Here is a 144,179-nt window from a genome sequence, read left to right as displayed (position 1 = left end):
CTCCCTTCCCTCTCACTGTCTTCTCTCCCCCACCCCTCTCATAAATAAATAAAAATATATATTTGAAAAAGAAATATAGTGATGGTAAAAAAAATAATAAAATAAGAAATTCCAGTTTTAATATTCCCATCTACAAAGTAGGCAGCTTTGTCAAGGCCATCCTGTGAAAGCTACCATTCCCCTCCACGTGGCCCTTGAGGCCTGCGTTCCCTGGGTGACATACTTGATCAACATGATGATCACTTTAGGAAACACCTCCAACATTACCTAAGTCCCCTCTGGTCCTCTCTGAGGGTGTTTCTTGGCATAGTAGACAGTAACTGAGTTAGGGAAGACCACCCTGAATGTGGGTGGCATTGTCTGATGATACGGGGTCCCAGGTGGATCAAAGTGGAAAATTCTCCTCTTCTCTAAGATTCTCTCCCTGCCCCCCTCTCTCCCCCATTGAGCCAAAGTGAATATCTCCTTCTTTTAAACTGTATCTCTCAGGTACTCAGTCACAGCAAGGGGAAGATTGGGTTGTTTTTTGGTTTTCTGGTTTTTTTTAATAAAACAAAGTTACCACACCATGTAGACTTCCTTTCCCTGGAATTCACCTTGTAGAAACAACCATAAGGTTCCCAAAGGTTCATATGAAATAACTGGTCATGTTAAAAATAAGGAATAATGCAACTTTCCAAGCAGGAAGTAGTTAAGGAATATGGCAGATTCATAAAATGCAATTCTGTAAGTTCTTAAAATTAAACAACAAAAACTGTGAAAAAAAAAAACCATCAAGGACATGGGCATGTTCACAATATGTTAAGAAAAGGGAGGAAGCAGGGTATAAAAACTGCATGTGTAGTTGGAATCCAATTTTGAAAAAAAAAAAAATCCATCTAATGCCCATGGGCCTGCAAAGAAATGCATAAAAAATTTAACACTGCTTATCTCCTGATGGTGGATTAGAGGCAGTTTTTATCTTCCTGCAATTTCCCTGTATTTTTGAATGTTCACAAGTAAATTTGTATTACTCCTGTATTCAGAAAACAGTGTTTTGCTTTTGTTCTTTACAAGCCCCGAACCCCCACAGCACTTGCTGACAGAATGACTTATCACAAGTCGCCCGTTACCCCCTCTCCTGAGCGAGCGCCTTCTGGATGATCTTCCAGCACCGTTTCCCCAGCTCTTTGCCCAAAACCAACGGCCCCATTTCTTATTTTTGTTGCTTACTCCCTGCTTCTCCCACCTGAGTTTTCCCATGCCAACAAATCCCAGACAGATGCCAGACTTCCACGGGGGAACTAACGGCCGAGGGAGGGAAGGGGCTAGAACAAAGTAAGCGACGGGAGGACTTCTCCTTCTCTTGCCACAGGGCCGAGTGTATACAGTCCACTCCGACATACGCATGTTTCGTTTAGTCTAGAGAAGCCTCGCCATGGACACTTGCTGCTCCACCTCTTTCTTGGTGACCAGGAGCAGTGGACATCTGCCCGCTGGTCTCTCGATGAGGGCCTGCCTTACTTTGGATCATAAATGCTGCCTCCCCCCCACCAAAGGTACGTGCGTTTTTGAAAGCTTGGTCCCTGCGGTGTTGCTACTGGGATGCAGTGGAACCTTGCAGACGCGGGGCTTGGCAGGAGCCTTTAAGTCCTTGCGAGGACCTCTTGGTGGGAGGACTGGTCTACCGTTCTCTCTTTCGCTCCGTGGCCGTCGGTAAGGTTTTGTTCTTTTGTTCTCCATGCGCTCCTGCCGTGCTGGGCTACCTACCCCAAAGCAGTGGAGCCAGTGGGGCATAGACTGAGGTCTCCAAAACTTAAGCCAAATAAACCTTTCCTCTCCACCCTTCTGAGGATGTGCTGTTATAGTGATGAAGAGCTGATCGGTAATGGTGCTCTCTGATCCGGTCACCAAAACCAAGTGTGGTTCCAGGGGTGGGCAGAGGCCGCCATCTCTCCTGAGGCCACAGTAGGAAGGGCTGTGCAGAGTACTTCCCACCAGCCTCACAAAGGAGTTTTACTTCTCATGCTGACCGTGGTCACTTTCCACTGAGAAGGCTCCATAGCATCGTCAGCCAGAGAGGCCTTTGTCTCACCTGGTTCACAGAACCCAGAGCCCATGTCCTTCCCTTATGCCTGTCCTGTCCTGCCTCCTCTGGCAGGCCATGGGAGTCCAGTTATCCTGGATGGCAGCGCATCCTTGCCCCATTATAGCCAGCCTTGGCCCTGGATAGGAGACACAACCGTGGGAGGAAGACAGGAGCCTACGACTCACCACTGTCCCACTGTCCCCCGTGAATCCCGCCATCCGGAACACACGGCCAGGTGTACTTGTGACACCATGAGCACTTTTGGCCCTCACGGGCTCTCGTACAAATGACTATTAAAGTTGTCACTCAGCCACTCATGGCTGCCAGGTGAGCACAGTCAGCACTGATGTTTTTGGTCAAGAGACTCATTTACACTCTCTTGGCTGGCATCATGCTGAGAAGACCAACCCAAGCAGGTGGGCTCCCAGCCACAGCCACCTCCGGGCCTCCAAGGATTTATTAGATTAGGGTTATGCTTTGAATTTGAAATCCCACCCCCCCCCCCCACACACACACACACATTGGCTCATGTTTTGAAACTTGTCCCCAGTCAGTGGCTTGATTTGGGGAGGGTGTGGAAACTTTAGGAGGTGGGGGCCGGACAGAAGGAGGACCCTAGGGTTGGGACTAGGAAGACTCTAGCCTGGCTTCTAGCTTGGGTCTAGCTCTCTGCCTCCTGTACCACCACCGTGTGACTAGCCTCTGTCTCCCAAGCCCGCTGCCAGGCCAGGGCCACTGGCAGCGCCTTCCCGCTGGAGTTGGACTAGAACCCTCTGGAACCTCAAGCCAACATAAACCTTTCCTCTCCTGCTTATTTCTCTGTCGACCATTTGGTCAAAGAAATACAAAGGGTGGGGGAGGGCAGGTACAGAAGCGGAACCTCTCACCATCAACACCTGGGTCCTTCCCACTGATGGCGATGGCCAGTGAAACTTCTCTTCTGCCCGAAGCCCGGTGCCAGCGAGCCCCTTGGAAGCCCCAGGAAGACCCCCTTGAAGCATGCTTCCCACGCCCTCTGTGAGCCGGGAACAGGCTTGTTCTTTGTTCCAGCACTTTACGACGTGACGCCATTACCTATCAACATTTCCTCCTCCGTCAGCCTGTCATCTGGGACCAACGGCAGTTAGCCTGATGTGACAAAGGAGCCGCGGGACAAACCGAACGAGGCCAGAGGCCGTGCAGGTGACCGTGCCATGGGGTCTCCTCCGCCTCCCGGACACGTGTGACTCGCGCTGGCACGTCAGGGAGGCGAGGCACCTTATTCCGTCAACACTTGTCCCCACTCGGGGGTTGCAAGGAGGGCCGAGGGGACAGCAGGTGCATTGTTTCTGATTCCTGTCTGCGCGGAGGACGAGGCTTGCAGACAGCCTGGGCGCAGGGAGGATGAATTGTGAGGAACTCTGACCTCATTTCAGGTGAGCCAATGATTTACGGTTCATTGTGCTTTCTAACGAATAATTTTTATATAATAATTCCAGCAGTAAGCACAAAACCTTCTTCTCAGGAATGCAATTAAGGGAAAAATTAGCAATAAATTGTTTTCAGTACTTAACCCAGCTCCAAATTTATGATTGCTGGAATTTATTGTTTCAGAGGCCTGAAAAATGGCAATTAATTTTATCCCATTTCCTGTCATTCACCCTCAAAACTGAAATGTAAATAAAGAAGAGCTCAGAGCCTTGGGTTTTCCCATCCGATACAACACGGTCCATCCAGCCTGTCAGCTCTGAAGGCTCCAGAACCTTCCAGAACAGAGGGAACCCTGTTGTGCCCACGGGTGCCTCCTCTTCTTCTGCCAGTGCTCACGGGCCTGGGGGAGCTGCCCCTGTGCCCACCTGGGCTTTACAAAGTGAGGGGACATGAGGAAGCACTGAGTTAGGTTCCGAGGGCGCGTACTGGATGCATTCTCTCCCCTATCAATAAGCTCTGATCACCTCCATTTTATTGAATTCATTTTCCAGGCAGGCAAAGACCACCAGATTCCTCCTTGCATTTCCTCTTTTACAGCTCCTAGCACTGCCACTAGCGTCAACCCCGACAGATTTACGACCCATTCATTCATGGGAACAGAAACCCTGCCACGGCTGGTCATGGGACACGCAATAGCAGTTAGCTCAGAAGATAACAGCTGTAATACTTCACCCCTCCACCCAGCGCTACAGAGCCCACGCTACTTTGGGGGGAATAAATGCTCTGTGTTTGTGGGCTTTGAGACATACCTAGGAACGGCTACAGCAGCCCCACTTCAGGTCCTGTTGCCCAGGCCTTAACTCCGATCCTCAAGAGGAGCTAGAAGGAACCCCCCGCGTGACCAAAGGGATGCCCTGGTCTCGTCCTTCCCATCCACCCACGCGCACAGTGGCCGGATTGCTGAGCTTTTGCCTCAGTGACTATGTAAAACTGGAAAGCCAGGCTTCGGCACGGGCACACATCCATTCCACTGTGGCAGATGCCCTGGACGCCAGCTTGGTGCCACACTTCCTCCCCTTCACAGTCTCAGGAGTACGGTGGGGAGGGGGTCCTGATGTGAGGCTCACGTTGCACCAACAGCTCCACAGTGTCCAAAGCTGGCTCCTGAGTGAAGCCTGTGAATTTGATGAATGAAACTTGCAGGAGGCTGGGCCTCACCTCACCACCTGGTCAGAACCATAGCATGGTGTCCTGTCCACTCAAGGGGCAGCAGCTGGTTCACCTGACCTCAAAGCCTGCAAATGTGAGGCACAAAGCAAGACTGAGGGACGTGTTGGGGAATCAATGGATATTTGATGATACGGAAAGGAACAGAAAGAATCTATTCCAGATCTGTCTTTTAACAGCTAAAGGGTCTAAAGGCCACAGCAGGGACCAGTTTGGTCCAAGAAGCAGCAATGTACCTGAGCATCCTGCTTCGTCCTGGAGCTAGTTGCCCCCATTTACCAGCCTCGGGCTACCACACCTAACTCAGGTGATCCGCTAGAATTAAAGGCCGTTGTCCCGCACTTGCCATGGGGATTGCTCCCAGGACCCCGTGGATCACAAAATGCTCGGATATATCAAGTCCTTTCTAGAAAATGGCATAGTATTTGTATTTAATCTATGCACATCCCCCCTGTAAAATCAACTATGAACTTGTTGTAACATCTAAATGCTGCATAGAGAGCTTTACATTGTATTGTTTAGGGAATTGTGACGAAGAATATCTGCACGTGTCCAGGACATACTCAATTCATTGACACTTTTCATCTATGGACTGGCCGCATGTATAGATGCAGAACCCACGCATGGGAAGGCCAAGCGTGGTAGATGGATTAATAAATTGATGGATGGATGGATGGATGGATGGATGGATGGATGGATAGAAAGAAAGAAAGAAAGATAGATAGATAGATAGATAGATAGATAGATAGATAGATAACAGATAGGTAGGTAGATGCATACATACATAGCGATATATAGATGTCAGACAGCTACATGATAGGTAGGTGGATAGATAAGAGATAGATGACAGGTCGATGCATACATACATAGAAATAGGTGCGTAGATGGGTACATTATAGATACATACCTATCTGCATACTTAGACGGATAAGTAATAGGGAACTTTATATGTCCATTTTACATGTTGATATGGATGACAAGCTGTAGAAGGTAAGTAGTTACATGGAAATAAACAGTCAGACATAAACATACCTGGATATTGTAAACCTTAGCCCAGGGCTAACCAAAGAGCCTTAGCAAATCAATTAGTTGAATTGGAAAAACAAGTGATTCACAAAAGAAATGTTAAGACAGACCCACAGAAGACAGGAGTTCCTGGGCATGGACTAACGTGCCCAGGTCCATGCTCCCGGGGTTGGAAGCCCCGCAACAGGACACAGTCTGCCCGCGCCTCTGCCCGTCCCCGCGCTGCCGCACGTCTTCCCGGAGATGGTGGTTGCCCTGAGCCTAATGTTGCAACAGTTAAGCGTCGAGGCTAAAGGCCAACGACACAGGATCCCAGCGCCTTCCCTGGCCCTGAGTGCTGCGGGGTCTAGGCGGGAGGCAGGTCCCGGAGGTAGCGCCGTCCAGCTCGGGCCTGGAGATGGAAGTTGAGAGCCTGCGGGCTGGAGAAAGAGCCAGAGAGAGGGAGGTCCGCCTCCCGGAGCAAATGCTTCGTGCGATGGCCAGGGTGGGGGCCATAGAGGATGGCACTGGGCACCCGTCACTGCAAGTACATTCCTTGCTAATCAATCAGCTTTTATTGTGACGCCTCTAGCTCAGCTCATAAGGCCGGAAAGCAGCTTCGGCAGCAGTTTAAAATGTTTCCAGTTTAATAATCCCTGCTAATTGAAAGCAGCTCAGAAACGGGGGGAAGGTGGAGGACTGGGGGGGGGGGGCCCACGAGCAGTTTATGGCAGAGGAGCTGTCCCTATGGGGAATGAAATAACCTTTGATGCTGGAGGGGAAACCTGCCTCCCGTCCCCAAACAACTAATTTCTACATCGGTCTCCTTGCCACGGGAACCTTTTCTTCTTATGTTTTAATTGTGGAACGCTACAGCAGCGGAATTGCCGTGAAACCTGTTTTTATCTGTGGAAAATTAACCACCCCCTGCTGCAAACACGGAATTTTTTTTCCCCTTCGACAGAGAATTACATTCATTTTTATAATTGTTCTTTCCTTTCAAATCACCTAATATGACAAATGCGGGGCGACGTTATAGTTCATCTGCTAAAGACTGTCTTTATGATTTGAGGCTTCCAGGCTTTAATGGAGAAATTGCCTGACTTAAGTAAATCATGTCACCTTCACCTTGGCGATCATATTTGTTACAGATGTCTGCTGACCCAACCTACAGAGCAAAAACAAAAACACATTTTCATGTGCGGACTGAGATATTTGGTTCAAATGATGTATAAATAGGTCATAATGAAAAGTAATTTTAGCACAAGGCAAAGCTACGATTTAGGCAGACTTTTGACAGTTTTAACACATACATAATTATTCCATATTGTAATTTAAACAGGTAAAAGACAGATTTTTAGCACAAAAGCTTTAGTTCTGTTTTCTTTAGCTTCCCAGGTGGAGCTATGACAAAGGACATAAGTACGGCAAGAAGACATCATCTGGGCTGGAGAGATTGGCTTAGTGGTTAAGGCACTTTCCTAAAAAGCCAAAGGACCTCAGTTCGATTCCCCAGGACCCACGTAAGCCAGAAGCACAAGGTGGTGCATGCATCTGAAGTTTGTTTGCAGTGGCTAGAGGCCCTGGCACACCCATTCTTTCTCTCTCTCCTCTCTGTCTCTTCCTCTGCTTAATTCTCTCTCTCAAATAAATAAAAAAAAATAAAAATATTATTAAAAAGATAAGACATCATCTGTCTGACATGCCAGGAGTAGGTGGGGCTAACCTTCTCCTATGGGGTTCACACACACACGTGCCCCCCACACACACACCCATCCTAGAATACGGAACCAGGCACAAGCATCTTTTTCTATGAATGTCTACTCATGTTAGGCCTCCTTGGTCTTTTTGTTTTGCTTTATGACAGTCTTGCTATGTAGCTCAGGTTGGCCTTAATTCATGATCTTCCTTCACATGCCATCCAAGTGGTAAGATTACATACGTGTGCCACCATGCCTGCACCTACCTCCTTGGCTTGTTTAAAAAGAAAGAAAGAAAGAAATCCTCATCAGGATAGAATGAGAGGGAAATGGCCCAGATGATGAGTTCACCCAAAAACGCTGTGCTGGCAGCTCTCCATCACTGCCCAAACATCTGAGATGACCATCGCGAAAGGCTGGTCTTGGCTCTTGGGGTGGGGGGTTCAGCCTGTGTCCTTTTCTCACTCTGGCCCCATGGTGGCAAGGTGCACCATGGTGGAGCAGGTCTGTGCACCACATGAAAGCCAAGGAAAAAAACGTAGAGAGACAGGAAGAGGCTGGAGTCCCAATATCTCCTTCCAGGGACCCTCCCAGTGACCTAACTCCCTCTCCCCAAGCCACACCTCCTCCCAACAGGGCCACAGACTGGCAAGACAGCCATTAAGGGAAGGTCTTCTGGGGACATCCAGATTCAAAGTGTGGCTAATTGATCTGAATGGTCATTGTACAGACGTGGAGTGCAGAGGCAGAGCAAGCCCGCCCAGAGCATCATAGCAGGCTTCCTCTCTCAAGCTTGTCTCAACTTAATCAAGCCACGAGACCCAGGGTGGGTGAGGAAAGAATTCAACATGGCAGACACTGATGGAGAAATGGGCTCTGGGCAAACCTTGAGATAAGACAGACATCCCCTTCTAATCTGCAGTATATCCCAAGTAATCCTTGCCGTTCAAAGCAGAGGTACAGTTGTTTTAGATCCTCCACTAGGGTAATACAGGGGAAAATGGGGACCCTGCAATGCAGTGAGTCTCCCATCTTAGGGAGGAAAACTGAGAGGAGACAGAATTGCGAGGGACAGACACACATCCAGGGAGAAGAGAGTGAGCCGGGGAGGTTCCTTGCATTCCCAGATTCCCAAATAAACCCAACCTGGGAATGCATCTGCAGCCACGAACAACGGCCTTGTGCTGGGAGAGACTACACAGAAGAACCGAGACAGGCAACAACTTGGGGGTTTCTTGCCTCTTGCAAACCACGGAGGTTTGAGACACTGGAACTGATGGTCATCAAAGGCTCCAGGGGGTTATAAGGTGTGTTAATTACACGTGGTCTTTGGGAGATTTGAAATCTATACCTTAGCACCACTGAAGGTTTTTTAGCATGTTAAATTAAGTGTCCCTCCAATCCAAGATTCTATGTATAAAACAAAGTTCAGAGCTATTTTATTCCCCCACATAGAGGCCCTAGTCATTAATGAGTTTCTTTTTGAAATTGTTCAGTAGTCTTGACGCATATATACCAGGTAGTACACTTCTAGAACATTCCCCCATGTATAATTCAAATTTACTCACTCACTCGGTCATTCAATAGATAATCCTCACCCATTCAAATAAAATTTGCTGGAGTCTAATACATCCCATGGCACAGTGCCTTGGAGACACAAGGGTGGCTTGGCATTGAAGCTAGGACATTTCTTCCAGTCCACAGCATTGAAGGCAAAGTTTTCTCCAAACCTCCAATGGGTCATGTTGATCAACCCGACCCAGCCTCTCTACCTGGTCCCTTTGTGACACCAACTCTCCCTGTGATCTGCAGGGGACCAATAAGGATTTGTTGAGTAGATAAATAAAAGCATCCAAATGTTGAAGAAAATTAAAATTCTCTTCAAGTGAAAATGAAGGGAATGTTTTCTCCAAATGAAGGCAATAAACAAATATGACGAGAAACAGATGTCTCTGTCCCTGGGACCTCAGAGATTGGCCCATCTGACCCTTGCTCGAAAGAAGGAGTTGGCAACACAAGCCTACCAACACCATGCTCCAGAGGCTGCAGCAGAAGGATTTCAGTACGTTCAAGGCCAAACTGGACCTTATCTAAAATGAACAACAACCAAGCAAGAAAAACAAAGGAACCAACCTACTTCTACTTGGCAGACGTTTAGTCAACTTCTTTGCAAGTGAGCGGTAGACAGAGGGTCCCTTGATTGTCCTTTCCAGACCCCATGGAGAGCTTAGAAGGGACAATGTGAGCAGACACATTGCTCATCTGATGCCCAAACATTAGAGGGAGCTGCAGCTCTCGACAAAGTAAGGTTGCACACAAATTTGCTCAGTAAACTGTTAAGCCACGTCTGCATAAACTATCCCTTCATATCAAAGTGCATCTTGTTATAGACTTAAGAAGTCTGTCGTCAAAGCGCCATGTGGCGTGAGGCCCTGTGGGGGTAACAGGACAATGCAGTTTCAAATCTGTAGCCAATCCTTTTGAGACAATGCACATCACTTGGTTTCAAAATTCCATCCACCACCACAGCTCTACACAATAAAGTTCTGTGTTCACTTGTGTTGACCTTCAGCTTAGGTTAAGAAACACTCAGGACATCAGTGAGGCCACTTTCTGAGAGGATTAACTAAAGAGGAAAGATCTACCCTGAATGTGGGCACGACCCACCTGGCTGGAGTCCTAGATAAAACAAAACAGGAAAAAGGAGACTGAGCTGAGCACAGGGATTCATCTTTCTCTGTTCCCTGGCCACTGAGATGTGAGCAAGCTCACACACCCCCCAGCTCATTTTCAAGGGACCCCCACACCAGCCCTGCCACCGCGAGCCAGAAGAAACCCTTTCTCCTGGAAGCTTTCTATTGTCAGGCACTTGGTCACGTAATGAGAAAAGTCCCTTGAAAGACACTGTGTTTCTTTTAACTAATATACTTTTGAAATATTTGCAGTTGACCCTCGGTCAAGATCACTGATTGGAAAACCAGATTTGTGTTCTGAAAAGACAGCTTTCATGCTTAGGAACACAAAAGCCACTTGTAGTGAGCGCATCACTTACCATCATGGCAAGAGGTGGACTGGCTGGGCCAGGTGCTAGGGAGGCCTGGGCATCAGGCTCTCTGGAATTCAAGGTAGAATCAGCGAGGCAGAGAAGGTGTGCCCAACCCTTGCTCCTACATGGGATCTCCAGCCTCCAGACAGTCTTTACGTCCAGGCTGGAGAGAAAATGCTAGCTCCAAAAGGTCTCACCAGGCACGGGCAAGAAAAAACAACACAGCAATTGTGGGAGATGCCCACTGCCCCTAACTGTCTGTCAAAATCCACGAGCCACCACCCCCTCCGTGGCCATCACGGCCACTCAGACAACACACATGGAGTGATTTTGACAAGACATGGTGCTTGTTTCAAGTGTTCTGGATCCAAAGCTTTAGAGATGGCACAATTCATCCTGAACACAGAGCGAAAGGATGAGTTATTGGCTGGGGAGATGGCTCAGCAGTTGAATCACCTGCCTGCCAAGCTGGTTGGCCCAGATTTGATTCCTTGGTACCCACACAAAGCCAAGTACACAAAGCAGCACATGCTTGTGGGGATCCTGTGTGGTGACAGGATGCCCTGGCACCCATATTCTTTCTTTCTTTCTTTCTTTCTTTCTTTCTTTCTTTCTTTCTCTCTCTCTCTCTCTCTCTCTCTCTCTCTCTCTCTCTCTCTCTCTCTCTCTTTCTTTCTTTCTTTCTTTCTTTCTTTCTTTTGGTTTTTCAAGGTAGGGTCTCACTCTAGCACAGGCTGACCTGGAATTCACTATGTAATCGCAGGGTGGCCTTGAACTCACAGTGATCCTCATGCCTCTGCCTCCCGAGTGCTGGGATTAACAGTGTGCAACACCACACCCGGCTATTGCATATTATTTCTCTCACTATCTCTTTGTCTCTCTTTTCCTCATCGCAAGTAAGTAAATAAACATATTTTTTAAAAGAAAAGCAAGGAGTTCTTAGGGGTGAGTCAGGGAAAAATAAAGGTGATACTAGGATAGAACTACGGATGTGGGCTGGAGAAGTGGCTCGGTGGTTAAGGCACTTGCCTGAAAAGCCTTAGGACCCAGGTCCAATTCCCCGGGACCCACATAAAGCCAGAAGCACAAAGTGGCACGTGTGTCTGGAGTTCATTTACAGTGGCCAGAGGCCTTGATATGTCCATTCATTCTCCTTTTCTCTCCCTCCCTTTCTCTCTCATAAACAAATTAAATTTTAAAAATGTATGAAAACTATTTTAAAAATAAAGATAGAGCACTTGCCTAACATGCAGAAGGCCCTGGGTTCCATGCCCAGCACCGCAGACCAGTGAGAAGAAGGTTGAGGAGGGAGAAGATCAGGACGGCTGTAATAGAAAGTCCCCTCTAGGAGTACACCATGGGAATTTATTTCAGGGGCTGGAGAGATGGCCCAGTGGTTAAGTAGTTAAATTCTTGCACAAGCATGTGGGTCTCAGGGGGCTGGAGACTGCCAGTGTTCAAATCTCCAAACCCCACACAAACAGCTGGGTGTGGCCACATGTGTGCACCTGTAACCCCAGTCCCCCAAGGGAGAAGAGATCTAGAATCACGGGATCTCATGAAAATTCAGACAGCTCTGGAATCAGTAAGAAACTCCAGCACATAACATGACTGGGCAGAAGAGTGGTAGAGGGGAGCCGGGCGTGGTGGCATGCGCCTCTAATCCCAGCACTCGGGAGGCAGAGGTAGGAGGATCACTGTGAGTTCGAGGCCACCCTGAGACTCCATAGTGAATTCCAGGTCATCCTGGGCTAGAGTGAGACCCTACCTCGAAAAACAAAACAAAAAAAAAAAAGAAATTTAAAAAAAAAAGAGCAGTGGAGCAGGGATATCTGCGGTTCCCCTCTCACTCCAGCCACTGTAGGCACGCACGCCCTGCTGCACGATACCACATGAGATGCCGCATGGGCATATACACACGCATACCCCACACCACACCATACACACACACACACACACACACACACACACACACACACACAGAAATAAAATAAAATTTGATTTCAGGGAAGAAGTAGTGATGGTAAAATTAGTAGCCAAAAATGTGATAAGAAATAAGATGTCTGGGGCTGGCGAGATGGCTTAGTGGTAAGGCACATCCCTGTGAAGTCTAAGGACCCTGGTTCAATTCTCTAGGTCCCACACAAGCCAGATGCACAAGGTGACACACGTGTCTAGAGTTTGTTTGCAGTGACTAGAGGCCCTGATGTACCCATCCTTTCTCTCTCTCCTTCTCCTCCTTCTCTCTCTCCCTCTGCCTGTCTCAAATAAATTTTTTCTAAAAATTTAAAAGAGAAGTAAGATGTCTGCATCATCTCCAAGTGTCTCTTTAAGGTGCTTACTCATTTCAAAGAATAAAGCAATAATATTACAAGATAGTGTCTGGAAGATGGACCCTTAATCTAATGACCAAACCAAGTGTCACCTGTGATATAAACATAGACATAATGTTCTACCCATTAAGATACACTGGTATGCTAAGTGCAAAGAATTCCCTTTTAAAAAGTTCTGGTAGCCAAGTGTGGTGGTGCACGCCTTTAATCCCAGCACTTGGGAGGCAGAGTTAGGAAGATTTCCATGAGTTCAAGGCTACCCTAAGACTGCATAGGGAATTCCAGGTCAGCCTGTGCTAGAGTGAAACACTACCTCGAAAAACCACAACAAAGAAAAAACAGGTCTGGTACTTCTAATAGCAGTACATAAGTAACTTCATAACTTAAAAAGTCATACACAGATTTTGTTGTCATAACTACATTTGAAAAGAAGATAAATATTACTTTATTAATAATGTGCTTTGAGTATAAGATTTTTCTGCCCCATTTTTCTCCAAATTTGAGCAAATTCTTTGACTGGGTCACTTTAATTTATACCTTCAGGAACTTTGTTTCCAGCGGTTGCAGTGGAAACTGTGTCGGTTTTGCGCTTACCTTCTCATTGGAGGAGGTTTATTCTGGCTTACAGTCTCAAGGGGAAGTTCTGTGATGCCAGGGGAAAGCATGGCACGAGCAGAGGCTGGGCATCACCTCTGCCACACCAGGTGGACAACAACAGCGGGCGAGTGAGCACCCCTCTGGCAGAGGGAAGCTGGCTATGACACACCTAAGCCCACCCCAACACACAACCCCTCCATCAGGGCTCCGCCTCATAAACCGCCACCAGCTGGAGACCAAGCATTCCGAACACATGAGTTTATCTGACTCAGACCGTCACAGCCAGTGAAATACAAGATCACAAATGCTGTTTTATCATTTTTTAACTTGAGAATGACCTTGCCATGATTCCAGTGCTCCTGGAGCACTTCAGATGTCCCAGGCAGACAGGTTTCTGATCCACTATCTCAAAACACAGATTCAGATCATGGCCAGATATCAGTTCCTGCAGAATCATTTTTATTAAAAATATTTAACTCTTGATTAAAATCAGTTTTGTGTGTCTGGATCTCATTTTCAATGTAAATTTGTTTAATGGCACTTTCATATTTCCTCTGACATTTCCAGTGGAGGGGGGTGGTCACACAAGGAACAGAAAGTGGCCTCATGATTTGGATACAATTCAAAACGTTTGTTCACTGTGTCATCAATCACAGGGGGAAAGAGTTAATCAACTTCCTCAATAATAATTGGTTCATCAGAAATCTCACATGAAGAAAGCATTTTCCATCAAACATGACGATCCTTGAGCCAAAGCCTGTGGACAGTGGCTGAACTTCGAAAAGCACATTCTAAACACAAAGATTCCGATAACTTCTAGACAGGCTTCATGGCCATGGCCACGTATGCACTCATATAGCAATAGTTTACTAGCGACGTTTACTGTTTGGACATCGGCAACTCATGCCCTGATGCTCCAAGGACAGGGAGGAGAGCTGCGCGGGGACCTCGGGCCCCACGGCTGTGCTCTCTCCACGGCTGCCGCCACGGGGACTGCTGTGTTCGCTTCTGGAGACGAGCCGAGCCCAGCTCCGGGTCACTCTGCCACCAGGTCCGCTCTGCTCACGGATATTTGTCCGTCACACCGCCAGGCTCTGCTTATAAAACTCAAATTCGAAGATAAATTTGTCAAGCCGGGCATGGTGGCGCACGCCTTCAATCCCAGCACTCATGAGGCAGAGGTAGGAGGATCACCGTGAGTTCAAGGCCACCCTGAGACTACTTAGTGAATTCCAGGTCAGCCTGGGCTAGAGGGAGACCCTGCCTTGAAAAACAACAACAACAAAAAGATAAAATTGTCAAGAATTTCCAAACCTCTCAAAGTGATTGAGAAAGCTTTGGCAGACCACTTGCACGCCCAGCATGCAGATTTATTTTATGAAGATTTTTTTTTACATAGCATCATTAAGTGAACCTCGTTCTTCACTGCCTTACTTTTATTCGACCTGGACCACAGGGTTACAGTTGCAGGTTACGTGCAGAACTGCCCTTTTCTCATTTTCCCAGCCTGATGCATTTTAAGAACACGCATGGACTAGAGGGATGGCTTAGCAGTTAAGGCATTTGTCTGCAAAGCCAAAGGACCCAGGTTCTATTCCCCAGGACCCACATAAGCCAAATGCACAAGGGAGCACATGCGTCTGGAGATCATTTACAGTGGCTGGAGGCCCTGGAGCACCCATTCTCTTTCTCTCTTTCTCTCTCTCTCCTTCTCTCTCTCCCTCTTTCTTGGTCAAATAAATAAAAATAAAATAAAGAACATGCATATTGTTTTCTTTTTAAGTTTTATTTTGCTTTAGCTTAGCATAATACTGGTACATATTTATGGAGTACAATTTGACATTTCTTTATGGTGAGAACTCTCAAAATCCTCTCTTCTAGCTTTTCATAAATTACACCACGTTAACACTGTTACCTGCTGTGCAATAGAACACCAGACATGTTCCTTCCATCTCAAGGGTACCTTTGACGCATCCGTCAACCCTTCTCTCTGTCTCTCCTCCACTCTCTATGTCTAAGACACCATCATTTCTCAAATGCTGCATTTGAGTAAGAACGTGTGGTGGTTGCCTTTCTGTGTGTGGCTTATTTCGCTCAGGATAATAATGTTCTCTAATTCATCTGCATTGTCCATAATGACAGGATTTCATTCTTTCTGTAGTTGAATAGTATTCTATTATATAGATAAATGATAGGTGGATGGATGGATGGATAGATAGATAGATAGATGGATAGATAGATAGATAGATAGATAGATAGATAGATAAGCAGATAGATATAGAGATGGATGATTATCGATGCACTGTTCTCTCTGTTCATCATTTGATAGACAGGAGCCTTGATTTCATATCTTGGTGACTGTGACTACAGCTGCAATAAACATGTAAGTGTAGATTTCTCTCCCTCAGTTTCATTTAATTTCCTTTGGTTATATATGCCCAGCAATGGGATTGCTGGATCACATGGTACTGTGTTTTTTTCTTATTCTTTCTTCGCAGACCTCCCCCCCCACCCCCCTCCCCCACCCCATGCTGGTTTCCATGGCGTTTGAACTAGCTACCTTCCCACCAACAGTCTGTGAGGGCTCCCATTTCTCCACATCCCGAAGTGTTTAGCTGGCTTCCATCATTTACAAACAATTCCACAATCAGCAGCCTAGTGTACATGTGTTATTGACTTCCTGCAAGAGCTTCCTGGGAGTGAAGGTACTTTTTTGTTGTTTGTTTATCGAGATAGGGTCTCATTCTAGCCCAGGCTGACCTGGAATTCACTATGTCGTCTCAGGGTGGCCGTGAACTCGTGGTGATAAGTCCTACCTCTGCGTCCCGAGTGCTGGGATTAAAGGTGTACGCCACTACGCCCGGCTGAAGGTACATTTTCAGTTTCAGGTGCATAACTTTTACTGACTTGTTACTATGTATCAGATGGTGCTGGGTGTTTTGCTCACACATGTCATTCAACACGCCTAGTGCAATCATATAAGGTAGAGAGTACTTGAATCACAGGCTATCCAGCCAGTGAGGGTAAAGCCAGAATTATTACACCCTTCTGGGCATGTGCCTGGAAGAATCAAAGTCAGCGTGGCAGAGTCAGCACACACCCATGCTCATTGTGGCACACAGGGCATGGAGTCGTCATAGATGTCTACCAACAGAAGAATAGATAAGGGAAAGAGGGCATGGATATACTGCGGAGTTTTATTCAGCCACAAAGAACAAAATGATGCCATTCTCAGGAAAGCAGAGGAAACTGTTTTCCGGAGTTGGAGTTGAAGGCTATCATGTTAAATGAAATAAGCCAGGCTCAGGAACACAGTTACTACCTTTCTCCCGCATGTGAAGTGGGGCGGGGGGAGCACGTGAAGGGACAAGGAAGACAGGGAAGGGAGGAGAAGGGGAGAGGACGAACGAGGGGGTGACGATGATCAGAGGGCATTATGTGTATGCAGGGAAAGTGTCCTAATGAAACCCATTCCTCTCACAGTTAATATACACTGAAACCTTCTTAATGGACTGAAAAACAGAAGCCTGACAGAAACTAGTTAGAAAGAAGAAGAAAGTCAGGAGAGGAGGAAGGGGGAAGGGTGAGGGGAGGGGACTATGATCATGGTATATTGTCTATACTTATGAAAGTTGTCAATAAAAGTGTGCTTTTTTAATAGCCAGCTCCTTTGGGTTGTATATTTGACACCAATCCATGCAGCAAGCATGAGAAACTGAAAGGGGACAGAGAGGGGACATGAGAGCCAATTCTCTACCTACAGCCACCCACCATTAAGTCCTCAAATTCTCCGTTAGAGCCTTCGAGCTTAAAATATTACCGAAATGCTTCCAGCACACGCACACGTTCTGGAAGCCCGAGACAACGGAACACTTCAACTTCAGCACCTCTGCCAACATAGCAAGTAGAGAAGGAAGACACTGTACCCATTAGCGGGGACGCCGGGGGGGGGGGGGGGCACCACAACCAAGAAGACACCGTCCTAAACATGGACAGAGCGCCTGCCTGGGAAGCCAATGATGTGTCTCACAAAAGCTAATTTGGCAAAGAGCAACTAGGGCAATCTAGATGATTCCCTCCTCTCTGGGCCTGAAACTTCTCATCAAGAGCCTTCCCCGCTGGCCCCCCTCTCGGGTCCCCTACTACAAAACCCCTGGACAGGAAGAAAATCACATCAGGCACGGAGGCGCTGCCCATTCACCACGCAGGTGGGCATCTGAGCAGCTGGAGCAAGTGCCACATTCTGTGCAGAGTCGGCGACGGGGTTCTCTTGTTCCCCGGGAGCACACTTCAACTGGGAAACCAGGGAGGAGGAAGGCACACGAACGTGATAGCTTTTTGTCTCCGTGACAGGATGCCTGTGTGTTTGGGTTCCCAGGCCTGGAAGTCAGGTCCGCGGAGAGACGGGACACCCTGGAGAAAGGATCTGGGTGGACCTGCCCACCTCACCACAGCCAGTAAGCAAGGAGAAGGGCAGGAAGACAGGACACGCTGAAGCTGAGTGTGGGAGGCAGGGAAGAACCCAGAAACAAGACCAGCCCCTCAGGAACATGCGCCCAGTGACCTGCTTCCTCCAACCGGGCCCACCTTCTGGCAGAACCTGAGCTGTAAATTCATGGGTGGAGTCCTCACTGATAAAGTCACCACCCTGCCGCGTCATAGTCATCGTCTCGTGGTCTGTGGGACAAGGCCTTTGGTACAGGAACCTTGGAGAGTCTGCCCAGCCACATGCCAACAAAACCTCTGAAAAGACTGCTGTTGGGGTCAGGAACATGACTGACATTTTTAAATGGAGAATTACAGATCCAGAAGAAACTAACATAGGATACACTTTAATTTCGTTCAAAATAAAAAAGAAGAAGAAAGCTCTACAAGCAATTAAAGCCAAAATGGAAATGAGCAAAGGTTTCCATTCCAAGATTTTGTTTAAGTCAAAAACAAAGTCAAGTTTGATGCCGTGATAAAGGAGCACACCTATGACAAAATGTTCTGGAAAGTCTTAAAAATGCATGCATGCATTTATTCATTCAACAAATAAATATTGAGCTCTTCCTCTGGGTCAAATAAAGTGATGGCATAAACTTATCCAGCAAACACAAAAAAAAAAAACATAAATGATGATCAGATTAGTGTTTAACAAGGTGGGGATTGAAGCACAATGGTCAGTATGAATACTTTCTCAGTCTTTGACAGTAAAGAGAAAAGAGAAGAGGACCTTTGCAACGTTACTAATAACCTTGACTCTATGTGCTATACACACTAGAAAATACAAAACACTACTTACACCCAAAAGCCCATCATTGCATTAGAACAAAGTGGGTCTGACCAGTATTATTAATAAATGTGAATATATATAACACAGAAACATCAAAATCATATACTCAATGTCCAATATGTTATTTGAACAAACTGAAGCTGACAGCATTTTTAATAACCGTGAACACTTGCATACATGCATGTATGCCTCTTAACACTTCACCCAAAAGTCCGCTATGGAAGCCACAGATACAAATGGCTACTGAAGTTCAAACTGTAGCTAATTATAATGAAAAAAAGTAGAAAATCAGGTTTTTCATCTCACTAGTTGTGTTTCATGCACCTGGAAAATGCTGTGCCACTCGGGGCAGATACAAAATTCTTCTGCCTTTGCAGGAAGTTCTATTGGCCAGAATGCCAGATTAAATGCTGTGTGGCATGTGCAGAATTTTCCTTTAATATGGTATGTACAAAATACGAATAAGCTCTTTAAAATTTTAATTGAGATTAATAATTTTAAAAAATCACAATCAAGGGCTGGAGAGATGGCGTAGCGGTTAAGTGCTTGCCTGTGAAGCCTAAGGACCCCGGTTCGAGGCTCGGTTCCCCAGGTCCCACGTTAGCCAGATGCACAAGGGGGGCACACGCGTCTGGAGTTCGTTTGCAGAGGCTGGAAGCCCTGGCGTGCCCATTCTCAGTCTCTCCCTCTATCTGTCTTTCTCTCTGTGTCTGTTGCTCTCAAATAAATAAATAAATAATTTTTAAAAAATCACAATCTTAGCATAAGATGTGCTCTTTGCACCCGGGTGTCATTGATTCTAGGTCCTCTCAGAAGACCAGCTGTGAACGCGTGGGTGTCCACACATGATGAGATGCTGACAAGGAACACGGAGGGACATCAGCAGACAGTTTATTTCTATCTCTGCAGATGGTATACAGGTAACTGGATGGAGGAGGGATGGGTGGAGAGATAAACAGAGACATGAAAGAAACATGAGTTTTCTGTTCCCCAGGACTCCAATCCAGCATAACAGGACACAGTTTTCACTGCCCTTTCCACGTTTTCCCAACAATGAAGAACTGAATTCTCATTGCCCTCAATATCCATATTTACATATTCAAGCCTGGCACTTACTTACATGAGTTCAACATTCTACCCATTACCATGAGAAGAAGGAAAACAACTGGAGACACCAGCCAGGGTTGAAGTTCTGTGTACAGGCAGATGGTGAGTGGGTGGGTGGTTCGGTGGTCTGTGAATCTTGTTGACTGGTCGGTTGGTTGTAGGCAAGAAAAGTACCAAATAAACCTTGCACACCTTTCTATGCCAGAAAATAAATAATTGTGCAAAAAGTCATAAGGACATGTCAAAAGAAAACAAGAACTAGATTGAAGGAATCCTCACTGATAAATGTGGGACAATTTGAACCTTGAAATGTTGATAGTAGACTATAACACATTGACTAAACTAAAAGTCCATGATGTTGTAAGGATAAAAATTAAAATACATTTTTTAACTAAGAGGCCAGAGAGAGAAAGTTCTCCAGTAAGTAGAATAATAACTGCTAATATAGAATGCATGATGGAGTTAGAAACCAGCATATAATACAACTAAGGAGAGAAAATCTGGCGAAGAATGGAGCATTAACACAGACTAAAACTGTGTCCCACAAGTCAGTTGTTCACTGTAAAGGAGCAAACAGGAACTTGACACTGGAAGAACCAGATAGACACCATGGTAACCAAACCACCAAAGCCAACAGTACCAGCAGGTCAGAACAAATCACCCTGGGCCTCTGAACCTCACATTCGGAGAAGGGCACAGCTTGGCTGAGGCATCACTCCTGCCAAGTGGGAAAACTGGACCTATAAATAAGGTGGCAAGACACAATCCCTGATGGACAAGTAACCAGAAATGCAAGGAAAGGGCTGGAGAGACGGCTTAGCACTTAAGGCACTTGCCTACGAAGCCTCAGGACCCAGGTTTAATTCCCCAGGACCCACACAAGCCACATGCACAAGGTGGTGCATAAATCTGGAGTTTGTTTGCAGTGGCTAGAGGCTCTGGTGAGTCCATTCTCTCTCTCTCTCTCTCTCTCTCTCTCTCTCTCTCTCTCTCTCTTCCACCCCCTTCAAATAATAAATACATGAAATATGTTTTTTTTAAAAACAAATGCAAGGAAAAGGTGAGGGATTGTTCCACTTAAAGAAAGTTGAAAAGACAAGCCAACTAGATGCAGTGTTTGAGCTTAGAGTAGGTCATACATAGGGGAAAATAACAATAAAAAACAATATGAGAGTAATCAACAACATCTGAATATGGATTATGGTCTAGGTAACACCACTGTATCAATGTTACGTTTCCTGCCTTGCAGAACTGTGCTGAAACTCTGTAGAAACTGTTTTTATTCCTAGGGAAGAACATTGAAGAATTCAGGAGAAAAGTGGAATGATATCTTCTACCTACTTCCAATAGTTGAGAAGTAATATTAGTGTGCATACTAATGTTCACTAAACATTAGTATATGCATAGTAATTATAAAAAATAGTATGATTGGTATGCTAATTGAAAATATAAAAATTATTATTATATACACAGAAAGAGGAAATAAATGGAGCAAATTTAAACAATTGATAAAGAATAATAGGAATTCCTTAAACTATTCTTATGACTTTAATGAAAGTTTAAAATAATTAAAAAATGGAAAAAATTAAATAATCAACAATTTTTAATTAGAATTACTGCTGGGCATAGTGGTACAAAACTGTATTCTGAGCACTTGAGAGGCTGGTGGGGTTTGGGAAGGAGAATCATGAATTTAAGGCCAGCCTGGGCTACCCAGCAAGTCCATAACACACAAAAAAAATAAAAAATTAAATTAAATTAAAAGAATTAGTAAACCGGACATGGTAGTGCATGCCTTTAATCCCAGCACTCGGGAGGTAGAGGTAGGAGGATCGCCATGAGTTCAAGGCCGCCCTGAGACTCCATAGTGAATTCCAGGCCAGCCTGGGCTAGAGTGAGACCCTACCTTGAAAAACCAAAAACAAAAAAAAAAAAAAGAATTAGTAAATAAATTTGAGAATGGGTCCCCTAAAAGAAAACTTAAAAATCAACAAGTCCAATCAAGGTGGGGGAAGAAAAATAATAATTACGAGAACAGAAAGGAAATTAATCCTAACTATAGAGGGACATGAAGGCGTGATCGCTCCCGAGCAGTACCTTTTATCCCAGAGCTGGGAGAGAAGCCAGGTGCTCACAAATACGCAAGTTCTCCACTGCTGAACAATGCTGCAGCTCCTTAAGTCAGGAAGCTAAAATTCAGAGGTATCCAGTTTCTCCATGAACACCCCCTCCCTGTGCAGAATCTGACCCAGGGCAGCACATTTCAGTTAGTCACCAAGATTTCCCTGTTTGTCAACAACCTCCCTGTCTTTCCTTCTTGATCGTGACCTTGACAGTTCGGGAGGACTCTGGCCAGGTATTATAGAGGTTATCCCTCAGTGTCACCAAGTGGGTTAAAAATTCTGAATACAATTTATAGATTTCTTGGAAATACATCAATTCCACAACCTCTCAATGGCAGAAATAATAAAATTCAAAAGCAAAGAAAGATTAACAATAGAAGTACTAGAAAAATGTGGAAAGAATAATTCCAAAAACAAGTCACTGGATTATTTTGAGGCCACTTCTTCTAAAGTCAGGGATTACCGAGGCATGGAGAGTTCTCATGTCATTCACGTTATTTTATAAATTCCTTTTTTTTTAAATTTTTTTGTTCATTTTTTATTTATTTGAGAGTAACAGACACAGAGAGAAAGACAGATAGAGGGAGAGAGAGAGAATGGGTGCGCCAGGGCTTCCAGCCTCTGCAAACGAACTCCAGATGCGTGCGACCCCTTGTGCATCTGGGTAACGTGGGACCTGGGGAACCGAGCCTCGAACCAGGGTCCTTAGGCTTCACAGGCAAGCGCTTAACCGCTAAGCCATCTCTCCAGCCCTCATTCACGTTATTTTAGAGGAAAATTAATCCGGATATTTTCCCAGTTTATTGTTCAAAGAAAACATAACCTCAGCACCAAATCTTCCAAGGACACAACAAAAAAGTAAATAATAGAAAAACAATTTCTTCGTGATGACAACTGAAAGATATCAAATAAAATGATACCATTTGAATGCAACAAAATCAAGGGCTTCTTACAAAAATAGTAAGCCTCAACATTAATGATACATAAACTAGGGGCAGGAGAGATGGCTCAGGAGTTAAGGCGCTTGCATGCAAAGCCTTGTGGCCTGGGTTTGAATCCCCTGCACCCCCGTAAGCCAGATGCACAAAAGGGTGCATGCATCTGAGTCTGCATGTCATTTTTACTGGAAAACTGAAGAAGAGAAACTACATAGTCATTGGTGTCAGGGCTGAAAGCTATGGTATGAACTTGGTATCTCTTCCAGAGGAGAATTCAGTAAACTTTAAACAGAAGTATCTGACCTTAAAACGGACAGAACAGCTACCTCAAATGGTAATAATCACATGACAGAAGGAAGCCAGCGCCACCTGTACTCATGTGACAGGGGACAGGGCAGCCCATCGCCATCACGAGCAATGTTCTATGTTCGCAGTAGTTCAATATGACAGGGAAAAGATGAAAATTATGACTACTGGGAAAGCAAACTACTCACTATTCTCAACATTTGCTGACGTGGGAAACACAAGAAAATTAACTGAAAATAAAAATTAGAACAAATCCGAGTTCTACAAACAAAAGGGTAGCATGGATGAATATGATCATAATATATTTATACATGTTTGAAATTGTCCCCAACGTTCTAAAAGTGAAAAAAAATGAAAATCTGAATGCATAGAATAAACACTTAAAATGATAAGCTGGGAGCGTGGCTCAGAGGTAGAGCATTTGTCTAGAATCCACAGTGAGGGGCTGGGGACATGGCTCAGAGGTAGAGCACTTGTCTAGAATCCACAGTGAGGGGCTGGGGGTGTGACTCAGAGGTAGAGCACTTGTCTAGAATCCACAGTGAGGGGCTGGGGGCCTGGCTCAGGGGTAGAGCCCTTGTCTAGAATCCACAGTGAGGGGCTGGGGACATGAGAGGTAGAGCACTTGTCTAGAATCCACAGTGAGGGGCTGGAGTGTGGCTCAGGGGTAGGGCACTTGCCTAGCATGTGCAAGGCTCTTAGCTGGATCTGCAACATCAAAAGCTAAATTAACAAGATTTTTGAAAGAAGCTCTGAACAAATGGAAAGAAATAATATGCTCTGATAATATTATAAAGATAGTATTTATCAATTCTAGTATGATTTCAATCAAATTCTTTTAGAAGAAATTACTCATAAAATTTTTGAAAATTATGAAACTTATCATGTCATATATTAAAATAAATTGCAGAATTATGACATTAAAACTATGGAAATGTGCCAGGGGGAAAAAGATAAATATAAAAGAGTACAATTAGGAAATATGTCTAAAAAAAACTAAAGAAATCAAGGAGCATATTAAATGCATGCTTAGCCCATTAGCTAGCGAGAAATATAACTCCAAACAAAATAACATCTTTTGTTTTTCAGATGGGCAAAGATTGGAAAGGAATAGAAATAAAACACAGTTGTTGGTATGAAACAACAAAACTGTAGAGCATGCATTCACTTGGAATAGCAGGGCAAATTTCTTTATGTTCTTTGGGATGCAATTTGGAAACGTGAGAAAAACTTTAAAATGTAATACAAACTTTGGCTCAGAGATTTTATGTTTAAAATAAGAGGCAGGCCTGGAGATATGGCTTAGCAGTTAAGACACTTGCCTTCAAAGCCAAAGGACTCAGGTTCAATTCCCCAGGACCCACATAAGCCAGATGCACAAGGTGGTTCATGCATCTGGAGTTTGTTTGCAGCAGCTGGAGGCTTTGGTGAGCCCAATCCCCCCTCCACTCCCCACTCTCTCCTCTGACCGTCCGTCAAATGAGAACCAAACATCTACGTGCCTTTCTGGAATACAGCACTGCTATTTAAAACGGCAACCTGGGAAGCTGGACTCTTGCGTGGGATGCTGCTCACAGCACAGTACCTGGAAAACCAAGGTGAAGAACACCACTGGGAAGTAGGCTCCCACATTTGGAAAGCGTGGAGCATCCTCAGAGGTGTGTGGGCACATGCAGAAGGAGGAACCCCGTCTGATAGCCTGCACCGAGCTTGTCTCCACTGCCCATCATTCTTGGTGCTAGAAATCAGCCCTCCGAGGGTTTGGCACTTCCACTATTTTGGTCAGCTTCCATGTGGAGGAGAGCTCATTTACTCAGTTATCAGGTAATTCGGTGTGGAAATGAGAAAAGACCACACTATTGAGAACACGCACAAAGCGTGTGGATCTATGACTCGCCATGTGAAGTTTCCATCACTGTCACGTGACAGAACCTCAAAGGCAAAGTGTAAGGGTAGGATTTTTTTTTTTTTTTTTTTTTTTTAGTGGAAAATGTGAAGGTGTCAGGTGTGCCCTGAGGCACAAGGAAGCGGTAGACCAGCCAGCGAGCAGCAGCCACAGCCACTCCGTGTGGCAGGGGAGGAGTGTACATTTGGCTTTCTCTGGCTGGTCCTAAGTAGTCAATGAAGTCCTGGACAAGTGTCGCAAGGGTTAATGCTTGCTCTCCTGGTCGTTGAGAATAGCTTCCCTTTCTGGTCTGGTGACTAGACATTTGGTTTACTTCTTGGAGCAGTCGCTGCCAATTGTGATAGTGATTGCTTGTAAGCTCATTCCCTCATAGAAATGGGATAAATATTGGTTTGACAAAACTGCTAGCTACTTTTCTCACTGTCATGACAAAATTCCTGACAAAAGTAGCTGAAGGAAGGAGGGGTGTGCTTGGGCTCACGGGGTGAGGGCACCCCTCTGATGAAGGGAAGGCAGGGCAGCGGGAGCGGGAGGCAGCTGGTCCCTCTGTAGCCACAGTCGGAAAGCAGACAGGGGCAGATGCTGGGGCTCAGCCCACTCGCTTCTTTCATATTTAGTTTTATATTTACAGTTAAGGTGGGTTTCCCCCGCCTCGCTTAACCCAATTCAGAAACTTCCTCAGATACGAGCCCAGAGGCTTGTCTTCTAGGTGAGTCTAGATTCTGTCAAGTTGACGGTACTGCCCATCAAAAGCACTGTGACAAGATACCTGAGAAAATGAAGCAGGGGTGGTGGTGGGGGAGAATTGGGTTTGTCTACGACTTGGAAGGTACATGGCTTGGCGGCTCCATTCCTCTGGGCCTGAGGTAAGGCAGGGCACCACGGTGTGAGGGCATGGTGGAGCAGAGCTGCCCCCTCACAGCAGCCAGGAGGCCGAGAGGGAAGGGCTAGGGACGAGGAAACCCCTGCAAGGTCAAGTACCCACTCCTTAGATTCCACCATCTCCCTGTAATGCCATCAAATTATCGGCCATCACTGGGTTAGACCAGAACCCTCACCATCCATAACCGCCACACTGTTACTTAAGGCTTTACAAGCAAGCCACAACAACAAAGGCACACAAAATACATTGCTTCCCCTCGGGGAGTTAGCGTCTCATGGAAATGGCATCCTATTATTTTAGGATTTTCTGGCTCCTCGTCCACGTTCTGTGGTAGGAAGTTCTGTCTGTCTGGCACATAGAGCATGCTGACCTTGAGATAAAAGCCACATCCTGTCATCGTGGTCTGCAGAATGCTGTGGTGCTTGGTCCTTCTCAACTAACCCCCTAGCCTGACTTTCTTCCCACGGCCCTTGGTCACTCAGTGGACCACAGACAATACTGCCCATCCTGGAAGTGGAAAACCAGCCATCATAGATGTAGGCAGAGCACAAGACCCATAGAACAGATCACCGTGTGCCCACCATCCCAAATAACATCAGCAATTAAAAACAGCTCCACTCTGCAAAAGAAAGAAGAAAGAAAAAGAAACATCATTGTTGATCTACCTGCTACACAATCAATCCCATGACTGAGGTTGAAGACATACATGCAAGCTTCAAATTAGCGCATTTTTACCACTTACATTTTAACACACATTGATTTCTACCCGGAACTGAATTCCAACGCCTCCCAGTTAGTGATAGATCCTGAGACACATGGGCTCACAGTGACCATTTGTTTTAACAGTAAGTTTGTTGAAACTTGAAATTGCTGAATATCAATTTAGGCATTGCCCCTGTCTCCAGCACTGGGGAACTCCATAACTCTACATTTAAACTAGATCTGTGTAAACAAGGAAAGCCCAGAGACAGCAAAGGCAAATTACCTGAGCTTCCTTCACGTTGACTCTGTCACCTGCAGTGAGTAACTGAAGGTTCATTTCTGTTTAAAATTTAAAGCAGCACAAACTGTGTGCTCTACCTTTTTGTTTGATAAGTGCAGGTTAGTTCATACATGATTTACTAAATTTTGATAGCGCTTTAAAGATTGAAATTCATTATTTTTCATTGCCAACCATTTGCAAACTACAAAAGACTGAAGAAACTTTTGCAGTCTTAGCACCATCGCGTACGTTTATCCTGAGGTAAAGGTACACAGGAGGGTAATAGTCACAAAAATATTTTCAAGCAGAGAGACTGTCTGAGCCGTGTCCTGTATAACGCTGAGCTTTTGAGTTGTCCCCTTAGCTGGGGATAGGGCTCGGTGGCAGCAGGCTTGTCCAGCAAACACAGAGGCTGCACTGCAACCTTACCACGGGCGTTAAGGGCCACTCATGAGGAAAGCCTTCGCAAAGAAAGCCAAACAATGCAAGGAAATGGACAATTACATAGATACAGAACCAACCTGGAAGACTTGCAGAAGAAATGTCCAAAGACGCTGGTCTGACATTGCCAGAAAAAACTGAAGAGCAAATCATAAAGACCTGACCTGTCACCAAGAACTAGACAGTGCAACGCAATGCCATGCAACCATTCCTTCTGACTGGTTGAGTTTTTGATCAGTAGTGGGCCTAGAGCCCAGGGACTTGCACATGTAAGCAAGTGCACTCTAGGGCTGAGCCACGCCCCCAGCCCCTCTGAGCCACGCCCCCAGCCCCTCACTGTGGATTCTAGACAAGTGTTCTACCTCTGAGCCACGCCCCCAGCCCCTCACTGTGAATTCTAGACAAGTGCTCTACCTCTGAGCCACGCCCCCAGCCCCTCACTGTGTATTCTAGACAAGGGCTCTATCTCTGAGCCACGCCCCCAGCCCCTCACTGTGGATTCTAGACAAGAGCTCTACCACTGAGCCATACCCTCAGCCCCTCACTATGGATTCTAGACAAGTGCTCTACCTCTGAGCCACGCCCCCAGCCCCTCACTGTGGATTCTAGACAAGGGCTCTACCATTTAGTTCTTGGTTTCTTGAGAAAAGGTTTTGCTATGTAGCCCAGGCTGTCCTTAATTGAAGTCCAGATCCTCCTGCCTCTGCTTCTCAAATGCTAAAGCTATAGTTTTGCAAAACATTTTGAAAACTCTTACTAAGTAAAATATAAATTTATAATGAATGTGATATTTTGGTGAATTTTCAACTAAAGAAGATGATTTAAGTAGGATACTATAATATTTCTGTCAAAAATTATTCTCGAGCTGGAGAGATGGCTTAGCAGTTAAGGCACTTGCCTGCAAAGCCAAAGGACCCAGGTTTGATTCTCCAGAACCCATGTAAGCCAGATTCACAAGGTGGCACATGCGTCTAGAGTTCGTTTGCAGTAGCTGGAGGCCCTGGCATGTTCATTCTCTCTCTCTCTCTCTCTCTCTCTCTCTCTCTCTCTCTCTCTCTCTCACACACACACACACACACACACACACACACACACACACATACACACAAGTAAATAAATAACTTTTTAAAAAAACCTTTTCTAAAATAATTTTTAAAAATTATCCTCACATGATTGTAGTTCCCTTCTTGATGCTGAGATAAGAAGGCACCTGACCAAAAGTCGCTAATGGGAGGAAAGTTTATTCATTTATTTGCCTAATAGTCTTGAAGGGAAGTTCTGTGATGTCAGGGGAGAGCATTGCATGAGCAGAGGCTGGCCATCGTCTCTGCCACAGCAGGTAGAAACAACAGGAGAGTGAGCCAAGCTAACATTGGCAAGCCGGCGTGGGGGGGGGGGTGCTAATAAACGCCCAGCTCCGCCCCCACAGAGTGTCTCCTCGGGCAAGGCTCCACCTCTCAGACTGCCATCAGTTGGGAACCAAACATGAGTTTATGGGGGACAACTCACTTAAGCCAGCACACACCACAAGGCTTTTCCATTTGTCTGGAATCAGGCAAGCTGGCAGGTGTCACTGCAGTGAAGCCAGCACATGGGACAAGAAGCATCACAGCCACTGGGAACCTTCAGAAGTCAAGGGACGCGGTGAGCATCCATTACACTGCTGCTCAAGATTGTCACAGACCCGTGTGGAGGTATGATCTTGTTCAGTTTATGTAGCTCGACAGAGGGGTCCAGTGTGTGTGGCTCACTTTTGTACTGTAAGTTTTTTCTTCTGACATGATTTCATGAATGTATGTATACATATACATATAGATATATATAATTTTCTTTGTTGAACTTCATATATATATATATATATATGAAAATTTTCTGGGCTTCTTTTCTGAGCACTATTCTTGCACTTACATTTCTGAATTAAGACTGAAAGTCATTTGGGCATATGCAGGAAAGAGGGTGTGGGAACAATCCCCTCTGTGTATGAACTTCAGCAAGCTTGCCTCTGTTCCAGTGCCCTTTGGGACACAGCAAGTTTGGTCCAACCCTGCTCCTGTGCACTGTGGCTCCCTATGCCTGGGGCACCCTCCTCTTAGCTCATGGATGTTTCAGAGGGTCCTGACCAGCCATTCACAGGGGGGCTGCTTCTCCAGCTCAGGTCTTGTAGTCACCCCTTGACCTGTGAGTGTTTTCACTTGTTCACGGTCTATGTCTGGGTGCTAGCGTGGAAAGTTCGTGAGGGGGGGGGGGGCCACACCGTCTTTGCCTGCTGCCCTTGGCCACAGCTCCTGCACACAAGAAGACGACAGGAAGAAGCTGTGATAGCCGGGCGTGGTGGCGCATGCCTTTAATCCCAGCATTCGGAAGGCAGAGGTAGGAGGATCACAGTGAGTTCAAGGCCACCCTGAGACTACATAATGAATTCCAGGTCAGCCTGAGCTAGAGTGAGACCCTACCTCGAAAAAGAAGAAAAAAAAAAAAATAAGCTGTAATGTTGACGGTGAAGTCAGAGGAGACTCGGGGACAGTAGGGTCTCATGGAGTGCTGGCCCCCTGAGGCTGAAGCTAGAAAGATCAGCCGGGGAACAAGAGCTGGCACTGGGCCGGGGAGGGCTCTCGGAGGACAACTGGAGAGCATGGTTGTAACAGAAAACCCGCATGGACTCCTCACAGCCACCCCCAGCCCTGGGCAGAGAGACGAGGTGTTTTAAGGTACTTGGATTTTTGCTCAAGAAAATAAGGAGTGGGCTGGAGAGATGGCTTAGCGGTTAAGCGCTTGCCTGTGAAGCCTAAGGACCCCGGTTCGAGGCTCGGTTCCCCAGGTCCCACGTTAGCCAGATGCACAAGGGGGCGCACGCGTCTGGAGTTCGTTTGCAGAGGCTGGAAGCCCTGGTGCGCCCATTCTCTCTCTCTCCCTCTATCTGTCTTTCTCTCTGTGTCTGTCGCTCTCAAATAAATAAATAAATAAATGAACAAGAAAATAAGGAGTGAGTTTTAAAGCCAGGAGTGGCAGGACCTGACGTGCCCTCTAGACATATCACAGCGGTTGGCCACAGAACAAACAGCAAGCAGCGGAGGTGCCAGGATGAGCTGGAGGGGAAGTCAGCATAGGCATATTCGTTGAGGTTCTGGAAAGGAACCAGAGGTTGAAATACGCAATGTTCAGCCCCTGTCTCTAGTTGAATCCCCTCCATGTGTCACCTAGCAACCAGGTTTGCCACTGGCCCTTGAGGACAAGGTGGGGCGGGGGCCAGCAGGAAAGGAGGAAGACTCGGGCGTCCTCAAGGATGGGCAGTCAGCAGGGACGGGTGCGGGTTGATGAGACCGGCTGACAGAGGGCAAAGGATGCTAGTGGCTAAGTTCAGGAAGCCTTCTAACCAAGATGCCCAGACAAGGAGGCTGCCAGAGGTGCACAGAGGCAGAACTGGGCACTTGGCCCGTTTCCCCACCACTGGGCAGCCCAGTGGGAGGGGCCACAGGAGGTCTCTAAGGACTATGCTCAAGAATTTCCACGAAGGAACGGTTGAAAGATGAGACTGTGGGGTGCCCTTATTAATAGGCAGTGTGGCAAAGAAGCCACCACAAAGCCTTTCTCATCCTGAATCCCTGGAACTCAGCAGCCACACTGGGACACAGAGACGGGGCTCAGAAGCCGGCAGATGCTCCAGGGACCCCCCCTCCACCCCCTAACAGTGGTGGCCAGCACTTTCTACCCTGTCCCCAACTCAGCTGCCGATGCAGGAAGTCTCCTGGGACAAGGAGCAAGGGGCAAACCTTGAATCTTTACACGCAACAAGGAAGAAAATCAATTCTAGTGCCCAAGGGAGGGAATTACCGCAGCAGGAGGTCGCCAGCCACTCCAAGACACTGTATCGTCTTGGAGACTTGGACGGGAGGGGTTGGAGAAGAGCTCCAAGTGAGGTAAGCATGTTCTGAGGTCTGCGGCAAGCCCTCTCCCCGAGAATGATGTGCGGCAGTCCCCTGGGGACCAGGCCACACAAAGGAAGATGTTTCTTTGTGTTGCACAACTGTGGCTGGACCCCAGACCCTGGTCCGTGCCCCTCAACACGACTCGAGCCACAGGGTTCTGGCTCATGCTCCAGCTCAGAGGAGCCAGCTGACGTGTTCAGCATGATTGTGACCCCAAACGACCAGTTTGCTTGAATGGAAGAGACACTTCACGGACCCGTGTCCAAAGCCTGATGCTCTCTGGTTAGGGTATCCACCCGGATGCTAGATCTGGACTTTGGATTGGACCTCTGGATCCACTGTGGCAAAGATGGACAAGGCCAGCCCTGCTCCAAAGCCTTACCTCTTCCTGGGACCAGACCTGCCGAGCAAAAGCAGAGCATGAAGCCAGACGTGGAAAACCCCGTGTCTGCGAGTCCAGACCACAGGGCAGGAGGAAGACAACAGGCAGCGGTTAAAAAGAAAGGTGTTTCCCAGGTGCGTTGAAGCCCCCGCTTTCTGGGTGTTGTTTTAAGTTCTTTAGGCAAAGACGTATTCCAGTTTTGCTCTCTGATACTCGAAATCAGAGAAGCCCATGGAATGGACTGCAGGAATCTGAGTCTGAAATGTCTCTCCCAGGTAAATGTTTCAAGGCTCAATTTCCACCCGATGGCACCATGGCCTGAGGAGCTGCGGAGGCAGGGCCTGGCTGGCACAGGCAGGTCACCAGGTGTGGGCCTGGAAGGCTATGGCCACCCCCGGCTCCTGCCCTGCCCACTCTGCTTCCTGGTCCCCTATCAGCTGAGCAGCCACACTTGGTGCTCAAGCCACCCTCCAGCTGCTCTGTCATGAGTCAGTAGACACCTTGTCCCCCTTCAGTTATTCCTGACAGATACTTTGTTACAACTCGAAAGTAATCAACACACAGCCACACCTAAGGGTCAGAAAAGACAGGGGAATGAGAAGAGCCCACTGAGGAAGAAGAGGGACAGACAGGTAAGTGCAGGGTGTGGTGGGGAAGTCACCCAGGGGGAGCTATGGGCAGAACCCAGCTCTAGGCAAAGCCGCTGCCGGGAGGCCACAGCCGAACACTGGCCAGCGGCGGAGGAGACTTAAAGTGACGTCAGAAGCTGGTGGGATGACACCCCGGGCGCACCCGCGGGAGAGCGATGCATTTGACTTGAGCAAAAATTTAAAATGTTCGGCCTGCAAAGGACATTGTTAAGAGAATTAAAAGACAAGTTAAGGCTTGTAAGAAAATATTTGTGGAGCACATATTAGACAAAGGACTCAGATCCAGATTACATAAAGAACTCACAAAACTCAATAATGAGAAAATAAACGACCTAATTAAAAAAATGGCAAAACTTTTAGCAGACGGACACTCAACCAAAGTAGACAAATAGCAAATAAGCACATAAAAGGACGTTTAAAGCCGGGCATGGTAGCGCACATCTTTAATCGCAGCAGAAGTAAGAGGATCGCCGTGAGTTGGAGGCCACCCTGAGACTACACAGTTAATTGTAGGTCAGCCTGGCCTAGAGTGAAACTCTACATCGAAAAAACAAAACAAACAAACAAACAAAAAGGCTGTTTGATACCATCACTAATGCAAATTAGAGTCACCATGAGATACCACTGTGCATCTATGAGATTAGCTAAATCAAAAAGAAAAAAATAGGGCTGGAGAGATGGCTTAGCAGTTAAACGCTTGCCTATGAAGCCTAAGGACCCTGGTTCGAGGCTCGATTCCCCAGGACCCACGTTAGCCAGATGCACAAGGGGGCGCACGCGTCTGGATTTCATTTGCGGTGGCTGGAGGCCCTGGCGCGCCCATTCTCTGTCTGTCTCTATCTGCCTCTTTCTCTCTCTGTCTGTCGCTCTTAAATAAATAAATATACAAAAATTTAAAAAAAAAGAAAAAGTAGTAACACACATGCTGGTGAAGACAGACAGCAACTGGAATTCTCACACACTATTGGGGAAATAATTCGATAATTTCTTATCAATTATAACCCTGGGGGGAAAAAAAAATCCGTGTTTCCATTAAATGAAAGTCCATGTTTCCATTAAAAAACCTGACTTCAAGTGTTTATAATAAATTTGCCCATAATTGCCACAAATATGAACAATGCGAATATCCTTCAACTCGTGAATTGGTAGACAAGCTGTAAAATATACACGACGGAGTATTACCCAGTCCTGAAAGAGGGCAAGCCATGATGGACACCACATGGGGCTGTGAAACGTGCTGTGCTGAACAAAAGTCAGACACAAAGTAAATACCACGTGACTCCCGTTTCCAGATATCCTAAAAAAAAAAAAAAAAAAAAAAAAAGGCAGAAAGCTCAGGCTGAGGAAGCATGAAAAGGACACTAAACACAGGAGGCAGGGGCCCGGGAGGAAGGGCTTCATTGCAAAGACAACAGGGGGTGGGAGCGTCGATGGCTCCACTAGGGACCTCCATCGTGGCGACTACGTGACGTTTGTCTCACAGAACTATACACAGAAATAGTGAGTTCTAACACAGATGAATCAAAAACTGAACGAGTGGGTTAGAAGAAGTTTAGTTGTTATTTGGGTTTTTGAGACAGCGTCTCACTGCGTAGCCCACATTGGTCTCGATTCACAGACATTTTAAAATGGATGGTGCGAAGCTCTTCAAAATGGATTTTTCCTCCATTCAACAAACACGGCGAGGTGTGTGAGCCAGCTCTCCGTCACTGGGACAAAATACCTGAGAAAACTGGCTCCAAGGAGGAAAGGTTTGTTTTGGCTCCTGATTTCAAGGGCTTCAATCCATGACCACTTGTACTTATCTCTGGGCTAGGGATAAGGTGGGGCATAACAGACAGCCTCAGGTTGCTGGGATGGACTTCCAAACCAGGCACAAGTTACGGGAGGAAGGAATCTATTGAAGCTCACAAATACAGAAGAAGTTCCATAATGGCAGAAGAAGCTGGCCCCCTTTCACAGGCCCTTGCAAGAGAAAAGCCACCACCAACAGAACCTTCAGCGAGCAGCCTTCAGCAACTCCAGACACAGCTCTGGGATGTCGCATATCTTCAGACTGGAACTCTAAATCCACCCCCACACCTTAGGGCTGGACCCTAGGATCCACCCACAGGGACACCACCTCCAGCCAGGCAGCTGGAGATCTAAATTATAAGCTTTAATAAACTACTGAATCAATTGGGGAACATCCATTCAAACCATCACACAGGGCTTCATGGCTCACTTCGTGACAGCCAGAAAAGAAGAGGAAGAAAGGGCAGGAGAGAGGGAGGAACAGAGAGAGATGCCAGGGCCAAAATATCCCCTTAAGGCAGCCCTCCACTGACCTACTTCCTCCAACCAGACCTCATCTCCTAACATTTTCACCACCTCCCAGTATTTCATTAAGCTATGACTCTACCTATATCAGTGGATTATTAACTCACTGACGTGATCAGAAACCTCGTGATCCTGTCATCTGCCTCGGAACACTGCTGCAGTAAGAGACCAAATCTTGAGCTGGAAAGATGGCTTAGGGATTAAGGAACTTGCCTGCAAAGCCTAAGGACCCAGGTTTGATTACCCAGAGTCCACATAATCCAGATGCACATGGTGGTGCATATGTCTCGAGTTCATTTGCACTGGCTGGAGGTCCTGGCACACTCATTCTCTCTCCCTCTGTCCCTCATAAAAATAAGTAAAACGTAAAAATAAGAGAGCAAGTCTTCAACACCTGAGCTCTGGGGAAGTACTTCAGATCCAACCCATGACCCTGGGAAATGCTATGCACCCCATTTGACAGACAGAAATGGAGAATCATCCACCTTGCCCTTGCTGAAAAGGGACAGAACGACTGAAGCCCACCACTTCTGTCTTCTGGGGGTTTCTCCAGAGCAAACAGAAGTGGGCTGAAGCACCAAGGAAGCGTAAGTCGGGAACGGAAGAATAGGCATGAGGGAGACAGCAGTACCCACAGGGCTGACGCTAAGGCAGGGAGGGATGGGGGCATGTGGAAGAAGCCACACCTCACAGGTGGGTGGGAAACTCATTGAGGGGATGGTTGGCATGGCCCTGAGGATCCTGTGGGGATTTGTAGGTGAGCCAAATGGAGTAAAATAATTATCAACATTGAGCCTCATCCAAAATCACATGGAACAAGGGTTTGGGAAAGGCCTCCTTACCATCAGAAGGAAAACACACAGTGAGAGGTCATCATGACCCCATTAGCTGACGTTTACAGAGTGCCTGTCGTGTGCCAGGCACTGTTGCAAGCAGAGGCTGGACATGTATTGACTCGTTTAATCCTCCCAAGAGTCATTCGGGTCATTTTTATGACTCCCCTTTGGCAAGTGAGAAAATTGAGGTACATTGAGATGAAGTAACATGCTCAAGGCCTCAGTAGTACATGTAGGGTCAGAGTCCAAATCCAGGCAGCTGTCTGTGAGCTGTTGTTCACTCCAGGCACCTATGAAGGCATAGACAGCTTGGGGCGTGTTTTCAGAGCATGCCCCACCCCACCCCCTTCCAGCGCCTCTCAAGCTGTGTTGCACACCTCCACAGCACTGCGGAGTGCCTGCAAGTGCACATATGAGGGTGCTCACACTCCAAGGCCGTGGCTCACCCCTCTTGGAAGCCAATGGAAGCATCAAGTCAAACTGTCACTGAAGAATCATCAGGCACTCATTCTTTTAAAAGAAAATGTCTTTTCCAGAGGAATGAGGATGTATGAGCATCAGTGGGGCCAAATGACGTCTGAACACCACAGCCAATAAATTAATTTCATGTGGAAAAACCAGGATTGGCCCAGGGTTAATAAAGAGCCCATCGACATGAAGATCTCATTATGACACGGACTTCTCTGGCGGGGTCTCGTGGGCTGGAGCTGTTTGGGATTCTGGCTTCTCCAGTGTCCCCTGTGCCTAACAAAGATTCCACATCAAATGCAGAAAAGATGGACCTGTCTAGACATCTCATTTCATGACAGAAAGAAGAAGAAAAAAAATAACAAAAGCATCCACAGGGCCTTCTTGTCGGGCGCAGAGAAGTTGGGCCTGTACGAAGCTCTCCTCCTGGCTGGCAGCAGCTGGAACAGCTGGAAAGCAAGGGCAGCCACAGCCCTCCTGACTCAGGGATAGTATTCGGGCATTTGGTAGATATTGCTGTGGAGCTTTTAGAAGATTCTAAGGACTCCTAAAAACTGAAGATGGTGGGGAGGGGGAGTGTAGAGCCAGCACTCCCCTGAGAGAGGCAAGGAAGCATCAATGAGTCACTGATGAAATGCAGACGACCCTAAAGCAGGATGGGAAAGACTGGATCCAGGGCTGAGCCAAAGCCGTCCTTGGCATGACCGGCTCAAAGGGCTCAGTGAGAACGTGGATCCTGTAAACAAGGGAAGACCAGGGTGGAGGTGTCGCTAACCTCAGGCATTCGATGTTCCTGAGTGTTTCTTCCACAGCTCCGCTGGGCAGACCCTTGCTGGGAGCTCCTCTTTGGTGCTGGGGCTAGATAGAACAGGTGTGTGCGTTCATGGCTCTGTGTGCATAGGCCAGACATGGCATGCCAGGAAACATGGGGTGGCCTCCAGATGGTAGGCTGGGCACTGCCACCTCTCCACCCTCATCCTGACTTTCTTCGCAGAATCAGACCTCAGCTGCCTTTGGAACCCAGCCCAGAGCTTTTCCACTTTCCGTTCTTCCCACCCTCTGGAAGACTCTTGCTCCAGCTTTGTTCATCTGGACATTCTCAATTCTCCCTCAGAAAGCTGATCCAACCTGTGCCGAGCTCCTTTCTCCCCCTCCCAGCAGTTGACACTATTTACCCAGTTTCTTGCCTGCATATGACATATTCAGGTCATCATCTTGGCTCCTTCATGTTGCTGGGACAAAATGCCCAAGGCTGGGTCACGTAGACTGTGGAGGGTTATCTTTCTCATACCACCAGCCTTCCAGTGAGGGTCACCAGGCTACATCACAACATGGTGGAAAAGTAGAAAGGTCCCACATGTTTTAAAAAAAAAATTAAAGAAAAAAGCCAGGCATGGCTGGCCTTCCTTTATAACGACCCCGTCTCAAGAGACAGCATTAATCCCTTCATGAAGGTGGAGCCTTTGAGACTTAGTTACTTCCCAAGGGGCCTCTTATGAATCTCCCTGTTACAGATTTCCTCACCATTCCTTCTAGAAAGAAGCTATGCACCCCTTCAAGCATCCTACGAAGCTGACTCACTGACAGAACCTCTGTAACTGAGGAGATGAGACCTTGCACATTGAGAGCCAAATTACCTTGGGCTATCTTTAGTCCCTGAAATACCCATTTATTTCCCACCTCTGTGTCTGACCCAACATCCTTATGACCATCAGGTGATAGGGTGAGATCTTTTTGACATGTACTAACAGACCACCAGCTCCCTCCATCCCAAGGCTAAGAATGTCACCAGACAGCATCTAAAGCCTGTGGTGGAAATTTCCCTTCTCTGCTGTAACTCGCTTATCTGATGTGTCCACCAGTGAATTTGGAAAGTTCCAGAAGAAACTCTTCTTCCTTTGGAAATGAAAGTTGTGTCTTGCATTGACAGTTTATGGTCCCCAACTTGGGGCCGTAAGGACAGGCCACTTCAACGGGAGGAATCACCCACATCAGAGCCAGGCGCCAGCTTGGGCTCCTTGTGATCAAGAGCCTGCAGCTGTAACCTTGGGCGCAGTGTGGAGAGTTCACTATGGGGCTCAGGTCCCCTTTGATTTGGTCCATTTGTTTATTCTGAGTTGTTTTTAGGGTCCTGTTTGTGGGATAGCTCTGTCCAATTGCTTTCAATGTGTTTGGTTTAAAATACCCCTTTTTGTTTTTTTTATTTTTATTTTTTTGCTTTGACAGAATTTTGGTTGGTGACCATTCAGCCTGTCTTCATTTGCTTTCAGGACTCTGGGTACATGCTGGCTTCTGACGGTTTAAGTTGTTAATCTGCTAGCTTTTGGGATCTTTCTTCTGTAGCCATTCCTCCAATGTTTAATTCAAAGAAGGAAACATTTGGAGAAGAACCGCTACTTGTTATCCCAGATGGTTTTCTATTCGATGACTACTGATTCAACTTGCAAGTATTTCAGAAAAATAGGGAAATGTAACTAAAAATAAATTGGCTTAATGTTTCCCACAATGGGGAACATTTGATCCTAAATCGGGGTATTTTTTATTTGGGGGCATGTAAAACTAGAGTCTGAGGCAATAGACTTTAAAAAAAAATCCTAAGTAGGCAAGATGTTGTAATTAGAATTTAAATATGTCTAAAGAAAAATGATGAAATTGGTAATTTTCAAGCTAATCACTAAGAGTTCTAGAAACTGCATCTAGCAGGACACAGTGGTCTGTGCCTGTAGCCCCAGCTACTCGGAAGGCTGAGGCAGGAGGATTGCTTGACTCCAGGAGGTTTAGACCATAGTGTACTGTGCCGAGCAGTGTCCACACTAAGTTCAGCACCGATGTGGTGACCCTCCGTGAGCAGTGGACCACCACGCTGCCTAAGGAGGGGCAGACTGGCCCACATCTGAAACTGCATCTAAATTCCCAGATGAAGAGGGGCCAGGAAGGATGTAAGAGCCATGGGGTGGGAAGGTATACTCTGAGGCACTGTCCCCGCCCTCAAGGAGACTGACAGGTGCGTTGATGGCCCCACAGTCAACACAGATAGCCCCACTGATGCGCGCCTTCAGTGGAACAAAGGCAGGAGAGAGGAAACACGAAAGTATAATGTATACTGCAATGGGAATTTGACCACCACATGTCCAGTCAATAAAATTCTCAATAAAAACAAATAAATAAGAAAATTTGAGAGGTAATGTCAAAACTAAAGATATATCCTAAGAACTCTTAACCATTCTCAACGCCCTCCTCTCACCTGTTCCTTCTCTGATCTTGTCTCTGCTTTCTCTCTCTCTCAGAATAGAACAAAATCCTGCAGCAGAGGAAAAGACTTTTATGATCTGTTTTAGGATAAAACCTAGACAGCAAAGAAACGCCATTCTATATTAAACATCCCCCATTAGTAAACTTTCTCTCTCTTACAGGAGCCCACATCCATGCCCTCAGGCTGTCATTCTCCTTCATAGCACCCTTCCCTTTTCCTATCCACATTTATTAAAATCGCTGTAATAAAACATTCAACTCTGGGGCCGGAGACATGGATTAGTGGTTAAGGCACTTGCCTGTAAAGCCAAAGGATCCAGGTTCAATTCCTCAGGACCCACATAAGCCAGATGCACAAGGGGGCACACTCATCTGGAGCTTGTTTGTGGTGGCTGGAGGTCCTGGCGTGCCTATTCGTTCTCTCTCTCTCTCCACCCCTCTCTCTCTCTCTAAAATAAATAAATATCAACAAAATATTTTTAAAGAATCTTCAACTCTGCTTCATACCTTCTTTTTCTTGAATTCTTTCCTACGTCAAAGCCATAAACCCTAACTTTGCCTGAGTTGTTGATGCTAAAAGTTAAGGGTAACTCCTCAGGCTTGAGGGTGGCAATGTGGCAATGTGTCTCAGTCACCTCACTGGTGGCCTTGTGGGGCGCACTTGGGATCCACCCGGAACATTGTTGGTAAGTCTTCCCTACTGCTCAGTTATATTCTTGGCTCGTAGGTTACCTTGGTTGCTTGTATTCTCTTTTTTTCTGGCCAAAACCCCACATTATGTTTAATGAATGCCACTGGCGCTGGTGATAGAAATCCCCTAGACACTCACGCGCTGTTCTTGGTGTCAGTGGCACAGTATGTGGATATCCTGGAAGACATCAACATGATGGAAGGTCCCCCAGCTGTCCTAAACCCATCTCTTGCCTCCACAAGAACAGCCCGAGACACAGCAGGCGAGCTACTCATGAGAGTAGCACGTTCTGGATCCAAAGTACAATGGGAATGGCCATCTCTGCATTCTTTCTAGACCCTACGCGTGTGAAGGCTCTCTCTGCTCTCTGTCTGCCTGCCACTGTCACCCCTCTCCTGGCTGCTCTGCGAAACTGTGAACCGCAGAGAAAGGAGCTCTGCCTCCCCAGGACTCTCCTCCCCGTCTGCTGCGCAGCCTCGGTCAAGAGGAATTCCAACAACTTTCTCCTCGGTACTTATTGCCAGCTAGCCTTTCTCTATGTGAGCCTCTAAGTTTCCGTCTTTAAATCTGGATCCTCACTAGAGGATGTTTTGAGGAAGGAAGCACCAGCTAAATGGCTCTATGAGATGCAGGCCAGCAACGTCCAACCCAAGCAGTAAGAGACAGCCCAACTGTGCCCTACTTTGCTTGATCTAGGAAGGAAAATTTTCCTATGTTGTTACTGGACAGACCCAAACCTATGGCTCTGATCCAGAGTGAAAACTTAAAAGTAGAATGAATATCCCAAGCCTAATGGAATATGATTCAATTTCAGTATAGAAAGAGTTAAAAGTTCTGGACTAAAATAATGTCCATGTGTAAAGACATCTCTCTTTCTAAAAGCAAACAGGGAAAATTATTGCTCTAGGTCAACCAGTTCTCCCCCTTTTCACCTTTTGTTTCACTAAGAGAGAGCGAGGTGAGAAATGTAAACTTTCATGAGTTTTCTTGTGGCAAACCTATAATAATGCCATGCATGTCCATGATAATTCTTTTTACATGTTTTTGGGGATTTTTTTTTGTTTTGTTTTTCAAGGTAGGGTCTCCCTCTAGCCCAGGCTGACCTGGAATTCACTATGTAGTCTCAGGCTGGCCTTGAACTCATGGCAATCCTCCTACCTCTGCCCCCCGAGTGCTGGGATTAAGGAGTGCACCACCATTCCCAGCAGAGAAAGAGAGAGAATGAGAATGAGTGCTCCAGGGCCTTTTGCCATTGCAAACAAACTCCAGATGCAGACGCCACTTTGTGCATCTGAATTTACATGGGTGCTAGGGAATCGAACTCAAGTCATTAGGCTTTGAAAGTAAGTGCCTTGCCTGTTGAGCCATCTCTCCAGCCCTATATGCTTGTTTTTAGATGCTATTTTAATAAAAAAATATAACATAGAACTCATGCATGTATGTATTTATAAAAAAAAAAACACATAGCCACTTCAATTTTCCATTCATTTTTATTGTACACAGATATTATTTCTTAGCTTTGTTTTTAAATATATTTGTGGTATACTAACTTAAAACATGTAGTGCATGTTTTGATGATATATTAAAAGGCCTGACAACTGCATACACATACTCATTTTCAACTTCTTAAGACCTGTTAAAGTGTTATCTTTGGGTTTATTAAGTATTTCATAAAACCTTAAAATGCTACTTGTTTATTAAGACAATATTCATTAGAATCATAAGATGAAAGTTTCATTAAACTATAAAATTTAACATTAGATAGTAGGTTTTAAAAATGATTTCTTCCCACAAAATGTTTTAAAAATTAATTAATTAATCCTATTTTATTTGTTCAATAGTCCTGAGCAACAAAAGATAATAAAGAGAATGCCAGATACCCATAATGTACAATTAAAAGTCTCTTATTAGATTAATTATTAGATTAATTAGATTAATTAATTAATTTTTTTCCAAAAATGTTCTTAATATGCAAATGTTAAATGCAAGGGTTTTGAAGATCTTTATGTTAAATCTCCTTTTCATAATAAAAAAGTATAGGAGAGAGCCAGGCGTGGTGGTGCATGCCTTTAATCCCAGCACTCAGGAGTCAGAAGTAGGAGAATCACCATGAGTTCAAGGCCACCCTGAGACTACCTAAAGAATTCCAGGTCAGCCTTTGCTAGAGTGAGATCCTACCTCAAAAAGAAATTATAGGAGATACAATCCCAAAAAGAACCAGTAACAGGGGCTGAAGAGATGGCTCTGCAATTAAGGTGCTTGCCTACAAAGCCTAATAACCCAGGTTTGATTCCCCAGTACCCATGTAAAGCCTGATGCACAAAGTAACATATGCATCTGGAGTTTGTTTGCAGGGGCTGGAGGCCCTGGTGCAGTCATTCATTCTCTCTCTCTCGTTGCAAATAAACAAATAAAATATTTTAAAAATGAAAAAGAAACAGTAACATACAATATCTGGGTAAACTTACTCTGTGTGTAATAAAAATGGCTATGTTATTAAGTCTAAAATCATAACTAATATCTTTAAATTTTAGGATAAATTTTACTTACATTTGTCTTTAAGATGGTTTGTAAAAATATTTTTATTTATTTCTGAGCAGAGAAGGGGGGGATATGGGTACATCAGGGCATCTTAACACTGCAAATGAACTCCAGACACAAGTGCTTCTTCATGCATTTGGATTTACATGAGTCCTAGGGAATCAAACCCAGGCCAGCAGGCTTTGTAAGCAAGTGCCGTTAACCGCTGAGTCATCTTCCCAGCCCAGATTTTTATGGTTTATACTGTGTCCAATTTAAGCTAAAATGAATGATCATTTTTTTAAATTTAATTATTTTATTTATTTATTTATTAGAAAAAGAAAGACAAATATATGTAGAGAGAAGGGGCAGGGCCTCTAGTCACTGGAAATGAACTCCAAATGATGTGCCACCTTGTGCATCTGGCCTACATGGTTACTGAGGACTCAAACCTGGGTCTTTAGGCTTCACAGGCAAGTGCCTTATCCACTAAATTACCTCTACATCCCATAAATGGTCATTTTGAAGACTTTGCGGCTTTAATATCTTAGCTTCCTGCTTCATTTCTATTATGGCTTGTCTTTGTACCTAAAGAAAACATGTTTAAAACTAAAGATTATTTAGCACTGTAAGAAAAGTAGCTAGATCAATAGTCTGACCTAAAACTAGTAATGATATATCCAAATGAAAACTCTGAGGTGTTTGTTTGTTTGTTTGTTTGTTTTTTGGCTGGGCTGACTTAAATTTCACTATGTAGTCTCAGGGTGGCCTCGAACTCATGGTTATCTTCCTACCTCCCCAGTGCTGGGATTAAAGGCATAAGCCACCATGCCTGCTTTTAAAACTCTGAGTTTTAAGTCTACTTCAGTGGTGAGCTTTTAGGTGCCTCTTGACCTCTGCTTTGGTAGGTGATGAGTATCCTCAGGGTCTGTCTCCTACCCCCTGGAGCTGATTACAGTTGTCAGTGGAATGGGGTCAGGGACAAGGGAAAAGAGGGTACCAACACATGATGTATCCATACAAAATATGTTGTTAACAACAATAAAAATAAAAATAGAAGTTTTAAAATAAATAAAAAGATATTTTAAAAACTCTGGGGCTGGAGAGATGGCTTAGCAGTTAAGCGCTTGCCTGAGAAGCCTAAGAACCCCGGTTCAAGGCTCGGTTCCCCAGGTCCCACGTTAGCCAGATGCACAAGGGGGCGCACGCGTCTGGAGTTCATTTGCAGAGGCTGGAAGCCCTGGCGCGCCCATTCTCTCTCTCTCCCTCTGTCTTTCTCTCTGTGTCTGTCGCTCTCAAATAAATAAATAATTAATTTAAAAAAAAAAAAAAAAACTCTGAAACCTTTAGTTCTATTTAACCTATCTTTTTATATTGCTATATGTGGTAGTTTGATTCAGGTGCCCCCCACCTGAATTGCTGGTGGCAATTCAATTGCATCCTGGGGGCACTGTATTGTTGGGGGCAGGCTTATGAACATCGTAGTGAGCTTCCTCTTGCCAGTGTTTGGCATACTCTCCTGCTGCTGTTGTCTACCTAATGTTTGCCAGCAGGTGATGTCCACCCTCTGCTCATGCCATGTTTTCCCCTGCTGTCATGGAGCTTCCCCTCGAGTCTATAAAGCCAAAATAAACCCTTTCCTTCTAAAAGTTGCTCTTGGTTGGGTGTTTTCTGACAGAAACATGAAGCTAACTACAACACTATATTATCTATATATGCCTATATTGTTATAATGTTTACTTAATATCAAAATGACATAAGTAAACAGTCACATAAATTAAAACTGTTAAGTTATTCCAGATTCACTTTAAATCATAATGTAATTAAAATTTAAGAAAAAAGAAAAAGGAATATATATACATATGTATATATAGAGAGAAAGAGAGAGAGAGAGTAAATCAAGGCTTATTTGTTAATTCATTGTCTCATTTTGATTTCACAAGATGTTCCAAGAAGCCCCTATGATTTGGAAAAACAAGCTGACTCCAGAGTCTAGCCTGACACTTATAAGCAATCACCCTCATCTGGGAGGCCGTCCTTTAGGCTCTGCTAGACCTGCAATGTAAGGATTGAGACAATGACTTATCTCCATGTCAGCTGTCCTTGAGTAATTAATATGCTCACCTACATAGGTATACAGATTTACAAAAACATGTTTTCAAACAGAGATGCCAGGACTTCAGCATTCTTGGGTTGCATTAAGTAAATTTGTTTTCATAACAAAAGTAATTTCTAAGTGCTTACTATATTATATATGATGTTATATAATATATATTATAATAAAATGAATCTCTATCAAATAATTAGCTTAAATTTTTAAAGAAAATGCCTGGCTAAAAGCTGTAGTTATAACAGTTGGATGTTTAAGATAGAATATGCGTGTGTTCTGTGTTTCAGATACACCTTCTTGAGTTTTTGTTTAAAAATATTTTGAAATTTTGTGCTGACAACAACAATAATAGAGTTAGGAAAAAAAGGTTAATAGAAAAGGACTTTTTATGAGAAAGGATTTGTAAGGTAAAGGGCTATTCCATGGAAATGGAGATAAACTAGAAGGTGAAGGTATGTTGTAAAAGGGTTGGGAAAGTTGAAATGAAAGAAAATGCTGGGTGGGGTTCATCTTCAACTACAGGATGTCTAGGGCACAATTTGCTCATCTCATGTGTTTCTGATGGAGATTTGGGGTATTTCTACCTGTTCGCCATTGTGGATAGTGCTTCTATAATCAGACATTTACATATATTAGCCAAGGGACCCAGGTTCAATTCCCCAGGACCCACATAAGCCAGATGCACAAGGTGGTGCATGTGTCTGGAGTTCGTTTGCAGTGGCTGAAGGCTCTGGTGCGCCCATTCTCTCCCTCTCTATCTGCCTCTTTCTCTTTTTCTCAAGTCAATAAAATAATTTCTTAAAAAATTAAAAAAAAAAAAGAACTCAGAGAGGCTACAACTCAAACTCAAGTTTAAGGTCTCCAAACTGCTATACATGGAGTAAATATATTCAGAACATCAGTCCCTTCCAGACCACGGGCACAGCCATGACAGTGAGTCATGTTATACCAAGTTCCGTAAAGGCAACACCAGCTGACATTTGTCACCTCTGGGACGAAAGTGTATCAAGAGAACCTGGACTCCTCAAAATGCCTCCACACGCTCAGGTAGACCACCATCGCCTTGTGGCCAGCAAGTTGCCAGCAAGTTAATTCATTAGGAGAGAGGGTGTCACTCCGCACGCCGCAGCCCCAAGTCCAGTGAGACGTACACGCTGTTCTTTGGACCAAATCCACCCTCACGGGAAAGAGCTCAGTCTCATCTGCCCATTTCCTCTTGAGGCAGGCTCCAGCAGCTCTTCTGGGCCCCGTCAGCTTAGACCAATGACTAGATGAGATGCGTAGGTCAGGGGTAAACACATGGCATTTGGGTTCCCATGAACCACCCACCAAACACCCCTTGTTAATGACACTGGCTGGCACCAGTGAAAAGTGTCCCCTACAAAGCCACTCAGCCTCCGACTCCCCCTGAGGAGCTGAGCTGTCAAGGAAGCAGGCAGACATTGTCAGGGATGTCAAGAGACTTGGACTCAACAAGACTCAAACACCTAAAGGGGTTCAACCCCACCACCACCACACCACAGCTGCAAACATCTGGCTAGTCCATCTCTGGAAGCTGATGGATGCAAAAGGACGAGGTTGAAAACTATTGATCCATTAACTAACGGATCCAGGAGCAGGTGATCGCTTTATAAAGACGGAGCCCTTGAAATCTAATCATACCTCCTGGCCCCACTAATACTGCACAAGAGGAATTAAATTTCAACAGGAAGCTGGGTGGGGGCATCCAAGCTACAGTCCCACCTATGTACCGTGTATTCTCAGTCCTTTTCATGAATGCTACATGTCAAATTTATAATGCTCTGAAGTAGTGTGGATGCAGAATTTTGGAATTTGGGGGAGCAGGGTCCCCCCTTCTTTCCCATTTAACAAAGATTTGAGAAAATGGACTCAAAGGATAAGTTACAAGTTATTATGTTTATTTAGGGAGAAAATATGAATCATGGGGCATTGTAGGGGGAACTAACATGCAGGGAGGAGGCTAGCTGAAAGACATAAGCCAGGGGAAAATTCTCCTTCTTGCCCAGCTAGAAAAGGGAGAAATCTCTGGGGGGGGGGAGAAGGGGCCTGGAGGTGGAATATACACCAACACTGGAGGGCAAAACATAAGAACCAAAAGACACCCCCTCACATAAAAGACCAGAGAGAGGGCTAGAGAGATGGCTTAGCAGTTAAGGTGCTTGTCTGTGAAGCCTAAAGACCCATGTTCAACTCTCCAGATCCCACATGAGCCAGATGCACAAGGTGACCCAAGCGCACAAGGTCACACATGCGCACAAGGTGGTACAAACGTCTGGAGTCCAATTAAGGTGTCTAGAGGCCCTGGCGCACCAATTCTATGCATATGTCTGTCTGTCGGTCTGTCGGTCTCTCTCTCTCTCTCTCTCTCTCTCTCTCTCTCTCTCTCTCTCTCTCTCTCATTAAAAAAAGAGGACAGTCTTGAGGAACTCAGAGATTGAAGAAAATCATACAAGCTACCAAAGTGAGAAAACACTCCAAAGCAAGGCATGTGTGTAATACAAGCAGGGAAATATCCAGGCCAAAAGAAAACACGTGCTTCCACGTGTGTTCAGACCGACACACTTGCTCAGGTGAGGTCCTAGGAAAGAAGAGAGGAGAGGCCCGTGCGCTCAACCTCATGTACCAGAAATCCAATTAGGGCGGGCCTTGCTATCAGACGCAGGTGTGTGAGGAGCGACCTGGTTGGCTCCAGGACTTGAGGATCTGAGGGGCCAAGATGTGATTGGCTATTGGACCCAGGGACCCAGAAAGATTGGGCTGAGGAAGAGGCAGGAAGCTCTTACTGGGGATTGCGGCTGGCAGCCATCTCAGAGGAGAACCCGTCAAACACGTGTTCCAGTTTTGCCATGGCAGACTGGATGGCATCGCCTAGTTCCCACTTGAAGCTTTTGTCCCTAAAAAGCTACCTCACTCTTGTTTCTCCTTCGGCATGTCACCATCAACTTCCTTTTGCCTATGAAGAGGTTTGTGTCCATAGAGGTTAAGAAATTTGCTCAAGATCATGCAGCCCGTAGGTGGTAAAGTCCAGACCATTCTGGACTTAAGCTGATACCGACCCCAGAGAGGGGAAATGGTTTCCCTGCGTGTAAGTACTGTGCTGAGTGGTCCACATGGAGTACCAGGCCCTGGGAGTCGTACCCTCATGGGAAAGCATCCTGTATTGGTCACTGTTTATCCCAGTGGCAAACACTTGAGAAAACAACGTAGAAGAGGAAGGATTTGCCATGGCTCAGTTTCAGAAGTGTCAGTCCATGGTCACTTGGCTCTGTGGCTTCAGGACTCCTGAGTGCTGAGGGACAGCATCGGGGTGGGGACAGAGTGGCTGAGCAAAGTGGCTCCCCTAGGGTGGACAGAAGGCACAGTGACTGAGGAAGTGGCCCTTGGGAAGTACAGGCCCAGGGACTCACCTCCTCCACACCCTGTCTCCGAATAGTCCATCCAGCTACTGCGGCACCCGTGAATCTCAGCCTTCGGGAAGCAGCCACACCTCAAAAGCCCGTCACCTACCCACCAAGCCTTCAACCCAGGAGCCTTTGGCCGGTGGGTGCTGGAAGGTGGCACACCGTGGGAAGCCCGCTGAGGTGCCACCTCCAAGGAGATGCACGCTGGCTACCCTTGGTCTCTGTCTACTTCTGCTCTCAAGCAGGATGCTCAAACATCTGACAGGAGACAACTCGGAAAGGAAGGATGTATTCGGGCTGTCAGCACCAGAGGTCAGTCCGTCACAGTGGGGAACAAAGGAGCGGCAGGAGCCTGTGGTCGGGACTCCTATCACCCCTCAGACCAAGAGGCAGAGAGCTTAGACCGGAAGCAGGTCAGAGACACCGCCTGCAAGAATGGCTTTCCAGTCACCATGTTCTGCAGCCTCCCAGAACAGCGTCACCAGCGGGACCAGGTGGTCAGATATGTCCTTTGGAGGACATTTTCTAGCCAAGCCACGATATCCTGCAGCAAGCATTTCCACCCACCCCCCCCAGAGGCTCAGCCGAACCCCGAGGTAGGACACTCCCCTGCAGTGACCACCTGTCAGGAAATGCAGAGACCACCCACACTGCTGAAGTCCAGCCCGGCCTCCCGTGTGAAGGCACCTTCTTGGCTCCTTCCTCCAACAAACCCTCTTTGCCTTGTACACTCATCCCTCACACGTCTGCGGCAACCAGGGAGCATGAATCACTTCTCTCCATCAAGGTTATATTTTCTTGTTTTAAAAAGAGCACCTATTCTTCTTCTTAGTCTAAGGAGGGGGAAAAAAAGTTCCCTCGTTTTTTGGCTGAGAAGGTGGCTGAATTTTTCAATATATTCATGCAAACGAGATATTTCATCTCATGGATTTTATCCCAGTTCTGTCTATGCACATTTTAAATAAATTAAGATGAAATAAATCCATTTTATTATATTACCCGGTGCCATCTCCATGAAATAATGCCCATATTTGTATTTCCTAAGAAATGTTGACGTGGCTAAAATGTTGCAGCAAGTGTAATCTTTGAGGATTGTACTGCCAGTAAAAAAATAAATCTAGGCCTTTGTTTAGAACCTAGACTGGCACCACCTTTGATTGAAATGGCTGGAGATCTCCATCCCCCAAACATGGGCAAGGCAGTAAAGTAGGCTGGATTGATCACCACTGGCTCAGACACAAGAAGAGCTGTGACTTCCTTTGTTTTCTAACATCTGTTCTCTTCCTCCCCATGTGAACCACCCCCACAGAAACAAATCACCCCTTCTTAACTTTTTAGTGACAACCTCCATACATATAGTCAGCCTACCATGATCATAATCCCCTCCCACCACCCTCCCTTTCCCCGCCCCTTACCTCGTGCCCTCCAGTGAATCCCTCTTTCTTCCCTACTGTTCTCTCTTCCATTTCGATGTCATCAGATTTTCTCCCTCCTATTATGCAGGTCTTGTGTAGGTAGTGTCAACTGCTGTGAGGCCATGCAGGTCGAGGGCACTTTGTAAGACAGGGCGGCAGAGCACGCCTCCCTTCCTGCGGTCTCACGCTCTTTCCACCACCCCTTCTGCACTGGTCCCCGCCAGGCTCCCTTTTGTAAGGTAGGAGGAATGAACATTGCCAAGGGTCAGCCTCGCAGTGCTCTGGCATCCCAGTCAGCCTCTCAGGGTTTTCCCTGATCCTATGTAGCAGCCACGGAGAGCCCCGCTTTCCAAGTCCCAGCATGTGTGCTATCCAGGGAGCTGTGGAGAAGGCAGGAGCCGTGTGAATGCTGACAGAAGCCTTGCTCGCATACCCGCTCACTCGGACGAAAAGGTAACCGTGGTAACCCACAAAGCCAACCTAGACTCCAGGCCCTGGTCACTGAAGCCCAGGGACCACCAGGGACAAGAATCAAGGCCACAGAACTGAGATGCAGCCTCCATCACCCACCTGCAGCTTTCCTGTAGCAGTCATCTTTTATCTTTGCTATGACAAAATACCTGACAGAACCAACTTACAGGAGGAAGGATTAATTTTGGCTCATGGTTTCCAAGGTTCCGTGGTTTCCGTCGCAGTTGGGGTGGGGGCAGAAAGGTTCACACTAAGGTGGAGAAAAAAGAGAATGCAGACTCTCTGCTATCTTTCCTTTGCCCCTTTCATTCTGCCCAGGCCCCCAGCCCATGGGACGGTGTCACCCATGTCCAAGGCAGGTCTTTCCTCAGTTATTGAAATACTCTCCAGAGCAGACTTCCAGACTCTCCAGCAAGAGCCCAGCACAAAGATACAACAGCCACTGTATACAACAAGCTATCTCCCATCTCCGAACAGGCCTGTGCTTCGCCCTGACGGTGCTTACACAAAAGGGCTGCCCTTTGGTGGTAGGAATTGAATCGGGTGCTTATCACAGATGCTGGCTCTAGAGCCAAATGCCTGGATGAGGTGGGCAGTCCAGCCTCCATTAAACACCTACAGGCCCAGACCTCCTTCCTCAGGCCCTCAGAAACCTCTGTTCTAAGGAGACTCCGAGAGGCCTGATGGCAAATCTTCAGCCGTCCTGTGCTTGTGCATCCAAATGAGAGAGATTCAGAGCTGGCTCCTACTCCAGGCTCTGCTACGAGTGACAATTAGGTGGCGCAGGACAGAACACCTTTGACGAAACGCTAGAAGAACAAAGACATAAACAATGCCAGAGCCTTTGGAGCTGATGTACGGTTGCATTTAATAAACATTTGTTTGCATATTTTTTATCATGCTAATGAATATAATTACTTTAATTTATGCCATCAAGCTATGATTCTGTTCTGATCTATACGTCACTTAAATGTGTAGCGTTAGCATTTTGCACACACTGGCAATTTGAAGAAGGGGGAGGACTCACCCTCTCCTTGTCTAAGAAGAGACCTTAGAAAAACATTTCATAGTCAAACACCCTCTCAGATGATTAATCCAACCCTACAACTGGGGACAACATAGCCTGGCACTCCCAGAGAGGTGGATATGGTCTCCGTTCCCTGAAAGACTTTGCCCAAAAAGTATGCACCTCCCTTTTCCCTCTCTCCAAGAAAAGGCCACAGAAGAACACTCAACATACAGCCATGGAAACAAAGGGTTTTCATCATATTAAAGTGTGGTTTGGATGATAAAATTAGTATATTGTTGTAGAAAAATTGAGAACATACAAAGTATAAAAAGAAATTATATAAGATAGTGAGCTAAACTTCTGCACTCGAAATCCAATGCATAATGATATTTTACATATCCAGCATTGTTTATACTACTACATAGAACTGCAATGATAGGAGGCTACACCAGGCTTAGATAGTCACCTGTCAAAAATCACTTAACAAAATGGCCTGCATATCCATGGCCTCACAGTGTCTGACACTACCTACACAAGACCATCATAAGAGGAGGAAAAGATCATGACATCAAAATTAAAAGAGAGACTGATTGAGATGGGGAGGGGATATAATGGAGACTGGAGTTTCAAAGGGGAAAGTGGGGGGAGGGAGGGAAGAAGGGTATTACCATGGGGTATATTTTATATTCATGGAAGTTGTAAATAAAAATTTGGAAAAAAATTCACTTAATGATCCATTTCTCAGGATGTATCCCTTCATTAAGTGACATATAACTACCTACAATCATCTTCCTAAACTGCTAGAATACAGGAAAGGTTATACCTAAAACATCGAGACAAGGTAAAATTTTATTGAAAGAGCACTACAGGAAGTGGTGCATTGGCACCAGTGGCATACAAAACTGTGGTGGGGGGCGGGGGGAACAGCCCTGGAGCACCTATAGAGTACTGGCTGAATAGTTATGCCAGGAGAAGCAAAATGAATATCCCTAGCCCTTTCCTCCCCATGCCAGCGTGTCAGCAGCACTGTGGACAAGCTCTGGCCTTCTGGAGAGATAATGTGCCCACCCAGAGAGACAAGAAAGCACTCACTCAGCGTGGGTCATCCTGCAATATGTGAGGGCAAGCTGCAACAACAACAACAAAAAAGATGATAAGTGGACCAGAGACTCCTGCCCACCATCCAAAGACACTGTACAGACCCTGCCTAAGGCACCCTCAAAGGAAGCACCACACCACAGTCCAACAGGAAACCTACCTCCCCCACAGCACCGAGATCTCCCCTCTCCCACTCTATGAAACCAGCAAGCCAGAAAGGACCCAGTAACAACATCACATGGTCCACGAAGCTCTATCTGCCCTCTACCAGGAGAGGTAACCCCATCCCATATGTACCTACTCTGGGAAGTATTAAGTGGCTGTAAAAGATCTTTCTCCTGTGAGGTTTACCAGATGCACCAGCCTGGGTATTTCCTATGGAAGCACCAGTGAAGATCAGGTGAAGGCCCATAGGCAGGAGATAAAGCAAGAAAAGCAAAGTAACCCCACCTAGACTGAAAATTAGACCCTCACTGCATCCACATCCCGTAAAAGTAGGCACAGCCTGGCTGCTTAACCTAGGCAGCAGAATGTCTAAGTAGATTCCAAACTTGGCTAACAAAAGCCAAAATGTTCCAGACTCAATCAAATGTCACCCACCGTCCCAAGCACCAGGAAGATCACAATTTGAATAAAGGATAAGTCAGAGACACTAACCTTGAGATGAGTCAAGATACAGGAATCAAGTGGCAAGGTCTTTTAAAGTAACCACCGTAAAACTGGCTCAACAGTGAATTGCACATTTTCTTACAATAAATGAAAAAAATTAAGTACCATTAATAGTAAAGAAACATAACTTACTGAAACAGCCACAGTGGAAATTATACAGTTGATGATTCAATAACAGGTTGTAAAACACGCCACATAACCTCAGCATTAAAGACAGGATTTGCCCGTTCTAAATGGAAAACAGGGGGGGCATGAAGAGAATTGTGGGCAGTCACAAAAGATGCAACATTTTTATCACCAGAGTCCCAGAAGATGGCAAAGAGAATGGGGCTGAGAGAAAATTCAGAGAAAGTGAGTTAAAACACCCCAAATTTGAAACCAAGTATAAATGCAGAGATTCAAAGAAAGCAATAAACCGCATTGCTTAAGCCTTGAAATTTGTCTTGTGAAGATGCATCATAATCATACTTGTAAAAACAGACAATGGGAAAAGTACAGATTAAAAAAAAAGAAAAACACATTATCTAAGAAAAATACCCAAATCAAGGGGATAAGATTTCTCATTTCAAATTATGAAGACCAGAACAAAGTAAATATTTTTCAAGGGCTAAAACTTGAAAATATGTCAACTGAGAATTCTGTGCCCAGCCAAAACTATGCCATGGGGATCAAGGAGAAATAAAGAAATCCTTAGAGGAAAGAAAACTAAAGGAATGCATCACTAGCAGACCAATCAGTAAACTACAGTTAAAGGAAATTTTTCAAATGGAAAGAAAACAGTAATAGAAGAAATCTCAGAGCATGAAGAAGAAAGAAAAACAAAGAGAAGACCAGAAATGTACATAAATGCATGACCCTTCTCTTCCTGAGTTTTCTCAATCAAGTGTGATGGCTACAACAGAAACTACTGACACCATTTACTGTAGAAGATGCTGTGTTTTCCTTTAGTGATGCTGGAGGCGGAACCCAGGAGCCCACGTGCTCTCCACACGCCACGCCCCAGCCCCTCACTCGAGAATTCTACAACAGCATTCTGTCACTGAGCTCTAACCCCAACTCTTAGCAACTGTATGTAAAAGTGAAACTATTTCTTACAAAGAAAGGACTTAACTGCAAGTAAGTTTCCAAGTGGTACAATGTTGATAGTGGCAGTCTTTATTATTAAAGATAAAACTCATGTTTAGCCAGGCATGGTGGCACCCACATTTAATCCCAGCCCTCGGGCGACAGAGGTAGGAGGATCACCATGAGTTTGAGGCCACCCTGAGACCACATAGTGAATTCCAGGTCAGACTGGGCTACAGCAAGGCCTTATCTCAACAAGCCAAAACAAACAAACAAACAAAAAAAAAAAAAAACATCATGTTTATATTATTAAATTCATAGCAAAAATTAAGAAAACCATAAAACATATATTCGAAAATACTGTAAGTCAATATGAAATCCTTAAAAATGTTCAAGGAGGGTCAGACATAATGGTACATTCCTGTGATCACAATACTTGGGAGGCACAGGCAGGAGTATCAGGAGTTCAAGGTCATCTGTGACTACATTGAAGCTAATCTGGGCAACAAGAGACCATGCTTCCAAAAAATCTGGTCACATAACCCCCGTGGAGGCAAGTATGGATAAACAGAGGAAAGAAATGGAAAACAAAACAAAATAAAATGGATTGAATATAGCAATTAAAATTCAAGATTGGAAAGAATAGATTTTATAAAGGCCTGGAAAGATGGTTCAGCGTTAAGGCACTTGCCTACAAAGCCTAACAACCTGGGCTCAATTCCCCAATACCCACGTAAAGCCAGATGCGCAAAGTGGTGCATGAATCTGGAGTTTACTTGCAGCTGCAAGAGTCCTAATGAGCCTATTCTCTCTCTGTGTGCAAATAAACAAATACATAAATAAAATATTTATAAAAACATTTAAAAGAAAGAATTAATTCCTAACGACACAAATCTGAATAAAATGAAAATATAATATCAAGATATATGGTTCTAATATGATTCTAGGAGGGGATCTTATAGCAGTAAATATATACATTAAAACAGAGTAAGTCTTAAGTCAAAACTCCACAGATCCTCCTCAAGAAAGCAAAAAGAGAATGCAAAATAAACCCACAGGAAACAGAAAGAAAAACATTAAAGCCAAAATCAATGACAATGAAAACAAGAGAAAAAGAGAAGATCAATTAAATGAAGAAAATGTTCTTTGAGATAATTGATAAGATTAATAAACTTTTAGCAAAACATGTCAAAAATAAAAATAAAGAAGGCAAAAATTACCAGTATCAGAAATGAAAGAATAACTCTACAGATCTTAGAGCCACTCTAAAAATAATTAGAAAACTATCAACAACTTTTTCCTCATAGATCTGACAAGTCACAGAAAAATGAACCAATTCCTCAAAATTCCACAAACTAAAAATTTCTGTTAAATCAAATGTATAATCATGACATGAAATCAGAAATGGGCTATTGGGGGGAGGAGGGGACCAGCAGCAAGGAGGGGAAGTGGAAGGGGGAGAAGGATCTGGAACAATAAATGTATGAAAGTGCCATAATGAAACTCATTACTCTGTATTGTAATTTTTTTTTGTAGCTCTGTTATAAGTAGGCTCTCACTCTTGCCCAGGTTACCCTGGAATTCACTCTGTAGTCCCAGGCTGGCCTCGAACACATGGAAATCCTCCTACCTCTGCCTCCCAAGTGCTGGGGTTAAAGATATGTGCCACCATGCCCAGCTCCTTGCAATTTTTAAAGTAAAAACCGCTGAGTTGGTCAGTAAAGTTTTATAAATCAAATTTATAATGTCAGCAGACCTATAGTCATGGTAGAAGTTGAATTTATATTTTAAAGCCTTCTTTCTACAGTAAAAATGAACAAAATCTCCAGGTACAGATGGTATCGCTGGAGAATTTGGGTCCCAAGGCTTCAAAGAAGAATCCGCATCAATAACAACAAAAATACTTCCTTAGCCTGTTTTTACAAAGTTAAAAATGTGGAAACTAAAGCCATACTAAAGAAATAAAAAGAAAAAAAATCAAGGAAGGAAAATAAAATGGCACACTATCTCTCATGAACCAAGATGGCACTCCAAGGACAAGGCACTGAGGCCGGGCACGGCTCAGGGGTACGCTGCATTCCCACCCTCGGCACCCACGGAAATGCTGGCATGGCGGCAGGCACTGGCGATCCTGATGCTTGGGATGCGGGCACGGGTGGGGGCAAGCTGGCTAGCTGGACCAGTGAAGTTGGCGAGCGAGGCTCTGGGAGCGACCTTGTCTGAAAATAAGGTGGAAAGCGACACTGTCTTTTGGCCTCTGCTTGCACACGCAGGCGACCACCACAGAACACATGCACACCGTGCTCACATACACGTACAAAAAAAATAAAAAAGACATCGAGACAAAGAAAAAAATGAAATTAGGACAATTCTAGAGCTGGGGAGAGATGGCTTAGCAGTTAAAGGCACTTGCTTGCAAAGCCTGCCAGTGAGGGTTCAATTCCCAAGCTACCCATGCCAATGTGGTGCATGCACCTGGGGTGCATTAGCACCTACAAGAGGCCCCGGCATGCCCGGACCCCGTCTTCCTCTCTGAATTGAATGGATAAAAATATTTTTAAAAAGCTATCCCATTTGAAAGTAAGAATCATCTATGTAGAAAATACCAGGATGTTTACAAGAGCAGCATTCCCAAGACAAGTGAGTTGAGCGAGGTCATCAGCCTTGGGTAGAGACAGGCACAAAACCAGCCACCTTTTTGTGTATGATAGTGCGTGCATGCCAAACTTGAAAGCCCCACGCAACTGGGATCACTCCAGGGGAAATGATATTCACATAGAAACTTAACAAAATGGGCACGTGACCCAGATGCAAAGTTCTTCTGAAATAAACCAAAAGCACTCAATAAATAGAAATCCACGACAACATGATGTGGTGGTAGTTTAAATGGCTGTCCCCCAATTGACCGTGAGACATGAGGAAGCGATGTCTTCTCTGTAAATTGGTTCATAGGTCTAATGCGATTTCCATCAAGCACATCAGCAAATGTATTTGAAAGCTTATATGGACAAAATAACTAAAACAACCATGAAAAAAGAACAAATTTAAATAATAAAGAATCCAGGTATAGTGGTACATGCCTGTAAACCCAGCACCTGGGAGGCTGAGGCAACAGACCTGTGAGTTTAAGGCCAGCCTGGGCTAGAGTGCATTCCTAAAACTCAGAAAAAGAAAATTAAAAATGAAAGGAGTTGGGGAGATGGATCGGCAATTAAAGATGCTTGCTTGCAAAGCCTGCTGGCCTGGGCACAATTTCCATACCCGTGTAAACCCAGCACAAAATGGCACATGCTTCTGGAGCTTGTTTACAGTGGCAAGAGGCCCTGGCATGCACACACACACACACACACACACACACACACACACACGTGCAAGTAAATAAAAATATAAATATTTTTTTAAAAAACAAATGAACAAAATAATGAAGACTCAGCAGGGCCCATGGTGGCACACGCCTTTAATCCCAGCACTCAGGAGGCAGGGGCAGGAGGATTGCCATGAGTTTGAGGCCACCCTGAGACTACAGAGTTAACTCAAGATCAGCCTGGGCCAGAGTGAGACCCTACCTCAAAAATAATAATGATGATGATGATTAGGATGATGATGAATCACTCGACTTGGTATCAACACATGTTTACACTGCTAGGACAGGCAGGAGGCTGTCCTGAGGACGGAGCGGCAGACAAGCAGGTCAATGGGACAGAACAGAGGACCCAGAAACTCAGCCGCTCAAATCAACACAGGCAAGTTTGGGCCCAGGTGCAGAAGCCGCTCATCAGTGCTGGGCACATAAAGATCCCAGGAGAGGGGCACGAAGTCCCCCCTCAGCCTTCAAACGAAAACCCAAGATGAATCACAACCACAGACTTAAATGTAAATGGTAAAGCTATACATTTTTTTGAAAGAAGATCTTTAGGACCAGACGAGACAAACTGCTTGTAGACCTCACACCAAAAGCAAGACCATAAAAAAGAAAGAAAAACCCATCAAACAAACTCCACCAAAAGTTTTAAATTTTGCTTTTTAAAGAATCATGTAGACAGGCTGAGAAGATCAATTACAGACTGAGAGAAAATATTTTCAAACCACAGATCCAAGAGCAGGAATGGTGGTACATGCCTGCAATCGAAGTAGATGGGAGGCGGAGACAGTAGGATCACAACTTTGGAGGTTAGAGCCGAGCTGGGCCACATAGCAAGACCACCCAGACCAAAACCCCACCCATGTGCTCAACAGAATGCAGTGTATAGGAAGAACTCTCAAGCTAGAGAGATTTTCAGCAACTCAGGCACTTGCTTGCAAAGTCGGATGGCATGGGTTCAAGTTCCCAGTGCCCACTTAAAGCCAAATGCACAAAGTGGTGCATGCACCTAGACTTTGTTTTCAGTGGCAAGAAGCCCTGGCACCCATTCTCTCTCTCTCTTTCTCTCTCTCTTCTCCTCTCTCTCTCTCCTTGCAAACAAATACATAAAAATACGTTTTAAAAGAAATAACTCTGAAAACTCACCAGTAAAAATAATCAAATTAGAAACTGGGTAGAAGTCATGTTTTACTGCAAAGAAGGTGCAAATATCAAATACAGTCATGTAGGCAGGAGGGACACATAAATTAGCACTGTAATGCATAATGAAATTCACTAGATACCTATCAGAATGTCCAAATTTAAAAAAAAAAAGTAATGAAAACATCACAAGCTGGTGAAGATTCACAGAAAGTGGGTCACTCACACACTCTTGTGCTAATGCGTAATGGCAAGTCTCTCTGGAAAACTATTTGACAATTTCTTTAAAAAAACTAAAGGTGAGGCTGGAGAGATTGCTTAGTGGTTATGGTGCTTGCCTGCAAAGCCTAAGGACTCAGGTTCAGTTCCCCAGAACTCATGTAAGCCAAATGCACATGATGGCACATGCATCTGGAGTTCATATGCAGTGGCTAGAGGCCTGGTGTGCCCATTGTCTCTCTCTCCATATATATATATATATATATATGAAACATTAAAAAACAACTAAACGTGCAGCTGCCGGGTATTTGTCCCGGTAAAAGAAAACTCATGTTCACATCAAGCCTGCAGATGAGTGTCTATAGCAGCTTCATTTATGACCAAAACTGGAAGGAGCCGGGCACTCCCAGGAGACTGGGGTAAGCAAACTGGACTACTAGTCATCAGTGAAAAGGAGTGACCTGGGCGGTATGCAACAGCTTGGGAAGGTCACTGGGGATTGAGCCACACAAAAAGCCTATTCCAGAACGTTGCCACATGTATAACATGGTATGGTTCCTTTTATGTGGTATTTCTTTTTTGTATGTGTACGTGGTACACATGCATGTGTGTATGCATTTTTATATGTGTGTGGGTACATGTGGGGGGGAGTGCATATACACGTGTGTTTGTGCGTGTAGGGCCAGAGACGAACTCAGGTGTCCTCCTCAGAACACTGTCCATCTCTTTAGAAGACAAAGTCTTTCACGGGCCTGGGGCTCACCTATTAGGCTAGACTGACTGGTCAGTGAGTCCCTAACATCCTTCTGTCTCTGCCTCTCAATGCTGGGGTTACAGGCACACAGCTGACATTTTTACACGAGGCCTGGGGTCACACTTGGGTCCTCATGCTTCCAAGCAAGCTCTTTACCCACTGAGCCCTCTCCCCAGCCCTGTGTGTGGCATTCCTCAAGGACATCGTTAACATGGACATGGAAATAGTGAGCCTGGGAAGCAGTGCCTTCGGGAAGGAGGGAAGTCGCCTGAGGAATTCTCATGGGACAAGTCTGCATCTTGACTAGTTTCATGTCAATGCGCGGGTTGTTACATGACAGTTTTACAAGATGTTACTATTATTAAAAAAAATGGGAAGGGAGTTCAGGGAGCTTCTTCTGTTATTTCTTTAAACTGTTTGTGAGTCTGTAATTATCTCAATGGAAAAGAAACTTTTTAAAAGCAGAGTGAACTGGCAAGTATTTTTAGTCTCTTATCAAGTTGAATGCATGCTTGTCAGATGACCTAGCCAGCAATTCTACTCCCAGGGTACTTGCCCAGAGGAATAAGGGTGTGTGCCCTTCCTACCCATAATGCCCAAAACTGGGAGGGATGTAAGTGCCCACCAACTGGGAAGTGGACTAAGAAGTAACGAAAGCTGGAGAGATGGCTCAGAGGTTACCGAGCTTGACTCCAGAGCCAGGCAGCCGGGATTCAGTTCCAGTCCCCGTAAAGCCAGAGGAGCGAAGCGACACGTTCATCTGGGGTTCATCTGGAGGAGACCCTGGTGCGCCCATACTCACTCTGTCTATGTTGGGCTCAAAGAAATAAAAGATTGTTTTTATTTTGTATTGTGCCACTTTATAAAATTTTCTTATTAACTTCAGTGATTAATCTACTGAGTATCTTGAACTTTATAAGGAGCTGAGCTAAAAAAAAAAAAATCTAAATGATCTAATAATCTCTTCCTTTCTGCTACTGACATGCCTTTTTTATATTTTTAATATGTTTTCTTTATTTTTATTTGAGTGAGTGAGAGAGAGAGAGAGAGAGCCAGATAGAGAGAAAAAGAATGGATAAGCCAGGGCCTCTAAGCCACTGTAAATGAACTCCACATGCATGTGCCACCACATGCATCTGACTTTACATGGGTTCTGGGGAATCAAACCAGGGTCCTTAAGCTCTGCAGGCAAGTGCCTTAGCTGCTGAGCCAAGCCTCCAGCCCTGACATGAGTAACATCTTCTTACTGTACAGCATGGGCCAGGACCTCCACTGCGGTACTGAAGGCAGCAGCATGAGTGTGCACGCTTCGAAGGGCAGTATTTCTCACGGATTCACCACTGCCGTAGATTTCTGGAGGTTGTCTTCCCATTGAAAACAAACTTTTCCTTGCCCTCCCCGTCTGCAAGAATACCTGAGTGGAAGCTACTTGTTTACCATAGAGGAATACTTTAAGCAAGCAGGCTGCAACTTTGGTTACAATTTCAATATCAAAGTGATGCTAATTGAGAAGTTGAGTATCTTCCCAATTGGTAGCATATGAATCATTTCTTGAAGGTGTAGGAGAAAGAAATGATAAAATCACATGAGATTCATAAAAGTTTACTGTGGACTAACTTTCCAGATTCTTCAAGAAAAATATCACATTAGGCTTTCTACGACTACTTGAATGAACTTTGTAATTCATATGCTTTGTAAAAGTCATGTTTTCATTTACGTTTTCAGTGATATAAACGTAGTATCATAAAATTTAATTCCTTCTCTGTGTGTAATTCTATCTCCTTTTCATTGGTACTGTTTATGTATACTCTGTCCTTTTTCCTCATAAAACCTTAAAGGGGGTTTTATTGATCATTTCTACTGGCCTTCTTTGACCTTGCTTACTTTATTAATGTCCTTTTTTAATCATTATTAAATCCTTCCTCCTACTTTCTGGAGATTTGATTTTTGGTTCTTTCTGGTTGCTTGGATATTGTGCTTGGTCCATTTGGTTTCAATTTCCCTCATTTTCTAATGCATGCATTTAAGTCCATAAATTTCCCTCTGATAACTGCTTTGGCCACATTTCACAGGTTCTAATATTTAATGCTCTATTGCTTATTTCTAAATAGTATATAATTTTCATTTTTATTTCCTTATTAGCACAAGACTTTTAATAAGTGTTTCTATATTTGTGATTGTAGATATGGATTTAATCTCTCTTTTAGTTATTTGATCATTTGTTCAGAGAATAAAATCTATATGATTTCTACTTTTTGCTGAGATTTCTTTCACAGTGTAATATGTTACAATTTATGTGATTGATGTATGTTTGAAATGAATGTGTATTATAAATATGTTAATTTAAAGTTGTTCATTATGTCATTTAGATTCTGTATACCATTGTCTTTGCTTATTTGCAATATATATTGCTTCAAGAAGTACAAATTTTATCCTGCCATTGTAGCGGGTATGTCAGTTTCTCTTTGTTTTTCTATTAGTTTTATTTCGTATGTTCCAAAGCTTCATTGTTTGGTCACTGAGGTTTAAAAGTACTATATTTTCCTGGATAATTGTTATTTTCAACAATATCAATTATTCTTTTATGTCTCTAATGTACCCCCTCCTGCTTAAAATGGCATGTAAGCATGTTATAAATTTTAGTGCCATTGTGCTTAATTCTGGAATATGTTTCTTTCTACTGTCATAGCCTGTTATTTTAGATACCACACTTCTGTTTGTTATGTCTTTATAAACTGATGCATTGTGTCATAGATTAATTCTTGATCACTGTATAATATTCATTCATCTATATTAACTTTATATTTAGCTCTCCTGACCTCCTGTATAGGGCAGTACAGGAGTGCTTCCAACATATTCTTGGATTTCTTTCCTATTACTATAATAAAATAATAATTTTGATTTCACCATTGCTCACTTCTTCTACTTCGACTATCAGATCCATTGTATCTTACACTTGTTAAAGACTCCCCACAGAGGGCTGGAGAGATGGTTTAGTGGTTAAAGCACTTGCCTGCAAAGCCAAAGAACCCAGTTTCGATTCACCAGGACCCACATAAGCCAGATGTACAGAGAGGTGCATGCATCTGGAGCTCATTTGCAGTGGCTAAAGGCCCTGGTGTGCCCATTCTCTCCCTCTCTCTCTCTCTTTCTCTCTCTAAATAAATAATAAGAACTGCTGCAGATCCTCAGTCTTCTGTATGGTGATGGCTGATATGTAAGACAGATAATCACATGCATCAGAGTAGCCCAGCCTTGGAGCTGGACAGTCCTTTGCAGAAGGAGTGAGCCTCTTCTGGCGCATCATTGAATACCTAGCATACAGTGCACTTGACCTTCTCCTGTGGGATACCAACAGCCTCACCCAAAACAGGATAATCCAATTGTTTCTAGGCACTGCAAATGTCTCCATGGGGCAAATGTCCCTGGTCAAGAACCACTAGGACTGGAGAGATGGCTTAGTGGTTAAGGCGCTTGCTTGCAAAACCAAAGGGTCCCAGATTCAATGCCCCAGGACCCACATAAGCCAGATGCACAAGGGGGCCCACACATCTGGAGGTTATTTGAAGTGGCTGGAGGCCCTGGCATGCCCATTCTCTCTCTCTCTCTCTCTCTCTCTCTCTCTCTCTCTCTCTCTCTGTGTGTGTGTGTGTGTGTCTGTAAAATAAATAAAAAATAAAATATTTTTTAAAAAAGAACCACTAACGTCGTGTGTGTGTGTGTGTGTGTGTGTGTGTGTGTGTGTGTGTGTATGCATGTTAATGCGTGTGTGTACGCATGTTAATGTGTATGCATGTGAAGGACAGAGGTCAAGGTCAGTTGTCCTCCTGTGAGACGGGGCCTGGGCCTGTCACTGAACCTGGAGCTCAGTGTCTCAGCTAGGCCCGCTAGTCAGCAAGTTCCCAGAATTCACCTGGCTCTGCCTCCCCAGCTTGGGGTGACAGGTGGGCCAGTTCGTTACGTAGGTGCCAGGAATCCAATGCAGATCCTCGCGCCTCTGAGCCATCTCTCCAACTTTGTCCTTCCTTTTCCTCCTCCTGATATTGCTACTTGTTTTCCCAGTCTGTTTCACATCAACAACTTTCCCGAGATCCTCAGCGAGCTCTGACTCTGGATGTTGGCCGTCTCCTATCCACTTTCTGCTGGATCGTTGTCAATATTGCCCTGGGTTTATTTAGTTGTTTTCTTTCTAATTTATTACAAGTTGAATGTTTAATTCATGTATTTTTATTCAATATTCAATCACGCTGATATTTAAGGCTGTATATTTTCTTCCAAATACAGTTTTGACCCATTACACATCATAAATACGGATATATGGTATTCTCATTGTTGTGATTTTTCCAATTTGGGGCAATTTTTTTTTTATTTGGAGAAGAAAATTGAGGAATGAACATAGGAACATGGGGCTTGTAGGTATCTATGTTTAGACTGAGACAGGGTCTTACTGAGTTGCCTGATTGGGACTTGAACTTGATCTGTAGCCCAGGTAGGCCTTGAACTTGCACCTGCATCTGGAGTTTGTTTACAGTGGCTAGAGGCCCTGTTCTCTGTGTCTCCCCCACCCTCTGCCTCTCACTGCTTGCAGATAAATAAATAAATACCTTTAAAAACAGCTGATTTAAAATTTGGGTCCCTTTTACCCTTTTATCAAATATGAGCACCGCCATATTCTCATCATTAGAATACACTCTGTATTTATAGCCAGCATAAGATACTTTGTAATATGTCATGGGCTTTAAATAGTCACACATTTTAGGAAACATTTCAATTTAAGACACAACTCTATTGTTTGAAATCACCTGGCCCCTGGTAATCCCTGTCAGTAGATCTGACTGGTGACAAAACCAGTCTCTCAAAATGTTATGACTACAAGGTGAATCTCTCCATTTCTTCTTTCCTAATATCCCTGCTAACTACATTTTGCTGCCATGTTATTTGGCATATTAGGATCTGTGACTAGAACAGTCAAGTACACTGTAAGTCCAGCAATGACAGGCCTCTGCCTTGTGTGAGTTGTACAGTTACCAGCCCTGACCCAATGTCCACTGAAGAAATACTGACAGGCAAGAGAGCCTGACAGTGAAGGACAAGCCCTTGGCCAACAGCAGCGGCCACTCTGTTACAGCGATGGTCTCACGGTCGAGTGCTGATGCGCAGTCTTCCGTTCCTGGTTCCACGTTTTCCTGGTTTAGCACATAGATTTAGATGATATAGACACACTGTGGATGACTACTTGAAACTTTTATTTTTCTTCAGTTCTGACCATCACACTCCCAGCCCCCGGAATTTATGTGTTCGGTGTAAGCAATCAATTACTGTGCTAACTTCCCAACCCTTCTGTGGGTAGTTCTAGGCTGCTCAGCTATAGCCCAAACTCTTTTTTTACTTTTGTTCTTCTCTTAGAGATGTTGTATTTATTTATTAGAGACAGAGAGATGGAGAGATAGAGAGAAAGTGAGTGATAATGGGCATGCCAGGGCCTCCAGCCACTGCAAGTGAACTCCAGACGTATGCGCCACCATGTGCATCTGGCTTACATGGGTCCTGGAGAATCGAACCTGGGTTCTTAGGTTTTGCAGGCATGCGCCTTAACCATTAAGCCATCTCTCCAGCCCCATCTCTCTTTACTGTGTAAGACAGGGTCTCACTAACTTGTCCAGCCTGGCCTTGAACTCATTCCGTAGCACAGGTTGGCCTCAAACCTGCAATCCTCCTGCCTCGCCTTCCCTGGTGGCTGGAATCACAGGCCTGTATACCAAACCTGGCTTACATGGAGCTTTGTGGTTTTGTGCATTTTTATTGTTTCCTTTCCTGCCTTAGCCTTAGATCTTCAAAGTCGATTTTGTTTGTGATTATCTTCAGCATAGAGAAAACCAGCTTAGAATTCGAGTAGCAAACAATTTAACATCTATGTTTTCTTAATTTTTCGATCAGAATCACAACTGAGTCTGCTATTGTCCCTTCCAACAAAATGTAACTATCTTTCTGTTCCCCTCCCGACCCCAGGCTACCTTTCCTTCTCCAATTACTCCTCAGACAGTTAGTAAATAAATTCAGATTCACACGTAGATTATTAATTTTTACATAATATGACTTCAAAGGCTCATTTGTAACAGTTCGATTTACTTTTTCACCACTTAGACCTAGAAAGCAACAGTGCCCAGCTGACGTGCCCCCGGCGTCTTGCAGGCAAAGCCGAGCCCCTGGACTGTTGCACCGCGCCATGGGCGGCTCTGGACACATGGGATGCTAGGAACAGACAGAATCCCCTAGTCTGTCCTGACGGACCAGGAAGCTCCAGCACCCTAAAACCAGCCCTCTGAGGAAGATCATTAGTGAGGGACATAGGAACAGGTAGAGAGACTGGAGGGGTCTGGAGAAGGCGCCCCTTTGTGTGCAAGCATCGGGCTGGATCAGTGATCCCCAAGGTCTCCCAGCCGGGCATGAGCCAGCTGTGCTTCCAGGTGAGGATCCAGGCAGCTTGGCCCCTCTCACCTGGCATCGGCTGTCCACTCCTCTTTTAGGATGTGTTGATTTAAAAAAAATAAAAAATAAAAAAGCATGCCTCTAGTCTTCCTGTCAACCCCAAACTTTGCACCAGTGACATTTCGGCGGAGGTTTTCCTGAACAGGTCATGATTTCACCTGCAAAACAGGGGAAGAGTGGAGAGCTCTTCTAAAATCTGAGGTGAAAACTGAGCATGTCTAATGCAGGAAGTGTGAACACAGCAAGTGTGGAGTTTACCGCTTTATTAAAATCGTGATTGTTCACATAAAGACTCAAGCAGGTCACATATTAATAATTATCACTGACAATCTTTAACACCAGCCGAAGCCCACAAGTGAGGCAATATTCCATCTCCTGGTCTCATTCATCTTATTGCTTATGGCCCCTCTGTGGTCAGCACGCTGCAAGCTCTGTGGACGTTTAATTATGAGCACGTCATAAATGTAGCTGACAGGGCAGAGGCTGTGGGGGAGATGCTCTTGGCCAAGGGGTCACTGCGCAAAGCACTTAGTTGAGGCACCCCCACAGGAGGGCCAGGAAAGACTGCTTGTCTCTCGGCAGCTCCCTTTGTCCACTGCCCCAGACAACTGCAATCGGTTCTCCACAGCCCCTGATGATACGGTGTGTCCACCAAGTGTCAGACACCTAAGATGTGCCCAGCTTCTCTCCTGTGCTGCCCAGCTGTGAAGGCACCTGTACGCAGCTGTGAGGTTTATTCTGTTGCAAACAAAGGGGAGGTATTTCCACTCCACAGCCCAGAGATACAAGAAGCAGAAGCCCATCACTTGTCTAGCTGGCCCAAAACTACTCAGCTCTAATAGAATGTAAAAGACAGACAGTTATAGTTGTGGTGTCCTGTAACCACAGCCCTTAGGAAGCAGGAAAGTTGTGAGTTCAAGAACAGCCTGGGCTGTATTACACATTAGAGGCTAGCCTGGGCTAACATAGAAAGACCTTGACATACACACACAAGAAAGAAATAAAACAAGGGTTGGAGATTGCTGTATAGCTCAGTGGTAGATGTTTACCAAGAATTCACTGGTGAGGAGCTAAGGGTGTGGCTCAGCATTGAGTGCTTGCCTAGCACATAGAAGGCCCCCCGAATTCTAACCCCAGTAGTATAAAAAGGGAGAGGGGAGTCCTTAGAAATATCCCACCTCTCAACTCTACTATGTACCCTGAAAAATATCTTTCCAGGAAACCAGAAAAAGATGGCCTTGCAAAACGAGTGATGGGTGGGGGGGGGGGTTTCTCCGGTTACTTCTAATTAACCGTGGCCCTGAACACGAGCTAAGCTACTGGGCACTAATAAGACCGCCAGTCTCTGAAAGAGGGCTTGGGGCCGCCCGGCCGACCTCAGAGTGTCATGTTTCAAAGCAAGTGTCCTCAGAGGTGCAGAGGCACAGATTCCTCCCGTGCCCTGGCAGGCTTGGATGGGGAAGACAAAGCAGATAATAAGGGGAGTTCCATGAAGGAGCTCCGAGTAGAAAGCTGAAAAGTAGCTATCATGTTGGCAGATAAATTCTACACACAATTATTCATTCCTAGCCCCTTGACATGTAGATTAATGAGTTTGATAACCCAGGCTTCTAAGAAGTAGATTCCACCCTCGCAGCCTTCTCCCCTCTACCTACAAACAGCACACGGGTCTATGGAGGGAAAGAAAAAAAAAAAACCAAATCAATACGTTTGCAGTGGCCATCGTTGCTTGCCTGTGATTGGAGCCTTATGTCAAAAATATGATGTGCCTTCTACCACCTGGCCTGGGAGAGGCTGCAGTAGCCAGAGGGCCACTGGCGGGTCTTGGAGTTCATGAAGTCCTGGCTTGGTAATAGTAGCCTGGGCATGAAACAAACACTTCCAACTCCAGCTGGGAAAAGGGGTCACTTGTGGACACTGTAGTCACCTGCTGTTGTGCCTTAGGCTAGAGTGTCTGTTGTACTCAGTGCCATGTTGCTGGAACAAAGATCCAAACCAAGCACAGGTTATGGGAGGAAGAGATTTATTTCAAGCTCGCAGATCCAGGGGGAAGTTGCATCGGTGGCAGAAAAAGCTGCTTCCATATGTCCAAGTGGAGACAGCAGCCGTCACCAGCCAGCAAACACCAAAAGCGAGAAACACAGGCCTGGCAGCAGAGACCCAGGCAGACCTCAGACTGCTCTGCGTACCTTTGAACTATAAATCAGATCTGCCCCAACACACACCTTACGGCTGGACCCCAGAATCCACCCCCACCCAGTGACGCCTCCTCCAACCAGGCAGCTGGAGACAAGTTTTAATAAAACACCTGAGGGCTGGAGAGATGGCTTAGCAGTTCAGTCATTTGCCTGCAAAGCCAAAGGACCTTGGCTCAATTCCCCAGGACCTACATAAACCAGATTCACAAGGGGGCACATGCATCTAGAGCTCGTTTGCAATGCCTGAAGGCCCTGGCACAACCATTCTCTCTCTCCCTGCCCTGCTCCCTCTTTCTCTCTCTCTCTCTCTAATAGGGGAAGCTCTGTCCTGCACTATTTTCTGCTGAGCTTCAGGCACTGGGCTGTCAGCATCCTCAGCAGTGACTATCATGCATGTGTCATAGAAAAACAGCAGCTAGGTAGACCAGGCCCCACAGCTGAGCACCTGAGAGCCCATCACAGGTCACAGCCCCAACAGTGACCTAAACCCGGCTCTCCTGCTGCTGGCCCTGGGACCTTCTCAAGCCCATTTACTGCACACCCCCTAACTACAACTCCAGCTTCCACCACACCCTATGCAGTGAGATGGAACTTGGTTGAGTCACTTCAGGATGTGCTTGCCAATGTCCTCACTGCCTTTTGCCCAGGAGAATTACCCCAGGACTCATGATCCAGGGAAGATTACAGAAGTATTCTGTTTGCTATCAGGCTGCTTGATGGGCCTCATGCTTACCAGCAAACATCTAGCACCCAAGAGGGGCAGGACCCCATCATGTTTCACATCTGAAACCTCTTTCATTTCTCTCAGTTTTTTTTTTCTTTCGGGGGGGGGGAGTCATTTGTTTTTCCAGATTATCACAAGGAATTAATTTATAAACATTAATGAATGCTATGATATTTTACTCTTTTGGATAAAAGTTTCTCAGTTTCTGATTAAATCTTGCTTGTCTCATGTACTTTTAAATGTGGAGTACTTGGTAAGTATTGTTGACAATTAATAATCTTGCATTGTTCTTTGCAAGGCATATCTTCTATGTCTTGGACTATGCATGTGGCAATACTGCTTAACTTGGAACATGTTGAGTCACTTCTTTAAAAAAAAAATACATAGGATGGGAAAGTGTTCCATCCTCTTCAGGAAGTCTTCAGGTAGAAAAGTTGTCCTGTGGGGGATACAGAGTGATGGCCACGCCAACAGCCCCAACAGAAGGCAGGTCCTCCAAGGGAAAAAAATTCAGAGGAGGTCAAAGTTGAATCCAATTAGCCACTAGCAAAATCACAATGGCTAACTTAAGTAGTGAGGGTCCTGAGACCAGGGAAGGTTGACCAGTAGTCTGAGGTGCCCTAGCACAAGGTAGTAAGGAAAAGATTGAGGTTTTGTGACCAAGTGGCTTCCAGGCCTGGAGCAGTAGGCAAGCTAAGCTGGCTGTGGGGACAAAAGCACATCTTCTACATGAACATTCTGCTGTGTCCAGACTGTGCCCCAAACACTCTAATATCCTTCAGAGCGTTCTCAACTGGAAGTCAGACCCTGGACATTCATGGACCTCATTTCTGCTCACTGTGTTTGGTTCATACAGGTGTTTGACATACCTGAAATAACTGTCAACATTTTAAAATTATTTCACAAGAAAATCTCCGTTTTGTGTTTTCTTTTTAATTGAAAAATCAAAAGATCTAACAACACTGAGCCATTGGGAGGAGCCGGGGATGTGCTCTTTACATAGGAAACACGCCCGCCAGCCCTCCATAGCCCCAGCTCCTCCCTTTGCCTGAGTCTTGCTCTCTGAGTGTCCTGTGGAAGCCCATCCCAAAACCTCAGAATGCTCCACCCAGCCTAGACACCCTTCCAAGGGATCTCTTCCCATGGCTCTGAACAAGCCACTCCTGTGCCCATAGGTTAACTCCTTGTTACTCCCCAAGGGCCCGTGGCTTGCGCCTATAGTTCCAAGTGACCAGTTCATAAGACCAACAACACCAGAGCCTTGTAAACCATCTAGAAAGTTATGTAAGACCTGGAGAGATGGCTTAACAGTTAAAGCGCTTGCCTGCCAAGCCAAAGGACCGAGGTTCAACTCCCCAGGATCCACATAAGCCAGGTGCACAAGGTAGCTCATGCATCTGGCGTTTGTTTGCAGTGGCTAGAGGCCCTGGTGCACCCATGATCTCTGTCTCTGTCTCTGTCTCTCTCTCTCTCTCTCTCTCTCTCTCTCTCTCAAATAAATAAATAGAAACTTATTTAAGCAAAAACAGCAGCAGTAGCATTTCAGAAAAAACTGTAGCCAGGGCAAGTCCAAGACCTAAGATCAAAAGTGATGGGTATGTGAGTCATGTACCCATTTCCAAGACTGTGACCTCAGAGGCCATAGCCCCTCTTTATCCCCTTACCTTCCAGGATGAACAGCCCACCAGTGGGTTGGAAGAGAGACTTGTGCCATCCATGTGTTAAGTGCGGAAGTGAGGAGGAAAGTTATGATTGGTTGGTTCAGGAACTGGGATTGTGGGCAGAGCTTTAAAAAGGATAATGTATCTTTAAGGCCAGGTGCCCTTCAGGGAATGTATTGGATAAATGTCTTCTGAAAAGCCTGTAAATATTCCATTGCCTCACTGTCATTACTACCATGAAATGATAATGAAGCATGAAAGAAATATAATTCCATATTCAGATGACAGCATTAGCCTCCATAAGCAAACTGAAATATTTATTAGTAAAATGTTCAGTATCTACGCCTGTAATCTAAAAAAAGGACAAAAATGTTTTATAATAAAAAAGAGATTGAATGCAGAGGTAAAATGTGGTTGGCTGATTTTATTGCTTATTATTAAATCCTGGCAAAACAATTATTTTTTTCTTTTCATTAGTAAGACACCCAAATTAAAACTATGCCCTCCGGCTGCAAGGTTTACAGTAGTGATTAAAAACAAGGAATTGTGATGCATGGGGCTTTTGACAATGGCATAATCAAATTCATTCATATTGTTCAATCTTTCACTGACAAATATTTTTACAGTGAAATATACCAAACAAAGAATCGCATACAACAACTATCAATACAGAGAAATTAGGAAACCTCGTCATTATTTAAAAAGTGAGCTTTGCCATAATCTTGAATGCAAACATTAGAGTGCAGTTAATTAGGGTAATTATTGCCTAAATTGTGCTTAATTGTCTTATACTGAATAGAATGTGTGAAGGAAGCTTTTTGAGATTCCACAATGTCTAAGTGCCACAAAACTCTTTAGTTGTAAGAGTTTTGATGGTCTTTCCTATAAGTCAGAAAATACACCTGAATCAAGCAAAGAAGTAAACATGAGGCATTGGCCCTGACCTCTGTTTCACCTTATTGAAAAAGAGGCAGAAAGAGAGTCATTTAGTAAGGCCTCATCACCAAGGGCTCTTGTACCCCGAGCACATTCCTTAAAGGAAAAGGGAAAAGAAGAAAAAAAAAAAAAAGGTCTTTGAAGTGAATGAAAAATTAGAAATTCAAGTGACCACGATCAATTCTGAAACACTGCACAAAATTAATTACAGTTTTGCATCAGAAGCAAGAATGTAGATTTCAGACACTTGGTGTCATTTATCTCAGCTGCACAATGCACGAGGCGATTAAAAAACCAACTCGGTCCCCACCTCCTGAGTCTAAGGCCTCATCGAGGCTGTGAAGTACAAATGATTAACTTCAAATTATGCAGGGGACTGAGCGGAAGCTTCAGCTTGAATGGAGGGGGTAGCGAGTCACCGGGGCTGGAGAGGCTCAGATTTGTGGCTCTTTGCAGTGAGATCCGGACAGCTCGCCAAACGCCAGATCTCTCATTTCTATCTGATTTTAATGGTTTGCCAGAATTTTACATTGTTTTTCTTTTTTTTTTTTTAAATATACAAGTAAGTTAAAGGATTTATCCAACTCTATAGGCCAAATGGTTTCTCATGTCACATAGCATTGCAGGGACTGGTCTTGGAGGCGGGAAGCATTTGGCTTTTTAATTGCTATTAACAAGCAGGCTCTGTGTCCAAATACTCACACGAGAGGGATGGACGATCCCCTCCCGTCTCTGGACCTCGGGATTAGCCCAAGAATCCACCAGTGTTCAGGTAGCATGTGGATGTCCCCAGGTCTTTATCCACAGATGAAATCCAAGAATCAGAACCCTACAAATACGCCCATCTTCGCCCTCCTTCAACGGAGGCCCTGCTTTGACTAGCCCATCCCCTTTGGAAAAGGGAGGGTGCAGGTGTGTTCAAAATACATCTTACTCTGTCAAAATGAACTTGGTATTAGAAAGGCTGACAGATTTTTCCCTGACTTAAAGAAAACACACATGGTATGTCACACACACACACACGCATACACATACACACATACAGAGTGTCTGCTTTATCAAACCATGCATTCATAGCCAGTTTATTAACACAAGAGATTGCCACAGGAAAGACCATCACCTTAAGATCTGTAAGTGGAGCCTTACCTTACAAACCCTTAGGTCTTAAGAAACTGGCTGTGGGTTTCCCCGTGACACCTGGGCTGCTGTCTCCAGCTGCCTTGGGTGTAACCCATGACTCTCCACCTGGCCGGGAGGGTTCTTTCAATGCAGCTGCAGATGTTCTGCTGACGACGCTGCGTTCCAGCCTGCAGCTTTGCCCAAGACAACCTGATTCACCAGTGGTATTGGGCACAAGTGCCCACTGGACCCAGGGTGGTCACACAGAGAGAGGAAGCCTGGGTGTGAGGAAAGCCCACCTCCCACATCCCCCTGCGTCCCAGAAACAGAACTCTTCCATGCCTGGACCACAACCAATAATGAGAGGTCAGTAGAAATCCCAACCGGCCCTCAGCACACTTTTGGGGACACTAGAAAGTGCCGAGGACTGTGGCTCACACTGAATACTGAGGCCTTTCAAGGGAGACTATGGCACTTGAATTCGAATGGCTATCACTAAAGGTCAGTCCCTACAGCCAGATATTCTGATTTTTAGGGAAGAAACTGAAGACCTGAATTCTCTCAGAAAATTCCCTCATTTTTTTCAATGTTGAATTACATGTTTAAAAGAAATAAAAGAACACACTGGTGACCAAACATAACTACTTCATTTTGTTGTTGTTGTTTAGACATTATAATTATTTTTTTCTGGTGCTAAGGATGGAATCTAGGGCCTTGTGTAAGCTAAGCAAGTGCTCTACCACTAAGCCACACCCCCAGCTCCTCACTGGTGGATTTTAAGCAGGTACCCTAATGCTGAGCCACGCCCCCAGCCCCTCACTGGTGGTTTTAAGCAGGTACCCTAATGCTGAGCCACGCCCCCAGCCCCTCACTGGGGGATTTTAAGCAGGTATCCTAATGCTGAGCCACAACCCCAGCCCCTCACTGGGGGATTTTAAGCAGGTACCCTAATGCTGAGCCACACCCCCAGCCCCTCACTGGTGGGTTTTAAGCAGGTACCCTAATGCTGAGCCACGCCCCCAGCCCCTCACTGGGGGATTTTAAGCAGGTACCCTAATGCTGAGCCACACCCCTAGCCCCTCACTGGTGGGTTTTAAGCAGGTACCCTAATGCTGAGCCACGCCCCCAGACCCTCACTGGGGGATTTTAAGCAGGTACCCTAATGCTGAGCCACACCCCCAGCCCCTAGGTTTTAAGCAGGTATTCTCATGCTGAACTAGATCTCCAGCCCCTCACTGAGTTAAATTCCCCAGCATTACAGTTTATTAACATGTATTAGCTATACAAAATAATTGATTTTACTATGAGATTTTCAAATATAAACACTTTTAATGACCAAATTCAGTAGAGATTTCCCACCCCCACCAATTTATGACCTCGGTTCTATACCTTTGATGAAAAGAGGCATTTTTACTTTTAAACATATTTTGTTTATTTATTTGAAAGAGAGAGAGAGAGAGAATGGGCATGCCAGAGCCTCCAGCCACTACAAATGAACTCCAGATGCATGCACCCCCTTGTGCATCTGGTTTACATGGGTCCTGGAGAGTCAAACCAGGATTTTTGGCTTTACAGGCCAATGCCTTAACCACTATGCAATCTCCCCAGCCCGAAGCATTTTTATTGTTAGGTTGTTATGAAGGACACATCATAATTTCAAGGGCAGACTTCACTCCCTCCTATCAGAGGGGTCTACGACAGTCAGAAAGCCTCTGGACTGGCCGTCCCTGAGTTCTGCCCTCCCTTACTTAACTGCTTCCAACAGCCTCCCCTTACACTGGCCACTGGCTCCCCATCCTTGGACATGTGTCTGCTTTGGTTTGACTTGGTTAACTCTGTGTTGGGTTAGGTTGGATTGTTGAAGACAACCCTCCTGCCTCAGCTTCCCAAATGCTTGGGTTACAGACCAGCACCACCATGTCTGACCCCTGACCTTGGAGGTCTTGTGGCTTTGGCCTCAGAGCCCATGTTGCTTTCAGGTGCTGGGACCAGTCCTGGATCACTTGCGCTTTTCTTTCTAATTTCTGGACTTTTAGAGACACTGCATAAACGTCTAAAAGCTGAGAACCCAGGACGGACACACCGGTGCGCTGGCCCCAGCCTTCCCACTCCTCGCTGCTCTAGTCCCCGGGCTTACGCTCCTTTCCCCACAGCCACTCTGCCAGCAGAGCCCAGGCCAGCCCCCTTTCTAACTTGACAGCCCCTGGCTGGCCCAGTCCACCGACACCAATCAGAGAGTGCAAGATAGGTTTGCTACTGCAGGGGGCCTTCAAACTGCCTTATGCCAATGCCCTTCAGTGAGAGTGAGGAGGCAAGACTGAAAATGCCATGCCAGGGTCCCTAACAAATGCCTTCCCCTAACGACCAATGCCTACTACTGGTACTGGCTTGTTTATGGCCCTGGCTTGTCCTTGTCCTGGCTCTAGGTTCCAGTCTGGCTCAGAGAGTGTGGCCGGGTGAGTGTGGCTGGGCTCATGGGAAATAGAGCAGACATCATGACCAAGTCATAGACGCAGGGAGCCTCCATCTGGGCTCATGGGAATAGAGCTGACATCATGACCAAGTCATAGATGCAGGGAGCCTCCATCTGGGCTCATGGGAATAGAGCTGACATCATGACCAAGTCATAGACGCAGGGAGCCTCCATCTGGGCTCATGGGAATAGAGCTGACATCATGACCAAGTCATAGATGCAGGGAGCCTCCATCTGGGCTCACGGGAATAGAGTTTATTCCACTTGCCCCACAGATGCTGCGGGAATTAGATTTGCCATTCAGGATGTCAAATCACCCTGTCAATACCAAGGACGAGACTCTAAAAGTTTCTGTGACGGTGGGAGATGACGCAGAGTGACAAGTGTAAACCCAAGTCTTAAAATGCCCACTGCAGGACAACAACATGCTGATGTACGCCCCTTTGACACAAAATGGTGGAGACACTCAAAGAGCTTCATCCGTCATAGTTTCAAGATATACGTGCTGGGTCTGGGGCGACACCATGAGACGCCGGTGTTTAGCACCTGACCCCAATGAGTGTCTAGTTTACTTGCAAAACAGGGGTATCTGATAGTGAGAGAAAGGGGCAGGGAGGCCCAGACACCTGAAAAGTCAAGTCCCTCACGATCAAGGTCAATGAGTGGCTTTTCTTCCCCAGCCCTGGGAAACAGCCTTCACCAAAGCACACACCAGAACCAAGACAGACGAGGTTTGACTTAAGTCCAATCACCTACTTTGTCTGTTAGTGTGCATTTGTAATGGGTTTCACGATATTTCCATAGATGTCCATCACGCCCTTGGATCATCCTCCCCCACCTCCATTTCCTGTTGTCATCCCCCCATCTCTCCTGCTTGCCCTTCCTCTTCCCACATAGTCTGACTTCTATTTCTTGCTTTAAAAAAAAAAATTCTCAAGTCCACAAATGAGAAAAAAAAAAAAACATGTGATATTTGTCTTTCTGAATCAAGCTTATTTCACTTAACATGGTGATTGCTGGCTCTGTCCATTTTTCTGCAACCATTTTGCTCTTCTGAGTGGCCAAAAGAAATTGCTGCGTGCTGATTCCACATTTTCCTTATCCAGTCATCTGTTGATGGACACCTACACGCATTCCGTTGTGAACTATGCAACAACGCACACGGATATGCAGTTTACTCTGTGGCATGCTTAGAATCCTTTGGATATATACCCAAGAGTGCTGTAGCTGCTTCCCGTGATATTTTTAGCTTTTGGAGGAAGTTCCATAGAGATCTCCACAGTGGCTGCACCAGTTTACATTGTCATCCACGGTGACTGCCCTGCCCCCACCTCCCCATCCTCCCAGCCTTGCTTTTCTTGATGATAGCCAGTCTGAGTGCGTGAGATGAAATTTTAGTACACCTTTATTTGCATTTCCCTGATTTCCCTGACAACTAAGGACAACCACTTCCACTTCTTTTTTAATATTTTATTTTATTTTTATTTTTTATTTACTTATTTGAAAGTGACAGAGAGAGAAAAGACAGATAGACAGAGAGAGAGAGACAGAGAGAATGGGCGTGCCAGGGCCTCCAGCCACTGGAAACGAACTCCAGATGTGTGCACCCCCTTGTGCATCTGGCTAATGTGGGTCCTGGGGAATCAAGACTTTAACCAGGGTCCTTAGGCTTCACAGGCAAGCGCTTAACCACTAAGCCATCTCTCCAGCCCTCCACTTCTTTTTGATAACTGTCTTGTTAACTCACATATGCTTTGGTTGATTGGATCATTTGGTCCTTTAGTGTTTTTTTTTTTAATTTTTATTTTTGAGTTCTTTATATATTTTATATATGTTATATATTTATATATTCTGGACGTTAATCCCCTGTCAGATGAATAACTGGCAAGGATTTTCTCCCATTCCATAGGTGGTCTCTTTGCTCTGCTAAATAGAGTACTTGTAATGCAGATGCCATTTGGATCCCTTGAAATTAAGCACTCTCTTTTTCCAAGTCAGGGGAGAAGTGTAAGTTTGAGGCCTGCCTTGCTTGATGTGGGATTGTTGCCCCAGGCTGCATCTACTGCCAGAGAATCCTGTCACCAGTAGAATGAGATGGCATTTGAGAAAGGGTCCTATAAACGATCACTTTTATTCCAGCATTATCTTCATCAACGTTACTTAATCTCCAAGTATTAAAATGAAAACAGAGTGGCTGTGGTTTAGAAAGTCTGTGAATCAGAGAGCTTGGGTTTAACAACTTAGGAAATCGTTTTTTTTTTTTTAATGTCACAAATTTGAGTGAGTTCAGGCAATGTTTATCAATGGCATTTTTTCACTCTGCATGTATTCATGATTTAGCTGCAAGAATTCATTATGTGAAATTAAGAAAATGTCTATCTTGCTATTGATGATACCAAATTGGAACCACTGATGTGACTTTAATATTTCCAAATTACCACTCCTGCTAGGCCATGATCCCGCAAGGAACTTGAATAACCGTGTTTTCCTTGAAGAAGGAGAAGACGCCTTTTCCTTGCTTTGGAAGAGCCCAGTTCCTGGCTCACTCTCTCTGAATACCATTTGCAGTTTTCATAATCAATATGTGGTCTCACAATGAGGAAATGAAGAATGGGAGGGGGTGATGTGACTTACAGATATACTCACAGCAAGTCCATCGCCAGCCTGAGGCTAGAATGTCAACGCAGGGTTCACATTCTGTTCTCACAGAGGAGAGAAACACCTCCATTGACGTGTGAATAGTTCAAGTTCACTTGGGCAAGGTCAGACATCCCCAGACCTAAAGTCAGAGCCTGTCTGTGATTCCTGAATTCCTCCCGCCCTTCACCCTACATCTGGGTGTCGTTGGAGGGGAGCCATCGTAGATCAGAGGCATGCCTGGACAGCTACCAGGCGAGAAGGGTAAATATACCCAGAATGTTCTAGAGCAAACACCAAACAAACCTCAAATGGCAGAACCACTTTCCAGAGTACAGCTATTTAGAGGGTACACACGTGGTGATGTCTAGAACATTCCAGAGGAAAGCAGATCCTAGTGTAAATTAAACGGGGACTCCCCAGAGATAAGGGTCACAGCACATTAGCTCTGTACTTGGCAATGCATTTTAGACCAGCTTTGACAAAGACAGTGCAAACAGGGTGATTCTCATTTCCAAGCAGCTGTTGGTCACCTTGGCCACCTCAGAAGGCCTGTCTTCTCAGAGAATCCCCACATCCAAAGCACTGTGTCACTTTGTCACATCAGGCCCACCTGAGCTTCACGAGAGAAGACATGATCTAGGGGTTCTGGATGAGCCCCCTTCTACTGCTGAGTCAGAAATGACCCTGGAGTCAGAAATTCCCTTTCCACAGCTGACACTGGATAAACCCTCCCTTAGGCCTCAGTCGTCTTGGCCATAAAATGGGATTAAAATTATCCCATTCCTATCTTTCTCATAAAGTGGGGTTGAAGGCTCCAAAGAGACAAGGCAAGTGGAAGCCTAAGGCATGCCCAGGCAGAGCAGTCCTACTGAGGTGCGGGTCCTGGGGACCTGCAGACGCATGGGCTCTGTCCCCTTTTGCATCATCATTGGCACTTGTTTAAAAATAAAGTTAAGGGCTGGAGAGATGGCTTAGTGGCTAAGGCACTTGCCTGCAAAGCCTAACAACCCAGGCTCAATTCTCCAGGTCCCATGTAAGCCAGATGCACAATGTGACTCATGCATCTGGAGTTCATTTGCAGTGGCTAGAGGCCCTGGTGCACCCATTCCCTCTCTCTCTCTCTGCTTCCCTTTCTCTCTCTCTCCCTCTACCTCTAATAAATAAATATAAATTTTTTTAATAAAAAGAAAGTTAGGAATATTTGCAACATGGAGTGTCCCCTGTATTGTGTTTCTATAGGAACTGTATAACCAGCTTTAATAATTAATAATAATAATAATAGTTATTATTGTTAAGGAACTCTGCCAAGTGAAGGGCTGAGGGTGTGGCTTGGCCTTAGAACATTTGCCCAGAATCCACCAGAGAGGGATTACAGTATGACTCATTTATAAAAACAACGACCTAGAAAGCAAGCTAAAGGCCCTAGGTTCAATCCACTATACCAAAAAAAAATAACACACACACACCTTTGAGCTGAGTATGGTGCTGCACAACTACAGAGTTAATACTGAAAAGGCAGACAGGAGGATCACAAGTTGGAGATTCAAGTTGGTTAAGTAGTGAGACCACCTCTTAAAGAAAATAAAACACAGGCTGGAGAGATGGCTTAGCGGTTAAGCGCTTGCCTGTGAAGCCTAAGGACCCCAGTTCGAGGCTCGATTCTCCAGGACCCACGTAAGCCAGATGCACAAGGGGGCGCATGTGTCTGGAGTTCGTTTGCAGTGGCCAGAGGCCCTGGCGCACCTATTCCCCCCCTCTATCTCTCATAAATAAATAAATAAATAAAATGCCAGAACACTGTCCCGTCTCTCTGTACCACAGCTCACGTGTGCAGGCACCCGCACAGCACGCCGGACACACTTTCACAGCGCGACAGTCGTCCTGACTCTCACAACGTAGTCCCACCTAAGACCATATCTGCCACCTGCCACCGCACAGATTTTCCTTCCCTCTATCCTTCCCCACTGGGAAAAGACAGCCCAGCATCTCTGGTGGAGAAAGACCCACAGCTGTCTGCTCCTTTCGTTTTCTTTCAAGGATCTGCAGGTGCAGGTCTAAGACAGAGACGGCTTCTGGCACACGCTGGGTTTTGTGGAACATGCCCCCAGGCCGAGTCCAGAGAATCAGAACTTCTATCAGATGAGTCCCTGTCACAGGTTTCAAAGCATCTTTAAAACCTTATCTCCAGTCATTAGGAATGAACACACTGACCCTAAAAACTATTAAGACAGCCGGGCGTGGTGGCGCACGCCTTTAATCCCAGCACTTGGGAGGCAGAGGTAGGAGGATCACCACAAGTTTGAGGCCACCCTGAGATTACAGAGTGAATTCCAGGTCATCTTGGGCTAGAGTGAGACCCTACCTTGAAAAACCAAATTTTATATATATATATATATATATATATATATATATATATATATATATTAAGACAACAATCTACCTTAGCCACAGTCCCTCAACCTGGCTGGCCCGGATATAATCCTTGCCTAGGAAGTGGTGTTCAGACACTGATGGCCCCACACCGTGCAGACAGGCTGCGTACAGCCCTGCCCCAAGCTTGACATCCTGCCTCCCATGCACATGCTCAGTGGCATAAGGGGGACGGCGATGAGCTGCTTTATAGAAATGAAAATGCAATTGTCCAACCAATAAAAGGCACTCCTGTATGCAATCGCAGTAATAGATTTTTTAATCCTCTGTGCTGACACACTGTTATGTGTTCATGGTTATTATCTGTCCACTTCCCAACCTTAAGAGGTTAGATTGTTTAAAGATTTGTTAGCTATGAACTGCTTAAAGAAGGCCAAGTATAAACTCCCAGCTAATTGAAAAATAGCATTTTATCAGATTCTCCTCTGATATTATATTGTAATGGTCGTACTTAGAGTACCCTCAATACTTCAATAAGTGGCGAAATTAAAAAAATAACATCTTCAGGGCTTTTCAGAAAATGTGGCTGTTACCAATTTATACTGCTTTTTTAACCATTATTTTCTTATATTTCCCACAATGCCTCGGATCAGAAGCAAACAGAAGCTGAGTGATTACCTCAAAGTGTGCTAGATGAACTGGAAAAAGTCTATTCAAACAAAGCTCATTAGTTCTGATACCTCCAGGGCTATGACAAATTAAGCTGCTGGTGTGTGTGCTCGCAGACAAAAGGGGGAAGCCGAAAACTGGGGCTGAGCTAGGCACTGTGTCAATAAATTCCCCTGGAAAAGGTAAAAATTACAATTGGAGCTAAAATGGAATCCCTTTAAGGAGCGTGTACAAAATAGATCATCCCTTCTTTCTTAAGTACATTTGTGAGCCCGCCTGCAATGAATTATTGCAGTCGGGAAGTGGCCACTCCGCAGGGGCCGGCTGCCTGGCCAGGTGCACACCTAGGAGGCGCTGGCTAACTCCATGCCTCACTCCTTTGCAAAGACTTGGCCCTGCCCAGAGGAAAGTGACCTCAAACCCAACAACCAAGAGCGCACGCTGCCAAAACTAGGAAACCCGAGGCTCTGAATATGTCGACCAGGCCCCTGGTGAGAGGAGACGCTACTCCCAAAAGTCAGGCCAGCAGCCTCGTGGCATTTTTGGAAGGGGACCCCATGACTTTAAGAAAGCCTTGTTTTCTCAGCGCACTGTAACCCAAGGCTTCCCTTCCTCCGGTTTGTGAGTCCATTTCTAAAGGCAGCTTGAGTATTCTCAAAAGTGGTTGTAACAGGGCTGGAGAGATGGCTCAGCGGTTAAGCGCTTGCCTGTGAAGCCTAAGGACCTCAGTTCGAGGCTCGATTCCCCAGGACGCACTTTAGCCAGATGCACAAGGGGGCGCACGCGTCTGGAGTTCGCTTGCAGTGGCTGGAGGCCCTGGCGCGCCCATTCTCTCTCTCTTCTCTCCCTATCTGCCTCTTTCTCTGTCTGTCACTATCAAATAAAAATAAAACAAGAAAAAATTTAAAAAAAAAAAGTGGTTGTAACAAATCTGACCTTACATACCCTATAAATATTTGATAACTAAATGATTGAGGAGTGAGAGAATGAGGCCCTCAGGTAGGGTGATGTGAGGAGTTCGTAGTTGATCTTGACCGTGAACTTCAATAGATTGGGAGACACCCACAACACTTCTGCATGTGTCTGGGAGGGTCTCTCCAGATATGATTGGCATGGAGGACAGCAATCAAGGAGGGCAGACCTATCCCATATAGACCACACTGTCCAGTGGGCTGGAGGGCCAAACAAAACAAACGCGGGGAAGCCGGTGAGCTCAGACGCCCTCCCTCTGCTCTCTCTACTTCCTGTCCACCATGAGCTAAGACGCTCTGATCTGCCATGCACTCCCTAGCAGGACGGTTCTGCCTCACCTCAGGTGACGAGCATGCCCACTGTGGACTGAAACCGTGAGCCAAGATAAATCCTCAAGTCCTTGTAAGCTGTTTTCTCAGGAAGGTCACAGTGACGAAAAACTAACTGATGAGGGAGTTGAGATGTCAGGACTGGAACTTGGCTGTCACCGTCCCTGGATTCCTAGAATACAGGATGGCCGCATGTCCCCCCCGCAACCACTCATCCGTGGGACCTCACAGTACTTCCTGGCCGCACTGGCCACATCCAATGCCAAATAAAATCACAGCTCAGCCATTTCCAGAGTGGCAAAAGAAGGGAGCCCTTGGAGAGCACCTAGCCCATCTCTGGGGGGCGGGGGAGGGGTGGCAAGTGTTACCTTTTCATAGAGTCTAAAATATTTGTCTGAAACCTGGATATTTTCCACAAAGGTTCAAATTCTCAGCTCCAGTGGGAATGTGAAAGCAATCAAATGGGACCAGGCCTGTCACATGGAACAAGTGTCCCGAACAGAACTGTAGGTTTCCATCAAACAAGCATGCCTATCCCCACCGCCAGGGGTCCCTCCCAGCCCACAGCACCCGCACGTGCCAGCAACCTAGACCCCAAAGGCAGCTGAGCTCACAGCCTCTGGGGTAGTTGACAGTTGGTCTGGTAGACACTGGGTGAAGCAAGATCCTGAAAGGAGGGGCTTGCTGGGGAGGTGGGAGTTCGTGGCAGCTCCAGGACCAGAAACCACTTTCTCAGTGCCCTGATCACTCACACTGGCTCCAACAGAGTGCAGTCTTCTCTCCTATGGCTGCACATGTACTTTCTGCTCATATTTCCCTCGGCCATGTACCTGACCAAGCTACACACCAGACTCTAGGATAGATCCAGCGATTTTTCTGAGAGAGAGAGAGAATGGGCACACCAGGGTCTTTCAGCCACTGTGAATGAACCCCGACATGGACACCCCCGTGTGTGCATGTGCGACGTGGTGAGCTTACATCACTGTACATCTGGCTTATGTGGGCCCTGGAGATTCGAACAGGAGTTCTTAGGCTTCACAGGCGAGCACCTTAACTGCTAAGCCATCTCTCCAGCTCTAAGCCTTGTAACATAATTTCATTTGCAGGAGCAATTTGAAGGCAGGAAGGATGCTGTTGTTTCCACTCACAGTGCTCGACGCTCAGTGTGCCTCAGCGAAGCCACGTCTGCCTTTCCCAGGGGAGAATCTGTCATGCTCTGCGTCCGTCGCCTTGACGGACAATCTTGAAGTGACCACACCCAAGATCACTATGACCCACTTCTCCTTCAACATTTGACTACCCTCCACCCTGGGCCACCTGTCTAACACATGCCTCCATGCGGCGGCGTTCCGTAGATCCACTTCAGTCACTGATAAAACGGCCACGTGGTCCCATGAGGGTCATCCCATCTGGGTAGGCAGGAAGTCACTTCCTTATTTCTGAACTTTCCACCTCACTGACACTTTACGTAATTTCCGGAACCACAGTTACGGTGGCAGGCCAGGGTTCTCAAGCAGAGGCGTGCTGTCACCTGAACACGGGCTTGAGGCTGTTCCTCCCAGTCCCTTGTGTCAGCATGGCCCCCGGTTGGAGAGAACGTGGTCATGTCGTCTGAGGACCACTGGAAGGCAAGGGGCAGGGATTGCAGGTGCTCACAGAAAGAAACACATGTTCTGTGAAGCCTGGACCTTGGGACACACAGAGAGAGGAGGAGAGAGGGAGAGAGAGAGAGAAACCTGGCCACCTTCCACTGTTCAGACAGCTCTGGGAAAGGCATCTGCTGCTATAGAAAACTTACAAGGATGAGGATGGCACCCAAGCTTTCACTTTTATCTTTCTAAAGTTGAGAAATAGGTGGGAACAAAATGAGGAATCCTGTGAAATCTGGGTGCTCCCATCCCTCCTCCCCATCAAAACAGATCTGAGGAAAAACAGAGGCTGGGAGGCATTGTAGCATGAATGTAAAAATGTCCCCTCAAGCTCATGTGTTTGACCAGTTGGTCCTGGGTTGGTGCTCTGGCGGTGGGGGATGGGTACAGAATCTTCTAGAGATAGCTAACAGATGCAGGGCTACAGAGGTGGGACTAGAGTGTTATAGCCCAGTGCTGGTTTCAGCCTCCCTCTCTCTCTCTCTCTCTCTCTCTCTCTCTCTCTCTCTCTCTCTCTCTCTCTCTCCCTCTCTGCTTCCTTACCTGACAAGATGTTAAGGAGTCATGCTGAAGGTTCCCACCACCCCAGATGGAACTTAGTGACCATGATACCCCCACCATGGAATTCTGAGCTATAATAAATCCTTCTTCCCCTACACTGTTTCTGTCAGGTATTTTGTCCTAGAAATGAGAAAAGGAACTGATGCAAGAGTGGAGAGCATTACAGAACACAGACCAGTATGGGTGCCTGAAAAGGTCTGAGACTCATCCTGTCCCAGGCTTAGCAGGACCCAATATCCCACATAATTTCCTGCACCACCACACTGAGCAACATGCATAGAAAAGAAGTGATCTCTGGGGGGCCGAAATGGCCAGATCCTAGTCACATCCATCCAGTCCCCAGGGGTTGAAGAGCAGCTCAGAATAGGCCCCAGCTCAGCCCCTGGCACAGCTGAGAGAAAGTCACAGTCTGCCCTGAGGCACTGTTAGCCAGGAGAGAAAGGACCCAGGCTCAGAGCATCCACTCTCAGGGTGGAGAGCCAGCAGGCACAGACATCGTGGACCAGCAGGAAGTGGCTGGGAAGCCACACTGAAGTACACTTGGCTGATCTCAATGCATAGGTTTCAGCCAATCCCTCCACCTCAAAGAGAAGGAGGCAGGAGAACCCACTAATCCAATGGAGGAACCCCAAATCAACTGTGTTTGCCCAGAACTGAGTAGAGTGAGTTCCTACCACTGGGCACATAGGGTTCTGAAATAGACATCTGGTCAGTTTGTAAAGAAATTTTCAATAGTACGTCTGACTCTGAGGTGACCATTCATAGTATATTGGACCACATAGTATATTGGACAGCGTGCATTCCAGAAATCCCAAGAGAGATTAGGGAAAGAAGAACGGGTCCCAATACCACCTAAAGATTCCTGGGCAGGTGAAGGCCAATATGGAGGGGAGAGGGCAGCTCAAAGGCATGGCAGCAGTGAGACAGTGAAAGTTACTTTCTGTTTATCCACAGGGGATTCTAACAGCAGCCAGCAGCCAGCAACGCCCCGACAGGGTTCTGGTCATCAGCTGAGGCCACATTTGAAACACCCCAGCGGTCAATGCCATCTGAAAAGAGAAGCTTTTCTAAACAAAAGTGAGGCTAACACTAATATATGGACATAAACGTAAATGTTTAGAGGGCAGTTTGGTGGTTATAATATATCCATTTATCCAGACAACAGTAGTAGTTTCCCCTTAAGGTTTATAAACTCCTCAGCCACAGACCTTTGGTTAGGTTTTCAGTACCAGGCATGAATTCCCTTCCATGGAGTGGGCCTCAAATCTAATCAAGGAATAACTGGTTTCTCCTAAAACAGACATGCCACCATTAAAACAGCTGGTATGTCTGGCCAGGCTGGCCAGTCATAAAGCTTGCAGGGTCCACTGTTGATTAAGGTAAGATCTGTTGATTAAGATGATAAGATCAATGATAACTTTATTCCTCCCAAAGTCTGCATAGCTCTTTCCAACTAGTTAATAGGGAGGAGGGTTCAACTCAGCTCCAGCTTGATTGCTTAGTGACCTGCAACCCAACCATCTGAAGTCTTCAGCAGTAGGTTCTTGCCATCTACTTCTGGGACTGTGGTCACTTGATTCAGGTGTCCCCCATAATCTTAGGCATTCTGAATGATAGGTTCCCAGCTGATGGAGATTTGGGAATTAATGCCTCCTGGAGGCAGTGTATTTTGAGGGACAGACCTCTTTTTGAGGTATTATAGCCAGTTTCCCCTTGCCAGTGTTGGGCACACACTCCTGTTGCTATTGTCCACCTTTTGTTGGCAAAGTGGTGATGTCTACCCTCTGCTCATTCCATTTTTTTCCCTGCCATCATGGAGCTTCCTCTAGAGTCCATAAGCCAAAATAAACCTTTTTTTCCTCACAAGCAGCTCTTGGTCAGGTGATTTCTGCCAGCAATGTGAACCTGACTGCAACAGTAAAGTTTTTACCAGGAGTGGGGTAATTTACTGCTAGACACCTGACTGTGTGGCTTTGGCCTTTTGGAGCTGATTTTTTCAAGAGGAATGTGGAAGTATTTGAAACCTTGGCCTAAGAGACACATTGCAGTGCTGTAAGTACAGCTTGATGGACTATTCTAGCCAGAATTGAAAGACTTGAATGCAGTAAGAACTATGGACTATGAGGTTTGGCTCATGAGAGTAAGAAAGAACTTTGCTTGGACTGGGCTAGAAGTGGTTTGTGTTAGAAGCTTGCTGTCATGCCCATGTCCTGGGAATTTGTACAGAATTGCATTGCATAAAAATAGGCTGGTGTGAGCAGAGAGCTACAGCACAAAAATGAAATCTTTAGGCTGAAACTTCTGCCTGTTCAGCTGCAATTATATGAGAGATTACAACCTTTGAGATTGGGCCAGCTGAGCTTCACTGGGGCAACAAGAAGAATGTATACTTTTTTGAAGGGGCCTGTGTGCTCAAGAAGTCTCCTGTTCTTCAAAGTCTGCTTTTTCCCTCGTGGATTAACAAATTGGCACCCTACCTGGTATTGTGGAGTGTAATAAATGCAGGAAAGAGAGGGTCATTGGATATGCAACATGGTCTTGTGTTTTGGAAACAGCCATGGGCAATGTGAAGCAGGTTTGCTAGATGACTGCATGGAGACCCCATGGAGCCATGAGGATGAACCATGGGTTGCAGTGGAGATGCCAGGACTACAAGATGACTGCTAAGGAAAGCTGCCAGTCCTGGATGTTTTCCAGGACTGTGAGTAGCCTAGTTGGAGGGATAGAATTGGAACTCCAGAGAGTTGTTGCTGGTTAGAATTATCAGACTTGGAGATTTGGCACTGACTAGAGTTGTTGGACTTAGAGCTACAGAGTTTGATGTTTACCATATTTAAATCTTGTATTGGTTTAATGTTTCTTTTCTATGCCCAACGCCATTGTATTTATTCATGTCATTATGGGTTTGGGGAGGAATTTTTTGGTATTGTGGTTCAGTTAAAAGAGCTTGGACTATGGGAATGTTTGAACATCATTAAAATTGATAAAAAAAACTATAGGGACCTTTAAAGTTGGACTAAATGCATTGTATTTTTTAAAATTTTGTGTTTATTTTTATTTATTTATTGAGAGCAACAGACAGACAGATAGAGAAAGAAGCAAAGAGAGTGAGAAAGAATGGGCACACCAGGCCCTACATCCACTGCAAATGAACTCCAGATGCATGCACCACCTTGAGCATCTGGCTTACATGGGTCCTGGGGAATCAAGCCTTGAACCAGGGTCCTTAGGCTTCACAGGCAAGTGATTAATCGCTAAACCATCTCTCCATCCCTGAATGCAATATATTTTATATCATGTACGGTTATCAGTTTATGGAGTGTCAGGGGTGGAATGTGATTTTTTTTGTTGTTTTTGTTGTTGTTTTGCTTTGCTTTTTTGAGGTAGGGTCTCACTTTGGTCCAGGCTGACCTGGAATTCATTATGTACTCTCAGTGTGGCCTTGAACTCACAGCAATCCTCCAACCTCTGCCTCCCGAGTGCTGGAATTAAAGGTGTGTGCCACCACGCCCTGCCCAAATGTGATGGTTTGATTCAGGTGTCCCTCATAAACTCACGTGCTCTGAATGCTGGATTCCCAGCTGATGGAGATTTGGGGCTTAATACCTCCTGGAGGCAGTGTATTGTTGGGGCAAGTTTATCGGTATTATAGCCAGTTTTCCCTTGCCAGTGTTTGACACACTCTCCTGTTGCTATTGCCCACCTTCTGTTGGCCAGGGGATGATGTCCACCCTATGCTCATGCCATTGCTTTCCCCTGCCATCACAAGCCTTCCCTAGATTTCATAAACCAAAATAAACCTTTCTTCCCACATGCTGCTCTTGGTCAGGTAATTTCTTCTACCAATACGAAGCTGACTGCAATAGGAATACACACTTCAAAAAAAAAAAAAAGAAAAACAATACTTACCTGGCAGGGGAGATACCATGATCACGAAGGTGGTTTTCCTAGGACGAGGCTTATCCATTGCACTCCAGATGTGCTGACCCCTGCGATTTCCCCAAATGTGGGAAACTCGACTGCATAATTTGTGGTAGTGGGGGACTGCATTCACGCTCTCCCCTGAAAAAAAAAGAAAAGAAAAGAAAAACAGTTTTGTTAAGTTACTCAGGCTGGCCTTGAGCGTGTTACATAGCCTGGAACATCCTCCCTCCTCGGCATCCTGAGGGGATTACAGGCCTGTGGCACCAGACCTATTAGGTCAGATTCTCAAAATAGGACTTTTAGAGCTCAGTAGCAGGGTCAGATGTGGCTATCCCAGGCCACTGGGAAATGTCTTTACACATGCTTGGGGCTAAGACACAGAGAGGCTTTGCACCAACAAGGTGGTCTGAGGTCACCTGTGCTGGGGATGTACAGGGGTGGCAGCAATGGGCGAGGTGAAAGTAGAAGATCCCCCGTGCCCGTGTGGAAAGCATGCCCCCTTGTCATTCTGCATGTCTCTGAATCTTTGGGATCCTCTAACCACCCTCAGCAAGTCTCCAGGAGGAATGCTCACTCAACAGACACTGGCAGAGTGCTTCTTGCAGGCCAGGCCCTGGTGGCAAAGCCACAGCATGGGTTGGGACTGGCAAAACCCCCACATTCCATGAGCCGACAGTCCAATGGGGGACGGAGACAAAGCTTCCTTGACATCCATGCTGGAGAAGCACAACCTCGTGATATGGCACAGTGGCAGCAAGAGCCTCGGGAGCTATGCCATCAGAGAGCAGAAACATAAACGACAAGAGCACCTCATGCAGAGAGGAACTCATGGAGGAACTGCAAGACAGCCAGAATCTGAAAGCTGCAGGGAAAATGGCATAAGTCAGAGGTCAGACCAGCCCGGACCGCGGAGGACTTCGGAGGCTGTGATGAGAGACGAGGCAGGCAAGAGTGATTCCAGCAATGTGAAGCCATGGGAAGCTTCTAGGTAGGGCAATGGCTAGACCAGATTTCAGTCTGAAAGACCGTTCTAGCCATCTGCAGGATTCTGTAGAGGAGGCTAGTGGAGCAGTTCAGGTAAGAAACGAAAGGGGCACATGTGCTGGTTTCTTGATGATGGTTCGCCTACATTCTGACCACTCCTCTCCATTTATATAAATAAATTGCAATTCTCTGTTTAAAAAAGAAAAAAAGAAGCCAGGCATGGTGGTGCAAGCCTTTAATCCCAGCACTTGGGAGGCAGAGGTAGGAGGATCGCCATGAGTTCGAGACCACCCTGAGACTATAGAGTTAATTCCAGGTCAGCCTGGACCAGAGTGAGACCCTACCTCGATAATACAAAAAAAAAAAAAAAAGAAGAAGAAGAAGAAGAAGAAGAAGAAGAAAAAAAGGACTGGAGAGATGGCTTAGCAGTTAAGGCACTTAACCTGAGAAGCCTAAGGACCCATGTTCAACTTGCCAGATGCCACATGCACAAGGTGATGGATTGTGCAGGTCATGAAAGTATAAAAGATGACACACATCTGGAGTTTGATTACAGTGGCTACAGGCTCTGGCATGCCTCTCTCTCTCTGTCTCTCTCTCACTCACTCTCACTCACTCACTCTCGCTCTTTCTGTCACTCTTCTGCATTAAAAAAAAGAGAGGCCAGTCTATTGGTCTTGCCTCAAAAAAAAAAAAAAAAAAGAAATGATTGTAGCTTAGACAACTATTTCTATAGACATAAAATGAGCCACTGGGGCTGGAGAGATGGCCTAGCAGTTAAAGCACTTGTCTGTGAAGCCTGAGAACCCATGTTCAACTCTCCAGGTCCCACATAAGCCAGGAACACAAGGTGACACATGCACACCACGTGGCACACTCATCTGGAGTTCAAGTGCCGTGGCTGTAGGCCCTGGTGTGCCAAGTCTCTATCTATCTGTCTATCTGTCTATATATCTGTCTATCTATCCATCTATCTATCTATCTGTCTATGTATCTATCTATCTATCTGTCTATCTATCTATCTATCTATCTGTCTATCCATCTATCTATCCATCCATCTATCTACCTGTCTATCCATCTATCTATCCATCTATCTATCTATCTGTCTATCCATCTATCTATCCATCCATCTATCTACCTGTCTATCTATCTATCTATCTATCTGTCTATCCATCTATCTATCCATCTATCTATCTATCCATCTATCTATCTGTATATCTGTATATCTATCCATCTATCTCTATCTCTCTTTCTCTCTCTCTTCCTCACTCTCTCTTACTCTCTTTCTCTCATAAGAAAGAAAAGACAATGAGCTTCTGTACATTTTCTACACCCATTCTCCCTACAGCACCAGGATGGCTCTGGGTCTTCCTACTGGGCATTGGCTCTGATCCCCTGAACCCCATTACCTCTTCACTGCTGCCTCCACACACAGCCTCTGATACCATGAGTGCACAAAGCCCTAGGCTGACCTGTCCACATACACACTGGTCTCTGCTGCTCCCTCTGCCCAGATGACAGCTCACAGGCTTTGTGCAAATGTGGCATCAGGTTCATATTCACTGGCATGGTCACGGACTCCCTGAGGGCCTGGGCTCTGGGCCGTCAGGACACAGGCAAGCTATGGTAAAGGGGCACAGAAGATAGAATGTGGAGAATCTAGGCTGTAAAGATGGCTCGGCAGTTAAGGCCTTTGCCTGCAAAGCCAAAAGGACTCATGTTTGACTCCCCAGGACCCACGTAAGCCAGATGCACAAGATGGCGCATGTGTCTGGAGTTCATTTGCAGTGACTAGAAGCCCTGGAGCCCCCATTCTCTATATATCCATCTCTTTCTATATCTCTCTCAAATATATAAATACTTTTTAAAGGGGGAAAGTGGAGAATCCAAGGTGAGGGAGATCACCAGACAGGGCGGAGGATGGAAATGCGTGTAGCAGACACTTGTACAATGAGCTCTGATTCCCACTGCTTCCTGGTCTTGGAGCCTCTAGATAGCCTGTGAGGCAGGTGTGTTTTAATTTTTTACACCTTTTGCCAGGAGGAAACCATGACTCAAAGAGGCAACACAGATTCCTAGAGAAGCCACACCTCATCGCACGTCAAGTGGCTATGTGGCCACAAGCTCCCAACGTTTTCAAGCCTCGGGTGAGACAGAGAGGCGGGGTGGCTCTCGGGGAGGACCTCGACACACGTCCGGCCCCTCAGTGACGGCGTGTCATGGGGACACTGAGATGGGAGGCTCCCGTCGCAGTCCAAGCAGGAGGGCACAGACAGAGCTTCTGCGACCGGAGGAAATGTCGACACCGCTGTTGTAACGATGGCTGCACACAAGGGCGGCTACACCCGTGCCTTGATGCCCCCGTCATTTGTGCTGGGGATGCATAGGAAGTGTACTGTGATGCCTCCCAAAGGGGCTGCCTCCTTCTCGGGCTCCTCACTCCCAGATGTCCCCTCCCTTCATTCGGATCCTCCACTGCACACTGCTCTGGCCCAAGGACCCAGCAGAAGCACCAGGTTGCCCAGGACTAGGGGTTTTCCCAAAACGTAGACTTTTAGTTCTAAACCCACCTTCTAAGACCCCGTAGCCTCCAAAATAGCACTGTCAGGCGGTGGTTAAGTGCTGGAGACAGGAGCCTCGGTGGATGCTTCAAATTCAAAACCCAGAACCTCAGGTCAGGGCACAGGTTTCCCAGAGGACAAGCAGGAGACAGAGAATGTGACTCTCAAAGACAAGAAAGGTCACAATGCTTCCAGTTCGTGTTTCAGCAAGGAGGGCAGAGGGAAAGACATTCCGGTCTTCCCCTGCCCACGGGCATGCTGCCACCCTCTCTTGCTCAGCTCTGAGTGAGACAGTGTCTCTGGCATGGATGCAAACAAACCGTAAGTGCTGGGACTGGTGGTGCCATCAGAGATTACAGAGACCCTGTATGTAAGAAAGAAAGAGAGAGAGAGAGAGAGAGAAAAGAGAAAGAGAAAGAGAAAGAAAAAGAGGGAGGGAGGGAGAAAGGGAGGGAGGGAGGGAGAAAGGATGGAAGGGAGAGAGGAAGGAAGGAAGGAAGGAAGGAAGGAAGGAAGGAAGGAAGGAAGGAAGGAAGGAAGGAAGGAAGGAAGGAAGGGGAGAGAGGCAGGGAAAGGAAGAGAGGAAGGAAGGAAGAAAGAAAGGAAGGAAGGGAGGGAGGAAAGAAAGAAGGAAGGAAGGGGAGGAAGGAAGGAAAGAAAGAAAGAAAGAAAGAAAGAAAGAAAGAAAGAAAGAAAGAAAGAAAGAAAGAAAGAGGGAAGAAGGAAGGAAGGGAGGGAGGAAGGGTTAGAGGAAAGAGAAAAGAAAACCAGAACTAAGACATCTCTGGCCTAGTAACTGGGTCACCTGGATAGATTACTTTCCAGAGTTTAGGGACAAAAGCAGGAATAGATAACATAGACACTTCCTCCTTGTCAACTCCTCCTCATGGTCCTCCTCTCTAGGTCACCCATGATCCACAAAGAGCCTCAGGAATCTTTCAGATGTCAAGACAAAAGGTAAAATGTCTATGGTAGGCAGCCAGACAACTGAGTGAGTGGTGCTGGTCTGGTGTAAGAAAGTCAGCGGTCCACTGTGGCAGGGAAGGCCGGCGCGGGAGCCGGAGGGGAGCTGCTCACGTGCCGCCCTCAGTGAGGAACACAGGGTGACCACTGCCGCTGCCCAGCCAGCTCTCTTCTTTCCATACAGCCTACCACCCTGGCCCACGGACTCATTACCCACAGTCAAGGTGAGTCTGCCCACCTCAATTAACCCAATCCAGATAATCCTTTCAGGCAAACCCAGAAACTAATCTAAGCAAGATAATCCTTCACAGGAATTCTAGGTCCTGTCACATTGGCCACTGATATCCCAAACAAGAGCTCTGTGCCCCGAGTCGCCTTCCCAGCCCTCCCCTGACTTGTAAAGGCTGCCCACTATTTCAGCTTTTGTGAATGCTCTCTTCAAGTGAGAGCCCAGCTGGGTCTGGAGGAAGGAAGCTTCGGTCCATCCGTCTGCTTGCCAGGCAGGGGAGCTGAGCTGTCTGCAGCGGTGCCGGGCAGGTTCACGGTGGCCCATCCAGTGTGCTTCCCTGTGTTAGATGACCCTTTCTGCAGGTCAGGCACATGGGGAAGGGGATGGGTGCCCTGCTCCTGGGCCCCTGCTGCCTGTCACTCAATTGGAAAAAAAAAAAAAAAAAGCCCATGCACAAATTAAACTTCCCACCAACGTCCTGTTTCCCTCTCAAGTCAGCACCTAATGCCAAGCGCTGGTGATTGACGCGACTCCTGATGTGCATTTCTAAACGTGAAACCATTCTGTGAGCAAACACCACAGGTGCAAGAATTCCGTGGTCCAGCGAGCCCACAGCTTTCTCTCTCGGGTGAGAGGCCCAGTGATGAAATTGCCCTTGGGTGTTATCTTCCTCTATTATTTCTATCTCTGTTTCCAAATGAAGCGCATTGAGAGAATAAGATGCCCGTGGCTGCTGGTCTGGAGGCCCCATCAAACGGCCTGAGTCTCACTCCGGCCACAGGTAGAAGCTCATGGGTGACATGTGCTGAAAGAAACGGTTTTCATTTAGTGACGAGAGCAAGGCAGCCCTTTAGGTAGCGGGTGCTGTGTCCCCAGGGCACCCAGCTGGGCCAGCTCACAGGGATAGGTGACGCTGATGACGGCCTCCTCCCTGGGCTCGGCAACACCTCGGAACCACACTGTCATGACGGACAGAGTGCAGAGACCCTTCTCACACGCTCAGGGGCCCAGCAGAGAAGCTGTGGCACGTCCCCTCACAGGCCCTGTGTTCGAACGCCGGGTCCCCCGCTGGTAGGACTGTTGGAAGGCTGTGGAACTTCTAGGAGGTGGAGCCCTGCTGGAGGAAGTGGATCAGTGGAGGAGGGTCTCAAGACTTGTAGCCCAGCCCCCCTCCTCCCAGCTGGTCTCTGCTTCCCGTTACCCCCAAGATGAGGGAAAGTGAGGTGTCCCAGCCCCACCCTTCCTCGACTAGGAAACCTGTTCCCAGAGCCCTCCCTGTTATGACGCACTATGACCCCTGAAACGGAGGCCTTGCTCCCTCGGGTCGTTTTGTCACGAATTCAGTCATACTGCGGAGGCTGGGTCTAATGCTGCCAGCCAGCTGGTATAGATGAGGCAGAAGAGCTGGAAAAGGGTGGGTCTCCTCCCTGACTCTGGGCCGCAGCTAGATTCCGGCAGCCCGTGACCTGCAGTTACTCCAGCTCCACACGCTCTGCAGGGCCCTGCACTGGCCTTCAGGCCCTGCTGTGCTGTGTGGCGGTCCTGAACTGGTTTTTTGTTGTTGTTTGGTTCTTCAAGATAAGGTCTCACTATAGGCCAGGCAGACCTGGAATTCCCTATGGAGTCTCAGGGTGGCCTCGAACTCACAGCGATCCTCCTACCTCTGCCTCCCGAGGGCTGGGATTCAAGGCGTGTGCCACCACGCCCGGCCTAATTCATTCTTTAATAAGGAGCCAGAGTTTCGATTTTTCCCTGAGCCCCCAAAATCGAGTAGGTGCCACTACCCGGTGATCACACGCTGATTTCCTTGCTGCTGCTGGGCCAGGCTCTTGAGCGAATTCCATACCCTCAGGAGAAAGGGTGGGAAGTCGGGCTGACTTGACCTTGTGGCACCTTTGTGGCCAATAAAGCCTCATCAAAAGCTTTAGACATGGCTTCAGAGTGGCCAGCCAGGACTAGGAGGGTAGGGCAGGTGGGGGGGGGCGGCAGGCAAAGTAGGCAGAAAGTGGCAAAGGCACCCGCCTGCCCCTGTAGACACACAGCTAGACTTGCAGGCTTCCTGGATGAGTTCTCTGGGTTGCGACCAAACCGAATGGTGTGGAAAAGCCATGGATCGGAGCAAGGGACAGATGTGTGTGGCATTGCAGCAGGAGTGGTATCAGCAGGGCAGAGCCCTGGACGAAGGAAGGACAGCCCAGAGACCATTTCAGACCACTCTGGGCCACCAGAGCATTTTCACTCATGCTCCAGGGTCACAGCCACCTCCCAGGCGCCCGAGGCCTGCATATCCCAGCACAAAGGCCGGCTGCTGAAACCCTCCCGTCAGCGCCCGGTAAGAGGCAGGCGGCGAACAATGCTATCTGCCCATGGTGGCGCCCAAAATACGACTGTCATTTATTTCCTTACGTGAAATTAGAGCCGGCCTTGTAGCCACAATGAATCATTTCCTTCCCCCCCCCGCCCCCAGCCTGGTGTCAGGAGGGAGCTTGGCATCCCCCATTCAGGGCTGCTTGTTTCAGGGCTAATAATAACCCACCCAGGTGGGTGCTCGGCCTTCCCAGACAATGCAGTGGCCCGGACAGGCATCACAGCCAGGGGGCGGCACGCATGGGGCGGTGGGGGAGCGCCAGGCCAGGCGGGAGAAAGGCAGCGCCTGTGGGGACAGGGAGGACCCTGGGCTTCAGCGCCACGGGGCAGCCCAGCGGGAACACCGGGACTCCTGCTCCGGGTCCAGCGCTGCAGGGAAAGCTCCTCGGCAGGCCTCCCTCCCTGTCGCCGCCCACACGCCAGCTGCCCACTCCCTACTGGAGACCTCTCCGTGGACACTTGGCCTCATTCTCCACTCAGCCCCCAAGTTTCTGTTGATCCTTTTTTGTAAACATTTTTGTGTATTAATTTGCCAACAAAGATGGGGGAGGAAATCGATACTCCAGGGCCTGTAGCCGCGGCGAATGAACTCCAGAAGCATGAGCCATTTTGTGCATCCGGCTTTGTGTAAGTACAAGGGAATCGAACCCAGGCTGTTAGGCTTTGCAAGCATGCACCTTTAACCGCTGTGCCCTCTCCCCAGCCCCCACCCCCAAGTTTCAAAGCACTAGCTACGTCCCACCCTAACCCTGGAGCCCTTGGGGTCGAGCCCCCCCTCTCTCGTCTCCCTCCCGGGTCCCACACAGGCCGTGCAGGAGCAGCTGCTCAGACAATGGGTGGATGTATCATGTCATAACTGAGCCAGGTCCCAGCTTTCTCCCTCTGGGGCCGGGACCTTGGAGCCTTGCCCAACCTGGGGCCGAGAACACCAAAGCCAGATTCTGCTCCCGGAGTCTCTCCCAGGCAAAGGCAAAGCTGTCCCAGCATAGAACTATCTGCCCAGAACCAGTGATTATTCTTGATCTCTTCCACTAACTCTAACTCTTAAGTCCTTCGAACAACCATATCCTCAGGTCTGGCATACAACCGATATTGTTCAGTGAGAGGACAAATGAATGAATCAGTGAACGAGAGCCAAAGGCCACGTGCTAAATGAAACGGAACCAACCCCAGGGGGACAATGAGCAGGGAAGGGAAGCTGGCCACCTGACACAGGTGACTGGGTATGCCTTGTCCCATCCCACAGATCTCTGCTAAGGGGAGCTGCACACAGCTGACCAGCACACCAGCCTGGAGGTCCCTGCTGGAACACACGTGCTCACCCCAACAGCATCATCTCTCATCCTCAGCTCTCCGTGCCCTCCTCCCTCCCAGTTCCAGGTACGTGTTCTTGGCGTGTGACAGGTAACACTGACTGTCCACTTGACTGGGCTGAGAAGCACATGTGGAAAGTTCTAAAGCACATCTAGGAGAACTCGTGGGATGAAAACCTGCCAGGAACATGAGAATGGAGAAAGCCCGTGATGCACCATTCTGGCTCCTACAGCGTCCTGACTGCTTTGAGGAGAGCACGCGCGCACACGTGCACACGCGTGCGCGCGCGCACACACACACACACACACACACACCTCTGCACCATGGACTGAACCCTCTGAGACTGTGAGTGAGAACAGATGCCTCCTTTCTTCAGTGGTTCACGTCAGATGTTCTGTCTGTCATGAAGTCTGACAAGTACGGTCTCCACCAAGGCACTGCCTTCTGTCACCCTCCCCCTCGGGAACTTGCCGCTCGCCCATGGTGCTCCCTGGGGAGCCTCCTGGACTTCCAGCGTCCTTAATCTCCATGACTTACAGGACCTGATGGCCCTTGAAGCTTCCTGAGCATTTATGTGCACACAAAGGACAAAGACCTGCTCTCCGTGTCCATCCCCCGAGGCACAGATGGGCAAGAGGAGTCCCTGTGTCCGTTTGCTCACTGCCCCTCATGGGCCACAGCAGTGAGCTCAGTGAAGGGCCTCGTGAGAGCGCTGAGGGCACAAACACAGCATTCTCCGTCTCGGAGCAGGGAACCCGTCACATCTCAACTTCCATTTTTAATTGGTTGTCTTGTGTGTTGCCACAGAAGCTAGAAACACTAAAATTTGTCCATGATTTTTACAAATAAAATTAAAATGTAGAAATCCACTATTAACATTTTTGTGCATTTCTTTCCAATTTTCTCTACACATTTTTACATATTTGAGATCCTACCAAAAAGAAAAATGGAAGTTTTCTGTACTCTCCTTCACAACATTGCCATGAGGTATGCTGGAGTCCTTGAGGCTTAGTAAGTATCATGCAATTGTGACATGAGGTTTGGTTTTTGTGCATGACTCCTTATTACACGTGAAGTTTGTCTTCAACATTTTTTAATATTATGTTATTTATTTATTTATTTATTTGACAGAGAGAAAGGGAGAGAGAAAGAAAATGGGTGTGCCAGGGCCTCCAGCCACTACAAATGAACTGCAGACGCATGCACCACCTACCATGAGTCCTGGAGCATCAAACCTGGGTCCTTTGGCTTTATAGGCAAATGCCTTAACCACTAAGCCATCCCTCCAGCTTTGTCTTCAGTATTTGAAACAAAATGGCAATGGACTTCTTCGTGTATATGATTTTTCTCCGTCTCCTCTCCTCTTCTTCTCACACAGCTCTAGGGATCAAACCCAGGGCCTGGCACATGCCAGGCAAGTGCTTTGTGCCCCACCCCTGAGATACACCTCCAGTCCCTTCAACATTTTTAATTGTGTTTTATTACATTTCTGGAGTGGATATCCTGGGTCAGAGCTGATTCAATTTTCGTAATTTACTGGTAACTATTTCTGAAACGCTTTTTCGGAAATGCTGAACCAATTTACCAACCTACCCACAAAGCACACATATCCAGTTCATCACAAACCTGCCAACACTGACTACTTGATTTTCAATCTCTTCTAATTTTTCAGGAAAACAAAGAAGCATGCATTGCCATTCTCTGGATTCTTCTGCGCATTTGTGAATTATCCGCAGGCACTGCTCCCATCCTGATGGGACGTCTCGCTGGAAGGCAGACAGCTCTTCTGCAGTATCCACAGCCAGAGCGTGAAAGCAAAGCAGTAGCCACTGTTCACACACCCAACACCCGCGCATGCCAACATGCTCACCCTTCCAAGGTGAGTGGATTCCTTGCCTCAGTTGCAAAGGACATCCTGTAAAACAGTAATTTCTGCCCCCCAGCTGTCTTTCTGCATGGGACCCAGCAGAGGCGACCATGACCTGCAGGTAAGGGTGTCTGTGCAGGAGCAGACGTCTCAGGGACCAAATCTCACTACTGTGCATTTTTCGCATCTAGTTTTGCCTTTTTCGTATGGTGGGAAAGGCACACACTTGTATCCATACTTCTATTTATTTATTTGCAAGGAGAGAGAGAGAATGGGTATGTCAAGGCCTCTTGCCACTGCAAGAGAATTCCAGATACATGTGCCACTTTATGCATCTGGCTTATATGGTTATTGGAGAATATTGCAAGCAAGTGCCTTTAACCACTGAGCCGTGTCTCCATCCCATACCAATTACTTTTAGAGTTGGTGTGACCAAATTCATGACAGGAACAACCTTAGGAGATGAAAAATTTCTAATGATTTTTCAGAGGGTTCCATTCATGGCCATTCATTTGTTTGTGGGTCTGGATTGAGGCCAAACATTGTAACAGTGGGAGATTGTGACCGAAAGTCCGTCACCTGCTAAAGGACAGGAAGTAGAAGAAACAGGGAACCAAGGACTTGGTATAACCTTCGAAGAGCCACCCCCAGTGATCTTCATTTGTCTCAGGAAGGTATACACGCAGGTGACGTTGTCTCAGGAAGGTGTACACGCAGACACCACGTAGTGCCATGGTTCAGTCTGTCATCCTGATGGGATTCAGAAAGTTCATGACACACACCTCTGAGTGTGTCTGTGATGGCCTTTAGGAAACACTTAAAATCGTGCGAGCCATGACCTGATCAATCAATTAATCCCTTGATGGATTCATACTAAGAGGTGTAATTAGGAGGTGAAGAAAGGTGGGTGTCAGGGCCTCGTTAGAGGAAGTTGGTCATGAGGGAAGCATTCCTGGGAGCCGCATCTTGCTCTGCCTTCTTCTGGTGCCTGTACCTACTTTTCTCGGCTTCCTGTCCACCGGAAGTGAGACATTTGCCCTGCTACACACTCCCGCCACCTGGGTGAACCCTCTGAGGCCTAACTTATAAACGGTTGACACAAATTTTCTCCGCCTTAAGGTGTTTCTATTGGGTATTTGATCACAGAGATGAGAAAAATACTTTGCATCTTCTTAAACTAAAAGACATACCAAGACTTTAAAAAATAATTAACTACATATGCAGAAGGGGAAAATGGAATAGGGTACAAATAAATAGGTTTAGATGTCTCTTGATATAATGTGTGTTATAAACTTGAGTTTGAACCCATGAGATATTTTATACAATCCTGAAACAAAATTTGTTTTTTTTTTTTCAAACCCCCCTTGAGGAAATGAAGTAAACAAAACTTTTCTCTGCTAGGCAGAACTAAACTCTCTGCATATTGTACATAAAACAGACATAAGAATTCTCTTAAAGAGATTATGTCGTAGTACCCAAGGAACAGCACAGTTGTGAGGTCCCAGGTTTCCTTTTTATTTCATAGATGCAAGACTTAGAGAAGTCACGAAGCTGAAAAATAATGGTCATAGACTGAAGAAATCTCAACAAAAGCCTCCTCTCTCCAGTCAAAAGAAAAAGAAATAGAAGCCTAGCATTGGAGTACTTATAGATAACTCACTGTGCCCCAGCCAGCCACTTCAAATGCCATCCACACCAGCAAAGCCAGATTTCCACCTTCATGATGCTCAGACTAAGAGCCTCCTGTTAGGTAATGTAAGAGAAGGCCAGCGTGGGGACTTGACCCTCCCTGGGGTCCCTCTTCCAACAGAGTCAGCAGACTGGCAGTGAGGGTCCAGGGCTCCCTCCAGTGTTAACCAAAGTTAAGTGGGGAAACTGAACATAGATGATTTCAGAGAAAATAAACCAACAATATATAATGACAATCAGGTTTATTCAAAAGAAGACAAACCAATCATAAACATGACTGCACCAAGCAATAAAGCTACAAAACATGAGAACCAAAAACCGTTAATTAAGCCCAGAGCAATGTTCGGGAAATCTATCAAACATGCAATGTTTAGAGTCTCATGCATATTGATTTCCCAAATTTAAACTAAAATTCATTCACCATATGTATGAAAAGATTTCATCTTACAAAGACAAATAAATACCAACGCTGATATGACAGTGATGTTAGAATTAACTGACAAAGATTTTAAAGTAGTCATCATAAAATGTTTCTCTCAGGGCTGGAGAGATGGTTTCGTAGCTAATGCACTTGCCAAAAAAGCCAAAAGACCCAGGTTCAATTCCCCAGGGCCCATATAAAGCCAGATGCACAAGGTGGCACAAGTGTCTGAAGTTCGTTTTGGTGTGCCCACTCTCTTTCTATATGCATATTTCCCTCTCTCTCTCTCTCTCTCTCTCTCTCTCTCTCTCAAATAAATAAGTAAATAAAATTTTTAAAAATGCTTCCATAAGCAATTATAAATACTTGAAACAAATGTGGCAAAAATCTCAACAAAGGTAAAACCACAAAGAAATTGTCAATTCGAGCAAGAGTGCTGCTTTTGTGGAGAGCCTGACATCCTTGCCAGGGAGATGCAGACAGACACCGAGGAGGCTCACAACGTATCGAGGCAGAATCCCAGAAGCTGCGGAGAGCTCAGCACTAAAGCGGACCTAAGACACATCGACCAATGCTCAGGGAGTGTTGTGGAAGAGGGGAAAAAAGATTGTAAGAGCCAAGGGTAGGAAAGAGTATCTAGAGGCATTGCCCGCCCCCACCACTGACTGATTGCTGCTCTCACAAATCATAAACCATAACCCCATGGTGAACACCAGAAACCCCACTGAGGAGGGTTCTCAGTTGAATTGGGGCAGGTAGGATGGAAATGGTACCAACACATGATTTGTCCACACAAAGATTTTACTTAAATAAATAAAACATGATTAAAAAATCAAATTTTAGGACTCTAAATTACAAGCCTTACAAAATCTTAGTGTGTGAGCTTCAGAAAAGAATGAAATGGAAAAAATTTCAATAAACTGGAAGAGAGAACAATAAAAATTATCCAACCATAACAAGAGAGAGGAAAGTATACATTACAAAAGTATAGGGCGTTGGAAACCTGTAAGAAACATTCATTTCATCAAAACGTTGGAATTAGAGAAGAAAGATAATGAGATTGAAACAGTGACAAAAAAAAAAATGCCACAGATTTATCAATAGATATAAAGTTCAGGCTGGGGAGATGGCCCAGTGCATGACAGCACTTGCTTATAAAGCCTTCCAGCCCAGATTTGATTCCTCCAGGACCCATGTAAAACCAGACACACAAAGTAGTGCACACATCAGAAATTTGTTTGTAGTGACAGGAGGCAAGAGGCCCTGGTGTGCCCATTCTCCATCTCGCTCTCGCTCTCTCGCTCTCTCGCTCTCTCTCTCTGTCTCCCTCTCTCTCTCTCTCTCTTCCTCTCTCTCTCTCTCTCTCTCTCTCTCTCTCTCTCACACACACACACACACACACACACACACTCACTATCTTCCTTTCTGTCCATCCCTTTCTATCTTCACAAATAACTACTTAAAAATATTTAGAAATAAAAGTAATAACCAAGTTTTAAAAAAGAAAACCATAGGCAGCGTGGCGGTGCACGCCTTTAATGCCACCACTTGGGAGGCAGAGGTAGGAGGGTTGCCATGAGTTCGAGGCCACCCTAAGATTACATAGTGAATTCCAGGTCCACCTGAGCTAGAGAGACCCTACCTTGAAAAACTACACAGAAAAAAAAAAAGAGAACAAGAAAAGAAAAACATAAGGCTGAAGATATGGCTTAGCAGTTAAGGCACTTAGCCTGTGAAGCCCAAGGACCCAAGTTCAATTCTCCAGGTCCTGCATAAGCCAGATGCGCATGGTGGCACATGCATCTGGAATTCATTTGCTGTGGCTAGAGCCCTGGCACCCCCATTCTCATTCATTCTCCCTCTCTCTCTCTCTTTCTCTCTCTCTCTCTCTCTCTCTCTCTCTCTCTCTCTCTCTCTCTCTCATAAATAAATAAATAAATAAATCTTAAAAAAAAACATGAAGTTCCAGGAGTTGAGCTCACACAAGAAGGGCAAATACAAAAAAAAAATGCTCAGATATTATTATGCTTCTGGAAATTTAAGACAGAAGAATTGTAATCATACTGAGTGGGCTCTCCAACCAATACAGAATCAGAAATTCAATAACACAAAGATATCCAAAAACTTGGAAAGGAGGTGACACAGTTCTAAATAACTCCAAGCAAAGTTGGGAAAGAGGCCTCAAGAGAAATAAAAGCCAAATTACATTGAACAGAAGGAAAATAAAAATACAATATAGGAGAAGCTCCGGGAACCAACCAGGGCTGTGCTGAGAGGGTCGTTTGTGTGTCAAATGTGTCCACCAGAAAAGAGGAAAGGAGCTCAGATCAATTATCTACGTTCGCACTTCAAGGACCTAGAAAAGAAGAGGAAAATAAAACCAGGATCGTAGAATAGATGAAGTAATAACATACAGAAATAAATTGAGTTAAAAATTGAAAAACAATAGAGAAAATTAATGGAACAAAGATGTCACTATTGGAAAAGATCAATAAAATGGACAAACCTCTAACAAAGCAAGTTGAGCAAAGGAGTACCAAAGAGCCTTCCATCAGCAAACAGATGACAAGAAAATATTATGAAAACCTACCCATGCAAATCTGACTATGGAAATAATATGGACGAATTCCGCAAAGGGCACAAGTGATCATAGCTCAACCAACATGAAGAAGGTAATACAGATAGTCTTATGTGGTTGAGTAACTTGGACTTGTAATTCTAAAGCTTCCAAAAGGAAATATCCAGTCCCAGATGGTGTCACTGGTAAATTCTATCAAACATTTAAATAAGAATCAACTCCATTCCATATAATCTTTTCCAGGAAAAAAAAAAAAGACAAGGAAATAGTTAACAATCATAGTATGGATCTAGTATTACCCTGTTAACAAAACCAGAATAATATGAAAAAAATAAAAAAGAGAAAGGAAAGGAAAAAGAGAGAAATGAAAAGATGGAAGTAGAGAAGGGGAAGAGAAAATAAATGAGAAGGAGAAGAAAGGAAAAGGGAAAATATCAATGCAAAAAATCCTTCACAAATACTGACAAATTGAATCCAGAAACATAACAGAAAGCTACACGAAATGAATGCAAGGCTGGTTCAATTCAGACAATCAGTTAATATAATCTATCATATCAACAAGCTTAGAAATCACATTGATATTATCTGATATAGAAAGAACACTTAGCAAAATTTATACCCATTCATGATTTTAAAAAATAATTAAAAAGTTCTCAGCAAAGTCGGAATATTAAGGAATTTGCTCAATGTGATAAAGGGTATCTATAAAAAACCTGCAGCTAACATTGTATATGATGTTTGAAAACAGCTGATGTTGGGCTGGAGAGATGGCTTAGAAGTTAAGCGCTTGCCTGTGAAGCCTAAGGACCCCGGTTCGAGGCTCGGTTCCCCAGGTCCCACGTTAGCCAGATGCACAAGGGGGCACACGCATCTGGAGTGCGTTTGCAGAGGCTGGAAGCCCTGGCACACCCATTCTCTCTCTCTCCCTCTATCTGTCTTTCTCTCTGTGTCTGTCGCTCTCAAATAAATAAATAAAAATTTTTTTAAAAAAAAAGCTGATGTTTTCCCCCAAGATTGAGTACAAAGCAAATGCTCACTCTCTGTACTCTTAACACATTTCTGGAAGTTCTAGTTAGTACAATAATGCAAAAAGGAAAATAAATGACAGGCAGACAAGTCAGAAGAGAAAAAGCAAGTATGGTCATGTATGTAGAAGATCAAAACCAATCCCCAAAACTTCCTAGAACTAACAGGAAGTTCAGCAAGGTCGTGGGGTATGATTTGAACACAGGTAAATGAACTCACCAACAACAAAAACCAAACATGGACTGTGTATGTAAACACTCAAGGAAGCTGAAGCAAGTATGAGTTATATAAGCAACTATATAACGGTAATAAATAGGGATCAGATACCATGTTCATGGATTCCAATACTAAATACTGAAGAAGGTTGAATGCACTTTCTGCCAAAATCTCAGAGTGTTCTGTGCACATATATGTATAGATAGATATTGTAGTATTTTAAAATTTATGTGGAAAGGCAAATAACTAACATATCTAAAATAATTTTTGTAAAAACAAGAATAGAATTAATGGGACAATTCTATCTATCCAATAGCAAGATTACTATGTAACTATAGTAAATCAATACTGGGAGATAGAGGTGGAGACCTCCAGACACGCACATCAATGAAACAAACTACAGAACCGAGAGACAGGCCCACACAAGTATGTTTGATCTATTTTTTACAAAGACGTGATTGTTTTTGTTACTATTTATAATTGTCATACATGTATAATGTATTTGATCATAGTCACCTCACATTACATTTTCCCTCCACCATCCCCCTTCCACTGAACCTCTTCCTCCTTACAACTTAGTCCTTCTTCTACTTTGATGCCCTTTTCTGACCTCTTTCATCAAACATGATGGGAGGTTTATGGGCCCAGTACTGTGCAGGCCCCATGTAGGTAACAATAGCCACAGTCACCAGGCGTGGTGGCACACACCTTTCATCCCAGCACTCAGGAGGCAGAGGTAGGAGGATTGCCGTGAGTTCAAGGCCACTCTGAGACTACATTGGGAATTACAGGTCAGCCTGGACTAGAGTGAGACCCAACCTTGAAAAACCCAAATCGTCATCATCATCATCATTGACACTGTCCGGTCTTGAAAGTGACAGGCACTTCCTGTCTGAAAGGCCTCATTCCAAAACGCTCAGCAGCAGCATCTTGCTTGTACATTATTCCTGTTACCTCCTCTGCAATTCTCCCTGAGCCTTTGCGGGCATAAAAGAGGTCTCATTGAATACTGAGCACTCAAAAGTCACAATTCATAGCACTTGGATGAGGTTTGAGTCTCCCCAGTAGTCACTAGTGTTGGCAGAAAGAAACCTCTGACCAAAACGGAGAGCAGCATTAACAGGGGAGGTAAACAAAAATATTTAAAAGGGCAATTTGGAGGGCATAATATACCCATTTATCCAGCCAATAGAAGTGGCTTCCCCCTATGGCCTATGACCTGCCTAGTCACAAGATTTGACTAAGTTTTCAGTAGCAAGCATGGGCTTTCATGGAGCAGGCATCAAATCCAATCAGAGAGCAGTTGCTCAGTTCTGTACGACTGGGCACATCTTCCCTGAGTGATTGGTTGTGCAGCTTGCAGAGATCATGATTGGCCAAGACTGCCGATGACTTTCTCCCCCAGCAGCCTGCACAGCACTTTCTATAACTACAGGCTGGAGAGATGAGTCAGTGGTTAAGGTGTTTGCCTGCAAAGCCAAAGGACCCCGGTTCAACTCTCCAGGACCCACATAAGCCAGATGCACAAGGGGGCACATGCTCCTGGAGTTCCTTTGCAGTGGCTTCAATCCATGTTGTGCCCATTCTCTCTCTTTCTTCCTCTTTCTTTTCTTTTTTTCTTGTTTTTTTTTTTTTTGTTTGTTTTTTGTTTTGAGGCAAGCCCAACAGAGTGGCCTTTTGATGTGAGAAAGCAAGAGTGAGAGAGAGAATTGATGTGCCAGGGTCTCAGCCACTACAGTCAAACTCCAGATGTGCATGCCCCCTCATACACATGTGCGACCCTGTGCACTTGCATCACTTTGTGCATCCGGCTTACATGGGACCTGGAGAGTTGAACATGAGTTCTTAGGCTTTGCAGGCAAGTGCCTTAACCACTAAGCCATCTCTTCAGCCCAGTACATCCTTTACAATCAGTAGTGCTGGAGCAATTGTAAATCAATAATCCTAAAAGTTTAACTTTAACCTAAATTTCACACTTTATGAAAAAAATTAACTCCAACTAATCATGGGCTTAAATGTAAAGCTACAAAACTATTATTAGGAAACAGGAAGAAATCTTCAGACTACAGAATCAGGCAAAGATCCCTCAATTCAGGGCAAAAGCATATTACCAAAGCAGGAACAGTGGTAAGTGCACTTCATCAGGATTAGTAAAAACTGCTCTACAAAAGACAAGATTAAGAGGTTGGAGAAATGGCTTAGTAGTTAAGGTGCTCACCTGCAAAGCCTAAGGACCCAGATTCAATTCCCCAGGACTCACATAAGCCAGATGTACAAGGTGGCACATGCATCTGGAGTTCATCTGCAGTGGCTGGAAGCACTGGTTCACCCATTCTCTCTCTCTCTCTCTCTCTCTCTCTCTCTCTCTCTCTCTCTCTCTCTGTCTTCTCTCTCTCTCAAATAAGTAAATAAATAAAATATTTTTTTTAAAAAAAGACAAGGTTAAGGGGTGAAAACCAAACTATAAACTAAGAGGATATTTGTAGTCAGGTATCTGATGTAGAACTGACATCTAAACTGTAGAAAGAAGTCTCGAGATTCCAAGCGGTCTCACCGCTGATGGGCATGCGGACATAGACCTGCGGTCCCCGGACTCAGGGAAGGAGGAAGGCTGAGGCAGGAAGATTGCATTTGAAGTCAGCCTCATCTCTCACACAGTGAGAACTTGTCTCAAAAAATTGCGTAAAACAGCAATTAGAAAATGAGCAAACATAAGGAAACACCTTTTAACAAAGAGTATATGTAGATGGCAAATTTTAAAAAAGAGAGAAGAGGTTTTTCACTATTAACCATTAAGGAATTACAAATTAAAATCACAATACAGGGTTGGAGAGATAGCTCAGTAGTTAAGGTGCTTGCTTGCAAAGCCTAAAGACCAGGGTTCGATTCCCCAGTACCGTAGTAAAGGCAGATGCACAATGGCACATGCATCTGGAGTTCATTTGCAGTGGCTGGAGGCCCTGGTGTGCCCACCATTCTCTCTCTCTCTCTTCTCTCTTTCTCTTTCCTCAATCTCTGTCTGCTTGCAAATAAATAATTTTTTTTAAAGTACAATAGTTAATAGCACATCTGTCAGTGACTTTTGAGTGCTGACACCATATTCTCATAGGAACTGGCTCACTTATCTGAAGTTGGTGGGAAAGTAAAATATTTACACAATTTCTCTCCAACACTAAATAACTAATGTAGGCAATTATGTAACATAATGGTTTCTTTCTGAGCATTTATGTCCAAGTATGAAAAGGTATGCTCACATGAAAACATTTATACAAAGGTTTGCTTGACGTCTCATAGCCCCAAACTGGAAACAGGCCAGGTGGACATTCAACAGGTGTGTGTGTCACGTGAAACACTACTGAGTAAAGAAAAGTGACAGTCTGAGGGGAACTCCAGAGCGTGATGCTGGGTGACGAGGTTACATGCTGGCGGATCCCCTCTATGCACCATGCTTGGGCTGGACGTACTGCTTGCATTCGTAAGGCCACGGGTTCCATCCCCGCCCGCCATCTTTGGCCATTTCAAGAATGTTGCTCTGGGGCTGGAGAAATGGCTCAGCAGCTAAGGCACATGCTTGCAAAGCCAAAGGACCCAGGTTCAGTTCCCCAATGCCCATATAAAGACAGATAACACAAGGTGGTACATGCATCTGCAGGCATGGCCATTATGTGTCTCTCTCTATCTATATGCCTCCCTCTATGTATCTATATGCCTCTCTCTCTCTCTCTCAAATAAATAAATATTTTTAAAAAATTAAAAAAGAAGCTTAAATATCCAAAACATCATTAAATGCACACGGGTCCCTACAGAATGGCCTGTATCATTGCCCACTTCTCTATTGGCACAGTTCTGATTCAATTAATATTTTGGTCTGTGTGCTTCTGACAGATAATAAACTATCATCACCGAAGAAAATGAACAGCAGATCTGCTTCAGAATATTGTCCTCCTTGAGCCACTGGACTTTCTGTCCATCAGAAGGGCCTGCACCCTTCTCAGAATGATGAAATACATTAAAATGCAGCTATCAAAATATTTTATAAAAATGTCAAGGGCAGGCTGGAGAGATGGCTTAGAGGTTAAGGTATTTGCCCACAAAGCCAAAGGACCTCTGTTCAATTCCTCAGGACCCACGTAAGCCAGATGCACAAGGGGGCACATGCATCTTCTGGAGTTCGTTTGCAGTGGCTAGAGGCCCTGGTGCACCCATTCTTTCTCTCTCTCCCTCCGTCTCTCTCTCTCTCTCTCTCTTTCTCTCTGCCTCTTTCCCTCTCTTGCTCTCTCAAATAAATAAATAAAATTTTTAAAGTTTTTTTTTTTATGTTAGGGGCTGGGGAGATGGCTCAGTGTGTAAAAATTCTTGCTCTGCAAACTTGAGGACCTGAGCTTAACCCCCAGAAAGCACGTAAAAAGCCAAGCATGGCCGTGACGCCTGCTATCCAGCGCTGAGTAGGAGCTCACCAGACTCACAGCCAGTCCAGAGAAGTGGTGTGAGCTCCAGGCTCAGTGGAAAACTCTGTGTCAAGGAAATAAAGTGGGAAAGCAATAGAGGAGGACCCCAACATCCTCCTCTGGATCTCCGCACGCATGTACACAGGGAGCACACATCTGTGCACACACAAGCACAAACACACATACACCGCACCGCATGCACACAACCACACCATGCAAACTACACAAAAGACGGAAAAGCATGTAGCCATCGATCAGCCTCTTCTCACCCCCTGCTGCCCATTCCCCCGTCTCTGGTGACCACTGCTCATCCTCAACTTCTGTGAAGTCAGCTTCTTGCAGTCATTTACCTTTTTGTTACTGGTTTATTTCATTAGCGTAATGTCTTCCAGCGTCTACCCCTTTTGTTGTGGGTGGCAGTATTTCATTCTCTGGCTAACTAGTATTCCACCGTGTCTATATGCCACACTGCCCCTTTCCATTCAGCATGTAGCTAATGATAATGTGCACTTAAAAGCGACAGAAGCCAGGCGTGGTGGCACATGCCTTTAATCCCAGGACTTTAGAGGCAGAGGCAGAGGCAGGAGGATCGCCATGAGTTTGAGACTACATAGTATATTCTAGGTCAGCCTGGGGTGGAGCCAAACCCTACTTTGAAAAACCAAAAAAGTAAAATAAAATAAAAGAGACAGAAGAGTGGACTTTGAATATTTCCACCATAAAGAAATGTTTTGAGGTAACAGATGTGTTAATTATTTTGATTTGATCATTAGATAATTATACATAGATTGAAATACCATATTGTTCCTCATAACTAGGTAAAATTATTATATCTTAATTGAAAGTTAAAATTACAAAAGATAAACTTGTGGTGATAATTATAGTCATTTTTATTTACTTATAAAATAACAAAGACTAGTGATGGGCAGAAGTTCTGTGTGTATTTTTGATTGTGTGAGGATGGAACCCAGGGGCTGCCCATGCTGGGCAACGTGCTGCCACTGAGCTACGTCTCCATACCAGGGGCTAACAATTTTAAACAGGAGGTTCGCACAAATCATTCTTCAAGATACCTGCGATGGCATCACGGTGCATGGCAATACCTGTGCCTCCCACTGGTGACAGAGTCACAGGGCACAGAAGAGGCTGAGGACACATCAGACAAAACAGACCCAGGGCAATCAATGGGAGCAGGACTGTGGTCTAATTCAGACAGACTTCAAATTCCACGTGACAAAGAGACCGAAGACGTGAACGTGCACATGAAGAGCGGCCAGACCCGTCAGCCCGGTCCACGGACGGAGCGTATTGGATTCAAACAAAGAAACAGTGTCGCAGAAAAGAAAATGCAGTGAGACACAGAGGAGAAATTGAATATTGACTGAATATTTATCAATATTAGGGAATTTTTGTTCATCTTGAAGTGAGCTAAAGCCATTGTGCTCAGACTTTGTAATGGGGTCTGTATCTTTCAGAGATGTGTTCTGAAGTATCAATGAATAAAACAGTATCATGTGTGGGATTTGCTTCAGATATCCCAGGGGAGGGCAGGGGCTGCAGGAACAGTCAGCCACTGGAGATGAGAAGTGGGTATGGGGGGAGACTTCAAGTTTATGGGGGTTCATGTTTCTGTTAATGCTACTTCGGTACATGTTTTATGTAGTAAAATGGCAAAAAAAAAAAATTAAAGTTGTGACAGGATCAGTGTACATGATTATTTTCGGGGAGGGTTATTTCCTGCAGACGATTCCTAAGCGGGGCCACGAGCTGGAGGCCGCACCTGCCCCCCCCCCCAGGCTTCGAAGCCCACTACTTGAAAGTAAGAAGGGTCACTGTTTGGGGCCACGAGGAGGCTGGGTCGTTTCCAGAGGGGAACCTCGCCTGCTCCCACCAGCCTCTCCTCAGCTCTGCCCAGCTCCGTCCATTCGCTATGGAAGAAACCAAATTTCAGCCAACCCTGAAAACCCAGTTCTTGCCATCCAAGCTTCCCTGGTCCCAGTGCCTACCTGCTGCATGTAGAGCCGAGTATCCATCTAACCTCAGTGTAGACTGTCTGCCTCTTAGGTACGAGCTGCTGTGACAGCTTGCTCAGGCTGTGGTCACTGCCACTCCCTATTATGTCCTGAGAATAAAGTTCTAGAAGAATCTACTCGGGTCAAATGAAATGTACTTTGTACTAAAAACTGGACCCAGTCACATGATTCAGTAACCATTCAACTGACAAACACTGGCCTATAATGGTTTGAAGGAGGCGACCTGGCCAGTCTTGTCAGCATCTTGGTTGGTAGATTATTTGGTTATTTTCTAAGAGAAGGTCTTGTTATATAGTCCTGATTGGCTATGCAGCCCAGGGTGGCCTCACGCTCAGAGAAATCCTCCTACCTCAGCCTCTTTGGGATGACAGACATGAGCCACCACACTGACCGTTGCATCTTCTTCCACTAGGGTGTTGGATCTCGTGTCTGGTTACCCCGCGCACCCCGTGTGCCTCTTAGACTCTGAACGAGGCTCTTTGTCCCTCAAGAGACTGAGTTGTCAGCTCCCAACCCACTCACTGCTGTAGCCCTCACTTTCCCTCAGCCACAGTTCACCCACTGGGTGGCACCCACACCAAGGTGTCAGAGCCAACCAGGAGAAAAGACCTCCGGGAAAGTGCCAGTCCACAGGTCTTTCCCAAGCCTACAAAATGAATCCGTTTCCAGTAGACAACAGTCACCCTGTACAACTCTGTCATGCCCTGTGACCTACAGGGAGCTATCCCACTTCCTCATCCTTAAAAAGAAAGATGTGGCCATAGAACTGGAGAGATGGTTCAGTGGTTAAGGTGCTTTCCTGTAAAGCCTAAGGCCCTGAGTTTGATTCCCCAGTACCCACGTAAAGCCAGGTGCACAATGTGGCACATGCATCTGGAGTTCATTTGTAGTGGCTACAGGTCCTGGTGTGCCCATTCTCTCGCTCTCTCTCTCTCTCTTGCTTGCTCACTCTATCTGCCTCTTTCTCATCCTCTCTCATATAAATAAATAAATAAATAAATATTGTTTTAAACATAACCATAAATGCCTGTTATCCTAACACTCAGGAGATTGAGGCAGGATTACAAGTTCAAAGGCAACCTGGGTTACACAGCAAGTTCTAGACCAACCTGGGCTATAGTGAGGCCCTGTCTATTAAAAAAAGGGGGGGCTGGAGAGATGACTTAGCGGTTAAGTGCTTGCCTGTGAAGCCTAAGGACCCCGGTTCAAGGCTCGATTCCCCAGGACCCACGTTAGCCAGATGCACAAGGGGGTGCACACATCTGGAGTTCATTTGTAGTGGCTGGAGGCCCTGGAGCGCCCATTCTCTCTCTTTCTCTCTCTCTCTTTCTCTCTCTGTCACTCTCAAATAAATAGATAAAAATAAACAAAAAAAAATTTTTTTTTAAAAAACAAAGCTAAGATGGATTATTCACAACAGCCAAGAGCCAAGACACCTAAGTATCCATCCATAGACAAATGAGTAAAGAACAGGTTGACTAATGCACCATTACAATGTGTATCAGAACTCTCTGGAGCCATTAAAAACATGGAACTCCTGTCGTTTTGAAAACAAAACAGACAGTCCTGGAGGACATTATGCTAAGTGACATAAACATGGCACAGAAAGACAAACGGTGATCTTGTTCATATGTGAAACTCAGCAAGTCCCTTGTAGAAGGTGACAAAAGATTGCGGATGGGCCGACACTGAGGGTGAGGCCCTAGGGAAGTGCAGGCAAAGCAGGCAACCTTCCAGACGGCTGGAGGAGCCACCGCAAGAAAGCTCAGGGCGGCAGCCATGATTGCTAATGGTGTGGTGCATACTTGAAAATGGCCAGGAGACTAGATGCAAGATGTTCTTACCACATAACGGCGGTAGGTGTGGAGGTGAAGTAGCTTCATTCACATATGCAAAGATCATAGCACATACACACAGATCATTCCACAGATGCATAGATCCACACCCTGTTTTATGCTGTAAATATGCACAATTTTTATTTGTCAACTAAAATGTAAACAAAATTGGGCTGGAGAAAAAGTGGAGACACTTTCTCAGGAGGCCACCATAAGCACCTATAAAAGGAAGGAAGGGAGGGAGGGAGAGAGGGAGGGAAGAAAGGAGGGAAGGAGGGGGAAAGAGGGAAGGAAGGGGAGAGGAAGGAGAGAGGGAGGGGAGGAGGGAGGGAGGGGAAAGAGAGAAGGAGAGAGGGAGGAAGGAAGGAAAGAAGGGACGGAAAACAGGTCATTGAGCAATGACGTATCCAAGGTCCCCAAGAGAACCTTTTCCTCCTGGAGGTCGGTGTCCACCTCGGAAGCAGTGCTCTGACCTCTAACTTCATCTCCAGCTTCTTCAGGGTCCCACAGGGCCCTGGGAGGAGGGAGAGCTCACACTCAAACCACAGTTGACGGACAGAACACAACATGGCGTGTCTGAGTACAGACCAGCGACCACGCATCCAGGGACACACAGGAGCCCTTCGACGAAGACCTCCCTCTCCGGCGAACCCAGGAGTCCCCAGCTCTCACCCTGGCTACTTCCGCGTTCGTGAACACGGGTGAGCTTCACTTTGGGCAGGCTCTTCAAGGAGTGCCTTTCATGGGCCCCTCTTCCCACTGCCTTCCAGAACAAGTCCTCCAGGCTGCAGACCCAGCAGCTTGGCTCACCGGCAGAAAGTGCTGGGGACTGGTGGCAGTGGTGAGGTCGGGACTGTCCTAATGGTCTGAGCATCGCACCCGTGTGCTAAACAGCCACAGACAGGTACACCAGCCACTGTCCCCATCCTGGAAAGGAGCCAGGGGAACAAGGACAAGAGCATCCTCCTGGGCCAGCAGGCTGTCTGCATCCTCTCGGCTCAGTTGCTCCTGGTTCGAGGCTCTGCTTCCCTGCTTTGCGGGACCTGCCGAACAACCTTCTCTCTTCTCTCCACGTGACTTCAACTTCTCGCCATAAAATGGAATGATTTGGTGTTTATGCTTCTAGCTACATTTATCTTTAAGAGCAAGATGTTGAGTTTAGTTTTAATGATGAAAAAAGCCTTTCAAAGGATAGCTCACTAAAACTCATTATGTACTATAAAGGCCACTATTTAAAGATTCGGTAATTCCAGTGATAATCTTTTTACAGCAGATTTATAGCAGAAAATAGTTAGATTCTTTGACTTCAGATATAATTTTCCATTTTGTAATTTAATACTCCTTTAGTTTATATTTGCACATTAAAAATACAGCATCTAAAAGTCCATCATTAAATACTTTTAATAAGTGCAATAAATAAGTTTTACAGTATGCATAAATCTAAAAACAAAACCTAACATAAATTGTTAATCTTACACTTTTTCTCATTAATTGCAATACATAAACATATGTTTTATACAAAGATATTTGCTACAAAATAAGAATAATAAATACAGTTTACCACACATATTAATCTTAATAGTTACAAGCTGTTAATCTTATATATTAGGTAATAATTTGCAATAAATAATTGTTTATTATCTTGATGTTTGCTTGTCTTGGGTTTTAGCAATATGCAATAAAGAAATGCAATTTTGAATAATTTGATTGTAAGACTACTGGGAAAATACTGTATGTTATAATTAGCTGTGAGACAATTCTGTTCATGAAGAGAACCAAGGAAAGGGGGTTCAATAACCCAAACATATGTTATTGAGTCCATAAATAATTTTAAAAGTTGAGTTGTGTTTCAAACCAACCAGAAATGCTAAAACTTAAATACAAACGGAATTAATGAAATGTTTGATGTTGTTCGCAGCCTCTGTCTTTATAAATGCTGAGGAGACAAAGAAGCTGGAAGGCCCCCGAGCAGTGCCAGCCCCAGGCTGAGGCAGGAGCATACCTGCCCGCGCCCACCCGCGCCCATGTGGAATGGCCAGCAGGTGCATGCATGCACACACAGTGCCCGCTGGGGCCCCGCCTCTTCACCTGCCAATGCGGCCACACACCTTTCAGGGAGGGGTGTGTCACCTCCACTAAGCTGAATGCAAACTGCTCGTCATGTATATCTAGGTAATAATTTGCCATAAATAATTGTTCACGGCCTGGGCATTTGTTTATCTCAGAGTTTAATGCTTACACAATAAAGCTGGCTAATTCTGAAAATTTTGATTATAAGACTACTGGGAAACTACAGTGGGTTACAATTATCCCAGGGAGGGTCCTGTGAGCCAGAGGCAGCAAGGCAAGCCACTGTCCAGCAAGTGCAGGTGACATAGCATTGCTGGTGATGCCAGGGAGAAGATGCAAATTGACTGGAAGCTAGAGAGCAAGCAGCTTCCCTCGCCTGCATTTCTGCCAAAGAAGCGATGGCTGGGACGAAGTCAGTGCTGAGTGGATTGAGACTGGTCCCTTCCTGCGCCCACCACAGTCCCCAAGCAGCTCAGGCACCACTGGGACACTGAGGTGCAGCTGCAGAGAGGGTACTGGCTGACACGGTCCATCTGCTGGCCAGATGGCACCCAGACTCACCTGTGTGCCCAGGAGGAGCGGTGTGAAAGAGGCGCTGTCCTCCAAAGTGTCCTGAAACCTCTCCTGGCAGCAGCCACCACCTCAAGTCCCATCCCTTGCAGGCACAGAGAGCCGAACCAGACTCAGCCAGGGAGAGCGTGGTCGGGAAACAAGGGCTCCGCAGCTCTCGTGGGCATGAAGACCCATGTTAGGAAAACCTTCCCAGGATAGAAAGGGAGGGAGGAAAGGAGGGAAGGAAACATAAAGAAAAGGTGGGGGGGAGAAGGAAAAAAGAGAGGCTCGGAATAGAGAGGGAGGGAAGGAAAAGGGAAAGAAAGAAAGAAGTATGAGGAGAATGGAAGGAAAGACGTGAGGAAGGCATAGGGAAGGAAGGGAAGGGGGGATAAAGAGAAAGAGAAGGGAGGGAAAGGAAAGATGTAGATGGAGAACAGGAGAACCACCCTGGGCCCACCATGTCTAGTTGGTCCTCTTCCTCGACCAGAGATGCCAGCCCCCAGCATGCATCTGCACGCACGCACAGCCACACTTGCCAACGTGCCCGTCGTGCCCTGGGCCCATGTGCTGCGGTCACATCTCATGTGCCCACACTCTGGACCTAACTGTACCCTCAGAGCGGGCCGGGCCTTCTCCCGCCACATCCCTGCTGGGACACTCGGTCCTTCCTCGCCCGCAGCCTGGCTTACAGCTTATGCCGCTGACACTCAGGCTGCTGAGAAGCGGGGTGACACAACCGTGGGGCGGGCGCGAAGGGTTCCTGGGGAGCAGACAGCTCTACCCCGTGGGGGAGGAGCTCCTGCCTGGGCTGGACTTCCGCGGGAGCTGGGCCTCGGGGACTTAGGACGCACGGGGACTCGCTGTCCTCCCGGGCATCAGAGCAAGCAGCTGTCCAGCCGCCTGCAACCTGGGACTGTCCCTGAGCCTGGCAGGAAGGAAAGAGAAGTCCGCCTCCTTCTCCCCCCTCCACGAAGGGGCGCACATCCCCAGCAAAGCCTGGGACCTGGGCAGTCCTTCCCCCAGGCTCCTCAAGGCCTGGGACGCACACAAACACACACACATCAGGGTCTCAGAGGAGGAGGACCTGGCCCTCGTCGTGACCCTGACGGTCTCCCAAAGGCACCAGAGGGCCCGCGGAGCCTTGCCCCGGCCCCGGCTCGTTAGGGAAGGAACTGGGACATCCCCAGGTGAGAAACGCGAGCTGATCCAGGCTCCACAGGCGCGCTGCAGGAACGGGTCCCCGGTGGAGTGCTCGCAAACTCAGGAAGGAAGGAAAGGGGCGTGCGGAAGCCTGCTGCCCAGAGCCGCGGGCTGCAAAGGGCTGCAAAGGGCTGCCAAGGCCGAGCGAGGCGCCCCGCAGCCCCGAGCCGGCGGGTGGAGAAGACGCCGAGAGCCTGCAGAGTCCCCGGGCGGCGTCGGGGGCAACTGCGGAGATCACGCAGCCAGATGAAGCTCATAAATTTCCCCTATGAACAATTGTTTTCATTTCCCTCCCATGCCACTAGATATTATAAGTGGAAAGCAAAACACAAGTAAATATGTTCATTCCACTCTTGTGATCGGTGATAAACGAGGGGCTGCGCGGGGCCCACAAAGGTCAGAGCGCGGCGGGGCCCGAGTCCGCGAGCGGACACTGCCACCCTCCGGCTGCTCGCGGAACCGCGCCGGCTGCCGCCGCCCTGCTTGCCCCCAGGCTGCGGGCAAGGCTCCCCGAAGGGCTCCCGGGAGGAAGGCGTACACACGTGCAGATCGCACCAGGATCACAAGGCACAGGGGGAAAAAAACTCAAATTAAAACTATCCACCGCTAATACACAATAAATTACTCCCGAAGGCAAACACCAACATTTTAGTGTATTTTTCTCCAGCACAATGAGTGTGGGCTTACCTAGCATTCTATAAGGAGCTGTACAAACACTAGACTGTGCAAAGTTAAATCCTGATTTTTCTGCATGACGTTCGAATTAAAGTAACTTTCATAAATAGCTTATTATTGTCTTTTCGGGAGCTGCGTGGTATTTTAACTTCTGACTGCATTACCATTTCACTATCCTCAGTTACTGTGATTTAAAATAGTTCTAATATATTCACAGCTGTAGATAATGCTGCAGCTGAAATCCTTGCTCACAAACTTTTGTTCCTATAAAGTAGGCCGCTAAAGGTGGGATTCCTGAACAAAAGGTGAGTCCTAACGTGGCTAAGGCTTCATAGCATTGTTTTCTTTACCCGTGGTAAGTTCGCGTGTTAAGAGTGGTCAAGGACACTTGATGGAAAGCAGAACAGGGTGATGAAATGAAGTATGGAAGGTGACAGGAAGACTCTGTGTGCTTAGCACATTAACCCCTCTAAGTACAACCGAAATCAAAGTTCTGTGAAAACCTTCCTGACACTTTGTCACATTTGGTCTCTTTTAAAAATAAGTGAATAATCAAAAAACTGTGAAAAAAACAGGGGAGTGATTAAAACTGTTCAAGCAGATATTAAAAGACACTACAAGAATGAATAGCCAGGAAGGCAGTTGAACAATGCAGAACCATGTCCCCAAGTCTAGACATTTATATTTGAAAACAAAGACATGTCATGTCAGTGGGAAAATATAGTTAATAGATAAAGATACAATCTCTACTCTGCCAGAGGACAAATAAAATCAGTGTCCTCCTTCATGTTACCCTATTTTTAGATCCCATATGAATTAAAGATTTGAATTTTTAAGGGAAATGCCAAAATTTTGCATCAATTGTGGTAGGAAAGTTCTTTCTGTGAGCTATTCACAAGGCAGAAAAAAAGAAAAGGAAAGAGAGTTAGGTTGAGTTGTATAGACGTAAAAAGTCTGAATGTGAAAATGTAATTTTGAGATTGAAAGGCAAACCAAAACTAGGAAAATATTTTTGACATATCAAGAAGAAAGATTAATGCCGCTAGTGTGAGAGCTTCCTGGCAGACAAACAAGGAACAGATACTTTGATGGGGGAGCAGGTTGTGGACATGAATAGCAATTCACAAGAAATAGATACAAATGATAAATACCCACAAAATGCTCATCCTCATTAGTAATCACAGATATGCAAATGACGACAGAAGGAGAGGTCGTGTTGCTGGCATGTTGGTAAAGACAAAACCAGGAACAGAGAATACGGAGGAAGGCTGAAGACAATCCCGCACCACTGGAAGTACAGTGTTTGGCAACCCTGTGGAAAGAATGTGGAAATATTGCCAAAAAGCTTGAAGATGCATGACCCAATGGAACATGGTTGCACAAGCCTGAACTCCCACCCCTTGGGAGGCTGAGGCAGGAATATTACAAGTTTAAGGACAGCCTTGACGACATAATAAAACCCTATGTTGGAAACCAAACTGGGGCGGGGGCGACGGGTCAGTGGATAAAGTGTTTGCAGTGCAGACATGAATACCTCAGTGCAGATCTCCAGAACCCATGAAAAGTCAGATTCAGGAGCAACTGTCTGTAATCCCAGTGCGTCTATGGCAAGATGAGAAGCAAGGGGCAGGTGCTTCCCCCAGAATCTCATGAGCTGTCTAGTCTGAGGCACACAGCAGAGGACAGCAAGAAACTCTGCCTCAAACATGGTGGAAAGTGGCACCTGCAGTTGTCCTCTGACCTACACACACACACACACACACACACACACACACACACACACCATGACATATGCACCCCTGCACTTGCACACATGAATACACACACACACACACACACACACACACTGGACCCAAAGATCCTACTTCCAAAGGAATCACTTGATGTATGTGAAAATTAGGTATTCATTGCAACTGGAAGCAAACCAATGTTCTAGAGGAGATCGATTTCACGTATACTCATAAGATAGGCGCGTGTGGGCAGAGGAGCCCTGGAAGCGACGTTGGAGAAACATTCTCGGTAATGCTTAAGGGTCCTCTGTGGCACACTGGTGGCTCTACAACAAGAAAGCAAGGTAGAAGCAGCTCCGCAATGTGTTGTGCACAGACTCTAGAATATTCTTCCACATAGTAATAATCACAGGTGGGATTACAAGTCATTTCTAATATTTTTTGATTGACATTTTTTTTTCTTTCTACATTTAACGGTTTCCTGTCAATTGCTCATGAGAAAAATATGTCCAGTGATCTTCTGAGGCCATTGTCCAGACGGCATTACCCCTGTGCTCATTCTCACTGCAGCTCCAGATACTCTCCAGACACATGCTGGAAGCAGGGGCCTCCTCAAAGCCTGGTGGCAGGTGGGAACCAGACAGAGCTCCAGAACCAGGGCCCTCGCTGATAAGCAGCCCAAAGGTGGTCTAAATCACACTAAAGGGACGAACCCTGTGGTCCTAAGAGAGCCACTCTGAGAAGATAGCAGAAAGAAAACTTGAGCGGGCAGACACGAGAGTGTCCACCTGTAATCACAGCACTCAGGAGACTGAGGCAGGAGGACTGAGTTCAAGGCCTGCCTGGGCTACCTAGAGTGAGACCTTACATCATTCAGGAAGAAGGCAGAGGCTGGAGAGAGCTCGGTGAGTAAAGCTGCGGCCACACAAGTGTGAGGACCAGAGTTCAGACCTGCCGGCTGTGACCCCAGCGCTTGGGAGGTGGGGACCCGGGCGAGCTGACTGACTAGACTGGCTGCATGGGTGAGCTCCGGGCTCAAGGGGAGACTTTTCCTCAGTAGATAAAGTTGAAGATACTCCGTGTCAACCTCAACCTCTAAATTCATGCACACACAACTGCAAGCCCCCACAAAAATATAAACACGCACACACACGTACTCTTGTGCATGGTTTGGGAGATGAGATTACTGGTGGGTTTCTGGGACGTGTTTCTTCTGGGGTTCGAAGCAAATCCACTATGTTAATGTGGGGAAGAAAATTCCGTGTTCCCTACTAACCTATACCGAAAGCATTCCATGTTCAGCTCTCCCAGTCCCCAGTTTCTGAGAAGACCCCATCGTTACTGCTACTCCTGTATAGCCAAGGTCTCCTGGGGTGCTGAGGCCTGTGGGAACTGTGGCCAGAGCTCTGGGAAACACGTGGAGGTGGTTTCCATGCCATCCAAGGAGTCTGACATCGAGACACTGCCTTCGTGTGAATGTGTTACAGGAATTTCTGACTTCTGTCCTCCTCGCCCAAATGAAGTTCTGCTGCTTGTGCCCCGGGGAACCATATGTTCAGGACAACAATACAGCCAGGTCCTAGCGCTCACCTGGTTGCATGACCTCAAAGACTCTAGGAAAGGAGAAACCTGTGCGGGTGCAGGTATCAGGGGCTCCAGGCTACGGTCTTCTCAGGCACTAAGCTGCAAGTCCAGCTCCCCAAAGCAAGATCTGAGATACGGCAATGGCTCCTCCCACAAAGCTCATGAGCTTTTGCACAGAAAAGCAACGACTGCCGACTGAAGAGAGCCTACGGAAGGAGAGAGTGTCCTTGCAGCGACCCGTTCCACAGGGGACTCGCTTCCGCAGCACACAATGACCTCAAGAGTGGACACGAAAAGAACAAGTAATCAAATGGAAAATGAGCAAAGCAGACACTGCCCAAAAGAAGAGGCACAAATGGTGTGTGAACACAGGAAACAGGGCTATGCACCCACAGGTAATGGGGGAAATGCAGATCAAAAATGCCCTGAGAGGCTGGAGAGGTTGCTTAGCGGTTAAGGCACTTGCCTGCTAATCCTAAGGACTCATGTTCAACTCTCCAGGTCCCACGTAAGCCAGACACAGTGACGTAAGCACACAATGTCTCACATGTGCACAAGGGGACACACACATCTGGAATTCAATTGTGGTGGCTGGAGGCCCTGGCATGCCAATTCTCTCTCTCTCCCTCTCTCCCTCTTCCTCTCTCTCTCTCTCTCTCTCTCTCTCTCTCTCACACACACACACACACATACACACACACACACACACACACACACACACACACACACACACACACACAAAGAAAAAAAAGGCCTAGGAGGAAAGGTGTGGTGGCACATGCCTTTAATCCCAGCACTTGGAAGGCAGAGGTAGGATCACTGTGAGTTCAAGCCACCCTGAAACTACACAGTGAATTCCAGGTCAGCCTGGACTAGAGCAAGACCCTACCCCCACCCCTACCCCCAAAAAAGTCAAGTGAATCTTAGGCTGGAGAGATGGCTTAGTGGTTAAGGCACTTGCCTGTGAAGCCTAAGGACCCAGGGTCAATTCCCCAGATCCCATGTAAGCCAGATGCACATGGTGGCATCTGGAGTTCATTTGTAGTGGTTGAAGGCCCTGATGCACTCATTCTCTTCCTCTCTGTCTCTCTCTCTCTCCAACCCTCTCTCTATCTCTAATAAATAAAAATAAATCAGAAAAAGAAGGCCAATCTATTGGGCTTGCCTTAAAAAACAAATACAATGAGAGACCTTGTCAACCCAGTCATAACAGATAACATCAAGAAAACCAGTAACACTGGTGAGGATGGAGGGAAACAGGAACCCCAACTCACTGCTGGTGGGAATGTTAAATGAACACAGCCCTATGGACATCACTGTGGAGGTTTCTCAAAAGATTGATAGGAAGAGATGGGATGGGATAGGATCAAATCTAGAGTAAAATAGACAGAGCAGAACAGGCAAGACAGAGGAGAGAACAGGATCCAGCCATACCATTTCTGGTCATATACTTGAAGGAATCAAAGTCAACAATCAGACCAAGAAAAGTGAGCACTCAGTTGAGATACTTGCACATTCCTATTCCCCAAGACACTACTCACAACAGCCAGGTTAAGCAGTCAACCTAGATGTCCATCAGTTGATGGACATATAAGGGAAGGGTGGTATATGTCCACAATAGATGTGGTGGTTCGAACTAAGTGTCCTCCATAAACTCACATGCTCTAAATGCTAGGTCCCCAGCTGGCGGCAATTCAGAAGTTGGATCCTCACTACAGAAAGTAAGTTGCTGGGGGTGGGTTACGGCTATTACAGCCAGCTTCTCCTTGCCAGTGGTGAGCATACTCTCTTGCTGCTGTTGTCCGTGTGATACTGGCCAGGAGGTGATGTCCAGCCTCTACTCATGCCTCATCTTCCCCTGCCATCGTGGAGCTTCCCCTTGAGTCTATAAGCCAAAATAAACCCTTTCCTCCCACAAGCCACTCATGGTTGGGTGCTCTTTGCTATCAATGAGTACATACACAAGACCATCATAAGAGGAGGGAAAGATGATGACATCAAAATTGAAGAGAGACTGATTGAGAGGGGGAGGGGATATGATGGAGAGTGGAGGTTCAAAGGGGAAAGAGGGGGAGGGAGGGAATTACCGTGGGATATTGTTTACAATCATGGAAGTTGTTAGTTAAAAAAAAAATTTAAAGAGAAGCTAACTGCAACAATAGAGTATTATGCAGCCATAAATAATGCCTATCAGGGCTGGAGAGGTGGCTCAGTAGCTAAGGTGCTTGCCTGCAAAGCCTAAAGACCAGAGTTCGATTCCTCAGTACCCACGTAAAGCCAGATGCACAAAGTGGCACATGCATCTACAGTCCACTTGCAGTGGCTAAAGGCCCTGGTGCACCCATTCTCTCTGTCTCTCTTCTATGTCTCTCTGCTTGCAAATAAATAAATAAGAATATTTTTTAAAAAGAATGCTTATCAGACAGTACAAGCAGATCTCGACATTTTTAATAGCATATTCTACTGGGAAGATATCCTGCTTCTAAGGAGCATATGTGATTTGCAAGGGAAAGAAAGAAAGAAAAAATGGAAAGAAGTACAGACCATCATGTTAGGCAAAACACCAGACTCAAAACAAATATTGCCTCTTTTTCCTCTCATGAGGACTGTAGATTTTTTTTCTTAAAGAAAGACATGAAAGTCGAAGGGGACTATCTGTGCAGAGAGAAAAAAGAGGTGGGAAGTGGAACGATTACAATAATTTATATGCACGTATGAAAATACAACATTGAAACCCATTATTTTGTAGAATTAATACATAGTAATTTAAAGAAAAACAGGGTTTTACCAGAAGAGTACCTGAGCACCCTGCTACCATTGAAGCCGACCCAGACAAGCCACATGAGTGCGGCAGAGTGCCAGAGAAGGGACGCCGAGAGGAGACCAACGTCATGTCTGTGCTGGTCAGCTCTGCAATGCCCGAGACCCCACGGTACCCAGCGGGCCAGAGCCACAGCCCGCCAAAGTCAGCGTCAGCTCACCGGGCAGCCACAGTGTCGCCAGAAGTTTCTGGCACTCTGACCTCTTCAGCAGGAAGCTGGCCAGAGGAGGCAATGGAAACACAGAGGGGCACACGTGCACACACACATCTGCGATCACGGGCAGACACGCACGGGCACGCATGCACGCACACACATCTGCAAGCACAGGTGGACACACACAGGCACACGTGCACACACACACATCTGTGAACACGGGTAGTCATGCACGGGCACACGTGCGCACACACACATCTGCGATCATGGGTAGTCACGTACAGGCACGCGTGCGCACACACATCTGCGATCACGGGTCTGGCTGTGTCACACCGGCTGACTGAATTCTTAGTCCTCAGCCTGCTCGTACTTAGACTGTTCATTTGTTCTGCCTTTGGCCCTCTCATCACTGCCTGGCACAAGGTAGACGTTTAGAAGTGTTTGCCAAATATAAGCCCCAGAGCCCCTGAGAGTGGAAGGGTGTGGCAACGCCATCCGGGGCTTGCCTCTGCCCGTTTCATACCCAGAAGGCAGCCCAGCATCTCTGAGTCAAGCTCAGACCCTGGAACTAATGTCATACTAAGCATGGGACAGAAGAAGGCCTGTGTCCATAGTCTAGGAGACTTTTCTCTCCATCACAACTCACCTTCCAGAAAATATCTGTCCAGGTTGTTTTGGGGGTGGGTGGACCAGCTGCCTCCAGAGCCTGTCTGCAGAATGGACAATGCCAGCAGGCTGTGGTGCAGCCCTCAATCCCCACTTGCCAGGCAGGCCAAGTTGGACAAAATCAGGTCTCTCTTGCCCCATCTGGAAGGTGGTGCTAATTGTCCAGTATTGTCCCAAACACTGAAGTGACAGAATGAGCCCACGAGCCCGCGTGAGGCAGGGTTCGTGGGTATTACGGCATCGCCACACCATGGTTCAGAGAGCAATGCCTGCATCTTGCCACTGCGGGGGAGGGCCAGAAGCCCAACACACTTGGCCTGTCTCCTGCCAGACTCACATCTCAGGCTGGAATCTTCACCCTTGGGTTCTTGCCTCTACCCTTAGAAACCCAGAGCTGCCTGCTGGGTAACATCCGTGGAGTGTTTGGGCATTGGTGGCTATGTGGACAGAAAGGGCAGCTACCGACGTGGGCCAAATGATGTTGCTTCTGGGGAAGAGAGGGAAAAGTTAGAAGAGGCAGGGAAAGAGGGCCCCAAGTTCAAGGATCTGTGCCCCCAGTGACCTCTGTGTGCAGGGAAATAGTGGGTAGAGGTGAGGAGGGTCCCTCAACTCGGCTTTGACCTTCCAGACCCTTTGAGGGAGTCCTACCATGCCCAAGGGCCTCTCCTGGTGCCTTCCAAGAACATTCCACCACTAGAACCCTTAGAAACAGGCTGCAATGGGAACCCCTGAATATTAAGGTCTCAAAGCAGTGAGGGGGGGTGGTTAGAGATGAGCTCAGGGTAGAGTGCTTGCCTAGCATGCGCATAATCTTGGGTTCAACCCTCAGGACAAGAAAGAAAGGAAGAAAAGATGGATGGATGGATGGATGGATGGATGGATGGATGGATGGATGGATGGAAAGAAGGAAGGAGGAAGGAAAGAGGGAGGAGGAAGATGGGGAAGGAGGAAAGAAGGAAGAAGTAAAGTTGGGAAGGCATAAGAGGTGAAGCATCTTAGGACTAGAAACTCGGAAGTGATCTGCTCATGTTTTGATCCCCACATTAGATGACAAAGTTGTTTGCCACGCCCAGTCCCCACATGACCACAGGGCATATTACGAGGGAAAGACGGGTCACACGGACCTGCTCTGCCCCACCAGGCCATACTCTAGAACCCGGTCATCTGCTCCCATCTCTTCTCACATTGGATGTGGAGGTGGAAAGGCTGAGGAGGACCAGCGTCCGCAGCCAGCCCCTGGGTGAGGGGCAGAGTCACTCAGGGTAGGAGTTGCCAGTCACTTCCACAGCCACCCTGGGGGCTAGCCCAGCCCTGTTGAGGGTCCATCGCTTCCTCAAAGACACATTTTAACCAGTTGCACTGCCCCCCAAGCCCCCAAGCTGCTACTTTAAGGAACCCAAGGAGACAGGCAGGTACTTCCTGCCTGTCCACCCCATTCTCACCATATTCAAGGCCAAAATCACCAAGAAAGAAGGAGAAGGTATCCTCAGCTTAGGAGTTAGTTCAGGGTAAGTCTTGAGAAAGAAAATTCACCCAACAGGGACAGCGTGGGGTTGACATGTGGGATCAAGACCCTGTGCTGTGGAGGCCCCCAGAGCTCTGGCGTGCTGGGCCTACGTTCACAGGGCTGGGGAGTAAACAGCATCCTTGGAGGGCAGGGCTGGAACTTGTGGCGTGTCCTTTACCAAGCAGCACTTCAAGCTCAAGCATGGCTCCGGAAGCGCGCTCAGGGAGAACCCTTGCTGAGACAGTCGCAGGTGGTCTGGGAGAGTTGGCTGGAGAATCGCAGAGCGGGGGACACCCTGAGCAGCTCATCCCCTAAGACTGGCCCGGAAGTCCCACCTGCAAGGCAAGGCCAGAGTCGGATGTTCTTCTCTGGCCTTCTCAGCAAGAAGTCAGGAAAGAGGGTCCTGGCCCTGCCTGCAGGAAGTTGCAGGGTGGGGGGCCGGGGGAGATACGAAAGCATTTTGCTGAGAGATGATTAGAAAAGTTAACTACCCTATGAGCCTAGAGCTTAACCTGGCCCCCAATTTCACACTGTTCCCACATCTTGTGGACCACCAAAAAACTCAACAATCAAGGCAAAGGTGGTCTTTGCAATGGTCAACATTAATTCACATTTTAAAACCCCAAGGGCTGGAGAGATGGCTTAGCGGTTGAGGCCTTTGCCTGCAGAGCCAAAGGATCCCAGTTCAATTCTCCAGGGCCCATGTAAGCCACAGGCACAGGGGGCGCACATGTCTGGAGTTCCTTTGCAGTGGCTGGAGGCCCTGGTGTGTCCATTCTCTCCCCCACTTCTCTCTCAAATAAATAAATAAAATATTTTTTTAACCAGGAAGAGGGGCTGGAAAGATGGCTCAGTGGTAAAAGGCACTTGCTTGCAAAGGTTAATGACCTGGGTTCAAATCCCCAGCACCCACATAAAGCCAGATGCATGAAGTGCTCATGCATCTGGAGTTCTTCTGGAGTGGCAAGAGGCCCTGATGTGCCCATCTTTCAGTCTCTCTCCAAATAAATGAAAATAAAAAATAAAGGCCCAAGATGAAACAAATTATCAAGACCGGCTCTAGCCGTGCACTACTTGACCTGGCACGTCACACCCATGGCACGGAGCACGCGACCACCACTGCTCTCCCTGCAGTCCTCAAATAGGCACCGGCGGCGGGAGGGAATGGCTGGACTTGTCCCTGACCCTCACAAGGGTGGCAGCAATGCTTCACCAGCCTTGTGAATCCAACCACCAATCTTAGAACTTGGCACAGGGATGGAGATGTTCAGGGCACACGAGAGTGGACAAGACAGCCCCTCGGCCGGCTTTCACAAGGGTCACTGTGGCCACCCTTCTCCTTGCGCTTTCCTTCCGTTTGTAAACGGGATGGGACGCCGCGGAGCCCCCATCAGCCAGCGACGATGACCGTAGCGAGCATCTGATTTCTTGAGCTTGCTTTCCTTCTGCCCACGTTGTCCCAAGGGCCACCGCCCGTCCACCATGGGCCGGGAGGCCCTGCTGCTGCATCCGCCCCCAGGGAGCCAGACTGGATCCATTCCAAGACGGTCGCTCTCTGTCCACTCTTCACAGAGAACGTTTCTATTCTGAAGAAGTTTAATTTGAGGCCAGTTGGAATCACAGCGTATGGGTTTGCCTGAAACACACAAAGCTGCAGGCAGATGCAAAATAAAAATCCCCAAACAGTCATGCTCTATTTTCTGCATTTTTCCAAGTTCTCTGAGAGGAAGAAGAGAAAAGGGAAGATGAAGAAATATAGTTTCTTTCTCCTCCACCTGAGTGCCCAGCAGCAAGAGAAACAGGAGGAGAGGGTGGGGAGGGGGGAGTGCCGCCCTTGCTCTGTGTTCCTCCTCTGCAGACTGGCATGCCCAGTCCGCTGTGGGCATCTGTGTGTTCCCGCTGGCTCAGACAAGTAGCTATGCTTTTCTGCCTCACAGGATGGAAAAGGGGAGATGCACCCCACATTTTCGCCACGTGCTCCCCCAGATCCTGGGAAGACCCACAGCTGATTACCCGCGTACTGCACACCAGTTCCCTGGTCCAACAGGCTCAGGGCGGCCAGACCCTGGGGGCCCAAGCCAAGTGGGGTGCTTGTCAACAGGACTACGGATGGAGACAGAGAGGCGATGCGCCGGTTTGACTCTTTGTTTAAAACCCGCCAGCCCTGCCACAGGGGCAGTCTCTCTTCCAGAAGGGACATTAGGTGCTGTTTTTCCATGGGAAGCCCTATAAATCCTCACGTCTCCTCAATATACAATTCAGAAAAGGCCTCCAAATGGCCGCGGCTGTCATACTAAGCACTGGAAGGTTCTCTTTGACCTTTTATTAACATTTTTCTAAACCAATATGCTTGGTGGGTAGTGTTTTGTGGGGGTTTTTTTGCTACATGCACCCTGAGGAATTATGAAAAATACTTTTTTCTGTAGTTTATCCCATATGCACTTAATAGGCTCACAAATATAATACCATTATAAAAAAGAAAAACTGCCAACTCGGCTAAAAAATTGTCATAACACTAAATTATTATATAAATATAAAAGGAGTGTGTCTGTAAAATATTCAGTCAATGAACATCCCAAGGTGATGGTTTTGCTGTGTTGTTTTTATTCCTGAGAGATCCATAACACATTTGGATATGCCACATGTCACCACATGAATCAGGCGGCTAATGCATGGGCTTCTTAGAAGCAGGATGTCTTCCCAATAGAATGTGCTATAAAAAAACGTAGAGATCTGCTTGCTTTGTCTGATAGGCATAATTTAATGTCTTGCTTATAACACTGCATCTTAAGGAAAAATACACACTGTCCTATGTAGTTATTTACAATATATTGCTAAGTCTATGCAAATATGTTTCCCCGAGCCTGGGATTATATAACAAAGGTCAACAATGTTTGAAATATTTTGAAGGATATTCCCAATATGCTTAGTGTATGTTGCTAATGTCCAATATATGCACATATATCTTAATATATTTCCAGATATTTCTGTTCATTGTTGTCTCCATGGCTTTCCGCGGAATACCATTAGGGGAATGTTTTCTTCTGAAGAAAGCCAAATGTTACCTATCCATCTTGGAAAAATTTACTAAGGTGCCTAATTACGTGGTCCTTAATGCTGCATTAGTAAGCAGTTGCTTCTCACCACTGCAGAAGGGGAAGACAGGCCAGCTTATAGCCGAAACCAGGCATCCAGCCTAGGCAAACGTGGAGACACACCTCTGGAGTCTCAACCCTCAGCCACAGGTCTTCAAATTAGGCATCGCTCATATACACACACACCTGCACACACACACAAACACACACACACACACACACACACACACGTGATCTGATGAGCACAGGGCCAAGAACAAACAAACAACACATTCTACTTCTCCCTTTCCAAACACGAAAAATTTCATCCTTATATTTTTTTAAGAAACATTTCTTTATAACAGGTAAGGTCTGTTCAGACTCCATTACTGAAGAAAAGCAGGCTGGCTGCACAAGGTGGGAAAAGCTCGCTACAACCAGAAACGTTGGCATCCAAGCCACACCCAGGAGAGAAGGGGCAGGGGGAGAGGGATGTGTTTATCTCAAAGGTATATGGAATGTGAGTCTTCGGTGCGGTCCTCCACTCCTGGTCATTTTGCAGTCATTAGGTTGGTCCAAATTAAATTGGACTGCAAAGTCACTCAGTCACCAAAACAAGAAGTTGAGGCTAGTTCCAGGAAAAGATGCTCCCAGAGTGTGGGGCCAGACCAGACTGGCTGGCTGCCTTCTCACTTCTGGGTTGTTATGACCCTATGGAGCCATCACAAACTCTGGGCCACCATGTCACTCCAGAGGCTCACCCCACAAGCTTCAGCCCCTGGTCTTTAAGACCCTCAAAACTCCAGGGCAAGACATGCATGCCTGTAGGACCAGCATTTGGGAGACTGAGGCAATAGGATCCTGAGTTACAACCTGGGTCGCAGGGAGAGTGCCAGGCAAGATTGGACTGCACAGCAAGTTCAGGGCTGGTGTGGGTTACATAATGAGTTCCAGGCTACTTCTAGATACTCAGTGAGACCCCTTCTCAACAACAACAATAATAATTAAAGATAATAATAATCAGAAAAGCAAAAATCAAAAACTCCAAAAGTAAAATCCTTCCAACAAAACCAATTTTTTTGAGACACTGTCAAAAGTCACCCACCTCCAAAGATGAGGAGTCTGTCCAGATGCGGCTATGGAACTGTGCCTTGAACTAGAATCCTTTTCCATATCACCAAAATGCCAAACACAGCCTGCCTAGTGAGGCCCTTGCAAGGGGCCACGCCTCTGCAACAAGTTTTTCTCTAAGTGATGCTTTGTAGCTCATGACTATAGGAAGAAGCTCTCCAGAGTCTTCCTGGACAGCATTATCCCAGGAGACATGGAACACAGGTTTCCCCATGGAAAGTCAGCTCTCCTCGTTCTCCAGAAGGGAATGTCATTGCCAGGGAGACTCCACAAACCTCTGTTATCTCTGACAGGGCCTTCCAGGAGCCCCAGGAATGATCCCAGTTGCGGCACCAGATGGGAAGGATGAGCCACACACCTGTACACTGAAAACTGCCCCTATTTCCTCCCAAACTTCAAACCACTTTACGGAATATTCCAGAAGGTTTAGAGAAAGTTTTCGTGAGAGCCCAGAGAGCTATGTGTATCTTTGTTCTCCCACTGGAAACTCGACTGTATATAAGAAAGAGCAAATGTTAAATCATTTAAAGAGAGCTATTTTTCAGTTTCCAGTACATAAATGTGTTTCAGTACATGTTATTGTAAAATAGTGTTTCTACTTACATTCTTATACATCTGTTGTTGTGTTTACTCATCTCTAGCTCTGACTTTTAGAAATAGCAATAAATCTATTTTTTAATCCCCTCTCCTGATGACTGATTATTCACTGCTAAAAGGGATGAAGGGAAGTCCGTGTGCAGAGGGATCCGCCCTCCCTAGCAGGCTCCACTTGTACAAGATAAACAGGGTCCAGGGAGATTCCTTTCCTGTCCTGGGTAGTTTATGCAAACTAAATAAGGAGTTGGTGGCAGCTCAAATAAATATAGATTACCCTCCAGTGGAAACCCCAACCACTTGTTACAGTCAATTTCTGCAAGGAGGAGCCAATGGTGACATCTACACACACAGTACAATTCATTTTTACGCTGCATCCGTAACGCAACGACGGCGAATGGCTTCATGGAGACTCAGTCACCCTGGAGCTCAACCAAAAGTGGCCGGAAGGCAAAAAGCAGAGGGAGGAGGAAAGCGAGTCACCATTTATGAACCCTGGGAAGAAAGGAGTCGCCAAACCAGTTCCCAGAGAAGGGGTGAGGTCGGGATGGGTCAGGTTGATGCTGCTACAATAAGCAGCCCAGTCTTGCTCATTTGACACCTCACAGGTCATTTTCTTACTCTCATGAAACATGCAGCAAGTCTAGGAAACTCACAAGGTCAGGCTTCTGTCCTACACTTGTGTGTTCCAAAGATTAGGAGCTTGCTCTCTCTCTCCTTGCCTAAGGAGAGGTAGTGCTTTCTTTCAGGCTCTCCCCAGATAGCCACCTTCTGATTAGAATGTCACAACCTCCCATTTGGAGGGAATGTTGGCTGATCATCATGACCTCTGCCACAAGTGACAGATATTTCACAGTCAATCATCACGTGGCCGAGCTGAAAAGGAGCCCAGTCACTAAACGGAACCCACGAAACAGCCCCTCCACACACTCTTCCCAGATGCCCCGTGCCAAGCTTGTGCCCACTGCCTCCAGCTAAACTGCTTTAACTAGATTTTTCTTTTCAGTGCTTGGGATCAGACCCAGGGTCTGGCACATGCTAGGCAAACACTCCACCACTGAACTACATCCAAGCCCTTGGGGTAGATTGTTTTTGAAACTAGGTTTTGCTATGTAGCCCAGGTGGGCCTGAAGCTCTCTATTCTGTCTTCAATTCTCATGGGTTGGGATTATGGGCATACACCACCTCAGCCGGCTTAAGTGGATTCTTTTGAGCTGAGTGACGGGGGAGACCCTTTCCTCATCTATAAAGTAAGGTAACAGTACCAACCTAGCCATGAAGGTCTACAGTTACCATGGCTACCTTCAAGGTCACCATGAAGATCTAGGACTATGCACATTGTGCGTCCACACATATGGGGTTTGTGAAAACAACCACAGCTATGTCAGGCTGGGACGGGGATGCCCTTGGTTCAATGACCAGAACAGCGTCAAAAGGAGTCGCTGTGCTGCTGTGATTCAAGTGTCCCCCAGAAACCTAGGTGCTTCTGGTGGTGATTTGGGAATTAATACCTCCCAGAGGCAGTGAATTGTTGGGAGTGGGCTTATGGGTATTATAGCCAGTTTCCCCTTGCCATTGCTCGGCACACCCTCCTGTTGTGGTTGTCCTCCTTATGTTAGCCAGGAAGTGATGTCCACCTGTTCATGCCATCGTTTCCCCCTGCCATTATGGAGCTTCCTACTCAAGCCTGTAAGCCAAATTAAACATCTTTTTTTTCCCCACAAGCTGCCCTTGGTTGGGTGATTTCTACCAGCAATTCAAACCTGACTGCCACAGTCACTAAGTGGATGATACCCACCCAGTTCCATCTGATGTCCAACTAACTAGTCTTGTGGAATCGCTTCCCCTTTCAGTACATTTGAAGTTGATAATTAATTTAATATCTCTGCCTGCAATATGCTCTTTCCTATTATTTTTTAATTTTTATTTATGTATTTGAGAGACAGAATGAGTGGGCCAGGGCCTCCAGCCACTGCAAATGAACTCCAGATGCATGCGCCACCTTGTGAATCTGGCTAACATGGGTCCTAGAGAATTGAACCTGGGGCCTTTTGCTTTGCAGGTAAACACCTTAACTGCTGAGCAATCCCTCCAGCCCCTCTTTCCTATTTTATACCTGCTACCTCATACCATATTCAACTAGCTAAAATCTTTTTTTTAAATGAATTCCAAATCTATCCCAGGATTGCTTACACTCAGGATTCCCCAGAAGGCACTTAGAAACATGCTTGACATACAGTTAATTCTGTCCCTTTTGCTAGGCTCAACATTGAATAAGTCAGTCATGGCACATCTAAAATCTCAGCTCTCAGGAAACTAAGGCAGACAGACCAAGAGTTCAACACCAGCTTGAGCCACACAGTGAGCTCAAAGCCAAGTTAGGCTAATACTATGACCCTGTCTCAAAAATAAAAAATTTAAAAGTGAATTATACTGAAGCTTTTAAAGGGCCACAGGATCTGGCTACTTTTCCCATGGTAAAGTGCTGGTTTCCCTCTTTTTTTTTTTTTTTTTTTTTGTTTGATCATGAATTAAAATCTACTCTTCATAAATGCTTCTTGTTAACTTGTCATCTTTGCGTCACATGGGAAATACCATTTGCAGCAAAACAACACTGTAGATATGCCCACTAGTGCAATGGTGGCATGTCTGTTAAGAAGGTAACCAACCTCTCTCTGACTGGATTTGAGGTCAATTCCGTGGGAGGAAATTCTACCACGGGACTGAAAACATAGTCAGAAGCCTATGGCTTAGAATGCCGTAAGCTCTGAGAGGGACGCTGCAGTAGTGTTTGCCTAACTGGACATGTCATGCTCACAAACTGTCTTCTAAACACTTATCTTTATAACCCCCTATGAATGCTGCTCTCACATTTCTGGTCAGAGAAGCTTCTCTTTTCAGATGACAGTCACCACTGGGGAGACTCAATGCTCATCAGTGCTTGAGAAGTGACAGTCAAGTGTTGATCAGTAAATGAGACATCTATATGACACCCTCTAAAGCCCAGAGACCACTGTGGAAGAGGTGGCAGAAAGAAGGTAAGAGTCAAAGGATGAGGAGGAATGCCCTGGAACACTGTCTTCCAGACACAAAGTGGCAGTTGTATTCATGACCGCACAGTGGCTGTTGTTACTTGCATAATATTGGGACCGTCAACATGTTGTCATGGATGATGGAAGAGGGCAAAAAAATAGCATCAAAATAGAAGACAGACTAGTTAGAAGGAAGAAGGGGCTCAGTGGAAAGGGGACCAAGGGAGAGTAATATGATCAAAATATACTATGTATGTATGTGTGAAAAATGCCAATAAAAAAGTTGAAAGTGAGTAAAAAGGAAGGGAGGAAGAGAAATCACATTGTGGCTTGAGAAAGAGGCAGTGGAACTGTTCTCAATGGGTTTACTTGGACGGAAAGAGGGCATGGGCCTCCTTGGGGCTTGAACAGGTCCCTGGTGACCTCCAGAAGCACCCCACAGCCCAACCATGCAGCCGCAGGCTCTCCTGCCCCACACCGCCAAGTCCAAGCCGCATCACAGCAGGTGTGCCTGGCAGCTGACTGAAGTCATCACGACCCCATTGACGTGCTGAGGATGCCAAGCTTAGCTCTGAACCAGGCTATTGACGATCTTAATCAAATTACAAAACACCAAGATAAAAAAAAAAAAAAAGAAAACATTAGAAATGCCCATTTTGTCACGGAAAACCTGGTAAGCAGGCCCTATAGGTTGAGAGCAGTTTAATATTAGACGTTGTGCTTTCCTAAACTAATTTAGCCTACTAATTTTCTATAATTACCTGAATACACTTAGCTTTACCGGGTCAGATGAGTTCTGAGACACTTATATAACCAGCATTAAAAAGATGCATTTAGCCACTGAGATTGTTAAAGTAACAAAGCTTATACAATCCGGAGGTTATTGTGTTCTCCCAAAAGTACTTAAATAATAGCCTAAAATCTGAAGAATTACTTTAATACTTCAATAAAAATAACCCAATTCAAAATATTTTCAAGGAAATATAGTTCTTTGCTTTAGGCTACCGAGTAATGGCTGAGAGAAAGTATATAGCCTGTCACTTCTGATTAGAGAACTGTGCCTCTGTGCTTTGAATGAGGGGCATGTCTGGTAATAGGAAGTGCAGATATTAAAGCTAATAAAATAATGTGGAATACGATATATATGAAACTTGACCAAGTAAAGCAGAGAATATCACATACATTACCCTGTTCAGTCAACTCCTGTGGCCCAGCATCTGATGACAGGCTTAATTTCTGTTTCCAAAGAAAGGAACAGCTAAAAATACAATTTCCAGATTAGACAAATATTTTACCCGACTCCCTAACAAATGTAACCAAGAATGGCTGACATGTCTACACGGATGCCCAACGACCGTGAGAAAGAATTACATACACTGCAAACTGCTCAGCTTGAAAACTCCATGAAGCCCCGTCATCTTTGAGGTCATTACATATAATTAGCTGCAAACGCCAGGGCCGTGAGGTCGTTGGACTGGAAAAGAACAGGGCGGATCCATTTCTCTCCTGCCCTGAGAGGCTCTCGGCTCCCCCTTTGCACAATTAGGCCTCCCCAAACAACTCAGCTCCAAGGCCCTGCACACCCATTATTGCATCTTTAATCTAAAACCCCAACTCCAACCATAATGGTTTTGTTTTTCGATACATTAACCTTCAACTTGTATTTTCACTATTAAATAACCAGCTTTGAGAACCTCCTAGAATTTTTTTTTTTCTCCTAGTCACCTACAGGAAACCATGCAGTACCCATGATGTGTCCCTCTTAAGGGATTTAAAAGCAATTCAATGAGCTAATCTCAGTAAACCTAGAATTAAAGTTCTTGTTTCCATATTTCACTTTCAAAATATTTAGAACTTTGACAGATATGACATTATGTTTTCATTAAAACAGCTGATTTCAAAATGCTGCACGCTGCAGAACCGCCATAAACACTTTATGATGAACTGCCAGCCTCTTAATTAAAACAATAAATCCCGCACACAATATTTGTGCAGCCTCGGGTCTGACCTTTGCCTCCTGCTATCCACAACCAAGCCGCGGCTGCCTTCCCCACGCCAGACGTGGAAGGTCTGAAAACATGATCTACAAATGCACTAAAGATAAAATAAGAGAAAACGTACCATTAGTCTTCACAGTTATGATTAATTCAGTTCATATTTTACAATCTGGTTATGGAGTAAAACGGCAGACTTTACATCAAGTATTTGCCATTCGCCATACCTAATGTATAAAAATGCTTGATATTTTACAAAATGGCACTGGGATCATTCACCACACTGCCATGAAGGACAGGAATTGAAACCATCAGCGTGGGCAGTGCTTTGCCATCCATCTGAAAACGGTGGCAGAGCTCACACACTGAGTGGTCAGCCTTGGATGACGAACGTGTCCACGACAGCCCTTCATCCCAAGCCACCTGGGCTCATGGATTTTAGATTCAGATCCAACTGTTTCCTCAATTTCTCCCAACTACCCCCAAGACAGACAGCAGGAGTGTTAATTACCAAGCTAATTTGTTGCATTGGTGTGGAGTCATCAGGCTAACCTTGGGACCTGCCAACTCTGAGGGGAAAGCCGTTCGGAACTGGGTCTCTATCGCGCCCCCAAGAGAGGTGTCTGGGAAGCTCGTGCTCCAGTCTCTCCCTGGGTAGGACGGATGGCATCTGGGTTCCAGGAGAAAAATGGGTGGTCCCCAGCTGCAGCGAGCTGGCCCACAGGCACTTCCCCATCATGTCTGATATGAGCACATGTCTCTGAGCCCTTCCTCGGGGCCTGGCCCTACTTCCATTCCTCTCTCTTTTCTCTTTCTCACCACCCAAACCCGACCATCACGCAGGTGACAAGCACCTACACGGGCATGGGCATGGGCACCCACCCAGAGCCAAAGATGCGGCAAAGCCTCTGAGGCTGCAGGACCAGGGCATGCCAGAGGTGCTCTGCTGTTCAGGTGATGACGGGGCCACCGGGGCTCTGAAAGAAGGAAGAGAGAGAAGCAGTACAGGCCACAGGAAGCCAGGCCTGCTCTCCCTACAGCTCCATTCCGTCTGCACTGGGAAGATGGAACCCATGTGGGCCACTGTCCACTTTAGAGACAAGATCTTCACCTGGCTCTTGTCTCTACCCAGACTGCTCCTCCATCTGGGCATCTTACCACCTGGCAATAATCCTTCAGCCCGTGTGGCATTATGAACTTTCATCTGTACCCAAGCTCTAAGAGGGGACGAATGCCACTCGGCCCTGCCCGTGGGACTCTGAGGAAAGAAGGCCAGGCTGCTTTCTAGAGCCCTTTGCAGCCTGGACGTAACAACAATGGCTCAGCCCGTCTTTGGGGAATCATGCCCCCGCCATCTTAGCAGAGGAAGACTCCGGCAGAACAGCTGGGATCTGGGGTGTCCTGAGTGCGTCTGGGGTTCTTGTGCTCACACACCCCTGGCCTAGCTCCAGCCCAGTCCTTTGCAGACACCATCCCTCAACGCTCTTACCCTGAAGATCAAGGATGAGAGTTAGGGTGGGGGCTGGAGGGATGGCTTAGTGGTTAAGGTGCTTGCTTGCAAAGCCAAAGGACCCAGGTTCAATTCCCCAGGACCCACATAAGCCAAATGCACAAGGTGGTGCATGCATCTGGAGTTTGTTTGCAGTGGCTGGAGGCCCTGGTGTGCCCATTTCCCCCCCCCCCTTCTCTCTCCATCCCTCCTGCCCTCTTTCTCTGTCAAATAAATAAAAATAAAATATATAGAAAAAGAGTTAGGGTGCGATCCATGCACCCACTGTCTTCACAGAAGAAAGCAACAGAAGCCAAGCCCCTGCCTTCCATGGGCTCCCCCACCCAGCCACGGGGCCCCTGTCACCTCTGCTACCGGCCATGCACCCTGTCTTCCAGCTCTGCGTCCACACTGGCTGGCAAATCTCACCAAATACCCATCACTGTTTGCCATCTCCCGAACACCACTTTTTTTAAATTTTTTTTGGTTTATTTTTATTTATTTATTTGAGAGTGACAGACAGAGAAAGAGGCAGAGAGAGAGAGAGAGGATGGGCGCACCAGGGCTTCCAGCCACTGCAGACAATTTCCAGATGTGTGCGCCCCCTTGTGCATCTGGCTAACATGGGTCCTGGGGAATCGAGCCTTGAACTGGGGTCCTTAGGCTTCACAGGCAAGCGCTTAACCGCTAAGCCATCTCCCTAGCCCCGAACACCACTTTTTAATTAATTTTTTTTTATTTTAGGAAAACTCTACATCCACAGGTCATCCAACCAGTAAGTGAGGCATGAAACGGCGTACCCTCGTCCAACAGGGCTGGTGGTAAGGTTCTGTGCACGTCGTAAGCATCACTCCTTTTAGCGAAGATTCCTGAATTCCTGAAAACTGAGGCCCATGGGTACACGTTCAGGGGTTTCCTTTTGGTACTGTTTACTGTTCTGAGTGTTCACACACCATCAAAACCCACGTAACAGACACAGCAAATGTAAGGAAATCCTGGATCATTCGGTGGTCCAACAACCTAGGGTTTGCCTGTTGAGTTCACCTTGAAGGTGGGGAAGCCCCCTCCTCTATCCCTCAGGGACTTCAGAGGGCAGAGTTCAGGTGCAAAGTGTATGTGGGACACAGGAAAGCCAACTGAAGCCACGGTGTTCTGTTGATGGAGTAGACGTCCCTGAATTACTCCATCCTCAGTGAGGGCACGGAGGGGCACATGCCTTACAAGACCAAGGTGGGACAGGTATCTCTCTGCCTTTCTCCATTTTCTTCCCACAGAGTGAACCTCTGGCACATGGAGAATCCAGTGAGTACAGCCGGCAGCCGCTGGCATTGGTATGGGTGTGATAGCTTTTTAACACAGTGACAAAATCCTCACCGTGTGCACATCAAGGAGGAAAGAGTCCTTCCAGCTCATGGTTCCAGAAGGTTCGGCCCATGGTCACACTTGCGGCCACTGCTGTGGGCATGAGGTGAGGCAGAGTGTCACAGCAGGGACACGGGGCAGGTGGAATAGAGCTGCTCCCCTCACAGACAACAAGGAGCAGGGAGAGAAGGAATTCTGAGGAGGGAAGGCCCGCCCCGTGTCCTAAAGTTCCCCCAAGTAGCACCAGCAGCTGGAGAGCTGGTGTTTGACATCTGACCCGGGGAGAGCATTTCAGAGTCCGACCACAGCATGACCCAGTGAGCTAGAAAGCGGACTCTGCGCGGGGCCAACGGCCTAGCACGCGGGACTTGGCTCTGTGAAGAAAAAAGCACCCGCAGCCTTGCAGGGTACCTGCTTTGGAGGAAAAGAGGGAAGGAAGGAGACAGGAAATGAGCAAGAACATCCTAGAGGCAGAGGGCTAAGTGGTATCTCAACTCTCTTCCCTTGCCCGAGACCCTGCCTCCTTCCTTTTTTTAAAGTGTTTTGAGAAACATCCCTATTTTTAAAAATATTTTATTTTATTTATTTATGTATTTGACAGAGAAAGAGGGAAAGAGACAGAGAGAGAATGGACGCGCCAGGGCCTCCAGCCACTGCAAACAAACTCCAGACTTGTGTGCACCCTTGTGCATCTGGCTTATGGGGGTCCTGGGAAATTGAACCTGGAGACCCTGCCTCTTTCATTCCCTCAGGTCAGGGGAAGTCTGGTCTCTGGGTGTAGCTGAAAAATCTCTTCTCTTACTTTTACATATCTTCTGAATCTTTGGTTTATGCCTCTGTTCTGTTTTGAATAGTAACACACACACACACACACACACACACACACACACACACACACCTATTTTTTATATGTTGAAATCCTTGCTTCTAACACCTCATGGTGTGACTTTATTTTCAAACAAAATCTTTAAAGAAGTAATTAAATTAAAGTGAGATCATTACGGAGGGCCCTAGTCCAACACACCTGGTGATCTTCAAAGGAAAGGCTCGACCACAGGCACACAGGGAAGGACCTTGTGAAGATGCACGGACGAGATGACCACCACAGCCAACAACAGAAGTCACGAACACTCAGAGCATTACAAATTACCCAGGGGAGGGCGGGGCAGGCAGCTCAGTGGTTACCTGTGCTTACTTGCGAAGCCTTTTGTCCCAGATATGATCCCCCAGCAGACAATAAAGCCAGATGCACAAAGTGGTATTTACATCTGAAGTTCATTTGCAGTGACAAGAGGTCCTATACTCTACTGTTCTATCTATCTATCTATCTATCTATCTATCTATCTATCATCTATCTATTTATCTATCTATCTATCTATCATCTATCTCCCCCCACAAATAAATAATGTTTTTAGCTACCAAAAGGAAACCCTTGAATAGCCAAGCTCATGCATGCTTTGCTCTTCAACATCCTATCTCTGAATTTTGAGAAAATACATTTTTTGCCATTTAAGCCATTCTGCCTGTGGTACTTGGTTACGGCAGCCCTAGTAGACCTTTGAACCCCAAAATCAAGATCTGATGAGGGGGTTGAAGATGTACCTTGGTGGTATAAGTCTTGCCTAAAGCCACCAATGAGGGGCTGGTGTCATGACTCAGTCGTAGAACACCTGCCTAGAATGCCCAGGTAAGGGGCCAAGGGTTGTGTTCAGCAGTAGAACACTTGCCTAGCGTGTGCCAGGCCCCGGGTTCTGTGTCCAGCATTAGAAGACTATTTAAATAAACAACCGATTGTATTCTCTCATGTTTATCTCTCTCAACTTTTTTATTTTATTTTATTATTTTATTTATTTGCAAGCAGAGAGATACAGACACACAGAGAGAGAATATGTGTGAGCACACCAGGACCCCTAGCCACTGCAAATGAACCCCAAATACATATGCTACTTTGTGCATTTGGGTACTAAGGAACTGAACCCAGGTGGCCAGGTTTTGCAGGCAAGTACCTTAAGTGCTGAGCCATGTCTCCAGCCCTCGTTCAGCTTTTCTACAAGATAAATCCTGGTACTATAGTGCAGGTTGAGAAACAATGAACGAGGGACCTTCAGGCCATAAGCAGCCACCATTTCCCATCTCGTACTTAGCCAGGAGACCCTCAAATGAGCTGGGTCTTGTGGTCTTGAGCCTGTCCCCGTGGCCAGCATGAGTAGGAATGACCTGCTCTAGACTGAGCACCTTTTGGCATCTCCCTGAGGTTGCACTTCCTGGGCCCCCTGAGTGGGTGTGGGTTCAGAAAGCTGTCCATTCCAGCCTCCAGAGAGCCCCCAGAGTGCCCTTAAATGTCCCCACTGCTGATGCCCATTCATCCCAGGGGCACCTGCCTCTGTGCCTGCTGCCCCATTGCTGTGGTCAGCCCTGGGCAGGGTGAGAAGGCCAGGAACACAAGAGGGAGGGCAAGGACCCCCAGGGCCCAGCTCAGCTTTCCAAGGGAACAAATGGACCGTTTCATTTCCCAAAATAGCCTTCCAGGAAGACTCTCATACAGGCCATAAAAGGTTTAGAACCAAGAACTTTTAGAGGGGGTTTTATCTCTGTGAGTGTCTATTGAGTTTTATGCCCCTTCAGGGTGTCCGTCAGCTGTGGGCAGAGTGGAAAAGGCCTTTCATTACACACAGGAAGGAAGCAATGAGCAGAAATGAGTTCAGCTCTTCACCCTCTGGTGTTAAGGTAATTCTTGAGAGTTTTAAAAATCCTTTCTCTATCAGCATAGAGAAGACAATGCACTGAGGAGCAGCGCCCTCTGGTGGTCAATGGAGTCCAGCATCCTAGAAGCATCAGGAGCTCTGAAGCCAGGAACACCAAGCAAGGCTCGGGAGGGACGCAAGGGCCTCAATGAGGGACAACTGACCTGCTGAATGGGCTGTGCCATGGTGCTTCTGTGCGTGTGTGAGCACACAGGCAAGCGCACAGGGGCATGCTCGTTTTTTGTGGTTGAGTTGTGAGGAGCACAAGACACTCTTCGTATTGGACCACCTCGTCCCATGTACAGACCCAGCGGTCAGTCCCCCCAGTGGTCCCCTCTCCTCCTCACATTCACCCTCCTCTCTTCATATCGGACCACCTAAACCAGAACCATCCTCCCTGTGGGCAGCGGTCATTCCCATGACAACGCTATATGTTCCACCCAGTGTCCAGCACTGTCCTCCCTATAGGCAGAGGTCATTCCCAAGACAACACTACATATTCCACCCAGTGTCCAGCACTGTCCTCCCTATAGGCAGAGGTCATTCCCAAGACAACACTACATATTCCATCCAGTGTCAACAACTCAGCAGCCCACAAGAACCCAATCGTTCTCCAGGAATCAAACAATTTCCGTTTCCCACCAGCCTGTGGGGGGACAACAGGCTCAGATCACAAACACATCTCCCAACCAAAGGCATCAGGCCCCAAGGCTGGCCAGCCCTGTCTGTCTGCAAGTCTGACTAGCTCTTCCTCTCCTCACGGGGCCCTGCTGTCAGATCATCTCGGAGGTCATGACAGCCAAAAGAGAGCTCGAGGAACACTTAGGAGAGGATGAGAAAGGACAGTTGTGTCCCCAAGTCTTTTTCAATCTCAAGCTTCATGCCATGAGCCCCTTCACCCTGCCACGAAGGCACGTTCCTGTCAGCACAACACCTACATCCACCGCTCCCCAAAGCCTGAAACCCGAGCACCCTCAAACACAGGTTATAACTTTAAAAGTATGAAAATCAGGAAACGGAGCATTGCTAATTCTCACGGCAACATTAGCTCATTCGCTTGCACATATGGGGCATTTGGATCCCAGTAGGTCTTCTATATATATAACTTATTATGCAGTAGGTGCAACTTGGGAGAATTAATGTTGCTATAGGAACATTCGGATCAAGGCTGGCTTCCAGAGGGAAGAGAGAAAAAATAAGTTTTCCTGCTCAGCGTACTTCTCTGTTTTGAGTTTCAAAGAGGAAGAAGCCCTGTAACCGAGTCAAATGAGGCAAAGAGGGGCTTCCCCTGGTGGTTTGGGGAAGGTGAGAATTCCTGGAAGCCGCTCGCTGAGGAGAGAAAACGGAAACTCAGAGCTGAGCCAGGAGCCTTCCTTGTGGCTGAGAGGCTTGGGGAACGTGAGCGCGGGGACAAAGCCCTGCCCTGGCCAGGACAGACAGTGGGCCACAAAGCTGGACAAGGGCAGGGGGACAGCCCCCAAACTCCAGAAGCAATGAGCTCACTCCTCACCCCCACACCGTGTCTGTCTCCCCGGGGTTCCATCATTCCCAGGGGCACTGTGGAGGCACAATGGAAGTCACGGTGAAAGCGGTGGTGTGCAGCGTTCCTGGTCTGACGTGCTGCAGGGAACCACTGCAGTCCTGTCTGCAGGTCCAGAGGAGGAGACGGGCTGGAGGCTGGCTTCCTGTTGGAAGCAATGACCTTGTGTCCATCTGGGAGTCCCCCACCCCAACCAAATTCCATCATTAACAACAGTCAGCTCACCCACTCATGTGTTCTTGATGATCACATCTGGATATGCATTGAACCCCCAAGGGCTCTGAAATGCCCATGGCCACCCTCTTCTCACTGGGAAAACAGGGGTTTGAGATCTCCCACCCCCTCCCTGTCTTTGCACATAGGGGGGCATCGGCAGGACACAGGTACTGATGTGGTCCCAGCACAGCTATCCATGCTGAGGGCAGCCCCGACACACTCAGCACACACACACACACACACACACACACACCCCTGGTAGCTGTGACAGCTCCCCTAGGCAGCCTCGGCCTGTGTTAATGCTCCAGGTGGGCAGCAGGACCAGCTGGGGACAGGGGGCTGAAGGGGTGAATGCTGAGTCCAAGATGAGAGCAAGCAAAGAGGCTATGAGGAGGAAGGGGCTCAGTATGCTTAGCCCATTTCTCTAAGCATGCCTGCTTTGTACCAGATGCTGTGGTGTACCCAAGGGGATACACAGACAAAAGACTTCGCTTCTGCCACCGACATGGTCAAGCTCCAGTGAGGGAGGAGGAAGCAGGGAGGCATGGCAGGACATCGCCAAGAGCCCTGTCTTCCTCTGGTCTTGCCAGGAACCAAGCCCAGGCAGACCTGGACTAGACACCCGCCAACATCCCAGAGACCATCAGAATGTCAGGAGGGCAAGCACTCGCCAAGAGAAGTGGGCAGAGTCGGAAGAAGCGCGCAGGAGGAGGAGAGCCCCTGGGTGGAAGGAAGCGCTGCTCTGCACCACCCTGGTGGCTCCCTTTCTGTTAGGCACTTCAGACACGTTCCCAACACCGCGACAGGGAACGAGGCGGCCGCTCCCCAGAGCTGCTATTTTGCATTTCATTTGAAGCTGTGTCTACTCTTTAAAACATATATAATACTAAAGTGGAATGTCTAAACGCTTCCCGGGCCACTCTGGCAAGGCGCTGCGTGCTGAACATCTTAAACCCTTGGAGGGCCCATGTCCTCGAGATGGGAGGCACTGCCTGGCTCTGTCCTCAAGGAGGGCGGGCAGCGAGGACATCAGCATTCCTCCCCGTCCCGCCTCTCAGCTCTCCCACACACTTAAAAGAAAGGTGGATCCGCAGCATTCTGCAGCCAACAATTTGCCAAATTTGCCATGACAGACCAGCAAGGGAGAAGATGCAAGGAATACACCCACAGATACCGGCTGTTCTCAGATGAGGGCAGACAGGTGGCTAAGGGTGTTTGTCTAATCATCGAAACGTCCCGGGCAGGGCTAGAGAGATGGCTTAGCGGTTAAGCGCTTGCCTGTGAAGCCTAAGGACCCCAGTTCGAGGCTCGGTTCCCCAGGACCCACGTTAGCCAGATGCACAAGGGGGCGCACTCATCTGGAATTCATCTGCAGTGGCTGGAAGCCCTGGCATGCCCGTTCTCAACCTCTCTCTCTCTCTCTCTCTCTCTCTGTCTCTGTCTCTTTCTCTCTCTGTCACTCTCAAATAAATAAATAAATAAATAATGAACAAAAAATAAAAAGAAAAAGAAAAGTCCCGGGCATCCACAAGAGAGACCTTCCTGCAAGGCCTCCAGCACCCTGAGAGCGCCAGGCACGTTGTCGTTCTGCAGTGTGTCACACACTGGTCTCTCCATCCCTCTCACTCATTTTTGCTCCACTGTGGTGACTTTTCATTCTGTCTGGGGCATG

At 46.4% G+C, this 144,179-nt stretch overlaps 1 non-coding gene across 1 annotated transcript; it reads left to right on the top strand.

The window, feature by feature from the left end:
• The first annotated feature begins 87,815 nt into the window (after positions 1-87,815).
• On the top strand, positions 87,816-87,979 carry LOC123462630. Its single transcript, XR_006638416.1, has one exon. It is a non-coding gene; the product is annotated as a U1 spliceosomal RNA (small nuclear RNA).
• Positions 87,980-144,179: the final 56,200 nt, after the last annotated feature.

The sequence above is a fragment of the Jaculus jaculus genome, chromosome 7 (genome assembly GCF_020740685.1).
Source record: "Jaculus jaculus isolate mJacJac1 chromosome 7, mJacJac1.mat.Y.cur, whole genome shotgun sequence".
Lineage (NCBI taxonomy): Eukaryota > Metazoa > Chordata > Mammalia > Rodentia > Dipodidae > Jaculus > Jaculus jaculus.
Note: the sequence above shows the minus strand (reverse complement) of the source record. Positions and strands in the feature narration are given on the sequence as shown.